At 29.5% G+C, this 144,179-nt stretch overlaps 5 protein-coding genes and 1 non-coding gene across 12 annotated transcripts; 3 read left to right on the forward strand and 3 right to left on the reverse strand.

The window, feature by feature from the left end:
- Positions 1–16,616: 16,616 nt before the first annotated feature.
- Positions 16,617–26,110, reverse strand: LOC123301865 (ubiquitin carboxyl-terminal hydrolase 2-like). 3 transcript variants are annotated; one of them, XM_044884802.1, is made up of 10 exons: positions 26,011–26,110; positions 25,193–25,239; positions 24,506–25,127; positions 20,131–20,443; positions 19,450–19,577; positions 19,276–19,373; positions 17,702–17,936; positions 17,543–17,621; positions 17,062–17,290; positions 16,617–16,766 (listed from the first exon to the last, which is right to left on the reverse strand). In XM_044884802.1, exons 3-10 carry the CDS (start codon positions 25,115–25,117, stop codon positions 16,679–16,681), a joined length of 1,782 nt encoding a protein of 593 aa, XP_044740737.1. In that variant the 5' UTR covers positions 25,118–25,127; positions 25,193–25,239; positions 26,011–26,110; the 3' UTR covers positions 16,617–16,678. The 3 variants fall into 3 exon arrangements, with proteins under 3 accessions (XP_044740737.1, XP_044740738.1, XP_044740736.1); XM_044884803.1 differs by having other exon boundaries at positions 23,813–25,127; XM_044884801.1 differs by lacking the exon at positions 25,193–25,239 and having other exon boundaries at positions 23,813–25,127; positions 26,011–26,099.
- Positions 26,111–30,181: 4,071 nt separating this feature from the next.
- On the reverse strand, positions 30,182–83,364 carry LOC123300040 (acetyl-CoA carboxylase). 5 transcript variants are annotated; one of them, XM_044882501.1, is made up of 15 exons: positions 73,922–74,012; positions 66,286–66,397; positions 57,343–57,751; positions 39,096–39,213; positions 38,057–38,899; positions 37,244–37,995; positions 35,563–37,170; positions 35,054–35,476; positions 34,104–34,725; positions 32,573–33,481; positions 32,052–32,319; positions 31,772–31,965; positions 31,072–31,710; positions 30,674–30,982; positions 30,182–30,380 (listed from the first exon to the last, which is right to left on the reverse strand). In XM_044882501.1, exons 2-15 carry the CDS (start codon positions 66,332–66,334, stop codon positions 30,267–30,269), a joined length of 7,257 nt encoding a protein of 2,418 aa, XP_044738436.1. In that variant the 5' UTR covers positions 66,335–66,397; positions 73,922–74,012; the 3' UTR covers positions 30,182–30,266. The 5 variants fall into 5 exon arrangements, with proteins under 5 accessions (XP_044738436.1, XP_044738440.1, XP_044738439.1 ...); XM_044882505.1 differs by lacking the exons at positions 66,286–66,397; positions 73,922–74,012 and adding an exon at positions 83,232–83,364; XM_044882504.1 differs by lacking the exon at positions 66,286–66,397 and having other exon boundaries at positions 73,922–74,028.
- On the forward strand, positions 33,760–33,853 carry LOC123301917. Its single transcript, XR_006535473.1, has one exon. It is a non-coding gene; the product is annotated as a U6atac minor spliceosomal RNA (small nuclear RNA).
- A 1,449-nt stretch (positions 83,365–84,813) lies between the features above and the next one.
- LOC123300193 (platelet-activating factor acetylhydrolase IB subunit alpha2-like) lies at positions 84,814–86,507 on the forward strand. Its single transcript, XM_044882714.1, has 3 exons — positions 84,814–84,963; positions 85,023–85,352; positions 86,166–86,507. Exons 1-3 carry the CDS (start codon positions 84,898–84,900, stop codon positions 86,442–86,444), a joined length of 675 nt encoding a protein of 224 aa, XP_044738649.1. The 5' UTR covers positions 84,814–84,897; the 3' UTR covers positions 86,445–86,507.
- A 2,408-nt stretch (positions 86,508–88,915) lies between these two features.
- Positions 88,916–116,789, reverse strand: LOC123299649 (neuropeptide CCHamide-1 receptor-like). The gene is made up of 7 exons (XM_044881924.1): positions 116,714–116,789; positions 116,437–116,581; positions 101,741–101,967; positions 101,306–101,448; positions 95,575–95,757; positions 92,965–93,206; positions 88,916–89,429 (listed from the first exon to the last, which is right to left on the reverse strand). The coding sequence occupies exons 1-7, from the start codon at positions 116,787–116,789 to the stop codon at positions 88,961–88,963; spliced, it is 1,485 nt and encodes a 494-aa protein (XP_044737859.1). The 3' UTR covers positions 88,916–88,960.
- Positions 102,659–106,671, forward strand: LOC123299650 (thyroglobulin-like). The gene is made up of 7 exons (XM_044881925.1): positions 102,659–102,902; positions 102,964–103,062; positions 103,180–103,383; positions 104,047–104,229; positions 104,330–104,504; positions 105,869–105,951; positions 106,378–106,671. Exons 1-7 carry the CDS (start codon positions 102,701–102,703, stop codon positions 106,653–106,655), a joined length of 1,224 nt encoding a protein of 407 aa, XP_044737860.1. The 5' UTR covers positions 102,659–102,700; the 3' UTR covers positions 106,656–106,671.
- Positions 116,790–144,179: the final 27,390 nt, after the last annotated feature.

Below are 144,179 nucleotides of genomic sequence, written 5' to 3' on the forward strand. Positions count from 1 at the left end.
TCTAGGACTATTTTGACCTAGAAATTACAAAAATCAGGTTCATTTAATCGTAGAATCCCTGATTTTCAAGATATGACTAAATTTCAGCACTTTGCACCCATTATCTCGAGAATCATAAATCTGATCGAATTTTAACCATTTGCACCGTTTTCGCTGTACCCAAATTAGCTTAAAACAATGTTTTCGTGGCAATTGGAAAACCAAATTTTTTTTCGAATTTTTTCGATTTTTTTAAGGGGTACCCCTTGATAAAATTCGAAAAAAATGAAAAATTTATTTTGTTTCCAATTTGAATGAAAATCAGTTTCTAGGACTATTTTGACCTAGAAATTACAAAAATCAGGTTCATTTAATCGTAGAATCCCTGATTTTCAAGATATGACTAAATTTCAGCACTTTGCACCCATTATCTCGAGAATCATAAATCTGATCGAATTTTAACCATTTGCACCGTTTTCGCTGTACCCAAATTAGCTTAAAACAATGTTTTCGTGGCAATTGGAAAACCAAATTTTTTTTCGAATTTTTTCGATTTTTTTAAGGGGTACCCCTTGATAAAAATTCGAAAAAAATGAAAAATTTATTTTGTTTCCAATTTGAATGCAAATCAGTTTCTAGGACTATTTTGACCTAGAAATTACAAAAATCAGGTTCATTTAATCGTAGAATCCCTGATTTTCAAGATATGACTAAATTTCAGCACTTTGCACCCATTATCTCGAGAATCATAAATCTGATCGAATTTTAACCATTTGCACCGTTTTCGCTGTACCCAAATTAGCTTAAAACAATGTTTTCGTACAATTTGGAAAACAAAATTTTTTTTCGAATTTTTTCGATTTTTTTAACGGATACACCTTGGTAAAAACTCGAAAAAAATGAAAAATTTATTTTGTTTCCAATTTGAATGAAAATCAGTTTCTAGGGTTATTTTGACCCAGAAATTACAAAAATCAGGTTCATTTAATCGTAGAATCCGTGATTTTCAAGATATGACTAAATTTCAGCACTTTGCACCCATTATCTCGAGAACCATAAATCTGATCTAATTTTAATTCGCTTAAATTAGCTTACAATTTTTTCCCTCAATTTGAATGAAAATCATTTTTGAGAATATTTTGGGCCAGAAATAACGAAAATCAGGTTCTTTTGAACATACAATTTACAATTTTGAAAATAAAAAACAAACTTTGTTAGGTAAGTGTAAATTTTTACGGAATCCTAAATTCTCTATTTTTAAATTCAAATAATCATCTGTCATTTTGCATGAAATAACAAAAAAAAAAACTGTACATAGGATCCCTCTTTTTTTTATTGGTCTCTACTATCAAGTTTACAACATTATAGGTTTACCTATTCTACCATCTCTTCCCCTACAACACACACAAATGAATGTTGTTGATGAATGACGTTCTCATAACAATTTTACACACGCATTTAATGCAACACGCAACAGAGATTGGTCCGTCTGAAAAGTGCGTCTATTCAACTGAGATTGGTGTTTATTGTGGAGTGAGTGAAGTGTAAATGTGTATGCGTTACGCATTAAATACGCACTATTTATAATTTTTATTTGACCTCTGTATACAGGTAGAGAAGTGTATTTGTGGAGAATCGCCAATAACTCGCCGAAGATTTTATTCCAAGTATTAAACCATCATTGGTTTATCGACGTAGACAAGTGTCTTTACATATCCCCAAAGAAAATGATCTAATTGGATTAGATACTACGATCTTGGAGGCCAATTAACAGCTTCATTACGTGAAATATATAAAAAATTTCCCATTTCATAAAAATAAAAATTTTCAACATTTTGTAAGCGTTGCTCTGACCTGAGTCTATTCATTATGAAATGGCAAATCAAACTTAACTCAAAGCAACTGACTCTATTGTCCAATCAGTCAAACAAATACAGTCAAACCTGGGTAAGTGAACTCTATAAGTGAGAGTAATAGCCAGGACCGTTCATTTTAAGCTCCCAACACCTCTATTAGCGAGAAACAGAAACCTCTGTAAGAGAGAGAGTCGTTTTTCCCTCATGGAGCTCCGTAAGTGAGACTGCTACTTATCTATACCTCTATAAACGACAGTCGAGCTTTATTTATTTATTAATTAAGAAGAACTATAGCTACAATAATAGCTACATTCGTACTTGCTGTGACTTGTTATTGCTGCGTACCTCTATAAGAGAGAAACTTTACCCATGTACCTGCATTAGCGAGAAACCTCTATAAGCGAGAATGAGACTGTGCTCCTCTCGCTTATCCAGGTTTGACTGTAGTGTTACCAAGTCAAACATGTGAAATTTAGAACCTATAAGAAAACACCTTTACACAATTTTATCCTGTGTTTGGAGGTTTACTTGATGTGTTTTAAAAATATACACACACACACTCTGTCTTTCTCTTACAAATACACGCACGCACTTTAGACCTGTTGCTGACTGCATATTGAAATGTTTACTCTAGGTTGGTCTAGGATAGACCAAAATATTTTTTTTTTTTTTTAAACATACATTTATAGATAGATAGACAACGCATATAGTTAGTTGATTTGTCTAGTTTTTTTAACCAATAGAAAAACGTTTGGATTTTAGACCCTTCTTTTTAAAATATATGTTATTATAAAAATAATGCATACACAATTATTATCGAACCGGTGGTGTTCATTTCTTTATTTTTATTAAAATGTGTTTAATCATGTAGTGTGAGAATGGAGGGGGAATTTATATGCGTTACGCACTTTAAAAAAAAATATGTTAGGATACTGTAGTTAAAAATGAGAACCATTTTTTTCTTTGTGACTCTCAAATTAAGACAATTATTGGGTTTGAAAATACAGTCTTTCAGATATTTGGATCTTTCAAGGTTCTTTTTTCAGTTTCTGTGTCTTGGAAAAGTTTTAGTAAAATAATTTAGAATTCAAAGAACGAATTAAAATCAACGAGTTTGTACATAAAAAGGAACCGTAAAGAATATTCCTGATGTCGTATCCCATTCTGCAAGAGACTCAATGGCTCCTGTAAAGGGATATCTTCAGCAATTCTGTACAATAGCGCCAAAAGGCGTATTAAATAATAAAAAAAATTGCTTAAATGATGAGCTAGAGAGTTTAGCACTCTTAATAGTAATACACGCAATATCTTAAATAAATGTGAAAGAGACATTGCCTAAGCTTAAATGAATGTGAAAGAGACATTGCCTATAAGCTTAAATAAATGTGAAAGAGACATTGCCTAAGCTTAAAGTTTACCACGATTTTTCAAATCTTTACCAAAAATTTCAAAGACTCTAACATCCAAACGTGGCATTGAAAAAGCACGACTTTAATAAGCCTTAAACAAATTACGTCATTCACCAATTCTTTGATATCAGAGCATTTTATTCGTTAATCCATCCTAAGTCCTCTACAAATTCGTCAATTTTTGCAACAAAAATCTACCTCTAAGCCTTAGGAAATGGAGATATTCGAAGGGAAAAATATAGCGATTAGCTGAAAAGGAATGAAAAATTGAACAGTTTTCATTCAATTTCTAAATAACGAGTTTTTTGTAATTATACGGAAAACGTGTATGAAACATTTAAAATTTTTTTTCGTGAACATGACAAATTTTTTTTTAGAAATATGCGCCTTACACACACATCACAGTTTTTGTAGGGGAAGGAAATACACAATATTAACCCCCATAACAAAGAACAAAAAAATATTTAAAAAAATTTCAAGTTCCGCCTATGCCAACACAACCGTATACCTACACATAAAGTTTAATTTCACCTCTCACCTCCCCATTTCATTTCGCACCCCCAAAAAAATTTACCACGCGCTGGCATTGCAAAAAAAAAAAAAAAATACGCAAACTGAATATTTACATGTAAATAAGGTTTAGATGTAGGGTTTTTATACCCTGTATACATGTAACATATATCAAGGTATACTAAGTTTAGTTACAAGTTTGTAATGGTTAAAAATATTAATGCTACGAACAAAAATTTTGGTTTAGGTGTTCATAAAATCATCTAAAGGGTCCATTTCCGTTTGTCCGTCTGTAAGTCTGTCTGTCTGCCTGTCTGTTAACACGATAACTCAAAAAACGAAAATATACATCAAGTTGAAACTTTTATAGCGTGCTAAGAACGTAAAAAGTGAGGCTAAGTTCATAAACGGACCCATCTTGAAAACCGTTAAAAACAGAACAAAAGTTGAAATGTAAAAAATGTTCCTTATAAAAAAATTAACAACTTTTTTTGAAACATTTTTTCGTAAACGACATTGTTTACCCGTGAGAGCGCAAATTAGGACAAAATTCTAGTGTCAATTTTCTCCAAAACTATAAAAGATAGGTTGAGAGTTGAAAACTTGCAAGTAGCTTCAAACTTCTAAAAAATATTTCCGAAAATTTTCGAAAGCCAAATAAATGACGGCCCATAATTGTGTTATTTTTTTAAACTCTTCTAATTTATAAAAAAAATAATGTAAGCAATGATATTTAACACTTTCAATACAAGGTATTTCAACAATTCACTCAGTCAATTGTTTGTTTTCACTTGTTTTTTTTTTCCTGCATATATACATAAAAATGTGCATAGGTTAATATGCAACCCTCTCTACACATCCACCACCCCCTTCCACAATTTTCTTGTGTGTGTGTGTGTGTGTGTGTACTAATCTATCTAACCATCCCTTATTTTTATTTTTAAGGGCTGTACGAGGAGAGAGCGAGAAAAGTCTATATGTGAACATATATAGGTACAGTTTTTTTTTTGTAGATAGATGCGATGCAATAGTTTGAACAGATGTGGTCTCTAGAAATAAAATAATCATAATACAATGGCGGTTCATCATATTTCACAAACCTATGACTACCTACCGTACTCTTCACCCTTCCTATCCAATCATAGACAAAAATATTATATAAAAATATAGTAAGTATTTTTATTTATCCCTTGTTGTGATAAACTATGTATATACCCTCAGCCCTTAAGCCACGTACCCTTCTTCAAATGTGACATAGCATTTTTGGTGTTCGTATATATAAAATATCGAGAGATCGTCGACATGACGTCTTTTTTTTTTGTACAATTATTCAAAAAGTTTTTATTAATTTTAAGAAAAATACAAATTTAAATAAAAAATATACAATCGACTGAGATAATTGTCGAAATTCTCTGTATAGAAAGTGTTGAATATCATTGCACGCTATAAAAATTTCAGCTTTTTACCTCTTTTCGTTTTTGAATTCACGTGTTCACAGACGTACAACCGAAAATGGACTGATTAAGTGGTTTTATGAACACTTATACCAAAATTTCGTTCGTAGCAACAATTATTTTAGACGTTAGAAACTTGGAACTAAACTTAGTATACCTTGATATATATTACTTATATACAGGGTATAAAAAGACAAGCTTTTATTGTACTAAAAAGTAAAAATAATTATTTCTATGAGTCACACATACATAACAGTTTGAAAAAGCTGGAGAGAAAACATCAAAGAAAATTCAGAGCGCCTCAAGCTTTTACAAAAAAATAATCATGTATGAGCGATTCATAGAAATTCACAATAAACTTTATCCTTTAAGTATTTTGAATTTAAAACTAATATTCAAATATGGTAAAAGCGATGGAAAAATCAGGTCATGTTTACCATAAAAAATGTATTGTCGTCCAATTCACATATGTTATTCATATTCTTCTCGGCAAACCCTTTCATTTGATACCCATATCATCATGGGAGTGCATTAAAAATAACTAATCCGCCATATTGGATTTAGAATGACGCCACTTAGCTAACCATGCATTGTTATCCAAACTAAACGTGTATATGGAAAATTTCAATTCAATCGGTTGTAGATAAATGCTTTAAAATTCAGTTTCAGGAGTTGATCCGAACATACATACCATATACAAACATTGCAAGTTAGAAAAAAGAAGATTTTTTTACATTAAGAAAAATTTTCTGTGTATTTTCTTATACAAATTTCTTATCCCCGCCTCAAAGCCTTTTCTTTTCTGTTAAAAGAGAATGCTATAAATTTCTATATATAGTTAAGGTTGATCGGGCATTCACAACAAAATCTTACAAAGGGTTTTCATGTAGGTAAAAAACCGAAAAACATTTTTTTCGGTTTTGTACCAACTTTTCTAATTTTCATTCCTCTAGATGCAATACCTTCCAGGAAAAAGATTGGTGTTTAAAAATATTAAATCTATTAAATGTACTTAGGTATACCATTTCAATAACTTCGAAATTAAATTTTCCAATCGCGTTTACTGCTTACCCTTTCAAGTTTACTTTCTCGATTTGACCTCTCTGATCAAGGAAATTTTAGTCTTTAAATTCTTAGAAAGAAATTCTATCTGAAATAGAAGAAGTCACTCAGCTAGTGTCGAATTTAAGCAATGAAAGACTTTGGACGTTAATCTGAAGAACAACTTTTTGTCAAATAAAATTTTACAAAATAAAACGCAAAAATTCGCAACTAACCTGGAAAAACTAAATTTTTATAGGGAAGCAGACAATTTTTATTCTAATTGGTCCATAGAGAAACAATTATTATTTCTACCTATAAAGAATAGGCATGAACCTTAAATATCTCAAAGCACTCATTAGAAATCTGACACTGCGACAAACTAGCTTAAGAAGCGTCAAAAGGGCTTTCAATTAAAACTTCCTTACTTTTTTTTTACAAATTGAAATTATCTATTATACTTTTTATTCTATAAAGTCTAAAATTTCTTTAATTCGAAAAAACAACCCTTTATGCCAACTATTTTTATGGCCTATTTCCCTTAAAGAGAAATGTAAATTGTTATTTATGGACCAACACCTTTAGGAAGGCCTTAAATTATTCATTTTTTAGGTAATAAAAAAATATCATTTTTAATCCTCAAATTTTCAGAACGTTAACTTACTTTGGATCTAAAGCCAGGCTTATTTTGATTTAAGTTTGAAGCTTTAATTATCGGTTTAAAATATTTAGTCAAAAGCATGACGTATATCATTTAAAAAGCAAAATCGAAAAAATAGAAAAATGTATTCCAATAATTATTTTACCATGCTCCAATGTGACAAAATTCTTGGATCCTTCTAGATTATCATAATATTCTTAAACGTACCAATAACTAAGCGTAAATTAGGCCTAATCTCAATGGAAACTTTCAATTAAAATTTTTATTTAATTAAAAAAACTCGTACCGGCATTAAATCCATTTAGAGCCTTAAATAAGTAGATAATTATACTACAATTGAGGCTAAACATTTTACTTTCAATTTCAACGAATTATTATACAAAGTTTTAACTAATATTTTCTAACAACCCACAAACACAATACAGATAAAAATATTCAAAAAAAGAAAATCAATTAAAACAAAATTCACCAATGAAAGAAAAATCAATTAAACTAAAAAGAATTTTCTAAGCTTTAAATAAAATAGTTTTAATTTCTAAGGAAAATAATTTTTAACCATAAAAACAAAAGATGTTAAAAATTTTCAACATTGTTTTAACCGACTAGAAAAGAAAGAATAACTATTTTCCAATTATTTTAGGCTTAATTTTTTTTAAAATTAATTCTCTAACCCAAAAAGTCCGAATCGAAAAATACCTCTTAAACTGATTAGGCCTAATTAAATTCCAAAAAAATCATCAAGACATGAAAGTAACATGAAATTGAATCCACAAAAAATTTTTTGTTACTATTTTTATGTCTAGATTATATTTGAAATTAAAAACAGACCACCAAATAGACAGTTAGTATGGAATTGAGGTCAAAATTATAGTAATAATTTAATAGCAAACTCTTACCTTGTAATAAAAAACCTCATTCTTAAAATTAAACACTTTCAAATCACCCCACACACAAGACATAAAAAAAACGTGTTCAAGTCAGAGACGAAAATTAAAAACTTATTTTAATTTTTTTGTTTTATTTGAATAAAGCCTCGGCTAGGTTGTGATTATTTAACACACATATAGAACGCATCCAAAAAGAAATTGCACGAGACACTATAAAGTTACACTCTTACACTTTTGCATCGAAAATTGCCATAAAAAAGGGGATTTTCTCGATTTTTATAAAAAAAATGAATGTCACATATAATTTTTCTTTAGTGAGAGAGATGTTTGGCATTTTTTTGCTAGTCGGGTCACAGACATATATGCTGTAATATAATGTGCGAATTTATAACATATATACCGACATCTAGATATGGCGAACTCAACTACAAGTTCAGATATTTTGCAAGTTCGCGCGGTGTATCGCACATAGCAACAACTGTAATAAACATTTATTTAGTTACAAATACGATGTAAGATTACACAGGTACTATTATTTCGTTCTTTTATTTTTTCTTGCAATTTTGTCAATCATTTAACAATTAATCGCGATCACAGTCATTTATTTTACCAATAAAAACATCATTAATTATAATTTGTAAACTGTCGGTCGGTAAATGAACGCGCTCTCAATATTAAGAACCGTAATTCACTTGTTTCTTTTTTGGCGATTTTTTAAAATTTCATACTCCCACCACTAATAAAACTTTTGTCTAAAATTGAATCTCTTCTTTTCAACAGTCGGTGGGGATTATGCTAGCAACAATCGACTTCAACAATAGGAATATTTTTATATAAAGAAACAATTAAAGGGTTTTTTTTTATAATAAAGTCAGACGGTTATGTATTGATCGGTTAGTACTGACCTGCCTTATATGTAGGGTAATGTCAAACCTCCAATTGGTCACCGCTAGTATTCTTGGTGATGTATAGCAGGGCACGATTAAAAAAATAAAAAACTTGACAAAATGATCACTGAACTTATAAAAACAATTAAAACTTATATAAAATTTAAAACATATATCACTTAAAAAACAACTAAAATATGTCATTTATCACTTGATGATCACTGTAATTTCTATATAAAATTATTTTCACATTATGTATAACGTTTTAGCCGCCATTTTGTAAATTATACTTATGTACATATGTATGTATTATATATTATATACTCTCTTATTTATTTTTTTTACTCTCTTTAGTGAAAGGGGTGCGTTCCAATCTTCTCGGTTTATGACGTCAGATAATTTTCATTTTCTAAAATATACGAATTTTTTTAAAACATTCTGTAGGAAATCCGTCTTTTAAGATAGGAGTAGGTAAGCAGTCTCTTTATGAAGAGTTTAGGGTACGTTCCAAAAGTTTCGATCTTCTTCACGAAAAACAGCAGGTATTTTTAGGTTCTTCATCCGGTCCATAGTGTGAAACATGTAATTTTTCTCAATTTCCCCTGAAAAGTTCTCTTAAAAATGTTTTCCTAAATGAATATTCAACAACCCAAAAATTCCTGCAATCTCATATAGGTGTCACAGAGAAGGAAGGATCCTTCTTGAATTGCTTGAATTTGTCTATAATGAATAGTATATTCTCCACCCCCAAAAATTGCGCCCGAGTACAACGCAACTTTGCACTCCCGGATAAAGACGTCCCTGGAAGGGGAAGTATACCTACTCTACTGCCAAGGGCGAAAATGAGTCATGGGATTAGGAACCTACTTAAAATTTATACAAAAAAACTTATTGGTATTTATTAATCGAAACTAAGTATAAAAAGGGGGGCTGTTTTTGAGTGGGCAAGCGGCGAAGTATAAAAAAAAATTTCAAAAAAGTCTGCCTGTTAAAAAATTGAATTAATAACGTTAAAATATAGAGTTCCGAGTGTTCTCCAATGACCAAATTTTAACGATTTAGTGAAATTTTAAGTAGGGAAATCTTTGGAAGTTTTTTGATCCAATATAGGTACCCTTAAGCAAACGGAGACATATTAAGATTGCTAAACCCACACTTAATCAAGAGCATAATTAATATAATCCGTAAATGATTACGTATAAATAATAATTATAATTTTAAAATAAAATAGGACACAACTTTTGTACCTTAGTCTGTCTAATTAATTAAAAAATTAATTGATAATTTTCTATTGATTGAATGCAACCTTAAAATTACTAAGCCATATTACTTATATCTGATTACTAAATATGGGTCTAAAATATCCGATTAAAATAATAAAAATAACATTGAGGTACCCCATTTTTTTAAAAGGAAAATTTACTTATCTCCATTTTTTGAAATCAGTTAAAAAGTTCGTAGGTTAACTTTTTTCGCAAATTCATCGCTGTTAACAAAAATATTGCAGTGAAAAAACACATCAAATGTGTAAAAAGATAATAGTTAAATTTATTTTTTTTAATGACCGACATTCAATCAAGAAACAAAAAATTAAAATCGCTTCATCCATATAGGGACTACGATCCTATGATGCCACAGACAAGCACACACATACATACACATAGCTGTCAAACTAACACCCTCCTCTTTTTGCGCCGGGAGGAACAAAATTCAAAATAATAAGGACAAACTCCTAAGCTCCTTAGTTTGATTCGAATTATGTCTTCCAAAACCATTATTTATCAGGTTCAATTATTAATGGGAATGATTTGAGATCATCATATCTTATAACAGTCCAGTTTTTGTTCTTTCGTTTCAAAAATTTCGAAAATTGAAAATAAAACTTAGGTATTTCACCAGTTTTGGGATCAGCTACTTCAGTATACATATTGAAATCAAGATAATATCATATCATTGGCTAGATATAAACGAATTGGAACAATGTCAAATCCAGGAACTTCTCGAAAATAAGCATTTTAAATTTAATCAAACAACCTTTCAAACAAACAAAAAATAATCAAAGTCAGTTCACCCGTTTAGGATAACTACGGTGTCACAGACAGACACACACACGCATATAATGGTCAAACTTATAACATCCCTTTTTTTGCGTTGGGGGTTAAAAAGCAACTGTAAAAGAAGACAAACGTCTTAATGATTATCTACCCACTTAGCGCATGTGTGATAACATATCAATCCAAATTGAACCAGTCAATTTTTTTAGTACAGCTGTGTGGGTGTTAGTAGGGGGTGGGTACCTTAGCAATGAAACCTCCTCCTAAAGAAGAAAACTTTTTAAGTTTTAAGCAATCAACATGTCTTGAAAATCCTACACAGTCGGTTTAAAAAAGTAACGAGTTATTCAAAAAACTCTTTTCTGAAAAAGGAAAACACATAATCCCTATGGAAAATGGTTTTCTAAATCTGTGAATTCTAGCAATTATTTTAAGTATATCAAAAGCTTCCACAAGCACAATCCTAAAAATTCAGACACTGGAAATGTTTTTAAGATAAGGACGAGGGGAGGAGATAAACATATCTTGCATTTTCTCTGAGCCAAATGGTCGACGGAATACTAATGCTATTTTTTTTAAAAGTGTCCAACGAGAATCCAGAATTATCGTGAAAAATACCTGCCAAAACAACCAAACTGCGAGAGTTATATAGACATTTTCCAGCAAAAATACTAGCATCTGTATTTTGAAATTAGGAAATATATTTGGAAAGGATCTCAAAGAGAATGGAAATAAAGAATAATGGAAACATTACAAAAAAATAGTTTTAAAAAAAATAATAAAATTTTCTCAAATTTCAAACTTTTTTCTTATATTTTAGAGTACTTATATTTTCTTTTAAAAGGTGTTTTCAGATTAATTTTACAAATAAAAATACAATATTTCGAATTTTCAACAAATTTTCTTTTTTTTTAGTTTTTCTCTATATAATTTACAATTTTTCTACTACATAATTTGTTTTCGTTTTTATGTTTATAATTTTTGTTATTAGCACAAGATTTTTTACCAATTCTTCTCAATAAATTATTTTTCACAATATAAATATTAAATTTTGCTTTAATTAATTATATTTTTATTATTATTATTAGTGCAATTAATTAGTGTAATTTAAACTTAAAATCAAACCTTAATGGGAAGATTGAAAGGGGTCGGGAGAGGATCACAGGGTGAATGGTAGGGAGGGGTAACAATTACACCCATTTATTGAATTTTTTGGTTGCTTACATTGTAAGCAATATTTATGTAAAATTGCAACTATAATTATTTATTTTTTTATTAATAAATTTATTTATTAATTTTGTATCACAATGGCTCGACTTTTTATTGTTCGTATGCGTTTTATTTTTATTTAACTACAATTTACAGAGTTTTTTTTTTATTTCTGGTTTTAATTTTAAATATATTTTTTTAAATTATTTACAAATTTATTTTAATAATAATAATGAAAATTATGCCTGAGAACCGTTACAACAACAATTTTTTTTAATGAATTTATTTATCACGCATCTCATTGCAGTAGAAATCGTAGAAACCAATTTTAAAGTAAGTTACAGACTTTTTTATTTAAGAAAAAAATGGCGTAAGCCCATATAACGTCAGGTAGATATTTTCTATCAGAAAAATATATAACCCAATAGAAATTTTCTAGGCAAACCACGCCTTATAATACAAAGATGTTCAGTAAGTTGCTACCTCTTTTTGATTTTATCACCTTTGTTTGATATCAGTGGTAACAGTTTACTGAACAATTCTGTATATACAAATGCATTGAATCAATATAATTCCATTAGTTTTGAAGTTTTCGAACACTTAACATAATTCCATCAGTTCTAGAGCTATATAAAGGAAATACACAAATCCTAACACAGAAAACAATGAGACCTAATTTTGAAATTTAGGACAAACATAGAGCCTAATAATTTGAAGGCGAAGATTTTAACATTATATAGTGAAATATAGTTTAAAAAAAGAATTAAACCGAGGGCCATTTTCAATTTAAAATGTGTGGGGTCCTCTTTATGGATATGACAAGCCTTCGCAGGAAAACCAATTGGAATGGATATTAATTCAATACTGTGATGAGACACGTGTATTAATTTTTATTTATTAGGCTAGTGACAAATAATTTACGACTGTGCAAAAACTATTCAAACGATTTTTTTTAAATACTTATATGCTAGAAATTTTTTTAAATGGTTTTTGTTCCACCAACACAAACAAGTCGCCACACATTCAGAAATTTCAGAAAAAATATATAAATTCGTTGTGGAAGATATTGAAATGAGGGAAGTTTTCAGGCGCTTATCAATCATGTGGGAATAACATTCGTTGTCAATGAAGATTTACGAAAATATATCCAACTTTCCTGTTTTTCAGTACTGTAAATAAGGTCTTTAGTTCCGTTTAAAAGATTCTTCAAGACACCACGCACCTGGCAGAGTCAGAACAATGTCTGTTACTTATAAGATACCATATGTTGGATTAGCAGTGAAAGCCTTGATAACTAACACTCGGAGATTTTTAAAATCTTACTATTAACTTCATATTTTTGCTTGACAGTACCGTTTCAGACTTTTTACACTTTTCGTTTTAGTCCAAGTGTTTTAATAAAAACTTTTGTTGAATGAAAACAAAGTTGAAACTGTATGAATTTACTCAAAATGAATCTGAATGCGATTGGTAAACCAAAAACGGGTGTTTCATTATTAATTGAAAAACACACAATTATGCAAAATAAAAATAAAAATACGTTCCAAATCAAATGAGCCCATATTATGCGAGCTAAAAAAAACATTATGTGATGACTGAGTATATACAGGTGTCCTAAAAGTTACTTGACCAAGAAATATAATAAGCGCGTTTATCTCAATAGTCGAGTGATTTCTAGGAGAGACCAGAATGGTATGATAAATTAATACTCGAAAAAAAAAACAATATTAAGTAAATATAATTATTTTTTATATATACACAAAAAAACAAAACACTGCACAAGAAATAAATGACTAGCAACGATTAATATCTTGAAAAAGAATAAACTATACAACTTGCATAGCACGCAGTGACTTAAATGTTATCTTTAATCGATTCAAAGTGAGGGGGTAATCATAGAATCGGTATATTTGTAGACAGCAAAATTTTTTGGAAGTTTTTTTTTTTTAGTATTTGCTTGGAGCAAAACCAAAATTAGAATCACCTTTCTGCCCTTTCTAGAAACTATGTTAGCATATGGCCGACGAATCCTCTAAAGTCATAGTATCAGATTCCCGCATTCAATTGAATGACCTGAATATTCCGTTTCCTGATTACTTTCTTAAAACGTGGCACAGATCAACATTTATGTCACAAATATCAGAAGTACTATAAACAAATTTATTCAGATTGTGAAAGCTACAAATATACGGCAGTAATTTTTTGATCAAAACAAGGCTTTGAATGGTTACTAACTTCGTTCCTTAAAAACTACTGGATGGATTTTTATAATTATAATTTGGGGAGAGAGAATAATTCTCCCAACAATAAAAGCCGTAATAAATAACCATCGTTACATTTCCTTTTTTCTAAGAAACATAAGCTATACAATTCTTTCACAAGGGAGCGGTATAAAAGTAAGTAGACGTGTTGAGTTTTTCCACACTGCAGAAAAACCCTGTGAATAGCTCTTAATGTTTTGAAACGTATTGTAAACTTATAATATTTAATCTAATTAAATTTTTTAACGAAAAACATACTAAATTTTCTTTATGATTAATGATTGCGGCCCAAAACAAATATCACAAAAGCGCTTTTCTACTTTTAATTCAGATCAAAATCGAATAGGATAACTTTTAACTGAGTTTTTAGGTCTAATTATTATTATATACTATTTTTTGTCCACGTTAACGACTAATAATTTCTACTTTTCTAAACCGTAGCATAGCTTTTAAGCATTTACGCTCAATTTTTTCAAATCCCTTTGAAATATACTGGAACCAGGCCATGTTAGATGATTATATTGCTGGTCTATTTTAAGAGACAATATTTTTAATATTTTTTTAAAATTGTTGTAAGCTTTTTTTTGGAAAACAAAAATAATAAATATTTTGGAAACGTGGCGCGTCAAATCTTTCAAATCTTAAGAAAAAACACTTAACATTTAAAGGACGAAAACTATAAACTAGAGTAGTTTCTCTTCCTTATCTTTTGAGGTTGATAATTAATACGAAAGCGAGCTCGATTTCTATTTTTGTATTTGAGTAGTATTTTTTTATGATTATTTTAGAGAAAATGGAAACAGATAGTCGACAGAAATACTGAACGCAATCATTAACCAAAATTTTAAAAATATAATTACAACTTTTTTTTACATACATTCTTAATTATCCTAAAATAAGTATTTCATCTTTATTGCACCTTCCTTAAACACGACCTTGAAATGAATTTTCTAAATAGTAACTTCTTACGTTTTAAGAAAAATATGTCTTGTTATAATTTTTATTTCAAAAGAAAACTCACGTAAGAGACATATTCAGAAAATTTTTTTAACATTCTCTCAATATTCATTTTTGATGAAAATATCATTTTCTTTCCACCAAATTGCAATTTTACATTTTTTTTTAAATATCAAACAAATGCCACACGCATAAATACAGTAATCCGCTTTGCTATTCGCAATTTTGAAAGGTATTTACGGGTATATTATAAAATTAAAAAGAAAGGAGTGATAAAATAGAAGTGACACTTTACATCCAACTGTGGTACGTAAAATAGGAATATGAGGTATCACTAGAAATATTCAAAAGGAAATATTTTGCCTAATCCACCGAGATACGTGTAAAAATTAGGAAATAATTTTAAGCAGTCAGTATTTTTGAGATTTTTTCTTTTTGGAACATTCGAAAGTTTTATTATTTTAGGATACTGTTTACTGTTGCAAAAAATCTTAATTAGGAATTAATCATAGACAGGTGTTTAGCGCGTCTATAATTCAGCTATCAAGTTATACTTGCTAGGATAACCTTTAATGATCGGATCAAAACTTTCCCAACTTGGAAATACTACCCAAAATCCGATTCATTTTAGGGTTTATTTTAAAATTTCTCCCTTATAAGTCTACAAACCTTACCACCCGAGCCTCGTAAGTCGTAAAAGAAGTATTCACAAGACTTAAAATATCCTTCACTATCAGATCGTTTCAACAAATTTTTCTTCATGTAGTAAAATTGTTCATGAAAATGGGAGCCTCTTAAAGAACCCATAAGGGACGTATATAAAGTATTATTTTAAATGAGATACACCGTCGAAAATCACCTATTGCGTTGATATTTTTAATTTCGAATAATTTTGTCACTACCGAAACAGTTTAAAATTGCTATCTTATTTTTGTAATAGGAACTCAAAATTCGAATAGTACCACGGACTTACTGTATATTTTAAAAATTAAAATACTAAATAAATAAAAATAAATTAATTTAAATAAAAATTCTATAAAATAAAAATTAATAATTTTTTTTGTAATTTAAATACATACCTAATAGATTTCTGTTTTTTTTTTTTTAATAATTAATTTTTCTTTTAATAAATATTAATGAACACAAAAAATAAATTAATATATATTAATTAAAAATATATATAAATTAATTAAAATATATATATTTGGGATACAAGATTTGCTTTTTTCTACCTACAATAAATAAATTAAAGGTATTATGTATATATTGTTGTCTCGTTTTAAACTCTGTCTCTTTTTCTTTTTATATATTGTTTAAATATACTATTTTTCAAAATAAAAAAGCGATTTTTTTTTTTTTTTTTTGTTAATGAATGTATTAGCATTGTTTTTTTTGTTCGTTTTTGCAATTTTTAGAGTTTTTTTGTTTAGATATCAAATTTGAAAAAGAAATAAAAGTTAAAATAAAAAAAAAATGTACTAATTTGCGGTATAATAATATATATTTTATTTATTTAAAGATGTGAACTGTGTCCTGATAGTTCATAAAATAGTACATACGCCTCGCTTGATACTACATGTCTTGATGAAATTGTTGAAACTCTGCAAATAAAATATAAAAATTACCTTTTAATAAAAAGGGCCTAAAAACCACTCCAAATCGTGTCATCTCGACCAAGGCCAACTAAAAATAACGCAATGAGTTCATTTTCGTTAATAGGTGTGGAGTTAGCGCTAGTTTGAGTCGTTTTCGGTAACCCGTTTATAATCTGACGGAAATTACAATATTACGTTGACACATCCAAGTTAATTTTGCTGGAATATTAGACTCTTAAATGGTCTACCGCAGCGGGTGTTTTCTTTATCAAAAACTTTAGTAAATAAAATTTTACTTTACCTTGAATCATTATATTCATGCCATTCACCAGAATATGGATGCTTACAATAAGCAGTATAATGGCCACTATACGTTGTACCGCTGTGATTTGATACAGCATACAAATTATAAACACTAGATGTACCACGATTTGCAGCAAAAGCACTTAAATCCAAATTTTGTAATGGAAAATCAATTAATGTTGTTAATTTTCCACGAAATCGTTCATTTGGTGAAAAACGTTTCAAATCTATTTAAATTTTTATTAAGGAAATAACAAGAATCATTTGTTAGGATCCGTCAAACAGGCATAGTCCTCTAGTATCTAACTTTTAACTCGAATGACGGATTATTTGGGTATAGTCATCTCGTAGCGAAACTTTAAACTCGAATAACGGGTTATTTATTTCAATTTTCCCGTACATTGATCTGTCCATTAAATCCTATTTGACGAATCACTGTTTAAATCAAATTTTTATTGTTTTATATATAAAAAGGATACGCAAAACTAAAATTTTTGGAAATTTTTGTATAGAAAATGATTTAGTACATTTTCGACGTGTTTGACATTTCGAACAAGTCTGAAACGAAATAAAATATAAGTAGAATCAATTTTTTATAAAATTATAAGTGAGAAACATCAGTTTTTCGTACTACCAACCGGTTTTTCATGACCATCCATAACTTCTTCCCTAGTAAAATTTTCTAAACATTGTGTTATTGAACCAGAACCAATTGGTAAACTAAGATCCCAAAATGGATCAAATGTAACACTACAATAACCACATACACTACATTTTAATGTTGATTTTAATTGTCCAACAAATATATCTACAATATTTGAATCATCTATTCTTAAGTATCTATTCCAAGCTTCCATCGATTTTTGGGAATCACTAAAAAATAAATACAAACATTAAAAACCCTAAATTAGTAATAAAGCTACACCTTGTGTTCATAAAGAGAAAAGCTATTAAATTTGCACAATACAGGTTATCCCAAACGATCCACTTACCTAGAATTATAATATTTTTCGATTAAGTAGATTTTTTGAGACAAAACATAAATGAATTATGATAGACTATGAAATCATTCATTCTCTTTGTGAACAGGGCGTAGAATAACGATCATTAAAAACAAATTTATCTAAAAAATCGTTAAGTAATTTCTATTTTTTGAGTGAAAGTAGAAATTTTTTTATATATACAGGATTTTTTTTTTAAATAAACAGTACTTAAGTTCGAATCACATTAATATAAGACAGCCTATTGCTAATGTGTTCCTTCTTCCTTCTCATAAAGCAACAGCAAGTAAAGGTTACGAAAACTACATGATATAGAAAAAATTTATTGCAACAAAGTTGCACATTATGTCATTTGCAACACTTTATTGGCACTAACAAAGGATAGTTACATTTAAAAAACTATTCTATGGTCCGTCTATCCGTTAGCCCACTTAATAAAACGGAAAGTCTGGAAAAGTAACAGCTCCAATTAAAAAAATTCTAGTTTGTACGTAGGTAAACCTTCAGGAACAATCGTCATCACTAACCTCTACACTACTATGAAAAATGAGAAAATTAGGATGGTTTTTACCAACTCCGCCCCTTACCAGCATCACATATAGTAACAGAGATAAACAAATTTAAAAAATATTTCAATTTTAAAACAAATTTAAAATTTCATCTGGGAAATCGTTTCTCGGGGATTTTGGTGTCACTGACCACGAATTCGAAGTCAAAAAGCAACTAAGGATGGTTGCAACCCCGCTGCCATTTAAATACTATATCCCTAATAGAGTAGCCCAGGAACGGAAGGTATATATGCATACATGTGAATCGACCTTTAAGCTTCTAAACCAATAATAACGGGAAAAATTAACTTTCACTTCGGAATCTTAAAATTCTGTATACATAAAAAATAGCCCTGTGCGATTTTGTGCAACTCCACAAAGCAGCACATGCAAACATATGTTATGCGTTTAAGTCAGACATTTTTTATTTTAAATTATAGATTAGTTAGGTTTTTAGAAACTAAATTATAAAATGCCTGTAAACACACACCTAAGATCAATTGCGTAACATACCCGCCCAGATTCATGTGTCAATATGTCAAATATCCAAATTGTAAATTTTATATCAAAATCATCAAAAAAAGAAGGAAACAAAAAGATAAACGCAAATTAATTAAAAAGAAATTAATGATAAATGAAAATTGAAATAAAAATGGAGCTCACCTTAATTTATCATCTATTTCTGTTAATATTGGAGGTGGTTTTGCTTTTACTCGATTTACGTCTTCGTGTAAACCTTCTAATAAATATCGTAAGAATTCCTAGAAAATTAAAAATTAAAGACTATATTTCTATTCTTTTCGAATTAGCTCTGTTCGAAGGTAGATGATAACTTACTTGGGCATCTTGTTGGGCGTATCCCATAAATCGTGGAGCAAAATGTTGAATTTGATATTTTAACGATGAAGGATTCACTATTTTATCAGAATCATCACCCCATAATTCTTGAATCACATTAGCAAATGCTGTAATTGAGAAAAAAAAAATTCGCCATAACTAATTTTAAAAAAAACTCGTTAATTGAAAGAAATAATCATATCAATGAAATATCATGTATTTGAGCTTAGTTCGACCATACTGTCCCGTTTTGTGTTTCTCCTGCCCTTAAAACTTCAACCACCCAATTTCTACGCAATGTTATCAATGGCAATAAGTTTTAGTTTCATCGGAGGGAGACCTGTGGTACAATGGAACACGGGGCACAAAGGAATAACCGTACTATTTGTACCTTATTCCAAGAAAATTTCAAAACAAATTATACAAAATTACATCCACCTCGAAATGTTACGAAAATACAGTTTATTTAACTATTGGACAAATATTTTATAAGAAATTGGCTGAAATCGATTCGAGAAATCGCTATTCGATACAAAAATTGCCTGATTTCCATAAAAATTCTCGATTTTCCCGATTTGCTTAAAAGTAGAATGCCATCTAGAGAAATTTTATATTACAGGGAAAATTGGATAATTGCATACATTTTATGATTAAGTCTGAAGTCTGAAATTCAGTACGCACCTTTGACTAGAGCTCCTTTCATGCTAGAATTAGTAGTATTAATGTCATTTAAGTAGGTATTATCGCGCAGGTACTCAAGTAATAAACGTGTATTCGATAAACATTGTATCACCGAATTCATAAAACATGTATTGCCAATATTTTTTAAACCATTTAAACCAATATTCTTATCAGACTTCGAGTTGTATGAATTTGTTGTCTTCTCTTCACGATGTCGCTCCAATGGTGAACTACGATTCAACGCCGATATTGTAGATGAACCATTTGTTGAAGCTATAGTTGATCGATTCAACCGTGGTGATGTCGATAAATCCTGTTCAACATCAAAATTATTTTCAATTCTTTTACCCATTTTTATTATCTGTACATAATTTTATGACATAATTTTACCAAATATGTACGGGGTGAAAACTGTGGTAAGAGAAGTCTCGTAAAATATAGTTTCTTCCAAATACTTTTCTTTAGAATCATTATTTGTGTGAAAATTAATAATTAGTCGATATAGTCGAGATTTTTTTTTTACCGAGAATCGAAGCATCACATAACTATCGATAAACCTCTAACAGTGTGAAAATCGAAAAAAATTCCTTTAAGAAAGAGTAGAAGGGAGTGCTGATTACCCAGAGATTTCAAGTTTGTTTCTCGATGGTAGTTTCACACGGACGTCAATTTTAACGCTGACGCTACGTAATTTTAACAATGCGTTAAAATTGACGTTCGTGTGAAAAGATCTATTTAAAACAATTATTTACTCACGTTAAACATGCTGAACCTAAACTTTAAGCTTGATACAAACTTTTTCAAACGTTTAATTTTACTTATTAAAAGGGGATTTAGAAAATTTAAAATTTTATGGGGGCTCAGTTTATGAAATCTCTTAAAAAATATCAGATATTGAGGAAAAACAAAATTTGCATTGATTTTCACAAAAGTAATACTTATTTAATGACTTTGTAGCAACCAGGAGGAGTCAACAATATAATTAAGCTTACTTCTTGAATAATTTTGAAAGCAAAATTGACTTCTTTAGCAATGTTATCTGTCAATGTTTGCGAAAAACCTCAAAATTTAGAAATAATTTGGAAAAAAACTGAATTTTATGGTACTTCACTTACCTGAATCAACCTCGATGGTCTAATATGGCAAAATATTTTTGTCACAATCATTTTATCCCGTACGAATTAAATATTCCCTCAACTCTTAAACTTAGAAAAAAATGAAAAAAGCAATATCAAACGAGTCGATTGATTAGGAGGAAACATGAAATACTAGAATTGTATTTACCATATCAATTGTTATAAGAAATGATGCAGGAACTTCATATTTTTGGCTGCAAAAATTTTTTAGTGTATTATGTTTTAAGCCAAGGTCATTTAAAACGCCTATGACAAAACCATAAAACATAAATGCTAATAAAACGGCCCATATTAACCACAGAAACCATTCGATTATTGGATATAGCATTAAAATAAAAATTTTCCTCTTTTAAATTGATGGTTGAAATAACAATTTTTGACAAGTAGAACAACCATTGAAATATATTTTGTAGAAATTTTTCAAATTTAAAAAAATAAAATCTTCGATTTTTATTAAATGTCAATATACTTGCAATTTTTGGTGAAAAACAAATTTTGATTGAAATCAAATATTCTTTAAAAGTGAAAATTAAAATGCCAAAATGTTATGTAACCTAAAAATTAATGATTCTTGGTCTAGTATCCATCGATTGAAAACAGAAAAAATGTCGGACTACGTTTTTTTTTTAAGTTAAAACAAGGTCAACTTCTTAAATGTGACATTTAATATTAAAATATTTCAATAATTTATCGCAATATTAAAAAAATTTTGTAACTATTCGCTTTAAGATTTTAATTTCCGATAAATTTCTTATTTTTAATTCATACGGAAAAATTATTGAAATTTTCTTTTCAATTTTCGATAAGTGTTAATAGAGGTTAAGTTCAATTTATCATAGACGTGCGTAAACATAAGAAAAATAAAATTACTAAAAATATTGTTATGCGTATTATTTCAAACTAGGTCACTCTGGGTCACACTCAAAATTAGCTTTTACCCACGATTTCATTTGAAAATTCATCCATTTTATTGTAATTTAGATTTGCGAGAAGTATTAAAAACGTCAAACACATTAAAATATTCATTCAATTCGAAATAATCGAATGTAATCGATTGACACATTAAGACATTTAATTAAAAACAATTTGAATTTGACCTAAATATTTTTAAGTATACGATTATGTTATTGAAACAGGTCATTGGCAAATTGTAAAATTATTTTATTTAATTTAACCCAATTTTCGAGAGCTAGAAACATAATTTCTGGACAAATATTTGAATTTTTTCAATAGGCCATGTAAAAAATATGGCGGGGAAAATTATACCATATAAAATTCAAAAGTGAAATAATTAGAATTTTATCAGAATATTTTTGTTATCAAAATAATCAAGAAAAGAATTAATCAAATCGTTGAAATATTAACTTGATACATAAAACCATTATAGTTGAAATAGAAATTGCCAATTTCAAGGACACTGAAAACAAATTGTTGAGGGCTGTCGAATGTTGCTAATTTTCCAGAGTAAAACATTTTGAAATATTGAAAATGAATACTTTAGGTGTAACTTAATGTGGGTGAATTAACTAAGCAATAAGGCAGAATAAGTAAGCATTATAAAAACATGAAATACCCGAAATGGTACTGAGGCAATGACTCCCATCCAAATCACCAAAATTGAAGATTAAGTTTTCTTGTAAATGGTATATTTAGAAGTTCTTCTAATGAAATTTAGGACAACGACATTTGTTAAATGGATATAGTTGAAGAAAAATGGCAACCATATGACAAGTTTGGCTAAACAATATATGGTAGAAATTCTACAATGTGTTGTCTTAACTTTCATTAGAGGAACTACGACGCTTTAAATATCACAGCCATCTAGACTGCCAACATGGAACCACAGATGTCTATGCTAAATCCAGTGCAACACAATTACCAAAAATCGTGCAAAACAAAATTATGACTTTATAAAGTCGGACAAAATCGATTCGATTATAGATTTGAGGCCAGGAGCAATATTTAACAGTCATTTCAGAGCTCCTGGAAATCTGATAGTTTATTTTTAAGGTCATGTACAAGACCTGTTTTTCTACAAAAATTTTCACCGTCAGGGACTTATCTTCCAGGGACCAAGGAACAAGGTGTCGTTCTTTCGAGTATCGTAATGTGTCGATTTGAAAATACACAATAGTACGACATTGACAAAATACTCTCAAATTTCCAAACGTTCAAAAAAGGCTATCAAATTCTACACTTGGTCCTAGACTTATATTAAGCATTAATAACTTCAATTGATACAAATGTTAATACAATATTGTAGAAACAATTGCCTATATTTATGAAATATATCGAACAGAAACAATACATTTTCTGCTCTCTATTTTCTAATGAGGATTGTAAACTTTCGATTAATAAATTAATGACTGAAGTTCAGAATTTTATAAGAATTACGGATTTTTGGTATAAATGTTTATAAGATTTCTTCTTTTAAACTAAGAAAATATGTCTTGGAGTCGTAATCATGGCTACACTTTTACATTCAACATAGACAGATGCGTTTAACTAGATACTCAGAAATAGAAAAATTAAAAACAAGTACTCACTCCTAAATAATGTGCATCAGTAGCTGGTAATCGAGCAGTAGTACGTCCTTTGAAATCATGTTGTGTATCACGCGACATATCAAAATTTGTTGAAGTGGTATCAGTATCATCTGGTGATGTTTGATCTAAAGGCACACTGTTACCCTGCTGTTGTTCGACTGTATCAATCTCTGTCCCTATATTATCCGTTTGTTCCGATACAGAACAATCACCAACCGGTTGCGTTTCGTAAACATTCACTGGTATATATGATGCAAAATTTGTTGTATGGTTATTTGTCGAAGTATTCGGTTGTTCCAAATCTTTATTTAGTTCAGAAACGTCACACATATTATCCAAATTTGGTAACGCTGTCGATAAAAACGTCCACCGGACATTATTCCCATTGTTTTGTAAATGATTATTTTTTGAATTCGACAATTTTAAATTTTGATTTAGTTCATTCGATTTTGTAGCAATATCATATTTACCAGAATTTGTACCATTTTTTAGAAATGGTGGTATGACAGATGTCAATTTACCAACAACAGCAGGCGTGTCAAAAATTTTTCGTATCTCAGATACGGACTGTTGTTGTACATTACCATTATTATCCTCCTTAGTTACGTCATCGTTCTCCTCAGCATTCTCTTCGATAACCTTTTCGGTATTAGTAGACACACTCAAACTGTTAATAGGCATGTTTGTAATTACCTTATTCACCCTACGTTCAACTGATGTTGGAGAAGTTTTTCTTTCAATTGATGGAGAAATTTTTCTTTCAACTACCGTTGGCGGTTTACCAATATCGTTCGTGATCGACTTTGATCGTGTAATTTCCAATTTATTACTCTCTGGTTTTCGAATATTTGGAACGTAATTACTTGGAGAATATTTTTGACGAATATCATCCACAGAATTTGCGATTGATATTGATGATATTCGGCGTCCGGTCAAGGTTAAGCCACTAATATCATGTGGTTGAGAATCTCCACGACGGATTGATGTTTCACGATCACTTCTTGTGTAAGACGATGTTCGGGATCCAATTCCACTATCTTCGGAAATACTTGTATGCCGCGAGTACACACGTTTGCTATCCAAATTTCGCAAGTATGAAGAATTGCGCGAAAATGTAGAGGTCGCGGTTGATGTTCCACCGTAGTATGACCGATCTGAGGATGATGTAGACCTGTAGGACCCGGTTAATGGAGACGTTGTCGTTGTACTCGATGTTGAGGATCTACGCTGTGATACTACGGGCATTGTGATTAAATTTTTTGTATTATTGTATCCAGAATTCGATAAACACACTTCTACAGACATTTAAGAAATCCTACAAATATAAATTACAAAAAATTATAAATAAAATTGGATCAATAATTCGATTTTGCAATTAACCTTGAATTTGAAGATGATGGAAGCGTTCTCGAAAATTCTCGAAAAAACTAAAATTTCCAATAAAAAATAAAAGAAAAGTTCAAAAATAAATTTATTTGAATTATGTGGCTTTTAGGGTACGATTAAGAAAAAAACAAACCAAAATAGTATGAGTAATTCTGGTTTTATACACAAGCTAGAAAAACCACAAAACTAAAATCGTGCCTTTTAATGATTTTCAAGGATTACAATTTCGATCGAAACACCATTTTTCACAATAAAATTAAATTAAGTTATACATTGTTATTCGAAAAATTTTGAACAAAAATAAAACAAAAATTCCAATAAAAATTCACACGATTTTCTTTTTACAAAAATACTTTAGCGAAGCTATTATTAAATTTGTATTTATGTCGTAGCCTGTTAGTGTAATTCGTCATTTGATGAAATAAAAATAAATGGGCCCCCTTAACTTCTAAAGAAAACATTGCTGAATAATAATTCCAAATTCTAAACCTGTTAAAAACCTGACTTTCAGAAAAGCCGATTATAATAATAAAATATAATTGTTAAAAATTTCGCTGAACCTAAAAAGGTAAGTAAATATTTACAAGTAATATGGGGTAGTTTTCAAAGCGCAATACGCATTTCCCAAGAAAATATTATTTAATTCTTTATGAAGATCAATTTGGTGAAATTTTTTGGCCTTTTGAATGAATACATTTTTCACCACAAAATTTTGAATTACCTTAAAAGTCTACGACATATCGACACCAAAAAAACAACACATTCATATAAATAGAAAGTCATGCGAGATTATTTGAAAATAATTTACATACCTATTCAAGAATATTCACGAAAAACACTCACCCAAATAAAAATTAACATAAAAAAATTATTATTATTGACATGAAAAACTATTTTCCAAAACAAAAAATGTGTCTCACACTCTTTAAAATGATAAAATCAAAACTGTTTACATAATAAAAAAATATTGTCTGTATACTTTGTTTGTTAATATTTAAAAAATCGATTCGAAATAATAAATTTCAAAATTGCGAAGGAAAGAAAAACAATTTTCACAGTAGAAATTTAAAAAAATGTTCTAGTAAGGCAGCCATTGAATACATGACGTCATGTGTGAATAATTTTAAGTATAATCATAATAATAATTAGAAATATTTTTCAATTTAACTATTTCACGATTATTTTTAACATACAAGTTGGTACAAATAAATAAATAATCGCAATCATGTACGTTGTTGAAAGCTAACGAGACACGTTAACCTAATTTTTTTTAGAATTGACATCAATTCGCGTTTTGTTTATTGTTTATTCGAGTGGAACTTGCATTTATATAGGGTGAAATTTGAAAGGAAAACCGGGATTTGCCACTGCAATTTTTGGGATAGCGATACAAAAGTCGATTAAAATTTAGGGCTAACCTGGGGTGCAAACAACCCTTGTATTAGAAATCTATTAGAAGCGTAATCAAAACTGAGCTCAATTTGAGGCGTAATTTAAACTAGGCCGAGTTATTTGAGATGTCGATGGCATGACGCAACGGCGGAGGCTACTCCCTTATGTCCGGAAAGCCAATAAGATATATCGTTTGGCACTACAAAGTTGGCAGTGAAATGCTCGCGGAAAATGAAGTACGACAATTTCATGGCGAATATGGATAAAAAGACTTAACTTTAAATAAAATAACGTTTTTCCACTTCCATCTAGTTCAGAAATAAGCGATTACAGATATTTAATGAATGATGATTGGAAAATTTCGAAGCGGGCTAAAAAAGTCGAATCGTATCTCAGTCTAACCTTTATTACTAGTCTAAAGATTTTCTTTAAAATGAAAATTAATAAAAAATAAGATATTTTAGATTCTATTATAAAACAGATAAAGAGAAATCGTAATTAAAATAATAAATTTTCATTTGAGTTGTTTTCCAAGTAGCACCCTATATATTATTGATATTAAAAGTGGTATATAACATTGAAATTGTATCTGATTAACCTTGAAATTCGTCATCACAATATAATAAGACTTCTTTTTGAATCTCCTAGTGATATACCTACCTATCTCTAATATCTTCCAATAAATTCATTCATTATAATTTACTTGACATATATATTCACTCTTTTAGCCAAGTACACAACAACAGAAACTAATTAAAAATTAAAATAAAACCAACCTCATTACAAATAATGAACTAAACAATAAGAAATTACTTCTTGATCTCCTTGCCGAAAGTACTGTTTTGCTGTGCATTTAACTCCAACTCCGGGAAGAGGGAATTTTTGTTGTTCAATAGCATAACAACACTCTCTAGCAAGCCACGACCACAAATTGGATGCCCTATTTATGTATTATAAAGCCTCGATTTCGGTTTGGCTTTTATACCATGTATGCCAGGAAATTCAACTTCCTGGCCCAGGATCAAAATATGCTATTATAAATAAATAGAAGGTTTTTTGAAGTTTAAAACCCCCTCTATGGGGGAAGTGGGAACTCTTCATAACTTAAGAATCAGAAATGATCGGCGGCTAATTGAAGTAGTTTTGTATTCAGGATCCCTCCGCCGCTTCCACTCTATTATGTGGGGATGGAGTTTTAAACTATAGTTTTATCCAGTGTACAGAGTCTTTTTAAGCATGCTTTCATTCGGTCAATCAGGACACGCGCCGATAGAGCATTAATCAATCACTTCACAGGCCTCATTCAGCTAGTTGAACACTCCCTTCCAAATTAGCTACAGTATAGTTGTGTGAGAGTTCCTTGATAAATCAAAACTCATACCCAATTCTAGATTTGTTTGTTTGTTAATCAGACTCCGAATGGGAAGCCTTTCGGATAGTAGTTTGTATCTAATAATTTATAATTTCTACTAGTGTTTAAATTACTACTCTTTAAAGTATACTATGTTAAAATTTTCCTATAATCGTACAACAGTTGATCAGAAGAAACGTAAGTTTAAAAAAAAATTATTTTTAGCACTTGTGGTTAGCCTTGATAAAAATTTGCATTTCATATACAACACGTGTTGAATAATAACCAATTTTTAATATTAACTTCTCTTAGTCTAGGTGGGCGCTGTACCTTAAAATTCTTACGAAAAAAACTGAATTACGAAATCAAAACATTTTTGCTAGAATTAGCCACGATTCTAGCTCTTTAATAGAATACAATCAGCTAATCTAAGAATTTAATTAAATACTTTCCACCATTTTTTGAAGTCAGTTAAAAATACAAGGTGATATTATAAATATGTATGTATGTATGTAATATACTTACCTCCATACATCCATTATGTATGCAAAAACAGGCTACAAAATCATATTACCGGAAATAAAAATTAAAATAACAGGAAGTTTTATGTATTATTTATTTATTTTAATTATTTTCTGTGTTGTGTATTGACGTTATTTTAATGTTGTTTGGTCAATTTTAAATATAGACGAAGGGAGAGGTGAGAAGAGGAATGGTTGGAAAAATTTATTGTCATTTTTCTGTTGTCCTACTTTCTTTCTGCTTCACATAAACAAATCATATTTGTTTATAAACAAAGTATAATATATGTATATATGTTGTTGACTGCTTGGTTTTTTGTCCTCTCACCGTTTTTTCACCATATTTTGTTTACAATTATTTTCATTTAAACTGTTTTGAAAAATTTTGAATTAAACCGTAATCCTTATAGAGACTTGGAGACTTTGAAACAAAATTTCAGACCATTTGTTTACAGTACGACGACCCGTTAACAGCTCGAATAACGTAATTATTGAAAAAAAAATTGATTGCAACGCTGGTAGTCGAAGGACGATTAAAAGAATGAAGGAAAAATATGGCATAATAATTACGTAATTTGACCAATTAACACTTCTTCTTCGACCAGAGCCATTTAAAGATATTCGGCTCCCGTGGGTCATCAAGAAACAAAAACTTTTTCTATTCCAACCATTCCAAATTTTTGAACAAAAAACTAACACTTCAGGACTATGGCAACTGGGTTTTGCTCTGGAAAAATTTCATTATCAGGTTTAGAAACACACCCATTGCATATTTTTGAAATAAAGCAAATACTTACTCTGAATGTGGCACCCTTATTCAAAACGGATTCCAATACAAAGTTGTTGAACTTCAAGTTAAAAGGAAATGTTTAAAAATAAAATAATATTTAAATAAAAAATGTGTAAATATCTTTTCTTTATTTACAATTTACAAATATGTTTTTCGTTTTAAATTATTTTCCATTTAAAAAAAAAATTATAGGAGATGAAAATATATTACTATATTTGAAATTACCAAAAAAAATTATTCTAAATCCCTGCTGTACAATTAAAAAATTACATTTTCTATTTAAAATTACAATAATAAATCTCGGGGAAAATTCGAGTGGGTCTCGCGTTTTGTTTTTTTTTTTTTTAAATATACAAAAAGAAAAAGATTAAATGAATCACATTAAATTGCGCATGTTATGTTGCACATTACATCGAAAATTGGAACAATTCAGACAAATTTTATAATTCTAAAGTTTTATGTTAACATTTCATACACAATCGGATAGTTTCATTCAATACCGTACAATTGTGGAAGAGGATGGCAGGCGATGAAGGTAGTTTATAAAAAAAAAAGGGATTTCCAGAGGATCAACTTTTCATAGAATTTGTTTTAGGGGAATAGATCAGAGGAAATTTACATATTTTTACAAAATATTATCTAACTAGAACTTAATTTTTAGATTTTTAGTTCGAAATTGTACATTGTATTAAATGAACAAAACCCCGAATATATTATCCTAAATTTTTATTCATTTGTTTTGGAAGTTGGTGTATATATTTATATATTTCTATCTACTTTATTTACAAGAAAAATTATATTTAATCTCGAAAATAGTACATAAAATATTCTAGAAATCGGATTTACATTTGAGTTTTAAAAACATTTATACAAAGAAAGTACACTAAAAAAGTTTTTTTTGAATATTTCTATGTACTATTTTTTGTGTTTTTTTTTCTGAGGTTATATTTTCTGTAAAATTAATTAATTTTTTTTGAACTAAATAAATAATTAATAATAAATAAAACTTTTTTGTCAATTACAATTCGATTCTAATTGTGATAAAGTCCGTATAATTTCAGCTCTTTGGTTTGGATTCAATTTGTGTACCATTTCTACGATAGCATTAAATGCTATCTCGGGACATTCCTGCAAATAAAAAAACAACAAATTTTAAAAATCATATTCGAGTACATGATATTTTTGGGGTTTTAAAGTTAAGATTTAAGCACATTTTACTATGTCAAAATGAAATATCCAGTCACCATTTTCTCTTCTGCGAGGTACAAAAGAAAGCATTTCAAAAATTCTGTGCACATCGACCTCTGCATCGCGATGTATGTTAAGCGAAGCTAAACCGTTCAGGCGATTTTGAGATATTGTTGATCTAAGGTATGTTTTCAGATATCACGGAATCATGGTACAAATTTTCTAATACTTACTTCAACAGCTTCTTTAATGCTATGTAATTTCGCATCTTTTTTCACGCACAATAAATTATGCGAAATAATTGAATTATCACGGGTTTTTTGTTCCAACAACCAATTTACAACAGCCTCATTATTCTCCCATTTGTATCCTTCTGATGGTCCTTTATCTTCAATAAACCATCGTCGTAACATTGCTTGTCCTTGACCAAAGCTTAAATTCGGTTGTACTTTTAATAATTCTGTGATTATATCATTTTGTAATAATACCCGCCGTAATCGCCAATATAATGTGGTTCGGGCTTTTTTCCATACGACAATATCCTAAAACGAAAAATTTAATAGTTAGATCGGTTTGCTTTTTGTATTCAAGTCAATGAATTTTAGAGAAAAAAGATGAGATCTCAACTTACGTGAATTGTATTCTTTTCTAACATTCGTTCGGGTGTATCATGCAAATCAGCAAAAGTAACAGCAACTTGATGATACATTGGTAACAATAATTTAATTCTAGCATCCATTTCTCGTTCTAACTCAACAACTTCTGGTAATTTTGGTTGTTCCACTGTTTTATGTGATATACTGGACTTTCGTTCTGTTGGAGGTTGTGCTCTGTTGAACTCATTAACCCTTGAATTAAGTTCCATCAAAGGTTTATCAATACGTAACATTGTATTAATGAGATCCTTTTTCCTAAATTTAATTTCTACTGTTCCCTCAGGTTCCAGGATTCCACCTTTGGCCAATGAATCGGCATACATTTCCATAAATCGTTCATTGATTGTAGAGTCTACAACAGCCCAGGCACCACCACGTAGTTCACCGTAAGGAGGAATATACACGAAGATTGGTTGTTCGTATTTACGAAGTCCGTCAACAATGTATGCACCAAATTTAACAATTTGTTCATACATGTCTTTCATACCACCACTAAAACCACGCCAATTTGCGAATATTAACAAAGGTAAATCTTCTTTGGAAAAGTCTTGAATTGCTTGTGCGGTTTTGTAAGCTGAATCAGGATACCATACTTGACCAGCTTGTGAAATAGTCTGAGGAAACAAAAATGAAATATTAAACCCAGGTCAAATTTACTTTTATTTGTAAACTTACTTTTGCTTGGGAATCTAAATTAGCTGGATCGGCAGGCATTGTTAATTCCACGGTCCGTGTTTCTACACCAATTATACCAATTGGAATGCCTCCTAAACGTCCACGTCCAGTAATAACAGTTTGTGCCCATGGTTGCATAATTTCACTCCATGAATCTCTATCCAAAATACCACTTTCCCATTCATCTGGGTTATCTACATTACACAAAAATAAACATTGTAAAAAGCAATCGAAAAACGAATTAGCTAACAAATAAGTAGAATACAAACAAATTACTTACTTGGATGTGGTCGACCGGTTAATAATAATCGTGGGTCGTATGGTCCCTTTTGTGGAATATATTGTATATCTCGGTCAATTGGATCGATTGGATTTAATATTGGTAATTGTTTTGTAATTTTATCCTTTGGCATGTATGATAACCATTTTAATATTGTTAGAATACCATTTAAATCGTTTTGTTCTGTTTTGTGTGTCACACCATTGTTGTACATAATATTGATACCACCTAATTGATTATTTGAAGCGTATACTTCACGTCCTAACACCTAAAATGCAAATAATATTCATTTAGCTACAAAAAAAACTTCCACAAGAGTACAAATTTGTTTGTAAAAGGCTTAGATCTGAGGTGGATTATGTGTAAGGCAAAGAAGGCAACAGGCGCTAGATTACAATAGGGCGTGCAAGTGCGAGTTAAGCACACTCGCTTAATCTAGGCGCAAAATTTCTTAATCCACCTCTGGCTAAGATACAAAAAAGCAAAGTTTCAAAAAGTTTTTGGAAGGAAATCAAACTTACCTTATTAAGAGCACTGTAACCAGTTAAAATAATATGAGAATTTTCAATCTGTATAACTCTTTGACCTAAACGAACCAAGTAAGCACCAATACCAATAGCACGACATGATACCATTGAAATGGTAACAATATCACTATATGCTTCAGAAGTTTCTCCAGCAATCATACCCGCAGCTTTCAAATTTTCCACACCAATACCATCTTGTTTACCAATGATATCCGTAATTTTGTAACGTGGTTCGCCATCATCTTCAATTAAAGTAGCACGCACACTATTCGTTGTACTAAGTGTAGCATAATCTTCTGGTGTTAAATACAAATATTTGTAACCTAAATCTGGATTATCGGGTTGTTCCCATGCAACTCGGAAGCATTTTTTCACTTCCTCAGCTAAACCAATACGTGCACCACTGTTTACTGCAATATATATCCTAGGTATCCTAAGTTTTCGTGCATATTCCGATGCAAGTTTAAATACTTGATCTTCACGTGGTCCAAACGATCCAATTAAGAATGTAATATCGTTGGCGATTAAAATAATATCACGCCCTAAAGGATATTCAGGAGTGTATAAAGTTATTCTCCATGCAACCATACCCACATTATTTTCACCAGGTACACGTTTTTGTTCATTTAAATAACTTTCTGTTTCACTATCCATTACCAATTCTACATATTCAATAATCTTATCTGGTATTCTTAAATCTTCATCAGGACGTTTTGCAATATATTCTTTCCATAATTTTTCATTATTTTGTCTGAACATATCTGGAATATCATAGGCGTAAGTGGTACCAGATTGTTGAGCTTGGAAACGTTTTTGTTGGAGGTAATCTTTGGTTAAATATGGTGTGGAAATTGGTAATCCATGCATTGGACCTTGTCGTGATCCATATGCTTCAAATCGAATCTAAAAAAAGAGTTTATGATAAAAAAAAAAAACAATTTATTCCAAATATTGTGTGAGCTAAGGACGCAGAAAAAAAATGAACGAAATAAAATTTTTAATTAAATTGAAAATGAATAAAGCTAAACTATTGTAATAAATAAAGTATCACTCAATATTTAATATTTAAGTTATTTAATTAATTAGTTTTCTTTGAAAAATTCATGATATTTATGTATCTCTCACTTGTGACATGATGAAGTATCATAAGTATATAAACAAATTCAATTGCTTTGATATTTGTGTTGTATGAAAGGAGAGACGGTTAGCACTCCCCTAGACAAGGATGGAATACAATACAAATATGGTTAAGGCACAACTTAACCACATTTTTTTAAATTAACTAATTCTTCTCCCTAAATAGGACCCGATGTTCTAGCTATGTATCCTCTCTGGGTAAACATAATATCACCGCCCTTTATTTGAAAACATTGAAGATAAATTTCTAAAGTTCTTAGCTTGATTCGAATTATGACTTCAATGGCATTGATATTGATGGCAATGTTTTGAGGTCATCATATTTTATAACAGTTCACTTTTTTTTTCCTTTGCTTCAAAGATATCGAAAATTGAAAATAAAACATACCACACCAGTCTTGGGATCAGCCACTTCAGTATACATATTGAAATCAAGGTAATATCCACTGTCATTGGCTAGACATAAACGAATTGGAACAGTATCAGATCCAGGAGCTTCTCGAATAAGCATTTTTAATTCGGCTTGCAATACACGTAATTTCCATAATCTTGCTCCATATCGTAAGACCATACCACTAATAGATTCTTCAATTTTCTTTGGATTCATAATAACCGTTGGCATAAAGTTCAAGAAAATGTGATTACAATCTGTGCGTTTAGCATGTGGATGTGAGAATGCTAATTCCAATTCATCCATAGCTTCTAACAAGACACGTTCACCTTCACTTTCTAAATATTCAAAACTAGCTTCTTTGGTAATTAAATCTGAATGACGTACGATTGAACGGATAAAGAAACGATAATCAGTGACTTCTTTGCCTTTTGGTGTTTTAGCTTTCGCTAAGTATAAATGCATTTTTTGATTTGACGTTGGTAATGCTTCTAAATGATAATTACGCATACGACTTAATTCTAATTGGAATGCACATGCTGGTTCTAAATGACGGTAAATTCGATCTTCGGTAAAATTACCACGATAACGGTATGTATAAAATTTAGGGAATTGACGCCTGCAAAAATGAAATAAGATTATAATTAGTTATACAGGATCCTAATAGGTTTGCATAACGCTCAACCATGCGTACTGAGGTTCAAAATAAATCGATGCTATTTTACGCCGGTGAAGCTATAGCATTCTATCGCGGTCAGAAGCCACGCAGAAAACCCACAGCTTCTCTGCTCGGATTTATCCCAGAATTAATGGATCCAAGGTTTCGAACCCAAACAGAAAAACTTAGTAAAAATCGTAGGCAAAAACGGAACAATATTGTAAGTTTGGAAAAATCGATTAAATTTGAGACGCCTGTACAGAAAAAAAATAAAAAAAATAGCACGTACCGTTTAAGAACAATGAAAGTAATTCGTCGAATACGTCGTTTCTCCAATTCATCTTTATGTTTCACACAAAAACTACCCAAAACTTTACTCATGGTTGAGTCATCCATGTCACCCTTATCTTTTACAGCAATACTTAAGATATGTATTGGCTCTTGGAATTCTTCATCAATAGTACCTGCGCGGCCAGCATCCGTTGATAAACTAACATTGATACTGGTTGAATTGTGTTGTGAATCTAAACCACTTTCTACACCATCTAAAACACGACTTGCTATATCCGCTGGGTTTGATAAATCTTCAATCAAATCGAAAATTTCATCGGCGTACTGTTCAAAATGTTGGGCACTTTCAAATGCGGCCATACATCCAGTACGTTGGAATGTATCATAACATGGGCCATTATCTTCATCGTATCGTCGTAAACTGCAAAAAAATATAATATTTATTTATTTCTATGTGATAAATGGCGGATTTAAGAGAGGTGCAGTAATCAAGTAAACACTACTAACCGGTTTGGATGTGATGGTGGCAACATAAATTGAAAATGTACTAAAGGAACTTCACCGCTTAATTCTAAATGTTGTAAACAACTAAGATCGTAGCTTGTATACGCACGTCGCACGTAAACTTCTAGCGCTGCATTACATACAGCACGATTACTATGATAGAAGAAATCATGTAAAATATCAAAGATCGAAGTCTCAGATAAGATTAATTTTTGTAGATTTTCCGGATGGAAATCATGTCCATACATATCCACAGCACTCAAAAATATGGATTCCATTTGATTGTGACGTAATTCGTAGGCAGGTTGATGAGCAGCAATGAGAACTTGACGAGCACGTAAGGCGACACGTGAATGTTCGCTGCGATTTAATGATGTTAGTTCGGTCAAAGTGTTAGCGAGTTCATCTGTTAAACCAGGTTCGTTCGACCATAAATGATCAATTAACATGGTCACTAATAAATTCTTTTTGGCAACTTGAGAATGGCTGAATATGAGGTTACTAACAACTTGCATATCGTCCTTATTTGCTTCCCGAATTGCATTTACGCATTTATCGTAGCTACCTAATTGAAATTGGCTTTCGACTTCGTAATATTTATTGAGCATTTCATGTACAGCTGATTTCATGTGTCCTCGAATACCATTTCGATATCTTTGTACAATATTCACAATTCCTTCGGTTGACATAAAGAATACATCTTTATCGGCACGTTTTTGTATTGTAGCTGCATGGCTGTCAATAATGCTAGCAATTTGTTGACTTGGAAATTGTGCTAGTACTGACGTAATATTTCGTTCATAATCGGACATTAACCGCCGTATCTTCTTTTCTACAATCATTGGTATACGTCCTGAGATAGATGCAATAACTTCTTGCATTTCTAGCAATGGAAGACTTGGATCACGTAGGCCAGCCATAAATTTCTCAATGATTTCGCGTAAACGAGGTGCATTGTATGGATCTGGTAAACAATATCCAGCTAATGTATTTTCTAAAACTGTACGATAACTGTTATGGATATGATTCATTTTTTGAGAAACACCATTAGATATAGATGTATCCAAATCGGGGAATGGATTTCTATATAATTGTGCGACCGTAACCAAATTTGGATCGTCTAATTCTAAATTCGCTATAATATCACCAGCATCCAAAACAGCACCAGGTCGTTTGACATAGTTAACTTTACCAGTTTCACTTGAAGTTAGTGTCATTACCATTTTCATGACTTCAATTTCAGCGTAAGCTTGCCCTTTACTAACGGAACCTCCATCTTCAACGAGCCATCCAATTAATTTTCCAGCGGAAGGACTACGTAATATGCTTGGATCGTTTTCTTTTTCGAATATACATGTTTGATTGCCGATTATAATTCGATAACGATCAACTTCTTCGCGCATGTATGTTGTGTAAGATGATCCATCTACAGAAAGTAAAATACCTCCGTCAGAGAGACGATGTACTTCAATTTCTTTAAATGATCCATTCATTACGAGGAAATATGAATTTGGACCACTTTTTGTTGCTTGGACTTTGTATTTATAACCGGAATTGATTAATTCGATGTCTACGACATTGGATAATGTGTTAGATCCTTGAATTTGGCCCCTAAAATATAAATAAATAAATAATTAATTTAGTTATGCTGGGCTTAAAACACACATGTTAATGTGGAATTTACCTCTCAAGTGAATTTTTGAAATCGCTGAAAGCACCTTCAATTGTTTTGTCAGCGATGTGTAATGATCCACAAATTACTCCAAGCATTATATCAGGTTTTTCAGCTTGAACACGTTCTGATATCAAAATATCAAGCCAAGCTGTGTCAATGGTATTTTCTTGGAAACTCTTCGTTTCGAGCAATGTTATTAAATATTCGACTGTCGTTCGGAAATCACCTCGAATTGACAATTCTTTCAAAGCAATGACTAAATTTTCTCTAGCTTGTTCACGATTTTCACCCCATGAGAAACAATGACCAAACTGTGAATCAGCAAATTCATGCAAACCTCCTGAAGCAGCAACACTGAAATAACCCCATACATTTTTCGATGAACGGAAGTTTAATTCTTGCACTGTACCCGAACTGGGCTTGAAACCTTCATCCGGATTTTCAGATGTGATACGTGCTGCGATAACATGTCCCCATGGTTGTGGTTTATGACGAGGTTGATCGAAATCAATTTCTGAGTTACCCCATGGTGATTCGCCATATAATAAACGAATGTCTTTGATACGACTTAATGGGAGACCCATGGCAATTTGTAATTGTGCTGAGGGTAAATTTACATCGGATACCATTTCTGTACAAGGATGCTCGACTTGTAATCTAGGATTCAATTCCAAAAAGTAATATTTTCCTGAGGTGTCGTATAAATATTCAACGGTACCAGCTGATACGTAACCTACCATTTTCGCTAAACGTACGGCACACTGTAAAAGATAAAAAAGAAAATGAGCACAAATTTTTCAGGAATTGGAGAATTTTGTTTACCTTTTCCATTTCTTCGAAGATATCTGGATCAGCTATAGCAGCTGGAGCTTCTTCAATAATCTTTTGATGACGACGTTGTATAGAACAATCACGTCCAAACAACGAGATTGCATTTCCATACTGATCAGCTAATAATTGTACTTCTAAATGCCGTGCACATTTTGCTAATTTCATGACAAATATTGGTGAACCAGGTACTTCAGCTTGTACTTGTCGAAAAGCGGCCGTGAAATCTTCTGTATTATCTACTTTACGAATACCCTTACCACCACCACCTTCAGAAGCTTTTATCATTACGGGGAAACCAATTTTTTGTGCAGATAATAAACCTTGTTCCGGTGTGGTAACACAACCTTTGGCAAATAGCTCACTACTAATTTTAATTTTTTTTCCTGAATATGTAGCTTTTAATTCAGAACCAGACCATGGTAATGTACTAATTTCGGCGGTTTGTGCAACTATTGACGATGCAATTTTATCACCTAACGCCCACATAGCTTTTTCTGGTGGACCAATAAATGCAATATTATTTTTATGCAATAGTTCAGGTAGTTTTGGATTTTCAGAGGCATGACCCCAACCAGCCCATACAGCTTGCACTTGTGACCTGACAGCAATATCAACAATAAGCTCAACATTGGCGTAATTATTGTTATTTGTACCGCCTGGAACTGGAACATAATGATCAGCCATTTTGATGTATTCAGCGTTGGCTTTTAAATCTTCTGGCGTAACCATTACCACGAAACGTACAGCGCGCTCATTTTTAAACATTTCATAGGACCATCTTCGAATTGATCGCATACATTTTACTGCAGCGATACCATTATTTGCGATCAGGACCTAAACATAGTAATTAGGATTTGCTTTAAAATCTATAATTGAGAAAGGTATTGAAAGATAATGAATTTTTTATTTGGTATTTGCTTGCATAACAATTTGGTATTTACTGCATCAATCTTTTTGAAAGTGGATCCTCAAGTTTGAATACTGGGACGAATTGAAGATACTTTTGAGGCTAAAGTGAGCTAATATTTACCTTATTGATAACTTTAGTACCACCAAAACGACGAACAAATTCTTCAGGCGTTGCAACAGTAAAATCTTTCTCTTGAAAACGATTCGCCAACATAACAGTCCCTTGGGACATGCTAGGCCTAAAAATAAAAATAAAAATTTTAATAACTAAGTAACCTTTGCAAAAAAACTTAAAAATTTCTTAATGTCAATGTTTGATTATAAATATTTCATCTCCAAAAACCATATTTTACCTCGTCAATTTATTTCTTGATTTCCTAAACATGTTTGTTAAATCAAAAGCGAAAATTTTCAATATCGAACAAAAAATTTTCCAAAAAAAATGGATGAGTAAAAAAAATTAGATCTTCATGTGTTTTTTTACTATCTAATCTACTTACTTAAGACCTTTGGCGTATCCATTTGGATTTGGTGGTTTTAAAAAATTTTCCGTCGAATTCTGGACTGATAAACTCGAACTCGACGATGTTTTTTGTGGTTCTTCAAGGATTGTATTATTGTTAACATTGTTATTAATCCCATCATTCGTTAATGTTTCAGACACTTCGAGTGTCACTGTTGGTAAAACACTCACTTCACTATCATTATTCTGTTCATCAGTGCCACCCGGTAAAACGAATCGTTTACTGTTCCTTCGCATTAATTGTTGACGCGGTATCATATTATTAAATATATTCGCAAAATAGTCCATTAACAATTAAATTTCAATTTATTAATTATTATTTATTTAATATTTCATCACTCAAATACATTTCAATAATAAAATTATTTTTCGCTAAATTGTAAAAATAATATTATTGTGGTTTTAGATCTTATCAGTTTTTTCGTAATGAAAATATTTACGTATTAAGTAATCGGTTTATCTATTTTTGAATTCAAAAAAATAAACTTTTTTGTGTTTGTTTTTAATATAATTCCTAGAAAAACAAAGTAATTTATTTATTTTTGAAATGAAAATGTTTTTCCGTGTTGTCCACGTCGATTGGGTAGTAATCAATCAATAATTACGTTAATATAAATTTTTTTTGTCTAATCTCTCACCTCCCACTAAAAACTGTGATTTTATAGTACTTGAATATTGTAGTGATGTAACGAATCTTCGTTAAAATTTTATACGATCACTAGAGCAATTTATAGGAAAAATTTGAATTCTTAATATGTTATTAATCAATAGCGAATTCTTACAAGAGAAATCCGACGTGTAGTTAACTATATTAAAGCCATAGAGATAATATCATAGAGCTGCAAAGTCATCGCCAAACAGAGGTCGCAGTAGAGAGAAACAAACAAAGCAGGTGCATAAAGCTGCCTTAGCCTCTCTTATAAACATACAATATATGTTTACTATTGCCTATTTTGATGTCATGGCCAAATAAAGATAGAGAGTTGAAAATTTGGATTTAGTATCAAGAAAGTATCCAAGCCCCTTCAAAATGAACTAAAGAGTTTAGAACGAGTCCGATTTTTTTTGGAGGTTTCTACATCCCAATTACCATTTCCCTTTTGTATTCCGAAATATCACGTTTTTTTCTTTTTTTTAACGCTTGTCGTACCTGCAGTTACTCCAAGTTGAGTTGAAAGCTTGAAAATTTGTCAATTAGGTAAATGTTAAGGATGTGTATTTTGGTAACGTCAAGTGTTCCTTTTCGATGCTCGTGTGTCCTTAGCCTAAGAGATATTCCTTACTTTTATATATTTACGATTTTATAGGAATCACCTTACCAATTTAAAAATATTTTGAGATTTTAAATTAGAAAAGGTCAGTAAATAATATTGTGTAACTTTCAATGACGAAAATAGATCAAAAAGAAAAAGTTTGCATTAACTAAAGTCCATAAGGTTGTGTGACCCCATATAAAGTAATGGCTTTATGTGTTTATCAAAATACAAATAAAAATTTTCATGATAATTTTATAATTTAATGAGTTTGACCCAAAGCAGAGGATTTTTGAAAAAAAAAGGTCATTATTAAAAATATGTACACTCTGTTTCACAAAAAATGCTCGTGTTTTATCATTCTAAGTGATATAGCTATAACATTATATGTGAATTACATGTACTGTTATAGTAATATCATTTAGAATGGTTCAATTTTTACGTTTATTTTGATTTGTATGTATATTTTTTTTGTATTTGTATTAAAGTAGTCTCCACTTTTGTGTTTTTGGATTTTATTGTGTATCTGGAATTCAAAAACTGCAAGAATCCAATTTATTTTACCATAAAATATATATTTTCTAAGATACTGACAGAAATTGATTTACGTTTGGGATTTTTGACGATAACTCAGAAATCTATCCCATTCAATAATCAAATAACCCGATTGTTGTATAATTTTCGGTAAAAATTAGCTTGTATAGTTTTATCGAAATTGGAAACAAAAAATATACAAAAATAATACAGAATTTGATAAAACTGGGTATATAGGATAATTTTAACCAAAAAAATAACAAAAATGGGGTTTATTTTTGCTTTAGTCGAGTATTTACTATGGTATCGCCCAAAATCCTGATATTTTGGAATATTTTCGGCGGAGGCTCCAACCGTGGAGGCTCCAAACAACTACTCCAACCGTGAAACAAACTGGATTTTTTTCTACCATTGTGTATTTTGTATTTTTACCTAAACTTATTGAAATGATATCAATTATTGAATTCAATAATTGATTTGATTTTTTGCACGTTAAAAAAACAATGGAAAGATATATTTAATTAAAACTTTTTTTTCAATTTTTTCAAAAAATAAATAATGGTTTTTTTTATAATGTTTACACAATAATAAGTACATGGGCCTTGAAAACCTTGAAATATGTGTTGGAATTTGCTCATTAGTACAAACTTTGGTTTTAAATAAATGTAAAAGTTCTTCACATAATTAATTAAAATTTACTACTGAGTGTCCTCTCTTTCTCCATAATATCCTGTCTTCATTTTGACAAATTAAAATCCAATTAAATTATTTTTGCACGGTTAATAATTATCTATTTTTTTAATACTCAGTCAACCTCCTCATGTTAATTATGCAAATTTTGATTGTTAACATCTCGTTTCACAAACCGTGAAAAAATTCCCTTTTTATACCCTGTATATCAAAAATATGTATCAAGGTATACTAATTTTAGTCTAAAGTTTGTAACGCTTAGAAATTTTAATTAATGCTATGAAAAAAAATTTGGTAAATATCAAGCTGAAACTTTTATAGCGTGCTCAAGACATAAAAAATGAGTTTAAATTCGTAAATGAGCAACATAGGTCAATTGGGTCTTGGTTCCGTAGGACCCATCTTGTAAACCGTTAGAGATAGAACACAAAAGTTTATATGAAAAGTTGACGTCGGCGGACTTTAGGTCGGAGAGGTCGTCAAAGAGAGGTTGGCTCAAGTAGGTCCATCTTCTCATGGCAAGAGCTGGGCAGTGACAGAGAAGATGAGACCCAGGCTTTCAGCAAGCCTGCTAATAGAGGCCCTTGGAAGTGATATAAGATCTTCGGAACGCCTACGATTGTACTCCATATCTGTATTGTGGTACCACAAGTATGTTAACCTAAGACTAACCTAACCTAGCCTAACCTAAGTACCAAGAATTTATGTATAATTCGGATTTACAAAATTCTTCGTTAGCTTAACTTAATTTTCTTTAGCTGAATGTAAAACACAACAAGAGAGAATCTATGAAAGTTTTCGAAGATGTATAGGTTTTTAGACAATATTGATAGCCTCTCAAATTTCCACTCGTTATGGAAAAATTTGTCAAATGTTGTTTAAGGTAATCTCTTGATAATTTATTTTTTTCACAATTTCCATATTAAAAATACATTAAAAATTAAATAATCAGTAAATTTTTACATAAATTTCATTTTCCATACAAATAAATACTTTAAATTCTTCTAGTAAGTACAAAAAGTAGGTACAGTACACGTTGGATAAAATAAAATTAAAAAAAGCCATATAAAGAAAGAATTTAAATATGTTTTAATAACTGTATTTAGTGATGGTTAGTTTATTACTTAACATGCGGATATGTTATGTCAGTATTCAGTACTCAGTCTGTACTCCAAGCAAATTAGCAATTGTTTATTAGTGTATTTAAAAAAAAATCTAAAACGATTAGTTACTCAACGAAAGTTGTAGGTTTTTAATTATTAACAAATTAAAATAAACTATTGACCTAGTTAATTGTTGAAACACCTTGTATGCCAGTGCTTGCATAATTTTTAATAAATTAGAAAAGTTTAAAAAACCAACACAATTACGACGATCTTTCGGCAGGCATTTGTTTTGGTTTTCGAAAATTTTATACCGAACCGTGACGTCTCTCTTTAAGTAAACATATAATACCATCTTTCTTATACACATTGCTTAATATATATGTACTCTGTCATATTCATGAGTGTAACATGCGAAATGATTTATTAAACGAATTGTATATAATTAGCCAGATGCTGTAAGAATGAAGGTCTGGAAAATCTTTAAAAAAAATTACAAACCTACAACTGCCTTATTTGTTTGGAGTAGTATAATTTCTATATGTTTTTACTACTTTCCTATTCAATATATTAAAGTCCATCTGCACAGGGCCGGATTAAAATTAGAGAAAATAGTAGAAATTTTCCTCGATGTATCAGTGTCGCCTCAATAATTTAATGCTAGCGACCACCTATGATTTGAAATAATCGAAATTTAAATTGTAAGGTTTGAAAAGAAGTCAGGCATCAAAGATTCACGTTAAATATACAAGCTTTTAAAGTCATTTTTATCTATATCGATGACAAAAAATTGATTATTCTAAGGAAACAAATTTTCTCAATTCATTGAAGCATGAAGCATGTCGTAAATCGTGCGTAGTCTTTAATATAAACAAAAAGAAAAGGTAATTAATTACTATTCGTGTCATTTTTCTTATCTAATTTTAATTTGGGAAAAAAATATCAAGGGAACATACAATCTTCAATGTCTATGTGCAGACTAAAGTCTATATATAAATTAAAATTTTGTGGTTGATCAAACAAACAAAAAAATTACTAAGAATTATACATTTTAGTAAAATTTAAAATATTGATTAAAAATATATGCCAAACATAGATTCGAACCCAAGCCTTATTGATTGGTACGCTGAGATTATATACCCTTGACTGCTAAATCGCTGAAAAGTGATTTAAAAAAATAGAAATGCACGAAAAAACGTACTCTTGTCAATTAATTACTCCTAAAACTCTCTTGTTAAATGTTTATTGCTTCAAATAGAAAGAAAAACAAACAATTGGCTGAGTTAATTGTTGAAACATTCTGTATAGAAAGTGCTTTATTTTGTAGAGTTTAGAAAATCAAGACAATTTACTTGATCTTCGAAAATTTCGAATACTTTGAAAAAGTTGTTTATTTTTTTTATAAGGAACATTTTTTACATTTAAACTTTTTTTCTATCTCGTACGGTTTACAAAATTGATCTTGCGGACCCAAAACCCAGTTGATCTATTTTGTTCATTTACGAACTCAACCTCATTGGCTTTTTACGTCCTGAGCATGCTATAAATATAATTTCAACTTGATATCTCTTTTCGTTTTTGAATCATCGTGATCACAGGCAGACGGACATGCATATAGACGGACAACCGAAATTGGACTAATTAGAGGATTTTATGAACATCTGTAGATATTAAAAATTTGTTCATAGCATCAATATTTTTAAGCGTAACAAACTTAGCACAAAAAATTAGTATACCTTGATATATACTACATATATAACAGGTTATAAATAATTTTTTACTTATCATAAATTTTTCAAAACATTTTTTATAATTATTATTAATATTATCCTTATCATTTAAAAAAAGTTACAATACCCAAATCCTTGAAAAAGGTGCGCGTGCTTTGAACAATTTTTAACTTTCTCACCTCTTAAGGTGGTCGGAACAATAGAAGAGTTTAAACATTTTGCGATGTAATACTGTTTGGTAATTTAATTGCCTATTTTCGTTGTTGATTGGTGCTCGCCTATGGTGTCTGGACATTTTAAATTCGCGGATGAATTGTTGTAATCATGTAATCATGTAGAAGATAATTGCGCACCTGTAAGACAGTTCGCTAACCGCAGATATGAATATAGAATACAGGTTTTTGAGATTTCAATTGGGTAAATGTACTCAGATTCAAAAATTATCTTCATTATTAAATATATTAAAGAAGCCGTTATTTAAACGTTATCATATCCTGCACGCAAGATAGCGATTTAAGGTTATACGACCACTACTTTCATATTTATTAAATAAGTGATATATTTCTTCTATTTATTCTATGTATAAAATAAAATATACTAATATTCGAGTCTACTTCTTATTTTAGAAAATTTTTTGAAATACTGTTAATACTTTGATTATAATTTTTCCATAATTTATGTTTATAGAAATGTAAAGTCTTAAAAAAATTTGGTATATTTCAAATAATTTGGCACTTTTAAACATCGAAATTTAAATAAGTAATTACACACAAAAAATATCATCAAACCTATATAAAACAAGTGAAAACAAACAATTGACTGAGTAAATTGTTGAAATACCCTGTATGTCAAGACCCAATTGACCTATGTTGGTCATTTAACACAATCTCACTTTTTACGTCCTGAGTACGCTGTAAAAATTTCAGCTTGATATCTTTTTTCGTTTTTAAGTTATCGTGTCCACAGACGGACGCACAACCGAAAATGGACTAATTAGGTGATTTTATAAACACCTATACCAAAATTTTATGCGTAGCATCAATATTTTTAAGCGTTACAAACTTGGAACTAAACTTAGTATACCTTGCATATTACATATATGCATGGTATAAAAATATCGTTTACATTGCTCTAATGCTAATGATAATACCTTGAATTCCCATAAAATTGAGAGATTCAAGGTGTTTCAATTTTTTTAATTATTGTGGAAATTTTTTCCACAATCAATTATTCAAGATATGAGTTATGCCCGTAAATGGTGAAAAAAGACCTTAAAACTAGAAAACGGTCTCTTCGCCCAAAAATTTTCAAATCACATTTTTATGATGGCTTTCAAAAATGATTATTTTGATTGAAAACTATAAAAATTAACAATTTTCGCAACATTAAGGACGTTCCTCGGAAAAGACCGATCTCATTTTCTTAAGAAAATCTTTAAATCATGTATTTGCATTCTTACTAATGCCCTTTATAAGCAGGTAGTTTTTTTAATATCCTTTACGATGTTCAATTTATACATTTGGACTGTGAAAGTTTGCTTTGAGCTGTGAAAAAAGGCTAATTTTCTTAAGAGAAATATTTATCTATAAATTATAGCAAACGGCACTCGTTTTTCTATAAATGATTTTCTCTAAATTTTCGACTAATATTCCCAAGTTCTAACATAATAAATTAAATTTGAAAGAGAAGTCTCAAATATGATCATACATTCACTTTTCGAGAAAATATATAGTTTTTAGAAATATTCTGCAAAAATTACACATCAGCCATAGAAAATCACTTAAATCTCGAAAAATAGCAAAAGATGCAGTAGTCGTCATATTCGGTAAAAAAATGTTTAAGTTAACATACTTTTGAAAAATTAATTTGGGATTAATTTGGAGTGGCCGATTTTTTTGATCACTAACAAATGCGCTCTTAAAACTGCATTTAAAGCCCCACATATATGCAATGCAAAAATTTCATTAATAAAAGTATGCCATAAATGATTCAGCGCTTATTTGAAAAAAAAAAAAATAAACAGAAAAATAATTCCAATTCAAAAAATAAATAAATATACAATTTGATTGTTATTAAGAAAAAGTTCAATGTACCGGTGTACCTAGACCACTTCAAAACTACTCACTAAGAAGTCACCGACCGATCGAATTTTTAATAAATTAACGTTTTATTATTAAATAATTGAATGAAAAACAAATAATTAAAATAACACATAGGCACTGTTACTTACACACACATACACACGCACAAAAATATTTCTAATTAACAACACTTTAAACACCTTGTTTTAACAAAAAAATGAACAATTGATAAACTTTTAAAACACAACAATTGAAAAAATTACACAACCAATAAAATTTTCGTATAAATGGTCTGACAATGAGTTTACAAAAAACAAATTTTGAATATGTATTAAATAATAAAAATGATTATTATTTTTTGATAATAAGTAGGTTTTTATTGGAGGTATCCACATGTAGTGTTGATGTGTGTGGAAGGTTAACACAACTGACAGTTAAAGTAGTATGTTAAGTTGGGTTTAATATTATATTATTATTATTACAGAAAGAAGAAAATTATTATTAAACCACCGTGTATGACGTTTAATATAAACTGTGGAGAGGAGGTATTTCATATTCTTATACAATTTATACATCCACCAGTAATGTATTTTATGGAAGTCGTTTTATAAAAGAGAGTAGTGTACAGAAAGTCTCACACAACGATTGAGGAGAGTTAGTATCAAAACTAACTCAATTTTCATTCTTGAAATTGAACGAAGTAAGTAACTAATTGAAAACTCAAAAGCAAAGAAAACTTTCTGTCCTAGGTGAAGAGAAGTGGGCAGAAGAGGCAATGAGTTTCCAGGAAAACTTCCTATGATGCTACATGGATAGTTTTCTAAGCTAAAAGAGGGTCAATCTGGTTCTAGAATATTTATAAGAACGTGGACGTCGGAACTAACTTTGCACTGCGTTGATTTGTTTTTAAAAATTGACTGCTACTTGCTAATAATAGTCGCGGAAACGAAACATTAGAAATAGTCGAGAAGTTCGAAAAATTTGAACAGTATAGTCACAGAAACAAAGCACTGAAGTTCGAAAATTTGAACAGTAATGATTCCAAACTTGTTACTCGGGTATTTTTGGGGTCGCACGAATATCGCGTAAGAATTGGTCTCCAAGGTACCTGATGCCCAGGAAAAACGGTATCCCCGTCGTCTCCTGGAGTATTCGGGAAATTCGTTAAATAATCGGTGCAAACTCGTTACTCGTGGTTTTTGGGGACGCTGAACACGAATATCGCAACCGAATTGGTCTCCAACTCCAAGTGCGCAAAGCATAGTGCGTTGCAGTATTAGCCTTGGCCTATATGTTTTTTAAACAGATATATGCCATTAACATTTAAGTGGCAACCCTGAAGGAAGTAGTAGGATTACATCGAATTTTATCTACTCCGAAGCAAAGACACATCTCCACCAAAACAACCCACCCTCCCCGACTCTAGAAAGCATAGAATCTCTTCAGGACTTGATATGAATGAGTACAGGCAAGAAAACTGTCGCTTAACTTGTAGGAAGCACACTCCCGTGTACGGGACAAGAAATGGACAAACACAGCAGGTTGCAAGCAAAGTAAATAAATAATCAGAGTACAACGCTCTTTCAACTTCTGGTACAAAACATTCGTAATACCAGAATGAGATACTTAACCCACGACCCGACTGAAATCAGAAAACTCGAGGTAAAACAGCCAGAGTTTTCTATTGATATTTTTAAAGAGGAACGGGAGATTCGACAATAACGAAGGGGAATTAATTGATAAGTGAGGACTGTATACTTTATAGAAGTTATGTAGCACCCCGGGTGGTGACTGGTGTGACATCCTATAATCTTGAGTCAATAAATAAGGGAGTCTTTATTAAAAAGAGAGTGAGTAAAGTGAAGTGGTATGACGTGTCATGTCGTGTCTTTTCCTACTAACAATCTGTAGGCATTATCAATATAAAATCACTATGTTTACGATTGTTGGACGGTTTGGAAGTTGTTGAATGGAATGACGTCATATCGTATGATTTGATGTGAATATAAAGAATTATAATATTTGATATCATCATGCAATCACAAATTTAACTAAAATGTTTAAAAATAAATGTAGAATAAATCTTACATAATTCGCCAACGCAAAAAAATTAGCAACTTTTTTTGTACAAGACATCTATGAACCTAAAAAATTTTGACCTCGAAAATAGAACTAATTATTGTGTCAATTATTTTCATTTATAGACAATCTATTCATGAATTAAAAAAAATTGTTGGGCAGTTGATTTTCTCGCGTGACATTCATTTATGTATTGTTAAATTTCTTAGAATTCATTCTACAGTATTTTATAAGGCCTCCTATTCATAGTCTAATTAGTCCTGCAAATCTGTCAAAGGTGACTTGTCGGAAAGCAAATCTAATGGTAAATGGTAGCAACTTTTTCACTGCCTATTTCAATTAATAGCTAATTATCCGTGCATCGGATCAATAAATGGAAGAGGACTTTTTGTCTTTGAATTTTATTTTTTACTAGACGCAACAACAGCATCCATTACTCCTGGGACACCCAATATACTCAAAGATGCCTCAATACAAATCAAATTGTAATGTGCACACATTTCTTTGATTTATTCGATTTCTTACAGAATTTCCAATCAATATCATTTTTCAGGTTAAACTTCCTTAAGTGTTCCCTGATTGATGAATATTAAAGTATTATCCAGTACTTAATTTCCAAGTCTGTATAATTTTGTTAAATAACAGTTTCCAGTCGTGTATAATTGAATTTAGTAGTTATATGTATTTTTAAATCCGGTAGGAAATCTTTGAATTTTCAACCCGGTAGAATGCAATAAATAAAAGAACAAAATTAATTTTTAAATCGTAGTAATTTCCCAAAAGAATTCATAATGCGATTAGACGATTGACGACAATATACCGATAAAATTTTTATTTCCAAAATTTCCAATGCTTTAAGGTAAAAGACTTCCATGATTTTTTTTCTATTATTTATACCTAATTTGTTACAAAATTACAATTCGTCGATGATACATAAAATTGTTCTTTAGTTTCTATTTATGAATCAAAAGACAACATTCTTACAATGTTTATTTATCATAATAATAAAATACCTATGTGCTGTGAGCTATTGTCGGCTATGACTCGCTGAGCCTCTGTAATAAATTACTAATTCAAACTTGACATCATATACACGTGTTATATTGACATACATATTGTGTGTTTTTTCTTCATTAAATGTGCGTAATTTAAAAGAAATAAAATTATTTGATACCAGTGGCGGAAAAATAACCTCAGAACACGTTCTTTTTGTATACCATTGATAATGATTGATAATGTAAAAGTGATAAAGAAAAATAAGGTTGACTCGTGATTCGAGTCCAAATTCGATTCTACCGTGTTAAAAAGAAAATTATTTGCAAAATCTAATATATAAAAATCTCGTGTGACGCTGTTTGTGGTCGCGATCTTCCGAAACGGCTCGACTGATTTTAATGAAATTTTTTTTGTATATTTGGTAGGTATGAGAAAAGGTTTTAAGTATTTTTCAATCTTCCACTCCCACCCCGACTATGGTTTTTGAATTCATTACTTAATCGATGCTGCATTGTCAGCAAATAACTTCATTTCGCAACAAAAAATTAAAACCCATGAAATTGTGAACGACAGGAGAGACAAATGAGGGCAGCGGAAATGAAGGATGTAGCGCGTTGGCCCTTGTTTTTAAAGACAATATGGCCCAGCGAACACGATATTCATTGACTGTTAGGTGGTACAAAGTTCGCCGCGTCAGCTAGTAATACATAAACACAAATGGCAGGAAGATTGCAACTTCCTTGAAAAGTCTCTTTTTTCTTAAAATTGGTTTTCATTTTTCATTTGTCGAAAGTAAAGCGTTTATTTATTTTAAAGTATTGTGACATCAATTAATTTCTTTTAACATATCTATCTACAGATTATGGAAAATTGAAAAATCTATTTTCATACATTCATTATGGGCCTACAATCTAGAAGGGCTTTGCCTATGAGAACGGAGATAGTTTGGAATATGTTTCTAAGAAATGGAAGATTTAAATGCCAGAATAATTATTGAGTTAGGAATTTTTTTTTTCCTTCTTAAGGAGGACTTAAAGGCTTTTTTTTTCGTTTTTCTTCTGCAAGGCATTTGCCACTGCCGTGTATTTATAATTTTTATGGAGTATAAAAATAATTTTATTTTTATGGTCTATATAAAAATTTTAATCTCGAAAATTTTTAAAATTTTATAAATTTTTGGATATTTTATTTTTTTGTATGAAGGTTGTATGAAGGTTATATATTTAGATTTAATATTTTACATTTTAAAATATGGTATAAGGTCATTGGACTTAATACAAATCCAAAAATATATTCCAAAAAACAAAACCCGATTTTTGGATTCTTTTTTACCAGACCGATTATCCCTTAATTCAAGATTTTTTAAAAGGTACTTCAAAGTCTTTTCTAATTTTCATAATAATTTCTGTTAAAATATGTTAATTCTGTTAAAAAGCCCCGTTAATTTCTGATTTGTGGGCTTTCTATTATAGTACAATAGAACAAAAATTTGAATAAAATTTCTATAAAGGTAATTTTATATTATTTATATTATTTTTTTAAATAAAATAAAATAACTCCGATTTATATTAGATTTCAACAAATTATTTTGTCAAGGTGGACCTCTTTACTTGAGGGAATTGTTTACTTTATAAAATATATTTAATACATGGTTACGTATTTCATGTAAAATTTGTTAAAAATAATTACTATTTTTTAATTAGATAATTAGATGTTTAATTTTTAATTAGATTATGTAAAAAATATCAACATAAAATAATTTTTAGAGAGTCAGGGATGAGTTAACTTTAAAAATTTCCTAAAAATTCACGATTTTCCAGTGTAAATTCAATACTAATTTTTTTTAGGGAATATCAGGCGATATCAAAAATTTCTAAATGAGGTAAATAAGAATGTATGGGTGCGTAAGATCAAGTAATGACTTGACGATATAAGACGAAAAGGAGGAATAAAAATTTTCGATATCTGTCGTAATTTTCAAAATATTGAAAATTTAACTTTTCTTTAATTATTCATCTTTCGACATTTCGAAAACCAAGGCAAATATCGAAAATTCAACTAAGACAGATTTTATTCTTATTTTTCGTCTACATTCATGAAGTTATAATTAAATTCATCATCAAAGTTGAAAATAAGATAAAAATAATTTCAACCCTAAATCTACCTTGCTTGTACATTACTTATATGGATCGAGACACTTGGTTTTTTTTCTATGCCATTGTTTGTAATTTTTAGTTTCTATTAAAAAGCTATTTTTTTTAATTTGTTTTCATTCGTTCCAAAAAATTTCAAAATATGTCGTTTTTGAGATTTTTCCATAAGAACTATCTACGTTTTTTCAATGATTTTTTTCTTGAACACAGAAACAATTTTTAATATTAAGATGAAATCAAGAGAAGCTAATTATCCGTGACTTATTAGAAATATTCCATTAGAAAAAACAATTTTTTTTAAATAAATTTTTATTTCCCATTATAATAAAATTCCATTTAAATATATAATTACGAATAAATAAATTTTTCCGTCATCTTGCATCAAAGGTGTAATACTTAAAACGTAATTATTGGCTATTGCAGTGTAGAGTAATAATAATGCATCATAATAATTCATAAAATCAATATTAAATATTAAATTAAATAATTAATAAAATATTTTATTAATATATTTAATTTTGTCTGCCTGCTGCAATCAATTAGGTATTATTTATTATATCATTAATTATTTTATAATAATTTGAAGGTTGGTAAATTTGTCAATAAAATTTAAATTTCGTGTCTGAGTTTGTTTTATATATTGTAGTCAAATTATTATTTTATTATTGCAAGAAATCTAACAAAAAATATTTTCATAGACATATAAAATCTACAATAGAATAAACCAAGCTTTAATTTTTCCGATTAACCGATTTTATCATTTCTTTAATAATAAAACAATTTATAATTTTTCTTGAAGAAAAGTTTTGGACATTTGTGGTTCAGCTTTCGTTAATATTATCAGATGGGGTTGAGTTGATGAAGTTAACATTTACAGATTTTCTATTTCTTATCGCTTTGAAGAAAAGCTCTTGATATATTCAAAAACTTATTTACTCTGAAACGCAAAAACGGGTATGGAAGTTGAAATTGGGAGCTTATCTATCCAAAACAAGCAGAGATTCATGATGATATGAAACTTCGTTAAATTTTAATGGATCGTGGGCAAAGTCTTTAAATTTTTTATAATTATATTGCTAGTATTATTTGATGCTGATAATCTCTATATATTATAAACGTGAAAGTAAGGATGTTTGTTTGTTTGTTTGTTACGCTTTCAAGCAAAAACTACCGAACGGATTTGAATGAAACTGTACAACAAAATAGCTCATTAATGTGACATTTTACTGCACCATCTATGATCATAAAATTGAACCATAAATTAAAGATTTCTATAAAAATTTAAAATAGTAAATGTCAAACAATTCATGGCTACCTTTTCTGATAAATATATATTAGCTGCGTAAAACAATCCCAGCGAGTGTTTTGGAAGGAGGATAAGTGAGATCAAGGGTAGTGGAATTAAGCGGTTCACGCTAGTTTTCTATAAATCCTTATTTAATAATCAAAGATGAAGATTTTGTTCAATTTTTCTCGGCTTTCCTTTTGGTGAAGAAGGCATTAAATAAAATAATTTAAACATTTTTTGAAATCGCGACCCCAAAGGATTACGTAGCTTAAAAATATGCGTCAGTTAGTTTTTCAGAAAAGTGTTTCGTTTTTTTTTTGAGTACTGACAACTAAAAAATGTTATACAAATTCCGGTATCATATTTTAAGCGTCTATGACATTCATATAATTAAAATAATTTATAAAATTTATATATAAATTAAAAATTCAATTACCTTTGAAATTCCCTTAATTAATGTAGAAATATTTTTCCATCACGTAATTTACTAAACGATATCATTCTATTGGTTTAATAATTTTTTACGCACGCACGCAAATGAAAGTATTTGTTATTTTTTATGGAATTAATGATAAAAATTGCACAAAATGACATTAAAAAAATGCAAATGATCTTCAAGGATAATCAAAATTTTACACGCCATGTTAGTTCATGTTTTTAAAAATATATTGCCTCACTTGAATTTTTTGCATGTTTTTTCTTTTTCTACGGACCACAGAAAAATGCATAACATTTAAAGGGGAAATAAAGACTTGAGTAGTCGCTCTTGGCATCAATTTTTATTAACAGAAAAAATATTTAGTATAAATGTTATTTAATTCAAATATTATTCAAAATAATATTAATTAGTAAAGCAGAGGATGTTTAACTTTAAAAACACTAATTTATCCGAAATTCCAAATGAAAACAAATTTTTTTGAACTCATTTAGAGATAAATGAAACAGTAACCTTAATCTCTTATTTTTCTATTTCTATTTTTTTCTATGAAGCAATAAAAATTGAAGGGAAAATAGACTTTAAAGCGAGCTGTTGCATTGCTGCAAGTCGGAATTCTTGCTATAAAAGAGACACACGCCCCGATAAATTGAAGCAATAACCTAATGGAAATTTCACAATTAATAACGATAGTCTGCAATAACTAAAATGAAATTTAACACCTTATCACGATAGTCAGGTAGCGCTCAGACTAAATAAAAAAAAAAAAGGTATCGTGGGCATCCGGTAGAAACTATGTCCCCCCTTCGTTTCTATGTTTTCCAAGTTTTCGTTTAGAAAAAGATCAGAATCAAAATAAATTAATTAACTTTACAGCTTTAATTATTATTACATAGGTGTTGTTTTTTCCACGATTTTCCACGATCAACTCGTTATAGGAAGATGAAATTATTTTTGTGAAACAAAAAGAGGTTACCAAAATATCGAACATCTCATTGTAGCCCTAGGCATATGTCATGAACATGGAGGACAATGGATCTATGAGAAGACGCAGTAGTACCTTTTGCATCTCAATTTGAAGCGTATCGCAAATTGAGACGCAGTTTGATGACATGACGTGACGTGACTTTTTGTAGGGATGCAGTTTATCATCTCTTATGATTGTACAGAACCTACTGACTAAGATCCTAAGAAGCACACGATACCGCATCAAGCTGCGCCTCAATTTGCGGGTAATAAAAAAATGAATTTTTTAAAATATGACATCATACTTCTCAACTAAAAAAACCATTTTCTTGAACAAATAATAACTGTTTATAAAAAAACTGTGATAAACAAATAAAATAAAAATCTCAAAGAAATACAAAATGACGATAAATTAATTAAAAAATTTACCACAGCAAATATAATTAAAATAGACGAAGGTCACTTCAAATACAAAATACAATAACCAAACATGTCTGTTTATATGTTTATAAAAGAATGTCTATAGATTCTAGAATAATCGACTTTAAAAACCTACAAGTTTAATTAAAGTATTATAACATAGATATTCATTCATTTTTAATATAAAAATTGAAATTATTATGTAAAAACTATAATTTACATCAAATGTATTACAGAATATTTAAAATACAATGGATTACAAATATATAATAGATTAATTATTAACGCTACTTATAATCCCACAATACTAGTACAAGAGGTAGGAACCATTGACATTAAATTACATAGACTAAGTGTCAAACGATTTTAAGCAAGCCACCAACTGAGGTAATTGCTTAGGTAATCCATTGTAGGTTCATAAGAAAAAATAAAAAAAGTGATACATGTTAAGTATTTTTTAAGTCAAAAAGCGAAAAAGTTTAGTGAAATTACGATGTTTTATGTAAAACATTTTGTGATATGGAAATTTAACATTCAATGTACAATCAAATTTTTGAATTATTTACTAATCGAACTACGTACACACGAAATGAACATTATGCATGCTTAAACCAGCACACAGCTACTGGACTATGTGTAAAGAAAGCCCTCGTATCTTATAAAAGGCCTAAACGTTGAATTTAAAAAAAAGTTAATTTCCCCGAAAGGAATCAAGCACTTCTGGCGAATATAATAGATTTAATTCAATCGTAATTCGAGAATTTCGACTTTTTGATTATCTTATGTGAATACAATTCTAATATACCCGAATCAAGAACAGATACTTTCAAATAAAAAAAGTTAGTAAATGTAATGTAATTAAATTTGGGGGTGACACATTGTACATTATAAATAAGTAATGTAAATTGCATAAAAAAAATTATTGTTTAAGAATGAAGCATGTATATTGGTTGGGGAAAAATGGAATACGGGACACAATGGAACAATTATTAAGTTTGGTTAACTTAATAATTCTGTGTAATTTGTTCTGAAATTTTCATGAAATAAGGTATAAATATATACGGTTGTTCTCTATGCCCACCTTCCTATACAACGTATAGTTGAAAGAGTGTGCTTAAAACAAAATTTCAGTGTAAATTTTTATTATAAATTAAAAATTCAAAGAAATTCGAAAAGAAAAATATTAAAGTATATTTCTCTTTGAATAATTCATACTTGTTCAGTTTATACAAAACTATCAACATTTGTGTTGTGTAAATTGCATAAACTATCATACATAATGGTGTAAAATCATAGATATATTGCTGAACGATTCTTGTTGTAAAACTATGTGACTCTGAAATTGAGTATACACAAAACTTCAATAATTGTGCTATGTAATGCATACAGTGAAACTTTAATGCATTCCTAACTTCCTTTTTGTTACATAACTGTTGTGATACTTTGCATAGGTTGGAGAGACATTCTTAAAAACTTTGCGCTGTATGTTAGTGTTCCTTGACAAGTTAACACAGTGTAACTTAAACGCATTCCTAGCTTTCTTAGGCAATTTTTATAACATAACTGTTATGATATTTAGCTAAGCATTTCAAATTATAATCAAACATTGACACAAAATATAGAATCTGTGATTACTACCCTTTGTGCATGATATTCCCCAGGTAAAATTCTAAAACTATTTTTCTTTGCATTTTGTTAAAATATATCCCCTTCAGGACAACACACAATAAAAATATTTAGCTAGATTATAAAATTATTATTAATTAGCTAAAATTGTTAGCTAATTAATAATAATTTTATAATCTAGCTAACTATTTTTATTGTGGGTCCTGAAGGGGATATATTTTAACAAAATGCATAATACAGCCCACAGAAATGCTCATCTTAGTTATTGAATATTTTTCCTTGATAATTTGGGAATAAAATTATCTGGCTTTTCCGTATTTTTAAGGTTTTCCAAGTCAATTGCCATTATGAAACATCAACGGTCGGAGAGACATGCTCAATAACTCTGAGCTAGTGTTCCTTGGCAAGTTAGAATTGCGTCTACCGAAGTACTGTGCTCAAAAGATAGTAATCAGTTTGAAAAAATATATTAAAAAATGTATGTACTCACTTAAGTCGCCTTCGTTTCTCAGCTAAACTAACCATGGCATCTTGTTTCGCTTGAAGCTGTGTTTGATATTGTAAACTGGTACTTGAATGATTACGTCTGATTTCATCTTCTTCAATTTCATCTGCGTCCACTGGAAAATGATCCTCTAATTCTTCATGATGTGTTTCAGCATGACCGTTCATATTTTCTGCATCACCATTTTCATCACCTAACATAAAATTTACTGGAACACCGTTTCCATTCGTTAACGGTTGCTGTTGATCGGAATTTTCGATTGTTTCTGTATCGACACTAGCCATATTGTTTATAAAATTGTTATCGAGTGTTGTGGTGGATTTTTGTAAAATTTGTGTTTCTGCAGAGGCGTCGGTTGAATGATTCGCTTCTATTGGTGATGGATTGTTATTTTCTGGAATAAATGAAAAATAAAAGTTAAAAAACAAAGAAGCAATTTTTGGAAAATAACATATTACTTTGTCAAGACTAGAAAATCCATTAAATTAAAAGTAAAAAAATTATAATCGTAGAAAAAGTCACAAAATATATTTTGTTTCAGAATTCGAAAGAACTTGGTATATAGGGTAATTTTGGACCATAAAAAACAAAAATCGGGTTTATTTTACGATTGGATGCAAGATTTCCGAGATATCATCCAAATCCCTTTCTAACCTCTAATTTCTCGGATTGATTTCAATTAAAATTTAAAAAATCGATCCGAGAAATTACCGGATTTTGACTGATATCTCCGAAATTATGCATCCAATTATAAAACAAACCCGATTTTTGTAATTTTTGGGTCAAAATGACCTTATACACTGAGTTTAGGCGAAATTGGTGACAATAAATTTTCCCCAATTTTTTGTAATTTTCTTAAGGGGTACCCCTTAGAAAAAATCGAAAAAATCACAAAAAAATATTTTGATTCGGAATTCGATATAACTTGGTGAATAGGGTAATTTTGACCCATAAAAAACAAAAATCTGGTTTATTTTATGATTGGATGCATAATTTCCGAGATATCAATGAAAATCCCTTTCGAAATTTAATTTCTGGGTACGTTTTCAGGTAATTTCTTATAAAATAATTATCTAACAGTAAGATAAACTGAATTTCGACACTTTTGGATCCTAATTACTTTATAAAATCCAAAAACCGAAGCTAGATTTTTTGTCATTTGATAATTTGATGTGGAATTTCTGAATTACCTAAAATCGATCCGAGAAATTACCGGATTTTGACTGATATCTCCGAAATTATGCATCCAATTATAAAACAAACCCGATTTTCGTAATTTTTGGGTCAAAATGAACTTATACACTGAGTTTAGGCGAAATTGGTGACAATAAATTTTTCCCGATTTTTTGCAATTTTCTTAAGGGGTACCCCTTAGAAAAAATCGAAAAAATTACAAAAAAATATTTTGATTCGGAATTCGATAGAACTTGATATATAGGGTAATTTTGACCCATAAAAAATAAAAATCGGGTTTATTTTATGATTGGATGCATAATTTCCGAGATATCATACAAAATCCCATCCGACATTTTATTTCTCGGATCGATTTCAAGCAATTTTTTGTAAAATAATTATCTAACAGTAAAATAAACTGAATTTAGTCACTTTTGGATCCTACTTACTTTATAAAATCCAAAAAACGAGACTAGATATTTTTTATTTGATAATTCGATGCGACATTTCTGAATTATCCGAAAACGATCCGAGAAATTATCGAATTTTGATCGATATCTCCGAAATTATGCATCCAATTATAAAACAAACCCGATTTTTGTAATTTTTGGGTCAAAATGACCTTATACACTGAGTTTAAACGAAATTGGAGACAAAAAAATTTTCCCGATTTTTTGTAATTTTCTTAAGGGGTACGAAAAAATCACAAAAAAATATTTTGATTCAGAATTCGTTAGAACTTGGTGAATAGGATAATTTTGATCCACAAAAAACAAAAATCGGGTTTATTTTATGATTGGCTACATAATTTCCAAAATATCATCAAAAATCTCTCCCGAACCTTAATTTCTCGGATCGATTGCAGATAATTTCTTGTAAAATGATTATCTAATAGTAAAATAAACTGGATATTATGACTTTGGATTCTAATTAATTTATAAAATCTAAAAACTGAGACAGGATTTTTTTTCATTTGATAATTCGATGCGAATTTCTGAGATATCGTCCAAAATTCTATGCGAAGAGCAATTTTTTGAACAATATTTTTTTAATAACCAATTGAATTCTTTATGAAAAAGGGCCGCATACAAGGGGTGCCGCGGTGCCGTCTGCTTTTCATATTGAGGTCCCGGAGAATTGCCTCCGGGGGCCCCAACATGGGTTAACCCGGCACTGCATATTACACGTGCATTAAAACTATTGAAGCACTTATTACTCATGCGTAAACTATTAAAATTATACACAGAATATATTAAATTAAGTCAACAATTAATTGTTAAAAATGCACACACAATTAAATTTTATTAAAATTAAATAATTTTTGTACCTGAATTTTCTTTTCCCGGGAACCACAATTTAATAAAATTAAATGCCATATTTATTCACCATTTTTTAAAATTCAATTTAAGAGTCTTTTATTTCAACGGATATACAAACTTAGAATTAATTGATTGTTTATATTCCCAACATCGATTTTTGATAAAATTCACACTTAAATCAAAAATGTATATAATTTTAATATAATTTAAATTAAAAAAATTAAAAATTTAAATTTTAATAAAATTAAATCAACGTCGCACGTCACTCGCATGAGCCTCACATTCAAATCAAAACTCAATCGTTATTTGTGTAAAAAAAATTTAATATTTTATTTACCCGTTGTAATTAAAAATTCATAAATGTGTGCTAACCTTTGTGATTGTTTGAAGACCTTTAAAATTTTATTTTATAGATTACAGCATAATTTAATAAAAATTATTTATTTATAAATCGAAATTATTGATTGATAACGCAAATAAAAAATTGTAATTAAGTATTTGATGCGCGATGCTTTAAAATTAATTACATTTGAAGTTGATTTTTGATTTTATGGGATGTTTAATCTTAATCTAAATTATTTTTTTTAGATAAAATTGGACATTCGGACTTTAAGGATGTTTAAGATATCGTTTTAAATAGTCCTAAATATGTAGTCTTTTTAGGGTTTCGTACCATTTGCTAAAATTCGTTCAGAAATACGATTTAAAAAAAATACACTCAAATAAATTCGATTTTTGTAACTTTGAGATCAAATTTACTCTAACAAATGATTTTCGATAAAATAGAAAACTTGAAAACAATGTTTTTCAGTTTTGTTACTCGAGTTACTATGAGTTAATTATAATCTACTGAAAACGACGACATCGGATCAAATTACTTTCGAACTATAGGTTCTTGAGATATCAGAAAATAGATAAACTATACGATCGAATAAATACAACTTTTGTGATTTTTTTTCATATACAGAATGGACTACGGAAAAATATTGTAGCAAAAAATTGTCAAGGATAAGAGAAGTCAGAGGACGTTTATCTGTGTTCATGACTTTGAACTACAACTATCGATAAACTTTACAGATATTTTCTTGCGATTAAATGCAATAATGACATATTTCTAAGTCGCATTTCCTCTGAAAGCTAACGTTTTTCCAAATATGTTTTTTAAGAAGAACAACTTTCTTATTTAAAATGTTATTCTAGGTCTTACCCACCCAGATAACTAGGTCCAATCTGATGTCAGAACAAGACGCCCCCATCAAACTCTGCAACTTTTGTTCAAGTAATCAGTCATAATAGATTAAAATGAAAAATGAACGAAACTTGGAACGTTTTAAGCTAATTTGAATCTGTCGAAAAATACCAACTTCATAATCTTTCGTTTATAAAATGATAAACTTCATAATGCTTTTCTTGAGTTTTACAATTCAAGAGTTCAAAAATAATAAGAAATAAGACAATAATATTTACTTTTATTATGAATACGGAACGCTAATTATTAATAGATAAATATTTAATTTAAAAATGCAACATAAATATGAATGGCCCTCGATCGATCACGCTATGTTAAAATAATAGATAAAAAATAATTATATGAATATAATTGTTTTACTTACTACTACTTATTTAATATTGGATGATAAGAGTCAAAGTTTAAAAATTATATGTTTGATGATACGATAATAAGTATTTAGTCAAAACAATACAACTAATAATATATTATATTGTTTCAATTTTATTGATTTTTGATTTGTAAACAATCATCAGCTGATACATATTAAATTGGAGAAAAATGAACCACGGCAGAACTGCGTAAGTTTAGCGAATTTAATATATTAGTTTATCATATTACATTTCATAAAATTTCTGTAAGGGTTATTTATTTATCTAATTCGGTGAGTATGATTAGTGTTCAATATCTAGGAATAGAGATATCGAAACGGTAACATTCACTAGGGTTGAAAGTTCAAGTTAAAAGTTGAATGTAAAATATCTCTGTGATTATTAATGAAAAAAATCAAATAAAAAAACTAATTTTAATACAATGAAGAGACTAATCAGAGAAAATGATTGACGATTGTAAAAACAAAACAATTACTCGATCACATCCTTTTTGAAAATTTAATTTCTGATTGAAAATATTAAATTTGGTGAAGAGTAAAACTGAATGATTTTAATAATATATCATATTATGATAATTGTAATGGGCATTTAAGGTTGATTTTACATACATAAGATAGATGATCAAGATCGTTAATATATTTAACATCGATGCCATAATGCAGAAATATACACTTGAGTAGAAATCGAATTCATGATCTCGGCTTCGTCTCACGCGAAAGTGAACATGCGATCTATAACATTCTTTACTTTCTCCCGTTGTGTGTATACTATTTTTCTCCCCGATGGAGGCAGAAAACTGACACTTTCTGCACGGAGGTGAAAAAAAATCCTTCCCCAGTTACAACTACATGAACCATTTGTAGCTGTTTGAGAAACATCATAAGGGCTTCGACGCAAAAAGACTTCAGTTAGGAAGGGTCGTTTATGTTTGATCAAATTCTTTCAAATGAAACGATTTCTATATGAAGTAGTCGTGAATCACCTTGAAGGTGCAATTCTCTTAGCTAGTATATCGTAAAAGCTGTCACGTTATTGGCAAAAAACGTTCTTTGAAAAAAGATTATTATGTCTTTTAAAAGACGATTCCATGCAAGAATAACTTTCAGTTTGCAAATGGTTCTTCCGAAATCTATCTTAGTGATACAGCTCTGTGACCGTTTTAGTGAGTTCGGTGGTCTTACAATTCCCTGGAATATCCCCATAGTCGGACACCCATTTAAGATGAATACTCTTAACAAGAAGTTATTTCTAAAGCAGCGGAGAGAAAAAACATGGCGGTCAAACAACTTCGTTTATGAAAATTAAACTGGATACCTTTGTCCAGGTATTTAACTCTGATTAACAACAAAATGAATAAACTCTGTTTTTCCATAATATAATTAATGTAGAGTAAAATAATTGTACAAACGTGACAGGACGGTTTTAATATAAAATAAAACATAACCTTGAATTTACATTAATATTACCTATTAGGAATACAAATACCAGATGTATTACACTTTAATACATACTAATACTACTTACTTACTTTACTAGTTAATAAAGAGTTGATTGCCTTTAATTTGTTTTTATTTATCAATAATAATTTAATAAAATTAAATATAAATAAATAACATTAAATATTTTATTGTGGTAGGTAATCATTCTTATTTATATTATTATTTATTGAAACATAAGCTGTGGATTTTATTAAAAAAATGTACTTTGGCATAACTATTACAAGAGCTGCCACAATGAGGTGGTATGAGAAACGATGTATCACCTCCTCTACCATGGGTCAGGTCTTGTTATTAGAAGAATCACTTATAACTTCAAGCAGTCAATATGACAATCATCATGTTTACGTTTCAAAATGGGTCGTATGATCAAAATATGGAAAATATGTATCATAGAGATTTTATCAGAATAGAATGCGCGAGAGAACAGTGAGTGGTCGCAGGTAAGAGAAAGAATTCTATAGTGACGTCATTTATAGAGATACGGAAACATTCTCTCTCTTTCCTCCAGACACTGTCACTTATGGCTAGCATTAAAAAAAATACTAGTGGTCTATGGAATAACTAGATTATTAAAAGAGTAAGCTATTCTTTATTAGACAGTTCATTCATATATTTAAACAGTATTGTTATAAATTACTATAATTTCTTAATACCCATCTATTTATTCAACGCCTGTTTCATGACAAAATGATTTTCTCGATATTTCTGCATAGATGACAAATTTGTAAACACTTTAGCGTGATATAATTAGTATTAAAGTAAATGCATGTTCTTTGGTACTCCCACAAAGCTCTTTTACTAAGAGTTACAATCTAATATCAGGTATTAGTTAGTATTATACACACTTAAGTATGTAATTAAAATGAATGCATTACTAAGCATTTATTTAAACAAACATTTAACAAAAAACAATTGGAATAAAAAACAAAAACAAAATAATTTAATTTCAGTGTCTAGAATTTAGTCTATGAGTTGGAGGCGAAAATATTGCAAAAAAATAAGGTTATGCTGAGAAAACTATACAGTTTAAAGCGGAGATTATTACAACAAAAATTTAAGCATTGAAAGTTCCTAAAGAAGATAGAACTATAATTTATAATATTCAAAAAAGGTTTTTCAAATCAAATTTTAATATAAAAGGTTAGATTATCCTTATTTACATGTATCCTCGTTACCCATCAAGATGATTTTCCGTTTTCCATGGGAATTTAAAGTCTTGGGTAAAACTTCTGTTTTATATTATCTAAAAGATAGAGTTTATCTTCTTGGCTATACTGCAGGTAATAGCATCAAGAAGCCAACACTATTATTGAGTAACCTATTAGATATTTAGTCCAAGCAATCAAGACATTTGGCAACGTAAATTCTGTAAAATTAAAAGTTGTAGGTATATAATTTTTAAAAAGGACTTTAGGAATCCGTATCTTCACAGCACCTAGGCCATTTTAATCTATACACCTAAATATCTCGTTTTATAGTTAACAAATAAAAAAATAAACTAAACAAAAGTTGCATAGTTTGATGAGGGATAGATATCATGTTCTGTTACAAATTGGACCTAGTTCTTCGGGTTAATTTGATAGCCAATTTAGATCCTAAACGGTCAGGACAAATAATAACATATAATTTCCGAAAGCTGACGTTTTTCGAAAAAATGTTTTAAACAAAAATTGTTAGTTTTTTTATGAGGATAAACTTTCTAATTTAAAGCAACCCGAATAACTGGGTCCAATCTGATGTCAGAACATGATGTTCCCCATCAAACTCTACAATTTTTGTTGATGTCATTTGTTAATAGGTGGCGAGATATTCAGGTACATAGAATAAAATGCCCACTCTGTATATATACATACAATTATAGGAATATAATTTGTCAGGTGCTGTGAAATGCATTAATAATCAATTGATATTTTGCTTGGACTAATTAAAAATGAAAATCCTAATGATACCTACTATAATCCATATAATTAGTAAATGGCCTTAGAGTGCATGCTATTAAAATGTAGGTATTTATTTCTTCGATTTTCCTTTTCATTTTTTTCTCTATCAAAAGTAATTTCGATCCATAAATTATTGTATATTTAATTACCACAGTTTATGAATATAATTAAATAATAATGATTCTAAGAAAAATACTTTCTTATAAAATCGCTAAATATGAGAAGATTTCCAAGGTTAGCCGTGCTTTTGACTTTTTACGACTTTTATTGAAATGATTTGAGAAAATAGAAATAATCAAAAATCAAACTTCTAGATTGCTTTTCATTCGGCAGAAAAATCTCAAAGTCTATGTCTTATCATCGAAGAACATCCAAGACTATGTCAACAAAGTCGAGATAGTCATTTGTTTGATATTTTGTCCCCAAAACGGCTCAATCACATATGGACTAGACATGATAGATATGCAATCATAATGACCAAGAAATACTCTATTTAAAGCAAACGCAAGGAAATTTTCTTTTAATTCATCGATTCGCTTTATTTACACAATTATATATTCCAACTAAGTACAATTTAATTTTCCATCGATAAAGTGAATGACTTTAAACTAAAATCAATCTCTTTCATAGAAGTAATGATTTTGTTTATTTAACTTCAGTAATTTTGTATCAATGAATTCATATTTTAAATTCAATCCGATTCAATCCCATAAATAAAAATATTTAGTTGTACTTGTTCCAATCGTTGGACAATTGTTTGAAAGTATTTTTACTTTATTTCAATATGAAACGGCAAACTTCGAGATGAGGTTGGGATATTATTTTAATTTTTTTCAGGTTGGTCTTCCTAACCGTAAGCATGACTAAATTTAAAGACATTCTTTTTGGTATTTATATTAAATAAAAGTTACAAATTACACAATTTCTGGTTTGGCTACCAGAAATTTTTTGAAGTTACCTGAAGATTTGTCCAGTATTTTCCACAAAAATTATATAATTAAAACTAATAATTAATAACAAATTTTTATGAACAATATAAAAATTAACGTGCAAAATATTTTAGTGCAATTTCGGATGCGAAATTAACAACATCTATAAACAAATAATAAATCCATGCTAAACAGAAAAATAATAACTTGAAAAATTTAATTTCCTACTATTAATAAACATAAAAACATCAACTTTCCAAGAAGTAGCGTGCATAGAACGTAACCCTTCTGGCAAAAATTTTATAGACTTGATCGTACATTTCTAAAGGGTAAGTTCATTAAACGCTACTACTTAATTTATTTAAAAACAATTGGTAAAATTTGATTAATTAACAGAAGAAGAACTCTACGAAATTTTTAAATAAACATAAATATTTGTTTTTATCACCTTTGTGAACGCATTGAGCATTTCTTGAGCGTTTTCCTTTTCGACCCATCACTTATTTTTGTGTGTAAAATTGTTTATGTAGTTGAAATCCACTCAACGTTAGTGGGAGAAACTGTAATCAAAGTACATAAACTTCAGTTAAATTCTGGAAAAATTATTTTTAAAGTATGGAAGACACATTCATCAAAAAATAAAAAATAATAAATTTTATTTTTAGAAGAAGTGGCACTACTCAAAACGATCGACCGGAAGATAGTGACACTTTTTCTCGCTTTTGTTTCAGAGGGAGGCTAAAAAATATTTCAATATTGACTTGAATGAGAGAAATTTTCCAAGGTTTCCGTGAAATATTTCGCAGTATTTGCCATGAGTTTTTGAGGCTATTTCACGAATTTTTGGATATGCTAGTTATGCGAAAATCTTGAAAATTCCCCATTCTAGTCAAAATTTATACACTTTTCGATCAATTTCGAAACTCAAGCGAGAAAATAAGTCTCACAACTCAAAATTGAAGAGTTTAATTTTGAGTGGCGATAAATTCCCCGTACATTCGCATTAATTCGTACACACAAATCAATGATAAACACGAGCCAAACGTATATCGTTTACATTCACTCTAATTTATCGATTTAATTACTTTCCCTTTCGATAATTAAAAGTTCTTAAACCAGGTCAAAAAGTAGTAAATTAAAAAAAAAAAATTAGACGTCTTCTCAATGTCAAAATATTTTGAAATAGTTTCTAATTTTGATTTGATATTTTTGCATATTAAAATTTATTTATTTTAAAAATAAAACAAGTCAATAAATTATATTTATCGTTTTTGTATTAATAATTAATAATATAAAAAATTAATTAAATTAAAACAGATTAGGAATTTTTGACATTTGAATAACCTTCAAATATTCTCTTATTAACAATTAATTTTATTATTAAAAATTAATGTAAAATTAACCCGTAACGCCATTTACAATATACAGGATGGCTCCGATAAATACAGACAAAAAAGCATCATCAATTTAACTTAAAATTTCGTTTGCAGTTTTGGGATCCCCAATTTATTTTTTAGCATCTTTTGTCTTACTTATTTACGGTCATGTTCAAAAAAATAAAAAATCTAATAATTTATTTGAGAACTTTAAAAGTAAAATTGCCGTTAAATTTATTTTCTACAAAATTGCTTATTATAAAAATTTTTATTTGACTAATATTAATCGAGAAGTATCGAAATTACAAACCGTAAGTCATATCTCGGCAAAGGCAATTGGGAAGTGCGATGTTCGATTTGGGGTTATTTTGTCTGTAGTTATCTGGCTCATTCTGTATTTATCTTTATTTATATTTAAATAAATTTAATTTTTCGTAATTACAGAGGTCAGCCATTAAAGATTAATTTTTATTTATGTAAGCAAAATATCAGATAAGTGCATTTTTTGTAAAATGTATTTCTGATTTCAGAAAAATATTCCAATACAAAAATGGCCTTGATCGTTTTTTTAAAAATGTGTTTAAGATCAAAAAACAGCTGAGAAGAGTCAATTTATTCAAAGTTAAAAGACACTAAAAAGTCAAACCAAAGTCAAAAATATTAATCAAATGTTAAAAATTAAATAATTTTCCTTAATCTGTATAATTCTCTGAAGCGCAATTTAAAGTGTTTTTAAATCAAATGAAGCAATGATTAATTTTTTTATTTATTTTATAGATGGACATTTCAAAAGTCTGTTCAGATAAATTACGAAAAATATTCTAAAGATTTTCCGCGTATATTCCTGGAAACATATGTACAAAATTTTGGCTCCACTGTAATCTAGTACAAATGAGTAAATATGAAACTCTTTTAGTTTGAATATTAAAAAAAACAAGTGAAAACAAACAATTGACTGAGTTACTTGTTGAAATACCATGTATAGGATGTGTTGATTACTCTGTCACATTACTCATACATACATGTCACACATATATAACGGATATACCCATATAATACATACTACACAATTTGCGCATAATTTGCGCTCTCACGGGTAAACAGTGGTATTTACGAAAAAATGTTTCAAACAAAAGTTGTTTATTTTTTTAATAGAACATTTTTTCAATTAAACTTTTGAGATATCTTTAACGGTTTACAAAAAATTTCCCTACGGACCCAAGACCCAATTGAACTATGTTGCTCATTTACTAACTCGACCAAACTTTTTACGTCTTAAGCACGCTGTAAAAATATCAACTTGATATCTCTTTTCGTTTTTGAGTAATCGTGATGACAGACGGACAGACGAAAAACAGACAGACAACCGGAAATGGACTAATTAGGTGATTTTATGAACACCTATACCAAAATTTTGTTCATAGCATCAATATTTTTAAGCGTTACAAACTTGGGACTAAACTTAGTATACCTTGGTATATTTCATATATACATGGTATAAAAATTACATCCAAATCACGTCAAGACCTTGATAAATTAAATTCACGTTTAAAAAATAAAATTTTTTTAACCGGGAAGAAAAAATTTTATGAAAAATGTTTTTATTAAAAATATAAATAATAAAAAACGGATTTTGTATGAAAACAATTTTGCAAAATTCACACAAATATTTTATGTAAGTGTATGTAGGTATTATTAAATTAACGCTGATTCAAATATCAAAATAAATATCTGAAAACACATTATTAATATTATTATTTTAATAATTATTATTATAATTCATATTTTTTTAAAAAGAATATGCTATTTTGGACATTTTATATAGAGAACTTTGGTTTTAAGCCTGTTATGTACAAATTTTTGCTTAGCGTGAAACATTCTTTGATTGACGTGAAACTTTATAATTTTTAAAGAGCCCTCTTAAAAATTTGCGATTATACCTTTTACTCTATCGATTTGAAATTTGGAAACTTAAGGTATTCATATTCTACCTGCCCTGGATACTTTTATTTTCGAAAATCCTGTTAATTTTCCCAACTTTCATTGTTCACACCCAGGTACTCCTCACAGCACATTTTATTATATTTTCACCTGTTTTTTTAGACATTTTGGTGCTGCGAACACCACACAGCCTCTATATGTAAAAATTACAGCCATATTGAAGTTACATGCCATATTTTTTCACATTGAATTTTACAAAATTTTATATTTGATTTTTGGTGACCGGTTTTCTAACTTTTCGAATATAGGATTTATTTGACAATTGCTTAAGTCGTATCTATGGTATTGTTCCAAGTTCTATATGACCCACAAATATAAATCCTTTAGTTATTCTAAAATTTTTAGACCTGTTATATATTTTTGACGACATTTATATTAGTTTATAATAATGTTATATAAATGTTATCAAGACAGTATTATTTCCTTTTAAATATATTTAGGTATTTACCTAATTTTAAAAGAATTTACTTAGAATTAACAAATTACTAAAATAATAATAAAAACTAATTTTGAAAACACAATTTTTATAATCGTTTAACGAGCTAGGATTATGAAAATATAACACACACGTGGACAAAAATATTAAAGCAATTAACAAAGTTTGTTGATGAAAAAAAAAAATTGTTCAAATATATGAAGTCGCTGGCGAGAGAAAGCCTAGGCAACACAGGATAAACTAGAAAGTCGTGGAATAGTGAAATTAATATAATTTTGTCACCGAATCATAATACCGTACGACTTTTTAAAACCTACTCAGAACTGTCAAATTCATCTGAATATGAAATAATAATAATCAAAAATATGTTTATATACTAAACTCTGAAAGATTTATGTTGATATCGGGAGTTAGGAAGAAAGTACACAATTTGTGGATAGTCTCGATAAAATCTGTAAAGGTGGTTACTCTATCAAATCTGGAAAGGTGGTAATCTATGTGTTCCATTGATTTAACTGAGCTCTTAGCGACAATGACCGTTGGTTTTAAAGCAAAGGCCTTCTTTGTATCAAGTCCCTTATAATTTTTGCATCGAAACTTAATGTCGTCCAATTATTGTCGAGATTTACACGTGTATCATTTTTTGCATTAAAAAAAAAAAGCTATAAAAAATTTGTTATGAGCTTTTAATAGGACGATTTATTTTAATGAAGCGAAGTGGGAAACAAATACTAATAATTCAAACAAAAAGTGCTTGTCACTATTTTCAATTCAATAACTTTTTTTATTAAAAAAAATTTATATGCTTGTACAGTAAAAGACTAACAAAGCTTTCCACACACTTAACTATTTAATTCAAATAATCTTTTATTCATGTATTAAAGTTAAAATTTTAACATACATATTGGGTTTTGCTGAGATTCGATCGAACATGTTAAGAATTTAAAAAAAGTTTGAAATATGACTTGCGTAATTGAATGTTGTCGAGAATTAAAGAACAGCAAGAGAAATAAAATGTATTAGTCACGAAAGTAGGTTTAGGACTTTCGTATTGGGTTTTCCTTAATTATTCAGCAGGCGGAGTTACGGAAAATACGGTGAGTTTTATAGCAGACACATTTAGATTTTTGATTATTATCAGATATTTAAATTTTATTTCAATGAATTTATCGTATGAATTTATAGCAGACACATTTAGATTTTTGATTATTATCAGATATTTAAATTTTATTTCAATGAATATCGAAGTTAAAATCTACGAGATCTCGAATTTTTAGAGAATCGAGATCTCAAAATAGATGGAGTAACAGTAATTTTGTGACTGGGAGAACATCAATTAACATTCATGTGAAAGATTATATCTTCATGGACTCAAGTATTTTAAAAAACATTTGTAATCTGTGAATTTGTTTTTATATTTTATTCATTTTAATTAACTTATTTTTTTTTCGCAAAGTTTTCTTGGCGAAGTTCAATATATTATTTATGATAAAAAATTGAAATAAAATACAAAAATTGATGATTTTTTATTCAACAGTAGACTGACTACTATTGACTGTCTTTTACCTGTTTTATACTCAAGTCAATGGTACTCAATTTTTTCTTACTAAATTCCATGACGTATATGCATTAAATTCATGTGTATTTTTTTGTTACAAATTTAAAAAAATGTTTTAGCGTAGCGCGTTCATTGAACGCTGAGCTGAGCTCTGTTCATCTTATTTAGTATAAAAGATATTTTTTCTTTTATATTGAAAACAAATAAATTTTATTAGGTGTACAAAAGAGATTTATGTCAGATAAAATTATGATTTAATTTTAATCAAGTTACTTTTGTTTATATAAGTTAATTATTAGTATGAAGGTTCACACTTGTGCATAATTTTACGCTAAAACAGTATCATAATAACAAACAAAAAACTGTTAAAAAACGCTACACGTCCTCTATACACAGACTAAATGCCTGTATATAGAGTTCCCAGGTAAATAGGGAATAATCCTAATGTCAAATTGGCCATATTACCCATACAAATGTATAATTTGTATAAAAATGTAGAATGCAAAATTTGAAAGTGAAATTAAAATTGATTAAAAAACGAAGAAGTTATAAGTAATCAAAGATTGCATTCAAAGGTTGCCCATCTCCTTTTAGCAAAACAAAGTTTTATATGTAATCTCTATGGCAATACCCACGTATGACGACACTAGTGGGTATCTTCCTCTTTGTTTAAATAGGAATTGTAAACGTTCATATCTTGCATACTAGTAAAGATTTTTAAAAATCAACTTCACTTTTCTATTCGTAAAGTGAGAATTCTTCATCCGAAGTGATAAAAAAAAATTTAGTCCGATTACCTATTGAATGAGTCAGATGTAAATAATTGATTGAAAGTGATAACTAATGTAAAGTTAAAATCGATTTTGGAAAAAATAACTCTATCAGATAAATATAATGTGTTGCATTCCAAAAATTATCGAATTCATTTTAGAGGAGAATGGGAAAAAAGAAAACTTTTCCTGTAAGTTTATAAAAAACTTGCACTTCCTATTTCCATTTTTACTTCCGGTAGGATGAAATAGACTTATATATTACTTTTTTTAAAGATACCAATGAAATTGGAATATCCTGGAGACCTTAAGGTATCATAATCACATCTAGATTTTCATACAGACTAATCGCATTTTATTGACAAGAGGCACACTCTAATAGTTATATGATTTACCAGCATCAAACAAGTGTTTAATTAACATCGTTGAATTTTGCCACTGTTTTGTGCTGCAATAATAACAACGCAAAAAGAGGTGTTTTATAGAGGTTTTGTTTGAAATATGACTTGATAAACTGCATTTGTCGGGGGTTTTTTTAAAAATTTTGTAAACTTCACTTTTCATGTGTATACGCAGAGGTAAAATATTGCAAAAACAAATGGAATTTTTATAATTACCAATTTATTAGCATAAATTAATTTATACTACGATGAATATTTTTTTTAACTCCAACTAGGATATAAAACATTGTAAACAAAATTTTTTTTTTATTAATTACAAATTACGTGAGTAATAATAATTTTCTTCTTAAAAGCTTTTAAACTAATCGAAAATTTTTTTTTTTAAATAAGACAAAGCTTTATAGTACCCCTTTTCTGAGATTAGTCTTAAGTCTGTGCTTGGTTTGCTTTCTGAAAATCTAAGTCTATCCACGGGTAATGATAATAACCAAAAAAATTTAGAACGCTATACAATACATGGAGAAATATATAAGAATGTCCTTGAAATGTTAGGTAATATGACAACAAGAAATTCCATTATCTCAAAACTGTTATTTCAAATATTTAAAACAGAAAATTTTACAAATTTAGTTTCAAATTTTTGTATATTCATTTTACATGAGTATGAAACAATTGACACATTCATTATAAATATTTCTATAGCTTATAATTAGCAAAGCAGTCGCTAGAATCTTTAAATTGGTTTAAAAACAAACCGGTGTAAGATAACAATATGCTTTGTCTTTAAGTTTATACATTGGATCATGGCATTAAGGATGTACGAACGCACCAAGACAATTTTAAATAAAAAGCTTGACTTTTTTTTATATAAGTTAGAGTATTTCTAAATAAATTCTCTTACATCCATAAAAGTAATCAGTTTCTTATGGATTTGTGACATGGAATTGTAAATGGTTCTGGGGATCTACATGAAATCGCCTTTAAATAAAAATGTCATGATTCAATGTTTTAATTTAACAAGTAAAACTTAGAAAATTTAAAAAACCCCCGACAAATTTTTCGAGTACGGAACCTTAAACTCGCACTTGAAACATATCTAAGAACACTTTCCATTAAATTACTTTTTCCCTTAAAGCCTTCTCCAAACTGAACCGATTTAGAAGATTATTGTTTATTCTTAAGTTGTTTCGAGTACGGTACCCTTAACTCGCACTTGAAAACACAGCTAAGAACACTCTCCATTAAATTATCTTTCAAAAAAAACAAAATAAATCAAAATCTGTTCATCCGTTTAAGCGCTATGATGCCACAGGCAGACAGGCAGACATACACACATACATAGCGGTCAAACAACACCTCTTTTTTGGTTCGGGAGTTAAAAAGAAATCATTTTGATATCTCATACCGTTTTGTTTTATTTCAAATTAAAAAATAAACTCAATTAGATCAGCCTATACTTTATACAGGTTGAAAAAGAGGCTGTTAAGTCAAAAAATCAGGAAAGGACAACAAAATAAAAATAAAAAAATTTAAATTACTTACGATTTAACCGTTTTTGGTTGGACCACTTATACAACACATGGATCAAAATAAAAATTGGTGTAAAAATGATGATTGTAAAACAAATTAACACTGCACTAACTAAATTTTCAACATTAATTTGCATTTATCCAAAAAGAAAACAAAAAAAATAAAATTATTTCAAAAATTCACACAAAAAATCCAAAATTTATTTGCCCCCCATTTATTAAAACTTAATAAATAGCGTGCGTAAAATTTTTAAAGCAAACACACAGCGTGTTCAAAGCTAAGTGTGTCACACAAATTGAATTTTCCAAAAACACTTCACGACCCGATATTATTGAAGTTGTTTCCGCTGTCGATGTTTGTGTTGTTGTGAAATGTCGCGTCTCAAATCAAACAAATCGACTTAAGTTTTTTTTATATTTTTGTTGATTGGTTGATGACGATTTCATGAATTTAAAAGCTGCTATCCCGTCAGTTCGTGTACTTTCTTTATCATGATAACAAAGTGTACTAAGCTACACAAAACAACACTGTTAAGCTTACACAATGTATGGGTATAGTAAACTTGCCTCTGTCAGTCAATTACTTAACAATATACATATCAAAAAACAACTTTAACAACACACATGATTATATTATGATATTATAATACACGGAGGTCTGTTAAGTTAGCAAGATTGTTTATCATAAGGAGATATCCTATACAGTTTGGCAATCATCTCGTTAGCCATTTAAAATACAGTGGAACTTGGTTAAGTGGGACGTGGATAATTGAAAAACATCCATAACTGGAACTCATGCTGAGGTCCCAACACTTTGGCATTGAATTACCTCTGTTAGTGGGATGAAGCAAACTTCTATATCTGGGATTCGATCTTTCCATTTTATCGACATAGTTACCTCTATAATTGAAACAGCGAGTGAATTTTATATGTATTAAAAATTAATCAAATTCCGCACTTAACTTATTTTGAGCCTCAATGACATTCAGTTTTAGTTTTGTTTTACTATTATACGGATGTTTATTTGAAAAATGCCGAAACCAAGGCTCAAGTCGTTATCAAAGAAAAACTGAAGTTAATATCCGTTTATGAAAGTGGGAAGACACGCGATGAAGTCTGTGTCGAATTTAATGTGCCAAAATCTAATCTTTGTAGAACAATTCAGAATAAAGATAAAATTTAATCACAACGTTTTGAAAGACAACGTTCTTGAACTTGAACAGTGTTTGCTAACATTGGCCAAGCAATTTCATAACAAAAACGTTCCGGTAAGTGGACCGATGATTAAATAAAAGGCATAAAATCTTGCGCGCTCTACCAGGATTATATATCGAAAACGTTGACGCTTGATAGAAAATATCAAAAATTGATTAGTGGTTCAAAATATCAAATCATATGAATTTCAAATTTTTGGCCAGAATCACAAAATGATTTGGCCAAAATGAAGTTTGGTGAAAATTGTCAAGAGTCAAACAATGCTTAAAATCGGTCAAAATATAATATCTAATGGCTTCCAAATTTGACTGGAATCACTAGCTTTCAAATTTGACTGTTTTCGATGAAATTTCCGCATTTTTTTTCAAATGCTAATATCTAGAAAACGGTGAGATTAGGTAAACAATGCCTTAGAACAAAAAATACTAAAAACCGTCCAAAATATAAAAACCAATATTTTTTTAATGTTATTTAAAGAGAATGTAGTGTCCGAAAGTAGAGTACTTCTGGCCCAATTTATGGGAGTAAATCGAAAATGTAAAAGTTCGCATGAATATGATTTTGTTGAGTACACTTAGGTCAACATTTTCCACCGGCTTCCATAAAAATTTATTGGCGCGGAGTATTTTCTGGGTCAAATACTTCATTTGCTACAGTATCGTTTTTGTTAAGCGATGGATGTTTTCATTTGTTACTTGTCCACAGTACATGACATTTTAATACAAAATTGCCCTATATAAAACGGAGGTAAAACTCCAATACGAGTACTTAGTATAGATACATTCTGACTCAGTAACATAACTGATCAATATTAATTCTATTAGAGAAGTTTCATTCAGGAAATAATGGTCGTGCTAACTTTTTAGCTCAGAATAGAATTTCAAACTAATATAAAATAATAATATAATAAAAAAAAGGTGACTACAAGAAAAGCCATCCATCAACACATTTTGATAATCACTTGCTTCATTAGTGATACACTATCTGATACACATAATAAAATAAATTAGTTTAGAATCAAACCTCAAACAACATAAATCATACAATTTAATAGTGGTTCAAAACATAGATAACATTAATATTTTATAAATTTGTGATAATTATTAATAATAAAATTAATAAATGTTTTTGGTTGTGTGACCGTTCAAGAACGTTCTTATATTGTCATTCAATTGATTTAATTCATGTTTATCAATGACCGCGGCAAAGTCAGAAGGATATCATTTAGAAATCATGCAACACCCAACACTATTTTTTTCTCCAACGCGACTTTTGATAAAAAATTTATGAAGTGTGTGTTTATGTGTGATTAATTTTATAAATGTTTATTAAAGTCAATCAAAGATTTGTTATTAATTTCATTTTAAGTTTGTAGTTTTAAAAACTGTTGAAAAATGAACTATACACTTTTTTTTAGTCAAGGTCGTTGGAAAGTCACAGAAACTGATAGGGAGTGAACTATTTTTCTTAGAAATTTTCAAGAAAATTATTAAATCAAATATATCTGGTCGTAATCCTTGAAAAAAAAATAATTTTAGATTCATTCCCGTTGACTTTAAGGCTAATTAAAACCTGACAAACATGTCATTGGTTGAAATACGTCCCAAATTATGGTTTTCGGAATATCAATACAAATATCTCGCAGACATTCAAATAAATCGTTTTTTCTTAAATTTTTTCGAAAATTGTAAAAACTTAACTAGTTCTTTTGTAACTTAAGAATGACGAAAATGTTACTACATGTCCAAAATCCGTTACGGGTTTTGGTAACGAAAGCACTATAGAAGTTGCACATCGGACATTCGATTAAATTAAACATATGATTGATATTAATATTATCAATAATGTAAATGTCAGATTTCTATTTATTATTGCAATTTTTTATCTTAAAAAGACTTATTTTTAATTATTTTATCTATTTTGATTCGATAAATATATACATGTTTTGATCGCAATTCCAAGACACTGACACGTGAATGACACGGTATCCACATGACACATGTGTATCTATAATCGTGAAATCGTGATTAGGCGGTGTCAAATTCTGATTCCAAAATAATTTTGTTTAATCTTAAATTTAGGAATAACCAATTGACTGTATTGATTGTTTAAATACCCTGTATAGAAAGTGTTAAATGTTAGTGCTTGCATTGTTTTTAATCAAGTAGAAAAGTTTAAAGAACCAACACAATTATGGCTTCCTTCCGACCAGTAGTTGCAGTTACCTGCAAATTTTCAATTACCTATCTTTTATAGTTTTGGAGAAATTGGACACCAAAGTTTTTGGCTAATTTGCGCCTTCACGGGTAAACGGGGTTGTTAAAGAAAAAAATGTTTTCAACAAAAGTTGTTTATTTTTTATAAGGAACATTTTTACATTGAAACTTCTGTTCTATTTTTGACGATTTACAAGAGGGCCCAATTGACCTATGCCTTTTACCTATTTACGTCCTGAACACGCTATAAAAATTTCAGTTTGATATTTATTTTTGTTTTTAAGTTATCGTGATGATGGACGGATAGACAAACAGACAGACAGACAGACAGATGAAACCTATACAAAAAATTTGTTCTTTGTATCAATATTTTTAGCTTGGGACTAAAATTAGTATACCTTGATATATATTTCATACATACAGGATATAAAACCTGATAAAACAATCAGATCTAGGGTTGAAAATTACTTCTCTTGGTATTAATTTTTAAAATTGGTATTACCCACTGAAACGACGAGTAACAGCTAGTAACATTATAAAATTGGTTTCTTATAAATGGTTCTTTTCTTTAGTGAATACTAAATTTATTAACTTTAAGATCCGGTCATCAAATTTTTATAGGAATTTTTATCTAAATTATTATATCTAAAAAAAATTATAAAAACTGGTTTATTATTTTAAAAATTTCCCATCTGATATATAAATCAATTTTTCCAAATATTAAAAAAAAAAAAATCTATTACAGCAAAATTTAAATCAGGTAGTATGACGTAATTAAAACCAATCATTAGTGAGATAATCCGCTAATGGTATAGTATAGAAAAATTGTATTTCTACAAATTTACTTATTATAAAAATTTCTCTAACTCAAATCTCTCAGATTCGATCGCTAATCTAATGAAATAAATAAATATTCCTCATAGAACCCAAACATTAGTAAAAATTTGATCAAATGATGTTTGCCTAGCTTTTTGATTGAATGGCTGAATATAATTCAGGCAGCTAATTGAACGGCTATATTTAGTAAAAAGGCTAAGGTGTTAATTGAACTGGCTAAGGTGTTAATTGAATAATTATGGAAGATCGCAAAAAATAAGTGTCTGAAAATATATGAGACACGTTTGAAATTTTGGGGGTGGATTCTGTTATTACTTGGGAAAATTAGACGAAAATTAAGAGTAAATTTTTTCGATATATAGCAAAGTTTTAGAAATATTGATGCCTAAAGATTTAGAGAAAATCACTTATACAAGAAATAACACACAAATGCCATTCATTTCATCACTTTAAATGTAATTTGTGGAAAAACGAGTGTCACTTGTTCTAATTTTCTTTATAGGAAAATATTTGTCATGCTCTTAACTAATGAATATTAATTTTCCAAATTAATCTTAAGAAAATTAGCCTTTGTTATATAAAAAGCTTACCTTTAAAAACATTTCAATATAGGTTAAAAACGTTAACTTTAATAGATCAAATCTTTCAAATTTATCTGCTTATAAAGAGCATTAATGAGAACACGTGCATATAAACGATTTAAAGATGATTCTAAGAAAACGTGATTTTTTGGGAAAGTCCTTAAGCTACTTGACTGCGACACACATATCCTAATTATCGATACGGAATCCTAAAAAAAGTGAGTTCCTTGTCATGAACGTCATTTATAAATCAATTATGCAAAATTTGTAATATTTTTTTTGTATATTTTTATAGAAACAAGTTTATTTTTAAAAATCAATTTGAGGTAATCTTGATGGTTTCATAATACTTGCTATAAAGTTACTTACTTCTTCAAGAATCATATTATAAAAAAGTGCGTGCCGACTGCCGATAAATAGGAAAACGTAGTAAATATGCAGATGAAGAAAAATTGATTTAAATTTCTAAATTTCACGGTCACATATAGTCTTGTATTATAAATTCTTTACATTTATTACATACAGGATATGTTCGGGTGTGGTTTATGACACGTAATTCTAGGATATGACACGTAAAAGACTTCATGAACCCTAACTTTCTGCTGCGTGGTAAATAAGCTCCTGAAATAAGTTTTCGAGATAGAAGGAAATAAAATCAGTAAAAATTGAGAAAAATTTGCTGCTCCTTACTGAATAAGCTCCCTAATGATCTCACAAACGCTACATGCTGCTGACAGAAGTTTCCCTCCTCCCAAACGCCCAGAAAAGGATAACATGGTTTGAGTGATATTAGTCGGGAACGGAAGGGAGGACATGTCTGCTAGCACTACGTAACATTTGCGCGGAAGTTAAGGAAGTTATTTGGCAAGGAGCAGAAACTTCTTCCAATTTTTACTCATTTTATTTTCCCCTTCCCTTCTCTCTCGAAAATGATCACTCTTCATACATGTTCTATGAGAGATAAAGGTCACTCTCTATCCATATCCTAAAATATAAGCTAAAGTTTACATATCTAGACCTTTTTTCGAGTTCATTATAAATTTAAACTAAATAACTAACCCATATGCGCCTTATGAAGCTCTTTCGGTTGTGTATTGACATTAACGACGTTCAGATTTAAGAAAAACAAATTTTAAATCGTTATATTTCGAAGTAAACGTGAATGAAAATTATCGGAATAAGCTAGAAATATTTTTTGGTGGGATTTTAACAATTGAATTGAATGGATCAGAGTCTCGACTTTGTCGGGTATTAATTAAGCATTTCTATATTTGATAGAGTGAATTCTTGTCAGTAGTTAACAGTTCAATAAAGGATATATATTTTGTTATCGAATTATTAATTATAGAAGATATTTTATCACAAGACACAATAAAATGAATGCTCGAAAAGGCGAATAAATATTTTCTTATTGAGTAATAAATTTTACAATATTTAAAAATGATAGCATTAAAATTTTTACGTAGATTTTATTATTTGTCTACATTTATTATTTTAAATGTCAATAAATATTACAATTTGAATAAAATATTGATTTAAAATAAATAATATAAAATAAAATAAAAATATACAAAGTACTGCGTTATTAATTTTTAATTATTTATTAAATATTATTTATTTAATATAATATACGAGCGTATTCAATCGTAATAAGATAATTAACATCCAAAAAAACATAAATATATTCAATTAATTTAAGGTTGATCGGACATTAAGGTAATGTATAGGTTGATTGGACATTAAGGTAAGGTATAGATAAAATCTGAACTTTTGATATGCTATTAATTAATTAAAAATTCGAATTTAAATATGATGTGAAAACTTAAATTTTGTAAATTTCCTTAAAACTAAAAAAATAATTGTCTGACCAAATTTTATAAATATCTCATTTGAAAAAAATCAATAATTCACGAAAATTTCCATCCGTCAAGACGTATAGAGTCAAAAGACAATTATTTATTATTATTAGTAATTAAATAATTACATAAATCTGATTACTAATGACTTTAGGTGTTATCTAAATTTAAATACTAGCTCGATGAGTGTGGAATTCCGCAGTGTGGTATCCGTAACAAAAAAAAACGATCGAGAAATAATATATAGGTGATTTACTTTCTTTTTATTTATATGCAATTTTATTACAGATACGATATACAAATTGCATAATGAACAAAATTAAATCTTAATATTATTTCTCTAGCCTATAGTTTCTAAGCTGTACATTTGTACTGTGAGTGTAATTTCCGTCATTACCCAGCACGATAAGCTTTAAATGAGTGTAAATCAGGTATGGGCAAACGTGACTTACAGAAGTCCCTCGGACTTCTAACTTAACATACTTGTAAGACAGTGACAATCTAACCAGGGACAACCTAAAATACGAGTAAGGCAGAGAGACCATTACCAAATTTTTTTTCTACCTATATCATTACTTTGAGAAAAACTGAGATAGGTAGAAGTTCGTATACCCGTCTCGCTTCCTTCTCTATGAGCAATTCAGACTTGTATAAAGAGACACACAATAAAGTTATAACAATGGTGACTTCGACTGAAAATAACTCGTGTGAATATTATATACGCCAGGATACAAGAATACAGAAAAAAAATTTAGTTAAAAGAAAAAAAGTTATTTAAAATTTTAAATTAAATTTAAACTTTATAACCTTTAAAGTGATATAATAATAATTGTATTAAATTTTTTGAATAAATTTCATTCAACGTAATAAATAATATATGACCATAAGTTCTCCATTGTTAGCTAATTTTTTTTATCATAAATTATTTGCAGTAAACAAATTTAATATGTAAATTATTTTTATTGAAACTATGACTATAGTCCTGGATTTTAATGCCTTGTTCACCACAACTCAATAATATAATTAGTGCTCGGCTAAGTATTCGCTTAATATGAACTGGATAGTCTAAAAGAGTGAATTCGACAAGAAACGGTTCAATTCCCTCTTCTTAATAGTTTAAGTTATATTCTCGCTAATGATAACTGGGTGTTGCAACCCGTCACCTAGCGATAATAATTCGTACTAATTAAAACAGGAACCCGTTTTCAGAAGTTCCAATTTAAGCTACCAGTTGGCAATACTCGTACTTATAATTTTTAAAGACCAATCAAAATTCAAATCAGATAAATCTCGCCATCTGGCGATACAAATTTGTACTAATGATAAAAAGAAAAATATTTTAAGGTTGTACGAGCATCAAGGCAATTTTAGATTTAGGGTTGAAATTATTTGTACGCTATTTTCATCTTTGACGATGAATTTTGTTATAACTTCATGAATGTAGACGAAAAATAAGAATAAATTTTTTCGATATCTGTCTTGGTTTTCAAAATATCGAAAGCTAAATGATTGAAACAAAATTTTCAACTCCAGATATTTAAAATTATCTTGGTGCTCGTACATCCTTAGGAACATATTTTTTTGAATCTAGTTCTTTTGAATAAAAAATAATAATATAGACAGTAATTCTAACTTTTTGGCGGAGAATGTTTGAAATTCTGCAGCATTTTCTTTTCGAGACTAATTCGAAAATGTATGAGAATAACAATCATGTTCAATAAAACTATTATAAATTAAATTGTTTCAAAATGTTTAGAGCTCTAAAGTTTAAAAAAAACTGAAATAAAATAAACATCGATGAGCTAACAAAAGTATTATATTCAAATCCGGATATTATGTGCAAATATGAACAAAAAAAACATACGAGCTCCCTACCTTTTGTAAATAATGTTAGGTTAAGGTCATGGTCACGTCTTTTTATTTATGCCAAACGAAACATTTTCATAAATCACCTTTAAGCCATGAAATTCTCATCTTTTGACCAAGCTTACGACAATTTTTCATCAAAAGCGGATAAAATTACATAAATTACAAAAAAAATAATATTCCCATAAAGTTCATTACGTTTAATAATAAAAAAAAAAGTCAATTATTCCAATGTCAATAACACACAAACACGTGGTGAATCTATCATCTCACTCCAACTCATACATACAATCACAGTTTATCCCGCTTCAATTGAAAAATGGAACAGGTTAAAAATATTACGCTACTGTTTTCCATTCATATTTGTATTGTCCTAAGTGGAACAAACTAATTTATCTCACAAAAAAAAATTACGATTTGAAAAGATTTAATTTATTTTATTTAAAAATTCTCAAAACAAATTTATTAATTTGGGTGATGAGGTATAATAAATAATTGTTAATTCAGACCTAATAAACATGCTTTTATATAGCACCAATCAGAAACGCGGATTTGTCGGATGACTTGAATTCAACCAATCAAATGGTTTAATTCCAAGGGTTATTATATCATTCGATTTTAGGGTTATTTTTAAAACAAAAAAATATTTAATCAATTTTTCTTGTATTCATCACCGGAAAATTTATTGTTTATTTTTAACCTAAAAAAACAAATTCTGCACAAAAATTGTAAACATGCGAGAAAACACATACCTGTTAATTTTTCATAAAAAATATACACCTGTTTTCGTGGAAATTAAATGAGCCCCGTCACTAGTTTATTGTTTTTTTTTTTTTCAAATTTATTATTTGCACCAATTTAAATTATTTCCGAACACATAATTAAGGACACTTTTCTAAATAAGTCTATACAATTTATAAACTTATTTAATATGGTAATTGTCTCTTTAATTGTAATATTATTAATTGATTACACATGATTTTATATTAGTTACATTTAATTACCTTTATAAAATGTGTAAATTATTATTTATAATTTATATTTATTTATATTGCACGAGTATGATAATATACATTCAAGATTTGACAGTTTTATTCTGTTTTGAGTGTTTCACCGAATTAAAATCTAGGTTTGTGTCATTTACAAATGTGTAACATGATATTTACATTGTTTGAGTCTTAGATATTAGTTCCAGACTTTAAGTATAGGTAGAAGCATTTGACTTGCATATTTTGGTAAGCAGCACATGGCGTACGAACGCTAGCTATAAAAAAGTTACTTCAGTTAATTAACTTTTAAGTAGATTAGCCTGTTAGGTTAGGTTATATTGGCTGTCCACGAAGGACACACTTAGGCTATAGAGCCCATTGTGATACCATATATGTGTTTTACCATCTTTCCGCTGATAATTTCATTTAACAGCTCCTCAATTTCAGAGGCTGAGTGCACCTCCTTCATGCACTACACCAGCCCATCACAACTATTAATTAAATTAATTTCATGGCGACGGCGGGAATCGAACCCGCTACCCTAAGCATACCGCAGATTAGCCTGTTATTACGTAATATTTCTCTTATTCCTGGATATATGTCAGTGTCTTTGAGAGTCTTCCAAACAATTATAGCGTAAATCGATCCCAAAATATCTTTTAGTTAAGACTTTGGTTTGCGTACAAAAATATTTTGTGTGAAAAATGTTAAAATAATATTTTGTCACTTGCTTACATAAACACTCTGTTACAGACGCATAATTTCCTCTATTTATAAAGAACTCGATTTCCAGATACTCACCTCTTGACTTTGCATCGTTTTAAATGATTGCTGAAATGCTGATAGCAATCAAGTTTGTACATTTTGTGATGCCACAATAAGGACTAAATACGTGAGAATCGTCGAATAATCTAATTTGAATACATTCAATACTAACATACCTAATAACAGTAAAAAAAGTTGTTTACTTCTATAAAATTTTTGAAAGCTTTCCAACTGAGTGATTTTGCTTATGTTTTATTTATTGTTTATGTTTTATTTTTATTTTTAATATAATCAAACTTTCTATTGAAAAGCAGTTGTAAAAACTAAAAAATTGCGTTTAAGGGCGTATTTGCGCGTTAATTTAATTATATTCCCGTACAGAGACACCTGTTGTAGAAAATACTGACTTCATAAATTGAATTTACATTTTATAATAATATTAGATTATTATTTTTACGATAATATTAAAGTAATTAGTAAATGATCGAATTTTTGAGATTTCATTATTTCGAAAATAAATTAGATTCATATAAATAGAAAGTTTTTCGAACAAAAAAAATATTTGCCAGACATGCGCACAATTTGTATATATTGGTTGAAGTTCACCGGACCGGGGAGTTGAATAGTTTTTGACATGTTTATTTTTGTATAAAATTTATTAAAGATGAGTTCTTGTAAAATTCCTGCTCAAGCTGTGGATGTCACTGGAGATGGACGGTGGATAAGTATGGTATTTTCGGTAAATCAAAAACGAGAAATAATTTGTTTTTACATAAATGTTTATTTTAGCATAACCGTTATGTGAACGAAGCGAAAACCTGTGAACCTGATGTAATCTTTATCGGAGATTCAATAATTCAACAGTTACAATTTAGTGATTTGTGGGATAAAATCAGTTCATTACATTGTTTAAATTTTGGAATTGGAGGTGATCGTGTTGAGAATGTTTTATGGCGTTTGCAAAATGGTGAATTAGAATGTAGTTCTACGGTTAAAATTATTGTATTATTTGTGGGAACGAATAATTATAATAGTAAAGCGGAGGAAATTGTTGAAGGAATTGAAGAATGTATTCAAGTTATACGTAAAAAATTAGGACACTGTCATATTGTTATTCCTGTAAGTATAGACGTTTTATCTTATTGGAGTTTTTCAGTAGCAAAATTATATAAAAACGGCCCTTTAAGGCTATGTAGGTACAAGAAAAAGTGACCTTTTTTCATCAAACACTGATGTTTTAGATTTTATTGGTAGTCACGCTTTATAAAGATGCCAAAAAATTATAAAATTTAATTCCATTTTGTAGAAAGCCATAGTATTTTATCGAAAAATTGTATTGCTTATTTTCGTTTATTTTGATGAGTTTGATAAAATGGCAAATCAGTAATCACGACTAATTATTACTATTATCGCTAATTTTAAATGATTTTGAACAGGGTCGGATTAACCCTCGATGGGGCCCTAGGCAACCATCAATTTGGGGGCACTTTTTTTTCACGTCCGTTCCCTTCTTTTTTCGATTAAAAAATACAAACTTATATCTTTCATAAAAATTTTATTGTCACAATGTAATAATATCAATACATATCGTTTTCTACATTTGTTTTCGGCTAATTAATCAATTATATCATCAATATCGATTTTGTTCAGTAAATCTAACTCAATGCAAAGTATACCTAACATCTCGAGTCGCTCTTGTCGCGTTGTAGCTCTTTCAGCAGCTTTGATTCTTTTTAATTGCGAGAAGGATTTATTTATTTTCAGTTCTGATTATATTTTTCTTTCACTCTCTAGAATTTTATGTTTGTAAAAAAATTTTAGAAGTCTTTTTCATTTTTGGGCGCCCCAGGCAACTGCCTATTCTGCCTACTTGTTAATCCGGTCCTGATTGTGAAATTCATTTTCAAGATTATTATTCGTTTTTTTTTCCAGACACTCTTACCTAGAGGACAAACTCCAAATAAATTACGAGACTTAAACAATGAAGTGAACACATTACTTTTAAAAAAGTTTAGAACACCAATAGATAGTAAACCAGAATTGGAACAAAATATACATATTGTGGAAATCCATAATAATATTATCCAATCAGATGGAACAATTTCACATTACTTATTACACGACTACTTACATTTAACAAATGCGGGTTACACAAAAATATTTACACCAGTTTATGAGAAATTGTGTGAATTGCTCAATAAAGTTATTTAGGAAATTAAAGAAATGTTTTTAAAATGGCCTAGAACGTTTTGTTTCTGTTTCCTGCTCAATGATCAGATAAAAAAAAATGGTTACCGTTAAATATGTACTACAGATAATGCACAAAATCCTTGCAAAAAAGGACGAAAGTGGCGCTATTCTCTTTCTCCTATTGTAGATAATTAAATTTCCTATCTTTTTTGTTAAGTTTGCAAAATAGGAGCATTTTGCCCTTCAAATTTGTAAGGATTTTGCGCCTTTACGTGATACAGAATCTATTAAATATGAGAGCTATTGATATGACAAGAATAACGGGCTTCTCTATTACCTGTGGAAAAATTATACAGATTTGTGTGCTTTTTACTTCTTCCTCGGAGGAACCTGAAAACTAGTTCGATCATGGCAGAAAAAGGAAAATTTGCGAGTAAACCATATATTTGTAGGCTTCACGGTACTTTCAATATTTTCGAAGTGATTTCTTACAAAATAATTTTTCGATATTAGATGTTATCAGTGAACTTTCATTCAGCCAACATAACAAATCCGTTATAATCGTAGGTAGGGGTATTACATTTTGTAAATGCCACTATTGATATTTTATCTGCGCGGTTTATACAGAAATTTTTCTTCATTATAGTCAACTCTGTTCAGCTTCCTCTGAAGGAAAAGCGAAAAAATAAGCCACTGATTAAGATCTAAAAATTTGGGGAAATATGTGCATTTTTGAACAGTAAACAGAAATATTGAAGTTTATGGCCAGCCTAATATATAAAATAATAATAATTTGACTTCCGGCTTAGGTTTTTTTTAATTAAAAAACATACTTAATTAAATTATTTTGTTTACAAAATTGAATAAACTATTTTGAAATTAATTGAATGGATTTTATTTTTGAGTTGAAAAATGTTCACTTACCTTTCAGGATTTCTGATTACTTCCGTTTTTCATTCAACCAAAATTATATGGCCATTGGCCATATGTAAGTACCGCTCTCAACGCCCATGTTTATGTTTATAACTATCACTTAACCATGATTAAAAACATGCAGTAATAATTCTTTTTTAATGGTTCTTTATGATTTTTAATGTTTCATTCAGTGCGGTAATTACAGACAACCAATTGCATATCTCTCTTACCTAATTATTTTTTGAGAAAAATAAAAATATCGTGAATTTTTTTCCAGATTATTTATTTTTTGGTCACCATTGCTCTTTTGTACAAAAGCCATATTCACAATGGCGGATTTAGGTTCGATTTCGCCCTAGGTATGTACCTTCTCCGATTTGGCGGCCTTTTTTGCTCTCTGCGTAAGTGATTATTAAAATTATCATTTAATTTTCAAATATATAATATTTTCTAATAGATCTTTGTAAAAGTGAGAGAAAAAACAGCCACTGAAATGTTGTCGCCCTAGGCCTCGGCCTCACGGTCCTAAGCCTAAATCCACCTCTGCACATTTATAACAATAAGTAACATCTGTTTGATCGAAACATTCTCAAATAAAGCCGAGCTCTGGGTATATCTTTAAAGTGTATGATCTTTTCAGGCCCGTTTGGTAATTCAATAATATTTTATCATTTATAAAGTACAAAAAATGTTTTATTAATTTTGTGTGTTGAATTTTAAGGGTTTTATTCTATGATTTTTAGATACCTTTTTTTTTTCATATATGTCCTACATAATTATGGAATTTTTCTGTCCTCCAGAGGTTCAACAATGTCGATAACGTATGATTTATGTGACCTTGTGTGCCCTCTAGAGGAAGAATAAAATAAATAACAAATATGCAATAGATAACAGCATTATATATTCATTAAATTAAGGTACAGTATTATAAAATAAAAACAGTAATGACACTTTGCATGAGGACTTCAGAAGCCAGATCTGCCAGAAACACAAATTTTGGCGTCCTTGCATTAGCAAGCGGTTTATAATAGCTTTACTCGTGAAATTACAGAAAACGAAGGTAAGCTTCATCAATATATTACCCTATCTTTTCGAGACCAGTGCTCGATCGAAATCCAAAATATCGAGTTTTCTTAGTTCTTTGAAATATTTAGAATAACTTTTATTCTGTTTTATGGAGCAGAAGATTTCATTCGTACACTGGAACCCTTCTGATGTTTGTGCGTAATCTTATATTTCTATTTCTCTAGTCTGTTTTCCGCCGTATCAAATTCCATGATTTAACTCTCATTTTTAAGCTTATCATGCTGGCTAATGACGAAAAATAGTCAAAAAATGTACCGCTTAGGAAAAAATAGGCTCGAGAAATAATATTAAAATTTAATTTTTTTCATTTTGTAATCTGTTTATCGAATCTGTAATAAAATTACCTACATATAAAAATAAATTAAATTCCGCACGAATCGAGCAAGTTTTCTTTCTTGTTTTTCAATATATTGACGTAAAAGTGTCCATACTGCTTGTATAATATCAGAACACTATGATAACATATACATATACAAAAATTTCATTAAAACTTGAAAAAGTTTTCATAATTTAATATATTTTTTTTTTTTTACAATTTATTGTAACTGTACAGACATTTCCTGTATCGCTGTAGTCATTGTATTTCCGGTACCATTCTCATTTGCACAACAATGATGCCGATGATGACGATGACCATGGTGACTGTGATGATGATGACTATGATGATGATGTAAATGACTATGATGACTATTACTACATTTTAATGACGTTTTACCATCACCATTTGTACATCCTGCACCCCCGTTTGTTGTTGTAGTTGTCATCATTATACATTGTTGTTGTTGTTGATCTTGTTGTAAGGGTGATTTCCTACCATAGCCAATACCTACACCACCCATTCCTACACCACCACCTCCAGCACCACCGCCAGCACCACAGATGCCTGCATGTATAGATTGTTGGTTGTTTATACGTGACATGGTCAGTGACATTGAATTGGCACGTCGATATGTGTTTGTTGTCGAACGTGAGCGTACATTTTGCCGGTTACGACATAGTAAATATCTGTAAGCATCAAATGAGAAATCTTCATATATATGGTTTGATAGGTGGAAATTAGTTTCAATTTTGTGTAATGTAGATATTTTTAGGGTTCCGTATAAATAACATGATCAAAATGGGCATAACTGTAACGAGGGTACACAAAGAGGCAACACCCTCTACCTTGTGATACATCAATTGAAAGAGCATAAAATTATCTAACTATGGTAAAAAAATTCTTAAGATAGATTACACAGAAGATGAAAGGTATGATTTCAATTAAATTAATAGCAAAACATCGCTTTTTCGAACAAAGTTCGCGAACAGTTCGAAAACATAATGTACTTTTGTCTGGCAAATAATTGTGGCCATTTCGAACATGTCTTAAAATAATCACTTATGACTGTAATAATTGATTTCAAACCTTCCATTTTCTGTGTAGTCTTTAACTTTAGAACCAATCGATCGATTTCATTTTTTTATCATGGTTGAATAGAGAATTTTATGTTCTTTCAAATGAAGTATCACAAGGTAGGAGGTGTCATTTGAATTTTCAAAATGGGGGTGGCTAACGACGAGGGGACGATACCTAAAATTAGGTAGGTACCATTTTTAAACTTCCCTCATGATATCAAAATCGGCTGGTTTTATCTACTCAAAACATTAATCACATCGGGTCTAAATTTATTAAGGATGGATACTTTTGAAATGAACACGAGAAAATTCGGGCAATTTCGAAAATTTTTTTATGCTATTCGTTTTCCTACAATGCTAGAATGCGGAATGCTGAGGTAAATTTTGGTTTTATGATAAAATCGGGATATTTCAAATATTTGAAATAAATTTATACTCTTTAAATTCGATTAATAATTTGCGCAGCGAGTTTCACGACCGAAGGCCATCTAATTAACCAAGAGATAGAAGTAAAGTTTGTGTTTATGGAGGGGGGTGGGTTTTGGGGGCGTCTAAGGATAGTATAGCTATTAATAAATTGGAGCTGCAGATTAATTAAGATTAATAATCGCTGATCAAAAGTTATAATCAAATAAATTGCAGGCTCGGAAACGAAGTTCATCGAATATTTCTATATAAATTTATTTCCGTTTTTTTATATCGTACCCAAATGTAAAAAAAATGAAGAAATAGAATATAGCGAGTACACGCAGCTACAATTTTTCAAGATCAAGCATTAGTTTAGTCTATACGAATACGGGTCAGGAATAAATATCGTTTTATCTGCCAGGACGTCTCATCGTTTGGTTATACGTATTTGTAATGCCTACATCAACTTCGTGGTGATTAGTTTGTCTAAATGATGATATATTACATTTATCAGATTAAAGCATTCATCTAGAAAACACAACTCAAACAACCTCAATCAACACAACTGCGTTATTATTACTAGCATAGATAGTAAAATAAAAATTCGAGTAGGTAATTAAGTTCAAAATAAATTACAAACACAGGGTAATTGAGGGTTCAGTAACTATAACTAATTTTATAAATTTAATATTTATATGGAGTGTCCCAAAAAATTTATACATTGTCAAAGTTTTAACGTAAATTAAAATTACTAATTTGCGAGATAAGTTTGACGTAGAAGGAAGTGTCCTGAAGTACCATTCAGGAAGATAATGGTCATTCACTGCCCTACAAGAGAAAGAGAAGTCATCGAAAGTTTTCAACAATTTCTTAGAAAATCTGTTCGTTAAGAGGAGTTTTCTGTGGGGCAAAGAAAAAAATTTATTGCACAAGAATAGCTGTAATCAATGAGTTGAGAGCAGCCAGGGAAATGAATTTAGTCGATATCTCAGAAATTATACTCCTGCCGTCGTCAAATAGACAAATTGGAAGAAAAAAATTCCTCTGATTTTTGCAATTTTCTTTAAGGGTATTCGTTTGAAACTATCGTGAAAATCACAAAATAATTTTTGTTTCGGAATTTGATGAAACTTAGTATAAAGGATAATTTTTGAGCAGGGAGGTAAAGGATCTATAATCACAGTTATTATTTGCCGAACAAAACTTTTCGGGGAAATTCTGAATAAAATGTTCAACAGGTTTCACATAATCTTTCCCGGTTAATTCACCTATTCTATTGTCTGTTAAATAGTAATAAATACAACATCAACAATGATAAATATTTAATGACATTCTTATCGAAAATTTTATTGCATTTAGTTAGAATGAATATTTAATTGCATTGGCAAATATCTATTCGAGTCGATTCTACTTCGAATATGAGAATTCGACTAACGTCGATTATATCTACACAATGGATAAATTTAATCCTTATCAATATTTTCTGTAAACACATTATGGTTTATCTTCTGCAAACGTTTTATAAAAAAAAACACATTCTATCTAGAATGTAGATTCTTTTTCGGTTTTTTTTAATGCCGCTTTTCTATACGCACGTATTCCGAGAATAATAGTAAAAATATATGGTGGCAGAAAAGTATGAGGCAAATGTATTCTAACCAAGGCAAGGCTTCGTATTGTAAAATATACGGTACTTTTAAAATGTTATTTAATATAGGCAATTTGTAATACATATATGTAACTGAGTTGCATATATGAGTAAGGTAATAACGTTTTTATTTTCCGCTATGTATGCTGCTTTTTTTTATGTAGACTGGTGTGAAATTAACATTGTGGTTTTCGTTGGTAATACCGAGAAATATCCTTAGTTTTATTTGCAAAATATTTAACTATGTACCACGAATTGATGAATTGAATTAGGAGAGCTAGAATAGTTTCGAATAAACGACGAAAACTCTAATGATTGGAAGAAGTTTTCTCAATGAGTTAATACGAGATTGAGCGTTTCTTATTTATTTTATTATGAAGTTTCATTTACGGTATTTTCAATAAACTAAGCCCATTAAATCAGAAATTCTACGACTTATTCTTCCTGTTTATCTCTTCGTACAAATAAAAACAAATTGTGAATCGATTCTATTTTACAAATAGAGTAATAGAAATATATAGCTTGTATGCAACTTGTAGGCCACATAGGAATATAATACTTGCATGTGTTGTGTACATTTTCAAATAATCGGACATAAAATGAAAACATAATTTTCTTTGAATTTAAGAAAAACCACCATTGAACAGAGAATTATTACATACACGTGGGAAAAATTTTATCGATAAACATATCAACATACTAATAATGGCCTCGCATTCAGATAAAATATTACAGTTTAAAATGAAATCTAGATAATATCGAATATCGTAAACGTTGTATAATGGTCATTATGTGAAATACAGAGAGTTCTTAAAATATTGGAAGTGCTTTAAAAATTCATTGGTGGTAACAGCAGTGGGAAATGAGAATCCAAAAAAATTATATAAACGATATTTAATGTACTGGGTATGAATCGTGTAATTCTGATTTGAGCTTAAATTTGAAAGTATCACCACTCAACAGCGCTGACGCTGTTTATTGAGATTTTTTTTACATTTCGCCCAATTATTTATCTTGTTTATAAATTGGGGATTCGATTGGTGTGAAATATCCTGTACATAAAAGAGAGAAAATAAATAAATATATTACCTGTTAAAATGTTTACGAAACGCACCACTGACACAATACAACGCAACAGGATTTGCACATGAATTCAAAAAATTCAAACAGAATCCAATAATTCGTAAATAATGCCAGAATGCATTGTAATCGTTACTGGAATTTGGATGAAAATAGAACCATAACATAAATATATGATATGGTAAAAAACATATTGCAAATACAACAACAAAAGCTAATACAGTTACAGCAACTTTTCTTCGGGCTCGAACCTGAAACATTTACAAAAGAAACACTTATTAAATTATTTGAATAAATGTGATAAATTATAGTTTTGTTTAGTTATTTTGTGATGCTTAATTACATTTATGTAATGTACATTGCATAAACCTCGTTAGTTTTGTATTAATTTCTTTGATAATATTATGTAATGGATATTGCATAAATTGCAAATTGTATAAGCAGGTTAAATAAATCATAGTTTATTTTAATTGGATTTATTATATTTTAAATGAGTTACACAAGATTAGTGTTTACTCTCTAAAGCTTCGTCTTATAGCTTATTTATCTATATTAGAAGATTATTTTTGACCTTGAATAATTTTCAATTACATTTGTAATAATTTACTTTTATTTTCTCATGTTTCATTTGATTTGTTGATATATATATTAGAAATGTTTATTTTATTTTATCTCATATTATAAATCCCATTAAAAGTTATCGTTTTACTCAGAAAATCGAAAAACTTTTAAATCTTCACGCTTTGAAATTTTCTCGTTGAAATTTTGACACACGAGCCTATGATTCCGCCAGACTTCCAGTGGAAAAAGAAGTTCAGAGAATAATTTATTGGCTTATATCTTGTACATATATATATCAACGATCTTAGAAATGGCTCCAAGCTCTTTTTGGGGCGATAAGTCGATCTAACAAGGTTTCATTTAAAAAAAAACGTCGTTTTATCCGTTTTTTCATGAAAAACTGAAACATACACCGCAAAATATGACTCTTCCTGACATCTATTGGTGTATATCGTAGTTAATGAAATAAACGACATTACCGGGACTTTCAAATTGGTATTTGTGTGGAGACATTTTAAACGGTCTTATACATAATAATTAAATCTTCTATGGGTCTTATATTAGTGATAAAATTTGTGTCTTTTTAACTCAAAAAATACCGAGCAAAGTTCGGTCATCCAGATATTATTATTAAATTTATTATTGTCCAAAAATTATACTCAGCTAGAATTCGTCTTCCAACCATTTCTCCTATAAGATTCGTAAATTTTTAGAGAGATATCAACTATTTATAATCCGAAAAGAAATTTAGAAAGATATCTTATATGGGTTTCTAGTAATCCTTGGAGAGTTATTTAAAAATTGTACACCATGGTATTTGTCCCGAAATTATAAGAAATTTTCTTAGAATAAGTTCAAAGATTATCTTCAATAATAATGATATTTTTTTTTTTTTATAAAAGGTTATGATGGGAGGATTTAAATGATTTATACAATTCAATTCAACACAAACTGTTTATTTATTGTATTAAAATACCAAATAATTTTTCAAAAATATATTCCAGAAGGATAAATTCTGCTTTTACTTTTGTGTTTTTTATGTTATTTTAACAGGAATTTAACCAAGAATAATGAATAGGATATATACAAAAAGGATAATTTTTATTCATTCCTTCGTAACTTACGTTTAAATGAAAAAAAAAACACAAATAAAATATTATTTCTCCAAGAACCACTGATGTCTGTGGGTTTTTAAATAAAGTGATTTATTATAAATGTTCCTTTTTCCGCTGTAAGTATTTTCTTACCCCAATATCCGATATGTATATATATTCATGAAAAGTGAAATAATTAAATAAAAGTTTTTTTTTTTTAATGTTCTTTTATGAAAAGTTTAAGTACGACTTCCATATACATGTATTTAAAGTTAGCACTAGAATATTTTGAAAAAGTGAATTTGATAAAAGCAAGAATGATGATGAAATTGTGGGAGACGACATAAGAGATGGTCGGATTAGTTTAGAAACTACGGTGGAAATACATGGTCGAGAATTGCTGCTGACAGACAAGCGTGGAGAAACGCATTAGATATTCTGCCCTTATTGTGCTTACATTGACATTTGTGAAAGGAGAGGCCGTTGCTCATTTACTGGGATCAAGGTTTATTATTATTATTTTTGAAATAATATTAGGCCACTAAATGAAATACAAAGAGTTACAAAAACTTAAAACTATACTGATTTTCCTGAAAATGGGTACAAATTTGGGGCATATAAATTGGGGGAACTTTGGATTCATGAAGTAATGACCTTTTCGTTAACAGACTTAACTAATAGTAGACTTTTCAATGTGACAACATACACGGAAGTCATTGTATATTCTCTTTTGTTTTATCCATTCTTGTGTTTTTATTTTAAGAGTTTAATTAATTATTTATTTATATTTATTTCCATTTTTCTTTCGCAAATTGTATTTATGTACGAAAATTGTTTCGTTTTTTTTTTTTTCGTTCATCTATTAAGAAAAGCAATATTACAAGAAAAACTTTTTTTTTTGCATAAAAATTAACACCAAAGCCAAGTAAAATAAATTAAAAAAGTTTCGAAGTATCGATCTTACCTGTCTATGGGCTCCCTGCATTTCACCAGGAACATTATGTACACTTAATATTAAATGGCGGGCAATTAATGCATAAAATATACCAATTATTGTTAATGGTATTGCATAATATATTAGAAAACGTAAAAGAACAACAATTTTTGGATAATTTGGACCCCATTCATCAGGAAACGGATAACATACCTAAAAAAAAACACAAAAGTTATTAAAATAAAATAATTATTAATATAGGCAAGAGCTATAACATCCTTCGTCAGGAATGCATATATTATTCAATTTTATAGACTCCCCATCTCCTATCTTTAAATAAGCTTGAAATCCTCTCTGCAATTTGCAACTTCCTCAACAAGTCCAAATTTCAAATTTAAATATAACTCCCCCCCTTCTTATCTATTTTTTGTTTTATAATAAAAAAATAAATAAATAAATAAATAAAATAAATAAATAAATAAACAAATTTGTGTGTAGCCCCCTCTACTGTCAACCCTTCCGCGACCCCCAACCTATGTGTTTTTTCGTGATATTTCCTTTGTATACAGTCTCGACGGGTCCCGACGACGAACTTCCTGTCTAATTCCATGTGTCCTTGTGTTCGTAAAATAGAAAGTACGTTTCATTTATTTGTATTTTTATTAATTTTTTTTTTTCTCTTCTCTGTCTTCTCCTACTGTTTTTTTTAACTGAATTTTTTTATTTTTCTTTATTCGCAATTTTCATATTGCATTTATATAATTTTTTTGTTTGTTTGTTTGTTTGTTCGAGAGTCATCTTTTTATTTTTGGATACTAGAATATAATTTATTTTTATTTTTTAATTTCTAAATTACACTTTTTTTTTTTCTCCTGAATGTCAAATTTTTGTTTTTCTGATGTATTTATTATTTAACTATTTATTGTAATAAAATTGTATACTTTATTTGGATAATGGCTGTATAGCAAATTTGCTGAAGCCAATTTTAATAAAAAAAAAAAAAAAAAAAAAAAAAAATTTTATAGACAAAAATCATAACATATATGTTATGTGTTTGTATATATTGAATGAAACGTTTATTCTCAATAATACTACTTGGTTGCATTAAAATTTTAGGATAAGTGTTTGAAGCGTTTGAAATCGAATTTTTAAGTAGATTAGAAAGTTCTAAACTTTGTCTATAGTGGTTTCAAGTTATATTTGATTTTGGTTAAACTATCTATTTACCACGCGATCGATAATGCTAAACGAAATTGAAAAATTGGCTGGATCTTGTGCCTCTTTTTCCAGGTTTTCGAAAAACATTACAAAATAAGTGTTACACTGTGTTTTATAATATATTGTAGTAAGGCCTAAAAGCTCTTATCCATTTTCTCTTTAATGAGAAATATTTTTTATGATGAGTAAGGTATAGGAACGTTTTTCAAGAAAAAGATATTGTGTTTAAAGGCAGATGCTCTGAATTGGAGCTCGATCTTGACCAGGATCATTTGAAAATCAACGTAATATAATTAAAGTTAAGAAACTATTTTCAATTAGAAAGTTCCACGTTAATCCAACAGATTCGGCAACAATTTAATTTAGTTTTTAAAAAACTAAAAATTTTGCCGTCGATTTCTATGCATGGCTTAAAACTTTTATTTAAAGTACAGAAATTTGCTGATACGCATAATTTTGTGAATTATTCAAACAAATTCATTTTGAATTATTTATAGTAAAATACCTATTTTAATAAAACAAAGATTATGATTGATAGGCAACTCACATTACATATATGCAGTAGAATTAACCCAATTGCATATATTCTGGGAATTATTATAATCTGATTTTAATAATAATCTCAATTATAACAAAATATTGATAATCATCATGGATTGTTATTATAAATTGGCAACAAGCCAGGCTCATTTTATTTATGATAAATAATTATTATTATTATCTTGATAATACTAGCAGCAACAACAATGATAATTTATCATATTTTGTGAGTGAAAAAAAAATGGTAGAGTGTGTTTTGGCAAACGTAGAGTAAATGGTATATATATAATCATAAATATCAATTTCCAAATTATTGTTGCTTCAATAAATTCATGGTATAAAAGCTAAAAAAAAGTTGTTCTATAATCGTATTTTTTTGCTTTTATCTCCATGTATATACGAACGAATTTTCTATGGATTAGGTGGGGAAATTAGAAATAATTTTGCGGCCAATATTATCTTCCGGACATAAAAAGATTTTTATGATTTTCCCAAGGGATATCTTATATTTTTTAAGAAAATTATTTTTATGCAAAAATCAGAACTTTTTCTGATCGTAAAGTTTTTGAGTTGTAGCCTAAAATCGTATATGAAGTCGGATGTCGGAAGGTCCAGTGTGAGTAGGTAACGAAACAAATCAAACAGTAAGGGTACGAAAGATATGAGAAAATATGAAAATCTTGTATACAGAGGTTGTGTGGCATTCACTTTAATATTTTTTTCTATTTTATGGTCGTCTGCACAGATATTTTAATGTTTTTATTTTTTATTGCAAACATAGAAATCATTTTTTAGAGAAAAAATTATGTTCTTCTAACAAACAAATATAGTGGTTATACTTTTATCTTTTGTTTATGATTTTAGTATAAAAACAGAGTTTTTTCGGTTTTGAAGATTTTCATTTTTGAAATATTAAAGGCAAAAAAGTTTTTGAGAGCCATATACCTGGGTGGTATAGAGTCTAGCCTAAAAAGTAGCAGGAGGTATATTTTTGTGTTTTTGAAAATATCTTTGATGAAAACAATAACTCTTTGGCGATAACAAAATGAAAATACCCATTGAAGAGTTCTAGTATAAAACAATCGAACTTGTAGAAAGGGTATTTGATTTAGGTCAGGAGGAGCCAGTCAACTATTAATATTAATTCGTTGTTTTTCCTTTGTCGAGGTAATGTATTCTAAAACATTTTGACGTCATTATTCTTTTTAATGTAAATATTATAATCATATTAACATTGAAAAGAACGTTGCAGGAAAAAAGTAATGCTTGTGTCATAAAAATATCATTATACATCGTACTAGGGGCCATTCATTCCTTACGTAATTTTGACGATTTTTGTCCAAAAACTATGAATTATGTCAGAAGGAAATCCTTAAAACTTTCGAATATACTTTTTTGACCAATTTTATTGAATATTTGTAGAATATTGCTGTTTTGGAACAGCAGAAGGTAAACTATCATAGAAAGGGGGAAGTATATCGAGTTTCTGACATGTTTAAACCGGTAGGATGCACTCCCTACTGGTTTGAGTGTTTGAGGGTGAATTATTACAGACAGCGGTAGTATATTGGAATCCTGACTTCAGAATCGTGATCAGAGACCCTAAAAACCATCGGATGTACTTTACTTGCCCATTTTGTTAAGTATTTACATAATATTACGAGCGAATTTCCCCCGAAAGGGGCAGTATATTGGATTTCTGGCGTCGGAATGGTGATCAGCGATTCCAAAAGCTCCCGAGTATACCTGCAATAATCCATTTTGTCTAATATTTACGTAAATGTTGCTGTTTCAGACTAGCAGGGGGTGAATTATCCCCGGAGGGGTTATATAACGGAATTCTGTCTTCAGAATCGTGAACAACTACCCTGAAAACCCTGCGAGTATACTTTTTTTGCTTACTTTGTTGAATATTTTCAAAGTTTTAAAATTTTCAAGGTACGAATTTCAATAATTGATTTATTTGGACAATAGCAAAAGCCAAACTTTGTAGCAGTACCAAGCTAGATGTAGATTTTGATCTATGCACCTTTCAGAACATTTAAAAAAAAGAAACTGCCAATATTGAGGTGCAAAAAAATTCCTCATTTTACCCTTTTTTCGTCTACATAGCACTCACAATAATTTTAGTTCAAGCTGCCTTTTCACTTAACAATCCAAAAAATATACGGGTAACTTTACTCAGAGATTATTTTTTACTTAAAAATTTTACCAAAATGATAAAAGATTGAATAATATTTTTTGTATACCAGTAATATAATATATTTATTCATATAATATTAAAATTTAGTAAAATAATATTTACATAAATAAAAAATTGTATTGCGTAGATAAAATAAGCAAAGCAAAGCCTCCCTCTCAAGTTACCAAGCACATCGTAATTCGTTACAGGCTTTAATATACATATATGTGTATGTTTGTGTGTGTGTTTAGTTTGACGATGACGATAATGACAGTGAAATGTCAATCATTTAATGTATGTAATGTAATGTACATAAACATTTTACAGATGAATCGTCTTCATCGGCGAATCGTTCGACTCGTCTTACTCTTACGTATATTTAAATATTTTCTTTAAGAGAAAGTTTTTCATATTTACAGAGTGTTCAAGTCAAATTGGGTATTAATTTAGAAGACGAAAGTACCTACAGATAATCCTGAGATACCTGGGTATAGGTTTTACAATTGAAAATGGTTTTTCTAAACTGTGAATTCAAACGGAAGTGGCGTCAACATGAGAAATGATAATATAACATGTAGAATGATAAATAGTGTGTTTTTATACTTGCTTTCAATATATTATAATACAATTTTCCATAGAAACAAGCTGAAAAATGTGAATTTAGCGTGATTCCGATTGGCTCACTACCTTAATGAGTGTAAAAACGTAAACACGTCAATATTGTGTCTGGAATTTGGTTCAACCAAACAATTGAGGTACTAAGATTGATTAAGTTCTAGTGACACTTAAACAAAAATTAAGTAGTATCATCCTGAAACACTCTGTATTATGTATTTTCACAATTTTCTTTTCATAAAATTATTATAATATTTGGTTACATACTTTTTTCTACATAATACTTCACTCGTTTGCTCTTATCGTTCATAATATAAACATTCTATTAAAACCAGTAAAAATAGTATAAAATAAAGATAAAATATCTAAGATCTTTATAAAAGTAACAATTTTTTATCAACAAAAAGATTCTTTCATATTCTTTGTATCACAACATATGTGAAGTAAATAACATCAATGTTTTAAAAGTTGCCTATATAAAAAAAACAATAACCTTGAAAAAAGTGGTAACATGCTGCCTAGTTATTTAGTGTTTTTACGTAATATTTGGAATGATTTTCATTTGAATGCTTTTATGATTTTCATCATGCTTTTAAACTGAATTTTACAAAAATTAAAAGCATTCGATATGGATTAAATTTATGTAACAGCTCTTGCCTATAGGATGTATTAGTCGGAGATAAAGACCAATAAAACACTTCACAAATGTAATATAGAAAAGTGGTTTCAGTGAAATTTGTAGATTTTCCAATGATTCAATTTTAGTTGTTTGGAGTATTTTGCCGATATGAATATTCAGTTTGAAAGGACTTTACAAATTCATTACAGGAAAAATTTGTTTCAATGAAATTAGTAGATTTTCCAAGAATTGTATTTAATTGGCTTGCTGTATGTTGCCGCAATGAATATTCAGTTTATAGTTAAGTAAACGTTCTTGAGTGAGTAAAAAACCGCCTCTGAAGTCATATTGACAAAACTTAGCCATTGTTTTTCTGGATAAATCTAGGTATATTCAACTAAAAAATGTAAACTTTTTCTATTATGGTTCTTTTTACAGGCTTCTATTTCACTTCTCCTGTTAGTATGGAGACTCAAACTGGTTTATTTTTAGAATTTAAGCTTTTAATGCCCATTTTAATGTCATAAAATTGCTTAAGGACAATCGAATTGAAACGTTTTAAACTTATAAAGTAATAAACTGTATACCTCAATAATTTTCGTTGGATACTCGATTTGTTTTAAAAATGAGCCAAATGCGCCAGGCAATGCAAATACTATTGACAAGGACCATATTATTATTGATACAATAATTGGAACACGCTTTGCACATCTTGTACCACCTAAAACACCTAAAAAATTAATATATTGTTTACATACAGGATGTTCAAATTTAAAATATAATTTTCAATTTGCTGCCTTTTGAATGATTGGTCTTAGATCTGCCAAATTTTAGAAAATCGGGTTCTTTGCAAATTATGCTATCTTTAGGTCTCATCAGGATGACACAAAAAGTTAAAAAACTTTTGAAACAATCGGAGTAATAGTAATTTTGTGCAAGGCAAACAGTAATAGCCTTCCGAGATCCAATATAAAAATTATATCTGAAATTTGAACAGCCTAAATAATTTTTTTATTACTTACCCGATGTATGCAAACGTTTTAGTGGATCCACAATCGCAAAAAATCGATCTGCTGATAGGGCCGTTAATGTAAATACTGATACACCGATTGAAATATCTTTTGCACTTTCACTCATTTTACATACTAATAAACCAAATGGCCATGTGTCTACAGTGTAAACGGTCGATGTAAATGGTACACTTGTTAATATCACTAATAGATCACCTAGTGCTAGGCATAATATATATCTGAAACAAAGAAAAGAAATTGTTTTAGAAATTCGAAAAGTTAAAACACGATAACTTTAAAATAGGTCGAATTACGTAAAACTATCGTAAAAGGAAAATGAATGTCACATCAAATGGTTTTCGGGACGTTATCGCAGAAATTTTTGTATAAACTCAAAAATTATTTTCAATTAAGAAAAGCCTCGCCAAAAAACGTACCTAAATATTTCCGTAAAAACGAGTTGTTTATGATTTGTATTACAAACTAAAACTTGAATTTTCACAATTGAATTTTGGTGAAACACTGAGAAAATAAAGGCCAAACTCGATTACATTTTTGAACTTTTTTAAAATGCCTATTATTTGTTTAACACGCTTTTTTTAGCTTGACTTGTGAGTATGAAAGTAGTCAGTCAAGTATGAAAGAATTATTGGTTGGTCATGTATACAATTCAATGTTAAAAAGCGTGGGTGCTTGATATGTATTAAATAATCTTCAGTCATTTAATTTTTGATTATCATTTTTCCCAGGAACCTGCAACATTTTTTTGGTGCTTAGATTCACCAAATTCTTCTTCAAATTATATTTATTGAGTAACTATAACTAGAGACTGATATTAGCTCACAAATATTTTACAAACTCTCTGTATTCGATTAATGTTATCTTGAATTATCTTATATTGATTAGTTCTGAAGGTGTGAGTAATAACATATTAAAATGATTTTTGAAGTTTTATGAATAAGTTTACAAATAATGTATCTAAAAGTAATTATATTAACAGTGTTTTTAATTCCATTCATTAAATCCGAATTAAAATGTCCCGAACACTGTCCAGACGATGAATCCTTGTATTTTGAAGGTGAATATAAGGGAAGGGAATGTAAAAGAGAAGATGGAGAATATTTAATACCAAAAGCGATTTGTAATTGTTTTACAAATTGTGAAAAACGAGTTGGTATGTATACTGGGCAGTATAATTTATTTTCGGAAAAGTTAATATAATTTTTGGTTTTAAGGTTTGAATGATCAAAATGTTTATTGTGATAACGATGCTAATAAATGTGCTCCAGGATTAAAATGTGATGCAGAAACTGGCATGTGTGACCTGGATACAGGTAAAAAGGACGGGAAACCAGATTTACCACTTAGTAGAAAATTTTTGATCGATCAGGCTCATAAAGCTCTATTTTATAGGGAGTTATAAATTAAATTTCCCATTATTTGTGTTTTAGGTTCGTGCTTTCATTACAATTATTTAGGGCCACCAAACTATGAGCATGTATTACAATGGAAACCAAAATGTCTGCCAGATGGTAGCTACGCACCTGTACAATGTAAAGGTGAAAAACCAACGGGGAAATGTTATTGCTTCGATGCAACTGGTAATCGAATTTTTGGTGAACAATGGTGGCGTATTGCTGACAACATGACTTGTGGTAAGACATAAAAATTACCTCTGAAGAAAAAGAACTAGCGTCACATAATACCAATTAGAATATTAAGTGATATTTCTTCCTAAAAGAACAGATTTTCCCCCGAAATAATCTGTTTCATGATCACCCTAGAATAGACGGGAAAATAGGCCGAAAAAAAATAGGCCGCGCCGGAGTGTTGTAATTACGAGTTGGTTGGGTTATAGTTTGTCGACTATATAGAGGTTGGGTTCTAAGTATTTAGACCTTGCGTTCAAAAATTAGACACTATTACAGGAAATTTTTTGGTCTAATGTTAAAGAGACCCCCAACCGCTTCCTTTAGTTATAATTAGCAAATATTCGCTAAGTAGGGTTGTTTACTAAGCAGATTAATGTTATAAACGTGGAAAAAGGAGTTTTCGTGTGTTTTATGACTTTGAAATTCGGTACAATATCCCTCAAATTGAGCTATAGGATTGAAAAGCAGTATGTAGATTGAGTAAGAGTCGAGAATATACTTTTTGTGGGGTGTTTTCGCTTTTTTATGGCTTTGAAAACCTGTACAGCCTTTTTAAATGAAACAACTTTTTGAGTAGTTTGAAAAGGCATATGGGAAATATAAAATGCGGGGCAAATACGACCTCAGTGTTGTAGGTCTTCTACTCACGAGTTTCTTTTTTCTTAGCTTGTAGCCGACATCGTGCGGATTTAGTAGCACAAGGACGTACAGATGTTTCACTACATTGTGATGCGGAAGGAAATTACGAACCATTACAGTGTGATTCAGGTTTATGTTGGTGTAGTGATAAAAATGGTGGTGTAACGAGTACAATTGTACCAGAAAAATTAATGGAAAAACTACCATGCTGTAAGTGTAACAATTATATTGAAAAATATCAAAAATAGAACGCCGTATAAAATCAACTTTTAGAAAGTAATTTTCTAAATATTTTCCTTTTCTTCTACAGATAATGTAACAGTGGTTGGTGGCGGATATTTACGGATTTGTGAAAGTGAAGCATATGCATTAATAAAAATTAAAAATGAATTAGCTGTTCATGGTACGATAAACATTTTGTTTCCAATACCTAAATGTGATTCAGATGGTAGTTTTGGTAATTACCAATATGACCCATCGAGAACGTATGTATATAAAATTAAAGTGTCTTTTTGAATATCTAACGTATTTATAGGATATAATTTATCGTTATCCGGAAGTTTTGTTGTATACATAATATCAAATAAACATTGAAATACCTTTATTTATGCCTTAGGATTTGAGAGAATATAGTAATGGATCCCATATTTGCTTATGCTTATATTACACATATACACTGTGTTTCACGTTGAGTGAAACCGTTCTCAAATTTTGGAGTAGAGAGAACGATTTAAATAACTTTTTATCGCAATATATACTACTCAAAGACGCGTTTCAGATGGCCTAAGTCTTAGGGCTGTTTTTCCTTAATTAGAGAATAAAAAACTGCATAAAAAAAGATTCGCAGCAAGTTGAGCTTTTTGAATATTGCTTGAATAATATTTAAGCTTCTTAGAAAACAATTTAAAGTCAGTTTTCAATACTTGACTGTTTTTCTTTTTTTCAACCTCAACTAAAGATAAATGTTTGAGACAAGAATAAAGTTATATATATTTTTATAACTTATATATTTTTCGGATATTTGCGATGTAATTTGAATTACAGTAGATCATGAAATTATAGGCGGTTACATTCAAAGTGAACACACTGTATTCGTATTAAATATTACATGGTATTTTTAATTAATTGGCAATATGTAATATCCATTTCACAGATAATAGCAGGTCAAGGTGACTTATTTTCTCGCTTCTGTCTCGAAGAAATGTTAAAAGTATATAAGATTTCATTAGAACTAGGGAAATCTTTCGAGGTTTCTGTGTAACGAACACGTTAGAAATCCTAGCCAGCATAAGAATCTGTATTACAAGGGACAGAAACGTTGACATATAATAATCTAATTAAAAAAAAGAAATCATCGCTTATTCACATTACGTCTAAATTCAATAGACCTTTTCCCTGAACAGCTAAGAATTCCTGCCCAAATATTTAACATTACACCCTCTTTAACCTTTTGGCACTTTTAATGAACATTTTATGTAAACTTCAGGAAAATAGTCTATTACATATTTTTTATAATTTTCGAATACTTTGGACATTAAATAAATATAAATTATCGTATTAATTAAAGTCTCTCTAGGTAAATTCTAAATATTGGATAAAGGTGTAACATAACAAAATAACACTACTTATTTATTATCTTATAACAAAATCAGTGTTGAATCTAGAGGTATACGATACGAAGCTATCAAAATTTTATTATGTCTGTTTTATTCCCACCTACGTAGTCCCAAATATCTACTTATTTCCCACTCTAGTCCCGTAAAATAAATAGAATATTTTAAGGCTTAAGATGTGCGAATGAAAATTAATTATTTTAATTTGATGTGTTTCTTTTTTTTTACTGGAATAGGTATTATTGCTCATGGAAAGATGGTTCACGAATACAAGGCTATCAACAGGAATCAAATACGAACGGAGGAACTTTAAATTGCAGTAAAGTATTTTTTTTTAATCAAATTAAAGTAGTACGAACGCCAAGGCAAGTTTATACTTGCGGTTGCAATTATTTTTACCTTATTTTCAACTTTGATGATGAATTTTGACGAAAAATAAGAATACAATTTTTTGATATCTGCCTTGATTTTCGAAATATCGAAAGTTACATAATTAAACAAAATTTTCAACTTATAACATAATTCCCCATCAAAATTGAAAATATATTAAATATCAACTGGCAGATATTTTAGACCCGTCTAAGTTCGTACCATTTCATGTTACGCCTTGAACTACCAAAAATCATTGAACAGAATTGAAAAAAGATTGCTCGTAATTTAACGAATGCTTTTGACGACTTTTAACGAGTGCTTTTTTAAATTTGGTTAAATTATTTTCTGAATTTCTATATTTGATGATTTTAAGATTGTGCAAGAGATTACTGGCAATCCAAATTAGAAGGGCGAACTTTTTCATTAACATGCTTAGCCAATGGCGATTATATGCAATTACAGCAAGTTAACGACGATTTCTTTTGTGTGGATTCTGATGGCTTTGCAGTGAGTGAAATTATTCATAAGAAACCGGATGAACAAATCGATTGTACAGATTGGATCTATCAACCAACTACAGAACCTCCCACGGGAAATGCCATACAAGTGACAACTCAAATTCCGGAAGATATTATTGATAATAATGTCTGATTATACCAAAATAAAATATTTCTAAATTTTTTGTGATGTCCAACAAGAACCACATTATAGTATTTATTGTTTATTTTTGTCTTTTATCAATAAAATACTTTTGATAAGTTTGGAGTGATTGTTTTTTTTGTAACTTTTAGTAGCATCTAAGCCGGAGTATCAATATCAACCCAAACGGAATGACCTATAATTCTTTTTTACTGAATGCATCAGGAATTCAAGCAGGTGTATTGTATTATTGCTGATTAAAATACTTTAAGCAAAAAATCTGCAAGTAAGTGAAACTGTAGGTATGTTGAAAATCTCTTTTTTGGGAAGTATGAGGCAAAAATGTCTCCTTAAAGCATATGATACAGTAAAGGATGTTACAAAAATCGGCTAATAAAGAAAAATGAAAGAAACCACTTTCATTTTGGTAAATCCTCATGTGTTTCTTAGGTGTCAAATATCATTCTTAACGCATGAGTTAGTTGCTGAAATGTTTCTATTTGTATATAAACAATAAATTGATAAATTGTTAATAAAATGGCACGCTTAATGTTGACTTACAAAATTAATAAATAGGCAACTTGTATGACCATGTATAACGTGTTCGCAATTCAAGTTGCCTATCTATTAATTTTGTAAGTCAACTTTAACATTAACCGTGCAATTGAATTAACAATTTATTGCTTATTAACAAATAGAAATATTTCCTCCACTAACTCATTCCACGAGGTTGTAGCAAAACGCGATCGATTTCTTTCATTTTCGTTTATTTGTAGCATCTTCAACTGTACAAATTAGAATCATTTGAGAAGTCTCAAAACGTATCAGGATATTTTAGGAGACATATTTTACTAATTGAGATCAATGAAATTGATGAAATTGTGGTGAAATTGGTTAAATTATTTGAGCATTACAGAATATTTTATATTTGGGAACTTTCGGGGAACTTCTTGAAGACTGTCTCAAAGAAAACAACAGCTGAAAATTCAAAGTGAATATTAAGTTATTGTCATTTTGAAAGAAAAGATTACTTATAAATAGAAAGTTTTTCGAAAATAAAGAACTATTCTTTTATGCAACTAAGTTAACATAAAATATTTATATTTAATTAAAATGACGAAACAAACTTTAGATAGAAAATTATATTATGTATCAAAAGTTAGTTAGAAATTCTATTAAGAATTTCTAAAAGGAAATATATAATATTTAAATTAATAATGTTTATAATATTAGTTTTTATTTTACTAGCTGTGACAAGACGAATTCTACTTACTTAATTTATTTCAAAATTAAACTAGTGAAAACAAACAATTGACTCAGTTAATTGTTGAAATACCATGTATATATAGTGTTGATATAGCACGAGAGTGGTGCAACACACATAGGAAACTGATATTCTCATAGAATACTGTATAATGATCTAAACTAATTTCCGCCCTCACGGATACGCAGTAATGTTTACGAAAAATTGTTTCAAACAAAAGTTGTTTATTTTTTTATAAGAAATATTTTTTACATTTAAACTTTTGTTCTATCTCTACCGATTTACAAGATGTGTGCTACAGACCCGAGACTCAATTGACCTATGTTTCTCATTTACGAACTAGAACTCACTTTTTACGTCTTTAGCACGCTATAAAAATTTCAGCTTGATGTCTCTTTTCGTTTTTGAGTTATCGTGCTTACGGACAGACAGTCGGACAGACAATCGGAAATGGGCTAATCATGTGATTTTCAAACATCTACATCAAAATTTCGGTCTTGGCATCAACATTTTTAAGCGTTACAAACATGGGACTAAACCTAGTATACCTTGATATATTTCATATATTCATGGTATAAAAATGGATAGAATGACGATATTTTTTGTCTCCCCCCATGCCTTTGTTTCCATTACTCCTTTCAATTTTTAAAGATTATGGGCATTCTCCTCGGAGAATGCTCCATTTCAACCTTTCTTCTCTTTTACTCCATTTCAACCTTATATATCGATTAATTTTCAGAAAACAAAGTAGCTTATTCTCATTTTCACAGTTAATTATTTCCAAAATTAGTCCACCCGTTTAGCCGTGAAAGTAAGCCAGACAGTCAGATAAAGTTACTTTGGCATTTATAATATTAGTATGGATTTTTATATTATTTTTTACTGATGTTATTTGCGTGTTAACGAACAATTAATTAAATATAAAACAATTATTATTAATATGATAATCATTTCACCGTTTCAAATAATTTATTTCAAATGAATATAGTTTTTATTTTGGGGAAATTATTATTTTATTACTAGTCAAACGACTAGGAAATTGTGACGAGACGAAAATCCTGTTAAGCAATGAATGAAAAATTTTTTGAAATTCCTCACTGTCATAATGAAATAAACAAACTTTTATTATACTCTTTGTAAACTATTTCGTTAGCCTTTTATATTATATGAAGTAAGAAGAATTCCTACGGACGTTTTTATTTATAAAACAAGGAGGGATTGTATAATTCTATACATGAATGAATACAGCCGGTGAGACTCATCACTTGAAGTTGCACATATACAATACCTATAACATACACTACACATTCTCTCTTTGTTTTATACATAAGAACGTTCATAAAAACTCTTCTTACTTCATATATTTTCTTATGTCTAACGAGATAGATTCCAATCGGTATAAATGAAATTAATTATAATTACAACCATTTTGTTATGAGCATAGGATATTCAATGAAAATTCCAATGATACGATAATTTTTAATATTAATGGATGGTTAATTTGGTTGACATTTTTTGTTAAATTTATTTACACAATCAGAAAAATCATTAAATAAAAGCAAATACAATTATCTTTTTACTATGGATGTCATAATTTTCGTGACAAATTAAACCACAATTAGTGAATACCATTAAATTTAATGTCTTTAAATATTTCTATAATTTACTATACGAGATTTATTTTAATAATTTCTAACAAGCAGGCAATAAATTAAAATTTTTTTAAAGATGTATATCTAAATAATATTTGTTTATATTTCAACATAGCAATCTCGCACGGATTTTTCCCGTACATTTCCCGAACCCTTTATTTAATGTAATTTTTTTTAAAATTTTACTCCACCTGGAAAGTTAATTAAAATAATTAAATAATAAAAGATTGATATTATTCAAATTGATTAGGGATATAAAGTACCTACAATTAGGTAGGCTTCAATTAATTACTGCTGGAATAATGCAATTAATATATTTACAATATTTATTTTCGTTTTGCGTTTTGAATAGTAGAATTAAAACAAATGGCATATTTATACAATTTCTAAAGAATAACAAAACCATTTTTGGATACACAAATTTGACAAAAAATATTTTTAGCATATTGTTTCTAAAATTGAAATGAGTTGTGATATTTTTTTAAGTTTAGAATAAAAATAGAAATAAAAATAATACCAAAGATGGATATCGCAAATGGGTCCCTAGCAACTAGATCAAGGGATCTCTGTGCCCTATAAAAAAAAAATTACATTGTTAGTATTTCAGTCTTTTGATAGCTAACAATAGTTACACGAATAAGAACAGAGAAAGAAGAACGAGATCTTAAGATAAAGATGCGAAATTTCGATGAATCTTATGAGGTTTTGATTATGTTTTGATATTTCGATGATTATTTACAGCCTGCCCTTTATGTTAAAATTCATTGATTAAAGAAAACGGCAAGAAATTTTGACTATCAAACGGATTGAAAAATTCTTTCGACAGTTGCAAAATATCATATGATTTTTTGTAATGATTTGACTATGATTTTATTATACATAGGAGACAAGAAATAACGTTGAAAGTCGAAAATCTAGATCTGCAAAAGTTTCCCACTCAAGTCGTGGTTCAAACAGAAAGGTACATCGTAATTTTGCTTTAGAATATGTCATAAATGAAGAACCGTTTCTTGTCATAAAACGACCCATGATTTGTCGGAGTAAAAAAATTTGTCCAATTTAAATCGTTATTAAACTGTCCTTACCGAACCTTAGTTGTGAATGGTAAATTCGCACTTATCATGGACATTTAACGAGGATATTTCAATCGTATAAATGTTGTCTTATGTCATTTTCAGGATAAACATTACCTTTTGAAAACTGACCCCACGTTGTTTCAATATTTATTGTTTTCAAATTGATTAAAGAAATAAATAAATAAATAACTTAAAAAATAAAATAAAACAAGTGAAAACAAACAATTGACTGAGTTAATTGTTGAAATACCATGTATAGGCAGTGTTGATAACTCTGTCACATTTCACATACATACATATCTGACATATTTAACTGATATTCTCATATAATGCGCAAGTGTTGATGCGCACTCGTTTGTTTTTTTGACGTCACGTAAATAACAAAAGATACTCACTGTGATATTAATACATACTATAAAATTTGTACCTAATTAACGCCCTCGTGGGTAAACAGTGATGTTTACAAAAAAATGTTTCAAACAAAAGTTGTTTATTTTTTTGTAAGGAACATTTTTTACATTTAAACTTTTATTCTATCTCTAACGGTTTACAAGATGGGTACTACGGACCCATGACCCAATTGACCCATGTTGCTCATTTACGAACTTGACCTCACTTTTTACGTCCTAAACACGCTGTAAAAATTTCAGCTTGATATCTCTTTTCGTTTTTGAGTAATCGTGACCACAGACGGACGGACGGCCGGACAGCCGGACGGCCGGACGGACGGACAACCGGAAATGGATTTATTAGGTGATTTTATGAACACCTATACCAATTTTTTTTTTGTAGTATCAATATTTTTAGGCGTTACAAACTTGGGACTAAACTTATAATACTATGTATATTTCATATATACATGGTATAACTTGGGACTAAACTTATAATACTATGTATATTTCATATATACATGGTATAACAAAGGCAATAAAAACCAATAAAAATAACTAAAACACAATCCTTTTTCTAAGTATATTGTGTCAAATACAGAAATGGGAAAATTCTATCGTTTCTGTCACCTTTATTAGGTATATCTATCTATATACAATTTATAAATTGTAATTAAAAAAGTCAACTGAATTGAGTAGAGAATTATTTCCAAATCCTTGTAAATTAAAGCTGATAGGAAAATTATTGTTGTCGTCTCGAAAATCTAAATTAAAACAAGATATTCACACCGTGTGTGAGTTTTATTGGAGGCGTTTCCATGAAAATTTAATATTATTGTCTAACAAATTTAAATAAATAATTATGATAATTTACATTTGAAAAATAATATTTGTGCAATTTGATTTCGTATTTTCACAATTTTTAATGCATTAAGTTTAATTAATTAGTGTTTTTCAATAATTTTAATTTGACATTTTCTGTAATATTAACATGTAAAGAACTGCAAATTAGTCATAACAGCTTCCTTTATCACCAAAAAATTTTCACTTCAAGCGCTGGCATTGATTTTATTGTCCCTACCATAACTACTCACACAACGAATACCATAACCCTACCAAGACATATATCTATCTATGTTTACTAAATATTTCAAAAATATGGTGGAAGCGCAAATAAAAACATATAACATAGTAAAATGGATATACTGTATAATTTATCTGCGTTTCCACCATTTATTTACAAACTTTTATTTGTTAAAATACTTCTTGAGCTATACCAGGCGTCATTTTAAAGGTATAAAAGTGTACAAGAAGATGCATGCCTTTAATGTGTTCTACGACTTGAAGTTTCTTTTGGTGTAGAATGATAGACTAAAAAAAGCTTAAAATAATTTCATTTGACTTAGAAAAACACATTTAATTGCTGACAAAACGGAATATTCATTAAAATGGGATCAGATTTTTGTCTAACCGAATCATATATGCCCTTATATGTTCCACTTATTGGTTTCCTAGTCAATTATGTGATGATGCAGTGTTATAATTGATAACAAATAATCATATTTTAATTTAAAATTTTCAATTAATATTTTTAATTAAACACATATTGTTATGTTTTCAAATTCAATTTAAAATCAGCAGATGATATTGTGTGGAAATTTTATTTTGTTATTTAAAACTCTATTTATTAGTGGAGTAAAAAAAGGTATTTTTAATTTATAGGTAAGTTTTAAGTAATGAATTGAATTTAATCCTGGATGCCTCATTTTGTTCCTAATTGAATTAAAAAAATATCCCATTAAATTAATTTGTGTACTTCCCCTCCCTTTTCTTTTAATGACTGGATGCAGAGTTTCTGAGATATCGAAATATTTGGATCGATTTTAGTCCGTATCTCAAAAACTATTCGACCAGCCAAAAAATGTACCCGATTTTTGTACTTTTTGGGTCAAAATTATCTTATATACTGAGTTTTATCGAAATTGGAGATAAAAAAAATTTTTCGATTTTTTGCAAATTTTTTAAGGGGTACCCCTTTGAAAAAATCAAGAAAATCGCAAAAAAAATTTTGTTTTGGAATTTGATGAAACTTGGTGGTTAGGGTAATTGTGACCCAAAAAGTAAAAAAATTGGGTTAATTTAATGATTGGATGTGGAGTTTCTGAGATATGGCAATATTTGGATCGATTATAGTCCGTATCTCAAAAACTATTAGACCAATGAACAAATGCACCCGATTTTTGAACTTTTTGGGTCAAAATTACCCTATATACTGAGTTTTATCGAAATTGGAGATAAAAATTTTTTTTCCCATTTTTTGAAATTTTTTGAAGGGTTATCCCTTTAAAAAAATCGAGAAAATTGCAAAAAAAAAATTTTGTTTTGGAATTTGATGAAAGTCAGTGGATAGGGTAATCTTGATCCAAAAAGAGGCGCTCCTATTCATTCTAAACATTTTAAATTCAGCTCCCCAAGCTTTTACAAAATAGTCGTGTATGAGTGACTCATAGACAAAATTATTTCCTACTTTTTAGTACAATAAAAGCTTAAAAAGTATTTTCTAATTAAAATTTTAATAAATATAACTTTAAAAGCTCTTTGATACAATTTAGTTTTTAGTGTTTTGTTAGACATTTTGTTTTAAATGTATTATTATATTATAATATTGAAATATAATATGAAATTTTATAAAGTATCTATTATATTTAATTATAAAAGTGTTATTCCACGTTTGTGAGTGAAACTTTTGAAAACACATCCTTCATATTGAAAACTTTGTTTGCTATCTATTTTTAGATGGTATTTGATATTCTTACTTTAATATATGTGTACCTATACCTGTTTCTGTTCGAGAAAAACTATTTTCGACATTAATAGAAATAATTGAGTTTTGTGGTGTAGAGGAAATTGATAAGATATTATATACACGGTGGCACACGAAAATACATAATTTATGGTTTTTCTCTAATATTTTTTCCGTAACTAAAGGGCGGGAAGAAAGCCTTTTGTGTTTTGGTATGGAAAACAATTATATACAACTTTATATGTGATATAAAACTCGACTTTTATACACCAGAAAATCCATTTTTCTGGTCCAGGGTCGTAACATTTTACCCGCCCGTTGTTTGTAATCAAATATTACTCTTTAAATATGACCTACGTGCCGGTTTCCATACATGAAAATAGGATGAAAATGCAATTTTATGGTGATTATGACCTGATTTTCTCATCGCTTCCTTTATATTAAATTAAAAATTTTGTTTAACAAATACTTTTTGGGTCGTAACTTTATTATATTAAAAAGTAGAAAATATTTGTCTCAGGAGTCACTCATACATAACTATTTAAAAAAAATTATTTTTGATCAGTTTTAAGCAATTTACGATTATGTTTTTTTTTTCTAGACGCTTAGTTTCCAAAATAAAATTCTTGGAAAACTAAAAATGCAATATTCGATTTTAAGAAAAATGTGTTATTTGTTTTCAATTTCTGAGGAAATTTGCTTAGCTAACGCAGCTCCTGCGCTACGAATTTTGTGAGCTTCTGACGTTCATGGTTATTTGTTTGTATATTTCAAGATATGACGGATACAGTTCAATAATTCTAAAAATGAGCCTTGTAAAGTCGGTGGTAGTCTAAAACGAAATTTTCCTGCGAAGCTAATATCTCAAGAATTGTGATTTTTTCGTTTTACCACTCTGGAGAAGTGATTGGAAGAATATAAATGTATATGAATATAGAATACCTAATGTCAAAAGCTCATGAAAGTTTTTTAATAAAATTAATTTTACTAACAAAAATGTTTTATTTTTATTATTTGAATTAATTTCAATATAAAAATGAGGTTTTAATATTAGTTTTGACATATTATGCGGGTTATTACAGAGTGTACCAATAAAATGATCTCTTTTTAAAACTAAACTGATAATAACTAAGTAACAGAGAGTTTCAAAATTCAAATTAATGTACAAAAATTTAGAAACCAATCATTTAATGAAAGTGTTTAGATTGTTGCTTATTGTCCAGGCATAAAATTGGTAAAGCTGACCGATATAACACTTCATAGGCAAATGGCTTCTTTCAATCTCACTGTAAAAAAGTTGTTTGTCGAACAGATTTCCTGGAGATTGCTTAACTCTTTCGATGAAATTTTCCTTGTGGGGTCGAGGAGTGGACACTCTGAGACACTCACAAAATTATATCAAAAACTAATCATTGTAATTCGAACAATGTTACATTGTTCTCTTTGAAATTTCATCAACGTATACCTCTGGGACACTCTGAAGACAGGGATGACAAGACTACATATTAATTTATAATTCTAAATAATTTTAGTCCTATTTTATTTTGATTTACATATAAATAGAATAATTTATTTTTGTTTGTCAGTTTAGTTTTTCTATTCGATTTTGTATAATTTGGACACTCAATCTAAACATATTATTAGTGTCGTGGTTATAGATTTGTATTATTTGATTGATAATATACTGACAAATGTCATATTTTTAATAAACTATTGTTAACAAGTTGTAGATTAGTAAAATCGCTTTTATACATGCTTATAAAATCTTAGAAGTCTTTAACCTACTTCTAATTGTCCGATTAACTCTCTATCAGAAGAAGCATTACTTTAATAATGATTACCTTGAATAATTAATAGAAATTACAACGTTCAAGTAGTGAAGTGACTATAGTACCATGGTCATTTCACTACTTGAACGTTGCCTTATATGCAGTAGGTCGTTAGGTCGAAACTCAGTCACGTCAATAGATTTTTTAATTCTATTTTTATTTATTTTTTATTTTTTTTTATTTTATTTAAGGTCGCATAATTCTATTTTGTTACCCAAAGAGTACATAATATAAATTATAATTAAAAAAACTGAAAAGCAAGCTTTTTTGCACAAATGCGATGGTCGATATCTGTCAAATAAGTCGTTTTCGTGTAATAATATCTTATTATCAAAGGGGGAGTTATGGAATACCTCTAACCATAATCGGATTGATTTGAAGAAAAATCGAAGAAACGATTAGTAGTCTTTTCGTGGAAAACAGTTCTGACAAAAAGAACTTCACCAAGAAATTTTATTTTAGAGTTGTAGCTAGACAGTAGTTCTGACAAGAAAAACTTCCTCAAGAAATTTTATTTATAAGAGTTGTAGCTTGAGTGTTGCTATGTCTGTTATACCACATATGCCAGGAAACCTGATTTTCTGGTATAGAATTGTAATTCTTAATTTTTTTTTTATAAAAAAGCGGGTCAAAGAACATTTTTATTTTGTCACAGTAAACGATAATTATTTTTGATATCTACTTTTAAGCGTAACTTATTGATTATAAAACCAAAATTTTTGTGTGCAGAAAAAAGTTTTTTAACTGATAAAGAAAAAAATGGTTTTTTTAAAAACTTACGTATTTGGTGCATTCCGCATAGCACGATTCCTAATAAATACAATCACCAATGTTCCATTCCCTAACACACCAACAACAAATATTATAAAAAATATCACTGGAACAATATATGTTTCTGGACGTTCTTTGTATGAACGATATGGTACTGTTTCATTTAGAACTATATTTTGATTATAATTATTATTATTCGATATCGAATTAAACGATACGGATAAATTTAAAATGTCATTATTATTATTATTAATAATTTGTTGCATTGATGTTAAATAACTTTTACATAATGTTGATGTTAATGAATTTTCATTATTTAATAATAATAATGTATTATTTACATTATTTGTTAAACAATCCATTTTGTTATTTTGTTATTTTCTATTTTTTATTTTTATATATTTTAATTTATATATTTATTAAATCATAAATTTTAATTTATAAATTTATGTCGTTTTTCAATTAATTTATTTATATTACAATTATTAATTAATTACCTTTGTCATAAACACTCACATTATTTTTTGATTAAATTATTCTTAATTATTTTTTATTTATATTTAAAAAAAAAAATTATTGTCAAATTATCGTGTTGTGGATTTATTCTTCAGGATGAAATTGTAGCGAGTGGTTGAAGAATCTGAAAAAAAAAACTGTATTAGAAATAATCTTTACTTGTGTCATCAAGAAGTATTTTGTTCTGTCACAATATGAATAAAAATGAGGAAAAAGATTTCCAAATAAATAATCGAGAAAAACGTTCGGTGAAAAAATCCCTAGAAAATAAATTTCACTGAAAAATATACTTTAAAACCGGGTTGAGTTATCTCGAGTTGATTTATAAATAAATTTGATATTATTAACTGAATATTTTCAAACTGATTTTTCCATAGAGCTAACGTATATTTTGGGTTTATTTGCAACAAATTAAAAATTTGTGTGGACGTAGTTCTTAATGAGTTTAGCTACACGGAGTAAGAATTACATTGAATGAGTTTCCCTTTTGTCCAAAATGAAATCCAAAATGTACACTCCTGTTGTACCTGTCATATTTTATTGCAAATTTTGTTTTCAACAGATATTTTTTCCAGAAATAAGTTTTACGAATCTTAATGTTAATATCATTTCGGATATTTTCCGAAGATCTGTGATACTGTAGCTTTGAAATCACTGGCAATCCTAGAGCAAATATTTCGAATTGGAAAATATTGGAAGTTTTTGTAAGCAGTTAAGAGACATGTTCACTGAAATCGAAGTGAAGTCGAAAAAAAACGGAAGATTAATTTTCGAATTTTTGAAAACAGTAGAAGTACATGGTTGTTGACAGCTTAATAAATTTTGCAAGAAGATGGAAATGATTAAAGCCAAAAGATTCAAACTTAGGAGTGTGTTTAGCCAGTCAAAAATTTGAAAAAACAATCTTAATAAAAATAAAAGGTTCAACTTTAGGTTGACCAATTTCTTACTGTCTTACAGATAGTAATTTTATTTTCAAATTCTATATCTTTTGAAACATAAATCATCGTGCTCGATGTACAACTTTGTGGTTTAAATTGTCGATTAAATTCATTACATAGTATATATAAAATTGAATTTACATTTACATACACCGTGAGCAGATGATGAAATGAAAATTCGATGAAGTGTTTTACTTTAAGAGGCCTTGGGAAAGTTGAAAAATGATAAGTTTAGTGATAAGGGTTTGATAATTGAAGTTTCATTTGTGACTAGATTTTCATTAAACGGAGATTTTCGTTTTATTAAGTTGAAAATCTTGTTCATTTTTACATTAAATGACAGATATTGGTTGAAATATCGTCATCCTTTGCATAGGATTTTGGGTAATATCTCAGAAACTAAACTTCTAATTGCCAATTGGATTCGATGTTGTAGTTTTGGGATAAAAATTACTCTAGAGAATGATTTTTATTCAAATTTGGACCAAATTTTATGAAATTTTTTAAGGGGTACATATCCTTTAGAAAAAAATCAAGAAAAACGTGAAGAGAATTTAAAAATTTTGTTATAAAAAAAAGTTAGTTTTGACCCCTAAAAAACGGGTTCAGCCAAATAAGCCAAAATAATCTATAGATGTGAAAATAATATATTTTGCGATTAAACGTCCATTTTCTGTTATATTCCTTGTAAATATCACTCCTTGTATAGAACTTTAATCGATATGTAGAAGAAAGTATCAAAAAAATGTAGCTTTTTTGTTTCATGTTGGGATCATGGTCTATCGTATGACAACATTTGCCACAGATACCACACGTTCAAGTAATACAAATTGAATTACTGTCGACATATATGCAAACGTTATTACATATTAGATAAAACATTTGCTACACTTTGCCAACGAAAAAAAAGTACCTATATGTCTTAAAATAAATGCTTTATTCTTCTTTCGTGGTCACACACAAGAGTTGATTTTCCGTTAGGTACTGTTCAATAAATCATTATAGTTTCATGTTTGCTAGAAGATAGCAGTACTCTCAGCGTAGGTTTAGTAAAAATCCTGCTGATAACATATAATAAATATTTAAATGTATAGTAGGTAAGTAGGTGAAAGTTCTTTAGGTCGACTCTCTTCAGGGTAGTCCTTTCATCATTTTTTATTGGATTATTTACTTTTCCAAAAGATAATGAATTTTTCCCTTCGCTATAAAAAGTTTGGACAGTTTGGAAAATAGAATAGTGGATAGTGATACAACAACATGGAATCATCATGGTAAATATTCTGAAAGTAAAGTGTTTGAAAATATTTCAAGCGGGTTATAAAATTAGATCGTTTTAATAGTCAATTTTTGATGCCTAAAATAATATTTAAGTGAAATTTAGATATTTTTAATACCCGAACTAAAAAAAGAGGTGTCATAAGTTTGACCGCTATGTGTGTCTGTCTGTAGCATCGTAGCGCCTAAACGGATGAACCGAATTGGATTTTTTTTTATTTCGTTTCAAAGGTAATTTAATGAGGAGTGTTCTTAGCCTTTTATAATTTTGTACATTTCATTTGTTAATTTGATGAATGCTTTTTCGGTCAAAAAGAACGTAAGAGCTACAACTAGATCGTAAAACTTGTCCCTTCCATAACTACTTTTCCTCGTTGCGGGCTAATCTACACAAAATATATTTTACGTGTTCTTTCTGCCATCAGATCTTTGTATCAATGTGCTCGGACTGCCCAAATTCTTTCTTAACCAAAAACTACAGTCACCTTAACTATCTTCCCATACATGTTGAATTAATCGTTCCGTATTCTTCATCGAATGATATAATATATTTGTGTCATTTAAGTAAATATTTTCTTTGATAAAAGAAAAGCAAAAAGTGTCTTTTATAATATTTTATTTATGGTTCGAATACGTGCTGTTTTATTTGAAAGTGTTATGTTCATTTTTAGTATACGTGAATTGTTTTTCTCTTTTTTCTGCTTTCGTTTCGTAATAGCAGCATAGAGCACAAGTTATTATTAACAATCACTATTGAGATAGTGTTCGTTATACGTCGATTAGCTCAATTATAGTCTAACTTGTTTCTACAAAACTTATTGAAGAGGAAAGAAACTTACTGTATTTTTTTTTTCGTATACAAAATTATCTTCAGCTTTCATGTCGACAGTAAATGTATCTTAAAAATTATTATTCTGGCACTTTTTTTTCTGTCCTACCCTTATTTCCTTGTTCATTTATCAAATTCCATTCGACCAGAGAAAAGTCTTGACTTAATGTAGTCCTTTATATAGGCCGAGTTGAAGAAAAGCCGTTCAGCTATTGATAACCCTGAAATTATCATCAAAGTAGGTATATTTAGATAATAGGTAAAGTAATCATACGGGCGAATCTCGTTTAAGTTGAGGGTCGAAAATCCAAGAGCACTTGGTTACCTAAACAAGAGAAAAATTTGAGTGCGCTTACTAGGGAATTGTTGGAGAAACGATATAAGAACCGCAGTAAGTGACTCGCGGATAATATTTTTTTACAGGTCTATTCCCGAAAAATTGTCTCAGAAATAAGATCATATACGGGATAAGAGAACGATACGAAATTTTCAGGTGACGAAATTAAGGACTTGAGCGGGAATGCACGAAATATGATTTTTGGTGTGTATTTAAGCGTTGTCAACCCGTAAGTATGCCCATATTATCATACTCGCGTGCGTAAATGCATTTATCATATCCTTGTTCCAAAAACGACTGTTGTCTTTTAACACACCGATATACTAGAAAGTTTTACTGCATTATTTTCAATAGAAATATACACTCTCAATCCCTACTTTTAAGGATATAACATACAAAATTTTAATAAAAACAAAAATTTGCACGTGCGTAATATTGAACAAACAGCGTAAAAACAAATTGCAATTAAATGATTTATAAAGTACAAATTTCGACCTTTCTTTTTAACAAAAAATCACAATTTATCTGAAACGTTTCAAACAATTATTACTCGAAGTATATTTGAGTGAAAATTGTCGGACTAGAATTTTTGTTGGAACTATTTTGTATTTAATGTTGTGTCATGTATTTAATGTTTAATGAACCCTTCTTGAACTTTATAAATTTTTATGGCTTATTTATGTGAAATAATCAAGAGGAATAGAAAGTATATTAAGCTATTCGTATATTAAACTGCCTGGTAGATAGTGATTTTTATTACCCTGAAAATAAATCCGATTAAAAAAATGTATTGTTTACTATTATTTAATTTTCTACATTTTAACTTATATTTTATTAAGATGTGATTCATGATACAAGATCCTAATGAACCATGGATCAGCCTCAACCGGTTCTATCAGAGGGCGCTCTTTGATATATAATATTTGTAGTTCATTCTGGGGAATAACATCATAGATGTATTTGTGATTGAAACCCTAAAAAATTATACTTTTTGCGCCAAAAATTTGGATTTTAAATTTATTTTCGAAATAAAAAATGGATAAACACTTTGTCGTTTGCTTGGAATCAAGTTATTATGCTTGGTTTGAATACTTACTGATCTTATTTCTGAAATTCTTGTCCACCAAAACTTGTTTGCAAGGTTTCTTTTCCGAGGAAGGATTGTATAAAGAAATCTTTTGAATCATTATGCGTATATTTATCCCTTCAGGATACACACGTAACATACACAAAAAACAGGAATGATATATATAATATTCTGGTTAATAACCAATTTTTTCTTGTGTCTAAGGGCGCTATTACACCGTTATCAAATATATATACGTCAAAGAGGTCTTTGATCTAGCTATATATGTAATGAATCAAGTATTTTACGACGTAAAAATTTCTTTGATCATAGATTTGATTTCATCTTTTATTACATTAGATCATATGTTTGTAAGTTAGAAAAGAAAATAGCGTCAAACAAGTTTTCATGAACAAAATACAGCAAAAATACAATTTTTCGATACCTCGATCCCACAGACTTCGTTCGATATTGTCGATGGTATGGTTTGTACCTACTGTTTATGCTGAACCAGGCGACTCATATTGATATGATTCAATGAAAATTATATAGAACACGGTTAGTAGTTAGTAAAATTTTGTATGGTATCCTGTCAGTTTCAAACAATAAATGCTTTGTCTTTTATACGTACTATGTAGTATAATTTATATATGGTTGCCCGAAAAAACCCAAAGACGTACGATGTACGTTGGTTGAGTAGCTGTATAGTCATTCTGTATCGGTGGGTAGCCATATGTTCGTCAGGTTTTTGTCAGTTTCGAACAATAGATGCTTGGTATGTTATAAGTATACATCTGCATTACTAAAAAGTGAAAGGTGCGCACGTGGTTTAAAGTTCTATTAGTTTTAATAAAATGTCGTCTATATAGGAAGCTTTAATACAAGGATTATTCGGTTAATATTTCTTCATTTACTTTTGTACACATAATTCTTGTGGTATTAGTTTTGTATCAAAAATCTTATAAAGCATTATGACCTAAATGAGTTGAGAAAAGGTTATTTCATTTTTAATAAACTGTTTCTAATATTCTTTAGGAAAATAAGACATTTTGTTACCAAAATCACTTAAACTTGACCTCAAATTTTATTTATTTGTTCGGAAAATTATACTTAAATACATCCATACCAAAAAAAAACATATTTTTAAAAAACGGAAATAATTGTTGGTCTTAAGAAATGACACAGTTAGGAACAACGTAATAAGATATAAATTTAAAGAATCAAACTTTGTCTTAAAATAGTGATCTTTATAAGTTTTGAAAGCATTGGAAACCGCTGTAAATTGTTATTAAAGTTTTCAGACATTGATAGTTATGCACTAATGTAATACAAGTTGTCTAATGTATATACTGGCAACATCTCGAGTATCGTTTTGTTTCGAATAAAGTTTTGAAGAATAGCTGTTGGAGAAATTATATATTTATGTTCTATTGAAAGTTCGGTTTCTTCTATTAGTTTTACAAAATCTTGCATCAAACTTTCAACTAATGTGTGTCTATTAACAAGATGATAATTATTGCATATTGCTTTATAAATCATTGGTTATTGGAATGAGTAAGTACCATTATTCCAGTTTAGAACATATACGTTTAATTTTGAGGAGGTAAAGTTTCTGTTAAGCGAAGTATATGTGGGAAGGAGAAATCTCCTTCAAACTATTGCTGGACGCTTAGAGTAAAGTATGCCCGTAAGGGGAACTTTTGTAGGGTTTTCAATGTTTCATTAACATTTCATTTGTGATTTCGAGACGATTTCCATTGTGATATTTTAATACATGACTCTAAAAAATCTCATATAAGTAACTATTGTTTCTAGGTACTACACCTTTCCCTAAATTTAATTGAAAATTGAAAAATCATTGTTAAATTTATTGAATATTTTATTGTCTTAAATTTTCTAACTATATGATACGTTTCCCCCTCGATTCCCCTTTTTATTCTGAGTGCCCTTCGCCTCTTTAACGTTGAAATAAAACAGAATATAATGGATGTTTCGTATACTTCATTTGATCCATCTTCGCACAGATAATAAAATAATATTATTATTTTTTATTTGAAATAAAATTTAATGTAAAGATGGGTATATTATTAATACGATGATCTAGTCAGTTTCTTTGAGAGAATTATCTCTTCAAAGAAAATTAGCTATGGGAAACTGAGTTTTTTTTGGAAATGAAAGGCCATGGGTCAGGTATGAACGCCATACTGTATACTGTATAGAGGGAATAGTAACATTAGCTATAGTTAAGACGAGTCAATGTAGTATGGGCATCAGGCTCATAATAGTTAATCAGAGATCGTTGTGATACTAAAAAAGTGTTGGCCCATCCCCGGCCACTACATCATGAACCATTTGGAGCTGTTTAAGAACAGTAGAAGTGCTCTGACGTCAATGGATTTCAGGACAGAGAAGCCGTCATAGAAAGGCTGGCTTCAGTGACCAAATCTTCTCATGGCAAGAGGTCGACAGTGACAGAGAAGATGTGGTATCGTTTGTTCCTCCACCCTTTGGTGACAGCTCCTGCAATAGTCATAATACATTGTTTGGCCCAGGCGTTTGTGGTGCCTGCTGTCACCACAACAATTTTGCTAATAGAGGCACTTGGAAGCGATATAAGATCTACAAGTACGTTCATTTAAGATTGGCCCTTTTTAAGATATCCTCTTTAAGGAATTTAAGGAACAGCTCACAATTCGCAAACGGAACTTTCGGATGCCTTTTGATGCTTTAGTTTGCCAGCATCGTGTCATTTCCTGGAATGCCCGTGCGTACCCCGATACTTATATCAGATTTACATGCATTTGTTCCACTATCTTATTTAAGAACTTTCGACAACCTGTGTTACCTTTGAAAACAGGTTTAGTTATGGTAATTAATTTTTCGAATTTCTAAAAACTTTCGTTTTAATTATTCTCAAAGAAGAATTCGCCTAGTTCTCGCAGGTCTTACGTAGCGACTTTGGTTTTTTTTGGGTTTAGAAAAGCGTTAGCTCTGACTGTTTATTGTATGAAGCATTTTGTTATATGTAGGGATTTTTAGTAATAAAAACAATGAGCATAAAAAAAAAACTAACTGTGAGTTATAAAACCGAAGAAAATACCATTCTGACTAAATTACTAGACACAACAGTGATATGTCAGTGTGTGGATATTTTTAGATGCCATAAAAATAATGACATTTATAGTCTAATCGTTTTTCCGAGATAATCAATGCACAGACAATATAAATAATTGAGTGCTAGATATGCTCGTGCAAAAATATTGTAAGTTTTACACGTACAAATAGTCTTTTTAAAAGTAGAAAAGTTGTAACTGATGTTTTCCAGCTTATTTGCACCGTGTGTAAGTTTTATTGGAGGCGTTTCCATGGTAATGATACACTACTTTAATTATAGAATTGTAACGCATATATAATTTTATGGATTGTATTTATGACTTACATTGAAATTTAATATTATTGTCTCATAAATTTAAATATATAATTATGATAATTTACATTTGAAAAATAATATTTGCTTTTTTTGCTTTTTTCACAATTTGTAATGCATTAAGTTTAATTAATTAGTGTTTTTCAATAATTTTAATTTGACATTTTCCATAACATTAACATGTAAAGAATTGCAAATTAGTCATAACAGCCTCCTTTAGCGAAAACTGGAAGCGCTGGCATCGATTTTATTGTCCCTACCATAACTACGCACACAACAAATTTTATTGTTTGTAACGGAATTCTTTGAATGGGTGTCGACGATTCGACTATAAAGAAATAATTTTTATATTATTTGTGAGTTTATTAATTTATTTTCTTTAAGCGAATATATAAAAAAAGACATAGCTTTCTGAAAACAATAATAGCGTTTTTTTTAGTAATAAATAATTTGAATTCTTTACCAAAAAGACATTAACGATGAAACTAAATAAAAAATTTAATTAATTTAAACAAAGCAATAAACATTTCAATGACTTTTCTAAGGAACTTATTATTAACCGACTTCAAACAAGAAGAAAGGAGGAGGTTCTCAATTCGACTGTACTTTTTTTTAAGGTATAGAGTCGAGTGTAGTATTTGACAGTCATTTCAGAATAGCCTTTTCGTTCACGAAAATTTTCATTACCGAGTACTTCTCTTTCGAGGAGTCTGGAAAATTTTTTATTGCGTTGGAAACATAAAATTGATGAATATTGAATCAACGACTATTAAAATAATTGGTGTCAAATGACGTTTTGTCTTTCCAAGTCAGGCAGAATCGTAATTAAAATGTTAAATTTTATATCCTGCGTATATGAAATATACATAAAGGTATACTAATTTTAGTCTAGTAAGCACTGATATTCAGAGTGTTTCAACAATTAACTCAGTCAATTGTTTGTTTTACTTGTTTTTTTCTAATTTTAAAAGCATACCAAACTCATACTTAATGTTTATGAAATTTTTTTTTTAACAAATCAATGATAATTTGTGGAAAACACTTTATTGAAGAATTATAAATACATTGAGCAATACTCGTTCGTTAACAGAGACCTTTACACAGAATTCGAACAATAAAGTTTGGTAGCTAATTGGCGTATATTTTTTTATATTTTAATATTTACAATTATTTTTTATAAAAATATTTTTTTTATTGAATTCCAAGAAATAAATTTTATTTAAAATGAATCAATGGTATTTACGTATTTACCTATTTATCATATTTATTATTTATTTTCTCAGATAAATTGAAACCCTTTGAAGAGTCGACAGGACAATCACGCTATTGTTTGAGATATCATAGGGAAATAAATAAATTTCTTCATGTCGGTATTTGGGGTCGGTTTCTTGTTGCACTTTTTTTGGTTTTACCTCCCAACCAGCAAACAAATCAGAACGATACAGAACTTTCTGTAACTGTGAGAAAAATCTAAGTCACTCTTACTTTAAGTTTAATATAAAATACAACTATGATGTCCAAATATCTAATAATTTCGCCCTTTCTCACTATTGAAATAGAAAAAACAAACAAAATTTTAAAAATTGTCTAAAACGCACAACTGTTTTAACGAATGAAAAACATTCTCAGCAAATGCATTTGTTTTCGAGCATGATAAACTTTAATAAGTTTCAGGCTTGATATCCTTTACCGTACAGAGGACGAGCATGGCAATAAAAATACTTACGTCTATACGTAGATGAAATCTTGAAAATTTGAATCTTGTTTTAAATTTCACAATTCAACGACGCGACAATTTATTCGTGATATTTATTAAATTCTATTGGGAAAATGTTTAAACCTATTTTCTTTCTAAGTCTTTTAATATTGAATAAACTAAAATGAGAGCATTGAAACATTAAAAAATAGAATACCTACATACAGTAAAATCTCAATAACGTAAAAATCTTTATGACTTAATAAATTTTTTTGTTTCATTCCCCACAGAGCCGAAAATTGGTTTTTCTTACAAAGCTCTTTAACTTAAACGAATAATTTGAAGACTGAAAATCAGTAATGTCAAGTGATGTTTTGACGGCCTTTATAAATTAAAGCACTTAAATCCTATATAGTAAAATAAAAATTCAAATTATTTATGATTTTTCTTGGTTTTCAACTTATCGAGATTCTACTGTACCAACGACATTCCTTGGGAAATCGCATCAAGTCTATTTCAATCTAGTTTTTGAAGCATTGCATATGCTTCATGCATGTATATCCATAAATATGAAAGCTGAACTATTTTTACAAGCTAATCAAAAAATATATAAGTTCTTGTATATAGGATGTTTTATTTTCGTTATGGTTGCTGGGCCCAGATTAATTTTACGACGGCTGAACATTTGTACTCGAATATTTCTTTTTTTTTGAATTTAGGTATAGGGAGTAGGTCTTACACCTGCACCCTTGGTTTGATTTTCAGAATTTTCAGAACAAATGTCTGGAATGTGTATCAAAATGTGTGTAACGATCAAAATCGATTCGAAATTTTCTAGAAAATTCTAGAAAGTTTGTTTAAACCGACAACTATAGTTTAGTGTTTTTCAAAGGTTTTATTGTTAAAAGTAAATTATTTATATTAAAATATTCTGTCTGATTATAAATTTTATTAAATTAAACGGTTTTCTGACAAGGAAAAGGACAATAGAATAGAGGTAATAGAATGGAATAAAACCCTACTCTCGAACATTCTTTTAACCAGAAGCCTCTAGAACAACTTCAGGGTATAAAAGGAGGCTCTCTCGGTGAGAATAAATGGAAAGCATATTAATCAAATTAAATTTATGAAAATATTTTTTTTAACTTTGAAAGTGATATACAAATATTCTTGAGTGTTCTGGTACTAGAAATTTCGAAATTCGAAGATATATAGACCAAAATCCAGTGACTTTCCGTCAGTCTGATCGTGTTTACTGTCGAGAAAAGATTAATTGAAATTTAGAGTGAACAGTAATGAAACAAATTCAAGTGATTTTGATAAATGAAAAATAACGTACTATTTGAATATTGGTACTAGAAATTTCGAAATACTTGCGATGTAATTCAATCCAAGCAACGCCGGGTTTGACTGCTAGTACTGAATAAAAATGAAACATTGTTTATATGTCCTATTTTTATTATATTACATGAAAAGTGTCATGTAAGTATTTCTCATGTAGAGAAATCTACACAACTGTAGTAGCATATATTGTTATTACAAGAGTAACAAACAAAGAAAAGAAAAAACACAGTTGGAAAAATTGGAAAAGCAATAATAGAAGAAGGAAAATTTTTCTTTTACTTAAAATGAAAAAATATTTATATATTATTGTGTTTACTATACCGCTTAACAACATTGCCATCATTTTTCTTTGGAAAATTCATTGTAGTGAAGTAGCCCAGCTCTACTGTTTTATAATTTTCTAGACTGATGATTTTCTTCTATTAAATTTTTGTTGTTTTTTGTCTTCTATTTGCGCTGAAACCACCAATTGTGTCATTCTTCTTGTAACGTAAAATGAATAGAAGTATCTGAAAAAGAACGATAAATTATTAGAGTAGAAAAAAAAGGTTGACTGTCTACAGAAGACATAAGTAATTTTATTTTCTTTTATTTAACAGAAAGTGAGGTATATATAATTCATTGAAATTTAATTGAATTTTTAAATAAGAAATAATTTTTATTTTTAATAAATGGAAACTAATTGTATTAGGTAAGTTATTAAATAGTCGGATCTATCAGCTTGTGGGCCAGACATTTTCTTGTTAGTTTACCTGAAAATAAAAGCTGGAGGGATGGCAGAAGGGGGTAGGGGCAGATACTGTATCAGGATAACTAAGCACCAAGGGCTCGAAGCAGAATGAAACTGACAGACTTACAGACTCGAAGAATGTATAATTTTTTATTCAATTTAATAATATTAGTTGCCAAAAAATGAAGGTATGAAAATATTTGGGAAAATTGGGAAAATTACCCGAAAATGAAGAGGAAAATTGTTTGGCAACTATTGATGCCTAAAGGCTTAGAGAAAATTACTTATAGAAGAAATAACACACAAATGCTATTGATTTCATCACCTTAAATTTATTTTATGGAAAAATGAGTGCTGCTTGTAAGTTTTCTTTACAGGAAAATATTTATTTTGCTGGCGGACTGCACCAAATTAGCAACGAGTTACATAAGAGTAATTACGATTAGCTAATTCATACTGATGATGACTACTTCGTAGTCGAAATACGTATTTATAAAATACAAAAACTGATCTAGGAAATTGGGGCAAAAATCGGAATTTATTTCGAAATATTCTAGAGTTCTCATTTATTATCTTTGATAATATTTATGGGAAAATATTTGCCATGCTTGTGATTTTTTGGGAACGTTATAAATTTTATTAAAAATACCATTTATAATTCCTTTTGAAAATATAATTAGTGTAATTTTCTTTAATATTCTTGTATTATGTGTTTTAAGGTTAAACAAATAATTTGGAAAATTTAACGGGTTTCAATTCACAGCTTACATACTTTTAAACCCCAAGCTGCATATTTCAGGGAGCTATCTACACCATTGCATCGATTAAAAATTAAAATTTTGTAATAAACTTTAAAAAACATTTATCGACTTTATAAAATAAAAACAGAAAGTTTTCATTTCAAAATAAAAGTTTTATCTCTTACAATAAAATAGTTTTTTAACAACAATATAAAAAAGCATAAACTTTAAAATAATTCTATTCCAATAAAAAATTCCTTTTTTTTTCTTATCCTTTATCCTTTTTCGTATTACTATAAGCATCTGAGAGTCGACAACTAAGAGCTGTTGTGATATTATGTTCAATAATGCGGTCACGTTTTCACATTTTTTACTGTTCGTAAACTTTGTGAATGATTCAACGAATTATATATTTTTTTTGTATTGTTTATATATTTATAGATATTTTAAATAAATATTCTACATTTTTTTCGAAGAGTTATCGTAGAATCATTGAGAAAAACTTTGATATAAAAAAGTTTTTTAAAATAAGAAAAAATCTAGGAGGAATAAGGAAAATAAACAAGTGAAAACAAATAATAATTGACTGAGTTATTTGTTGAAATACCCTGTATAGAAAGTGATGAATTTCAGTGCTTGTATCAATTTTAATAAATTAGAAAAGGTTAAAAAATTAACAGAATTATAGTTCTCGTCGTTTTTCGAGAATTTTTCCCAAGACTAGTTGAAGCTACCTGCAGATTTTCCACTTTCAATCTTTTATAGTTTTGAAGAAAATGGACTTTAAAGTTTTGTTCTAATTTGAGCTCTCACGTGTTAAAATGATGTTTACGAAATACCAATATTTTTAAGCGTTACAAACTTGAAACTAAACTTGGTATATCTTGATACATATTTTAGGAAGATCAATAGAGAATATTATACTGGAATGAACTTTTCAATATCTTTAACTATTATGAAACAAAATTAATTTATTATATATTAATTACTATGATTGAAATTTGATAAGAGAAAAGTAATTTTCTAATGAATGTTTTCAAAGGTTTCTTTTCAAACAAATAAAATACGATTCAATAAGACCTCCATATCAACAAAAAAATCGTAGCAAACTGTTAATTTTTGTGAATGCTAACGTGATTTTTGAACAAGACGGTTTACCGGATAGATGTATGAGGGAACTATATGTTCTTTTTCGCACGATATTTGTTTGCTGGTTGGGAGTTAAAACCACCAAAAATATAACAGACACCGAAAACCGACATCTAGGTTATTTGAATTTTAAATTGAATAGCAAACGTAAAATCAAGTTCTTATCGGATGTCCCACGACACCTCTCGACCTTTTAATCAAAGGCGATATAATGTCTATATTCAAGCAGATCTATTATTTCAAGTAGAAGCTCATTTTGGCTTCGTAAGCACATTTGCCGTGTTGGAATCACGAATAACGTTCATTATCAATTATAAAAATTTCATTTCTGTAACCGAAATCGAGAGATATCTTCATTTCCATGAAATCATTTATAAATAAAAATGTCTGCGAGGTAAAATAAACCATGTTGATGACACCATTTTGTTTTTATTTGAAATTAAAAACTTATTTTCCAATTTGATTAATTTATGCTACAATCTATAGTATGTATAATCGTTCAGCTTTAATTTATGTAAATTTTTAAGTTTAATACACAACCTAGAAGAGGAATCATGAGTCTTGTTACAACTCTTATAGAGAGAAGACATAAATATTTAATTGTCGCCAACAATAACAAGAATTAATATTTTTATTAAAAATAAAATAAATTGATTAATCCAATATTAATATTATTGCATAATAGTTAAAAATTTTTGTTTGTTTGTTTGTGATATACCATTTTGTTTACAACTAACTGAGGTGAGTCGGATACTTTATATACATATATCTGTTTTTGTAATACTAAATTTGTTTTTACTATATTTTTTCTAAAAACTCGTGTCTTTTAGTACATTTAAATTAAATTAAAATTTTTATTGCGTATATTTAAAAATAAAACCAACTTCTTAGAGGTGGCTGAGGATGATCCTCCGCCAGACCCTTCTCGGAGGGGTCTGGATGACCCTCCTCCCAATCCCGATACTCCAGTAAATGTTAATAATAAACCCGATCTACCCAATATCTCTACAAAAGAAAAACCTATCTACAAATATTCGATAAACTCACTTGGACCTTTCAAAGTATTTGTAGAGTCAAATGAAAAAAATATAGGAAGATTGCATCCGTTGGCAATTGGGCGCATATTGTTTAATAATAATGTACCCAACATTGTGAAAATAGAAAACTTGGGACGCAATAGGATTTGTATCCAATTTAACTCCCGTACTGCCGCTAACTCTTTCTTGGACAATCCCGTACTAAAAACTGAAAACCTTCGCGCCTATGTTCCTACCCACTGTGTCACTCGAGTGGGTGTTGTTAAAGACATCGATGAAAATATTGATGAACAAATTATTCTTGATAATATGAAAAACAACAAAAACATAAACATCCTAAAAGTTCATCGAATGTCAAGAAGAACAACATCCCCCGATGGCACACCATCCTATAAACCCTCCTCTACCATACAAGTAACCTTTGAAGGAAGAAATCTTCCCGATTATATTACCCTATTTTATTGTTCCCGTCCCGTAGAAATGTACACATTTCCCGTGACCCAATGTTACAATTGCTGTAGATTTGGGCACATTACCAAAAATTGTAAAAGCTCTCCACGATGTGCCAAATGTTCCGAAGACCACCAATCATTGAATTGCACTAAAGATGACAGCTTACCTAAAATATGCATTAGTTGCAATGGTGACCACTCTGCTACCTATAAGAACTGCCCAGAGTATAAAAGGCAAGTTGCCATCAAAAAAATTATGGCCTCAGATGGCTTAACATATTTTGAAGCCAGTGGTAAAGTACCTAAAATCTTAAGCAATGTAACCCTTCCTAATCCTATTAATGTGTCGTCTACCCCGCAACAATTTCCTTTGCTGTCGTATAATTCTTCTCCAATCGCCACAACGACTAGACAAACAATTCGACGGACGTACTCTAAGGCTACTACTTCACCAACTACCGCCCCTGTTCCTAAGAAACGAAAAGACTCCACTCCCCTTACAAACCCTATTGCGGCCCAAATTGATAATTTGTTGATTAACCCCAACGGTAGGTCGAATTCTCCCATATTTTATAGTTTTCCATCTACTTCTACTACCTTACCCTCCCCCAACGACCCATTTTTTTCTACACTAATCTCAGTTTTGAACTCTTTTGAATTAGACCCGACTATTAAAACAAACATTGTACAAACTATTATAAATAAAATCACTAATGGATCAGGTGTCCCAAGAACTCAAACTGCTTCAATGGAACATCCGAAGCATCAATCAAAATAAATCCAACCTGGCTCTCATTTTATTTACCTATCCCATTGATGTTGTATTGCTTAGTGAAACTTGGCTAAAACCAACCTCAACATCAAAAATTCGCGGATATCAAATTTTCCGGAATGATAGATATGATGGCTATGGTGGCACTGCGATTCTTGTAAGGAGGGGTGTTTCGGCTCAACTTATTCCGATTGAGTCGAATAACCCTTTTTTCCAGGTAATCGCGGTGAGAGTTGCTGGCATATCTATAGTTTCCATCTACAACAATTCTTCTCAAAATATTTTATCTTCCGAAGAACTTAACCTAATGTTTCAGAATGTTCCCGAACCTGTAATAATTGCCGGTGACTTAAATTATCATCATCCTCTATGGGGTTGCACTGCGTCCGATAGAGGAGGTGATATTCTAATGGAATTCATGGATTCCAATAACTTGGTTTGCATGAATGACGGATCACCGACAACTATTCCTTCACCTCAACAAAGATCATCTGCTATCGATATCTCTTTTTGTTCTCCTCACCTAAGCTTAATTTCGTTCTGGCATACATTAAATGATAGCTATGGTAGCGATCATTTTCCCATTTTAATAACCTTAAATCATCGTCATAATTTATTCCTCCCCAGACATACCCCCCGTAGACAGTTCGAGAGAGCAGATTGGCCTCTGTTTTCTCGTACTGTAGACGACTTTCTTCCACCCCCCACATCCGATAATAATCCCTTGGAATGGTATTCCAGTTTTCATCAAAGTTTGGTCTCTGCTGGGGATATAGCCATTCCAAATTCCAAATGTCCTAAAAAACCGTTTTCCCCAACACCTTGGTGGGATGACGAATGTAAATTGCAAATTCAAACCAGGAAGGAGGCCTTGAGGTCTCTCAAGGCCAATTTTACACAGGATAATTTTTGTAATTTTAGAAGAACCCAGGCACAAACCAGGCGTCTATTTAAGGAAAAAAAGCGGAATTCCTGGAAGATTTTTTGCGAAGGTCTTTCCAGGAGTACGCCTATTAAAGAGATCTGGAATAAGGTTAAGATGTATAGGGGGGCTATCAACCCATATCCTCCTTTTCCATCAAACCAGGGTTGGATCTTAGATTTCTTACAAAATCTGACTCCAGACTTTGCCCTTATACCTATTCAAACCCTGCCCGCCCAAAATGATCATCCTATGGATCGTCCGTTCGGAATATGTGAGCTAAGGGGTGTGTTGTCCGGTCTAGTGGATTCGTCTCCTGGCCCGGATAACATATCCTATAGTATGTTGAAAAACTTGTCGGACAGTACAATATCATCTTTTCTGTCAATATTAAATCAACTACTTAGTAGCTCATCTATCCCCGACGAATGGAGACATACGATGATCATTCCAATCCTTAAACCCAATAAAGACCCTAATATACACCAATCTTACCGTCCCATTGCGCTAGCCTCGTGCGTATCAAAGGTTATGGAACATCTAGTAAAAAACAGGTTGGAATGGTGGTGTGAATACAATAACATCGTTCCACCATACTCACGAGGCTTCCGTAAAAATGCCTCTACCCTAGATAACCTTTCTGTACTCTCGACTGATATCCAGATTTCTCTCTCCGAGAATGGATACCTGGTTTGCTGCTTGATTGACGTGAAAGGAGCCTTCGATAATGTTGACATTAATATTCTCATTAACATTCTCACGTCTCTGTCGGCTCCCCCTGGACTAACTTCTTTCATCTACGAATTTTTAAAAATTCGTCATCTCACCGTCAACTACCAAAATCATTTATCCGGTCCTAGAACTGCATCAATGGGCTTACCCCAAGGTGCAGTCTTGAGTCCCCTTCTCTTCAATATCTATACCTCTGGCTTACAGAATGTAATTCAGCCTCCCTCTCAACTCCTGCAATACGCAGATGATCTTGTCCTATACTCGTCGTCCAAATCCTTACAAACGGCTATAGATAATGTTTCAAACGCTCTAGTTTTACTACATAACCATTTAAGATCTATCAATCTGGAAATTTCTGCTACAAAAAGCTCAGCTCTTGTTTTCACTAGGCACAGATACAATATCGAATCAATTCCGTTTCTCAACACATCCATCCCTTGCCACCCATCCGCAAAATTCTTAGGAGTCCTTTTTGATGGAAAGTTGCAATGGAACTCCCATGTCGAATATATCGTAAGTAAGTGTACTCCTCGAATTAACATCCTCCGTGGCCTCACCAAAGTTTGGTGGGGAGCTGATCAAAGTACTTTACTTATGATATACAGACAAATCATTCGAAGTTTCATCGATTATGGCTCATTCCTCCTATGCCCAATATCAAACCAACGATCCTCAAAGTTAGATAAAATCCAGTTTCAATCCTTGCGTATTGCCCTAGGACAAATGCGCTCCTGTCCTACTAACGCCCTATTGATTGAAGCAGCGGATCCTCCATTGATAGTCCGTCGTCTGTATTTGGCAAAAAAATTTTTCCTCAACCAATATTCCTCTTTATCCCACCCGTTAATTCCAAAACTTGCCCAACTCAACCAGCTTTGTACAAATTCGGCCTACTGGAGAAATAAAAATCTCCCTCTTCTCTTGGTGGCTTATCGTGTATTTGCAGTAATCCCCATTTATCAATCTCTTTTATCTCCCTTCTTCACCTTTGACTTTCCATCCCGATATACGGAAATCCCGGTATTTATTGATTGTGGACTTGACAGCGGACATGCAAACTATGGCTCGCCCTTCGTCAATTCCACTTTCAATGATTACCTTTCCTCAATTCTCCCCAACTATACCCACATCTATACAGATGCTTCTAAGTTGAGTGTAGATTCACGAGTGGGCGTTGCTTTTCATTGTGGTGCGCATTCTGCCACACTTAGTATATCAGAACATTTTTCAATTTTCTCTGCGGAATGCGTTGCCATTTTGGAGGCACTAGCATACGTGGACTCAAACAGTATTAGAAAAACAGCTATAATATCCGACTCGCTGAGTTCTCTCTCGCTTATAAAACAAAATTGCATCACCTCTAAAACTCCCTCCCTCATAGTACTAATCAAAAACACCGTACTGAAACTAATTCAAAAACGTTTCTGCGTTGCTTTTGTGTGGTGTCCATCACACATTGGTATACGTGGGAACGAATTTGTTGATATGTTGGCTAGGGACGCAGTTCATATTGGACCAGAAGATAATTCACCTCCACCCGCACAAGATCTGTGGGCTATCTGCAAAAGTTCTATGCTGAGTGATTGGACTCAAATGTGGAATACATCGCCTAAAGGGCGTAAGCTACATGACATACAACCAACTCCATCACTTAAAACATGGTTCCACAAATGGGAAGTGGGCAGGAAAAACATAACAATGATTGGTCGCTTGAGAACAGGCCACAATTCGTTACCTGCCCATCTACATCGAATACATATTGTTCCAGACACCAGATGTAGATGTGGATATTATTATTGTGACATAAATCACATAACGTTCGCCTGCCCACTCCTTAATCAGCATAGAAATATTCTTCTAAGTTCCCTAGCCCGTATGGGCGTTTTTGGTCCGTATTATATTCCCCATCTCCTATCTCTAAATAAGCTTGAAATCCTCTCTGCAATTTGCAATTTCCTCAACAAATCCAAATTTCAAATATAAATATAACCCCCCCCTTCTTATCTATTTTTTGTTTTATAATAAAAAAAAAAAAAAAAAAATTTGTGTGTAGCCCCCTCTACTGTCAACCCTTCCGCGGCCCCCAACCTATGTGTTTTTTCGTGATATTTCCTTTGTATACAGTCTCGACGGGTCCCGACGACGAACTTCCTGTCTAATTCCATGTGTCCTTGTGTTCGTAAAATAGAAAGTACGTTTCATATATTTGTATCTTTATTTATTTATTTATTTATTTATTTATTTTTTTTTTTTTTTTCTCTGTCTTCTCCTACTCTTTTTTTTAACTGAATTTATTTATTTTTTTCTTTATTTGCAATTTACATATTGTATTTATATGATTTTTTGTTTGTTTGAGATTCATCTTTTTATTTTTGGAAACTAGAAAACAATTTACTTTTATTTTTTAATTTCTAAATTACACTTTTTTTTCTCCTGAATGTTAAATTTTTGTTTTTCTGATCTATTTATTATTTAATTATTTATTGTAATATAATTGTATACTTTATTTGGATAATGGCTGTATAGCAAATTAGCTGAAGCCAATTTTAATAATAAAAAAAAAAAAAAAAAAAAAAAAAAAGAGGAATCATGCTTATTATGCAACTTGTATCACACGTTTGAAAATTATATAGCATATATTATTATGTACAAAAGATAATGGGTACTATGTTATTGTCAACTAACGAATAAAAAACTGAATAATTCTAATCGAAGGCCATACATAGATGTGGCAGAAGCTCTTATCGAAACAATACGTTTTAATTTTACCAAAATAGAAAAAAAAAAACGTTCTCTAAGTATTCCCTATAGAATTTTTACAATCTGGAAAAATAAATGTTTCTCGCAGAGTCAGGCGTTAGTTAATAGTTCATATTTATAACGTTTGAATAATGACATGATATTCTGTTTAAGGTAATTCGATTTGTTTTAAGCCAACATTATATAAAAAAAATAGATTTCACTTTGTCAAGATTCTTTGGTTTTATTGTTCTTTTCGTTTGTCTTCTATTTGCTTTCTAGCTTGTCCATTTGTTTGCATGTTCGATATAAATTTTGTTTATGAACATTGAAGTATTTTTCGATGAGAAAATAGCCATAATTATACTCAATAAACACTGACACTGAACGTCACTTGAAAAAAAACAGGAAATCAGATTCATTTTACGATTGATCGAATTTCTAAGATATCCACTGAAATGAATCCAGGATATTCCTCCTCACACTTGATTTAAGGTGATATTTCAGATTTTTATATTTATGGAGTCAAAATTATTCTTGAAAATGATTTCTATCCGAATCAGAGTCAAAAAAATTTAAAACCACAGCAAATTTTTTGTTTCAAAATTTTATGAAAGTATGGTATATTGAGAAATTATGATCCAAAAGAAAAAAAAAACAAAAATCGAGTTTATTTATAGATCAAGTTAGTGTTCTTTTAGAAAATCAGCTAAAATTGTATCGAAAACTTTTATTTCAAAGTGATTCCAGAAATATTTCAAAAATATATATGTTTTGTTCACTAGCTTGTATACAATTTTAAACGTAAATGCCTTTCGGTTATATAATTTTTATCGACTTCCAAATCCACAGACACCAAACAATGTTGATTTTGAGATTAAACGGAAGTAAATTTATTATTTTTTAACCTAAAAATAACAAACATATTTTTGTGAAGTGACCGAATATCCTGAATTTCTAATCTTTACAAAGTTTGAATAATGGCGTGATTGACACCAGTTAATAAAAAAACTTTATCATTGATCGATTTTCATGTCAATTTTATAAGCCATAAGCTTTCCACATTAAAATTCTATTCAAACACCTACAGAATGAAAAAAAAATGTATATAAAAAACAGAGTAAAATATGAAGGATAATAATATTTTTGGTGTCTTTAAAAGGAAGGCTAAACATATTTTTTTTTCTAATTTATTTAATGAATTTTTATAATAACATATTTTCACTTTTTCCTTATTCATTATGAAATATACATAAAAAATGTGTACTTTTTGAAAATATTTTAACAAACAGTACAAGAATACTTCCCATTCATTACGATATACTTATACGTATATGATATATGTTTTGATATGTGTTTTTAGGGCTCTGTACCTTAAGGGCTTTCACATTTGAATGGAATTTTTCACCATCCATTTGCTAATCAAAATAAAATAAATGTAAGTAACTATGGAATTCCCTACTTCAAAAAATTTGTCGACAATCACGTTTACTTTGGCATATAATGTTTTAAAATTATGAGTTCGATAAATCCCAAATGGGGTAGTCATTTAAATCAAATTTAAAACGGACTGGAAAAAGAACCGAGAATTTGATATACATTGACTTTTGTTGTTTTTATCGAGATAGTATAAATTTCAGCTTGATATCTTTTTTCGTTTTTGAATAATCGTGATGACAGACCGACAGACAGACGACAGACAGACGACACACAGATGACAAACAGACGACAGACAGATAGACAGCCAGAAATGGACTTATTAGGTGATTTTATGAACACCTACACCAAAATTTTGTTCATAGTATCAATATTTTTAAGCGTACCAAATATGAGACTAAACTTAGTATACCTTGATATATTTCATATACATGGTATAAAAACACAAAATTGAATTAAAGAACCGTAGAACTAAATGCAGACGAAAGAAAAATTTGACCAATTTTTCAACTGGTGGATCAGTTAGTGAATTTAGTCATAGGTTTTACCAAAAAAAGCTTATAGACCCGCGCTAAACCCGATCCCATTATAGGCAGGACAAACCAGTTTGTCAGTAATGAACAAAATCACAGTGCTAACCAAAATAGTCAAAAAATATTATACGGTTAGGACATTTATCATGGGATATTGTATCCGGGATTATTTTGTCAGGGATTATTAATGCGTGTTACCCCAGCAAACTTAAAATGTACAAAAAAAAGATTTAACAATTTGAGAAATATGGTTCGGAACCCTTTCTGTATAAAGCGAATTCATACTTAGTAATATTTATTTTACCCTGATGTAACATGACGTATACAATGTTGTTAATGTTTTTTTTTTTCTTCAGTTGCTCAATATTTTCAGATGGTTGTGTGATGAACTAAATAAATTTGATGGACAGAATTGTATATTCGTCATATAATTCGTTTCATCTATGTCAGTCAGTCTGTCGGTATATCTATGTATTTTAGTTTGTTTACTTAGAAATAAGAACAAATTTCATATTTTTCATGATACAATTATATAAAATAAATAAAAGAAATATCTATGGCTAATTGATATTTGGTCAAGATTTTATTTTGATAACGATATAGTTACGAATACAGGACAATTTAGTCCTTAAGTCCTTTCAACAGATGTTCATTTTAAACATATTTTACCTCAGAGAGCATTTAATTTTTTTTCTTACTATCTCTCATCAGTGAAGACCCTCAATGTAAATTTCAGATCTCTGAAGGCCAAAACCAAATTAAGATATGGTTTTTTGGTACCCATAATTTTTTATAAATTATATTACCAGCAATTTTCACTGGAAGCGCTGGTATTGATTTTATTGTCCCTACCATAACTACGCACACAATGAATACCATAACCCTACCAAGACATATATCTATCTATGTTTACTAAATATTTCAAAAATATGGTGGAAACGCAAATAAAAACATATAACATTGTAAAATGGATATACTGTATAATTTATCTGCGTTTCCACCATTTATTTACAAACTTTTTTTCGTTAAAATATAAAATTCCTATGGGTATGTAACTTTGTTGTCCTGTGTCTTCTTGAGCTATACCAGGCGTCATTTTAAAGGTATAAAAGTGAACAAAAAGATGCATGGCTTTAATGTGTTCTACGATCAATGATTGTACTAACGCACTTTTACGAGAATTATATTTTCCTTTTTGTTAGATGAGTGTTTTGCAGTTGCACAAATTTTTCATTTACAAACAATGAGCGCTTTTGTAAGCGGTAAAATGATTGAAAGTCAGATTTGTACATCAATAAATTAAAATCAATTTTTTCTACACTCTTTTCTTTATCCACCCACAGAAAAACTACTATGTAGGCCACAGAAATAAAAGAAAATGGGAAAACACGTGTTAAATATTAGCATGAAAGAAGATAAAAAATGGCGCATGTCTGCAAATATAATCAGGTGCACACGTTTTGATTTGTTTATTGTAAGTTGTATCTATTGCACAAGTCTAAATTTTCATGAAAACTTTATTATATAACAACAACCAAGTAAAATTAATATTCAGAAAGAGAAACTAATTATAATTGTCTTGATTGATTTCTTCTTATAATCAGCAATCGTTTATAAAAACTTTTTATAGAGAGAGATATAAGAAATGGGTATAAAATTAACTTATATAGAATTTACAATCCGGGAGATGTACCAAAAAAATGATGGGTTGAATGCTTCGAGTTTTTAATATCAGTTAAAAATATCGTCTTTTTTGTTATTTCGCACTAAATTTTGATATCGTATGGTTTTTTTCGTTATGGTTGCGTCACGAAATATGGAAATCTCCAATCGGAAGGAAAATATATACCGAAATTTTTCCATAAATCATTTGTTTCATGAAGGCATGTGAATGAAATTTGTAGCATTCAGGTACCTGTCTGTTTCTGTTTCGCAACAAGCTTCTGCAGGAGTATTTCAATTTCAGTGGATTATATTTCCCCTTTTGATTGTCTCTACGATGTTGCATCTTGTTTCAAAATGACGATATCTTTGTCTAGCATCAAAATTCACTCACGGATTATTTCCGTATATCTCCCGGACTATTTATTAATATAATAACAAAAGAACTACTGATTGATGTTTTATTAAATTCACTAAGATAGGCAATCATTATTACGTAAAAGTTGAATAACACATGTCTAAAACATAAAATAATGAATAGAGTTTGTGCAATTATTGAAAATAACTATTCACACGCTAGCGAGTATATTTTAAAATTTCGTCTACAAAAAGGGTATAAGTTTAGCTTGAGGATCTAGCTTGAGGTAACATATCAATAAATTTTTGGATAAAATAAATAATTTTTTCGATTATGCTAGTAATTTTTATCATATGCTCTAAAAATCTGGTCGTAAAATTTTTATTTCGTAACAATTCTGGCGATATTTCAAAAAATAACATCACACATAATTGTGGAGACGATTCTCCGAACCTCCTAATTTATCTGTTCACAAAGATCACACTAAGCCATTGATCCGTCTTGAAGATAAATCAAGAAATATTATACAAACTTGTATTAAGTAAGAATTATTATACTTATTTAAATTCGCTAACAAGTAGATTGAATTGACGTTTTGTAATTAGTATGATTTTAAATAAATTTCAAAGAATGCTTTCAAAACTTACTATATAATAAATTAGTTTAATTAATCTTATTATTGATTTTTCATTATCCAATAAAACATATAGAAATTTTCTAATTTAAAACACAGAGTGAGGGAGAGAAGTGTGCGATTTTGAAAACACTATAAAAAGATATCTCAAGTTATGACCTTAACACGTGACTGCACTTATTCGATCCGTAATCGCGTATTTTAGAACTGAAAGAGTTTTCAGCAGAATAGTTGAGCAGTTTTTTAATGGTAATAAAAATAACTGGAAAAAACTGAATAAACAGAAGCTGGAAAGTGGATAAAACACATCATTTATCTATGCAGATAATGATCGTTCCAGCATAAGCTGCAGTGCATGTTCGAAGAATAATTTATGAAGGATAACAAGACCTTTTTTTAATGTTTTTTCTCTCTATGGGAAGTTAATAGTCTGGACTACAGGGGTCGCACTCACAAGACTTCAGTACCACACTTCAGTACCACAAGACTTCAGTACCAAACCGACGATGTACTGCCAATTTATCTTAAATGTTTTTTTTGCAGTTAAAGGTGAAAAAAACAGAATTGTTATTCAAAGCATTTTCAAAATCGCATCTTTGTTCACCATTCCTGTATATACAGGAAAATATAAAATTAATGCTTTTTCTCTGAATAAATATAATTGTATTCAACGATTGTTTTCCAATCCAACCACTTTTGCTTGACTACTCAACCGGAAAACACACAAATAAATATTTAATACATTTATTTCTATGAGGTTTGTTATAAATTTCCCAAGCGTGTAATTTAATTTCTAAATATTATTAATCAATCTGAAACATATAAATTATTTCATTCAATTATTAAAAACTGTCCGGTAATAAAGTCTATCGCAGCCAAATAAAATTGAGTCAATATATATTTAAAAAATTGATTTCCTGGTTGATTACCTAGAATTTTAATTTAAAAAAAAGCAACTCCTGAGCAGCAAAGATCCAACATTAAGGTCATATTTTCCTCTCATTCATGCTTATTAGCGAATTTTCGAAGTAATGGAGCTATAGATATATAGATATATATTGTACTGATGATAGAATATTGGAAAAATTTTTTCAAATGTTCATCGATCTTTCTAATAGATGTCAAAAATGGCCAACGTTAAAATTTATTTGCTATATATGTATGAATGTATACATGTTTCTATACGTTTATGTTTCTATAAGTTCTCTAGCGGTTGCAATTTAAGAACGATTTGAATAAAATTGGATATCAACAAGGGTTTTGGTATTTGATAGATAAACAAGGGGAAGGGGGGGCTCAAAGTACCAAAATTTAAAATTTTTTGTATTTTTTGATCAGTTTTAAGCAAAAAAGTACTCTTGTGAATTTTTCTCTAGACTCTTAGTTTGAAATAAAAATTCTTTGAAAACTGCAATATTCGATTATTTTTATTTCTGAGGGAATTCGCTTAGCTAACGCAGCTCTTGCGCTGGGAATTTTTATAGATTCAAGCAGCTACGTTTGCATTAATTCATGAATTCACACTTGATAAAATTATGCAAGATTAAAGTAAAGTAAACGTGCAACATATTAATATAATTCTTTTCTATAAAAATAAGAACTAAAATTGCTCAATAAAAAAGACGTCCATTTCCCAGAACATAGAATAGCAAAAACTCTCAATAAGATGTTTTTTGTTTTTGTTAGTTATGATATATTAGAGAGTGGTATAAATACAGGGTGTTTGAGGAGTGACAGATACACACTACGTAACAAAATTGGAGAACAAAATATACAGTCAAATTTATAGCGGGTGTTTTTTTTTGAGGTTTAACATTTGAAATTAAAATATAACAAAGAAAAGACAAATTTATTATTAGAAAGATAATTTTATGTCATTAATTTTCGAATATGATTTCGGTAATGTGGTCTCCGCGGCTGGCGTGTAAACGGCGCAATCCGGATGTTAAATTTTCATTCATGTTCAACCCTCATTGGTTTATTGGCGTAGACAAGTGACTTTTAGTATAAAAAATAATAATCTAATGGGGTTAGACGTGTAATTTTGCATAAATTAGCAGAAAAAAAAATTATAACAATTTACAAGCGTTGCTCTGGTGTCTATTCATTATGAAATAGCAAACCAAATTAAAGACAAAGCAACTGTCTGCTGTTAAGTCAGTTAACCAACAAAAGAGTGTTTTCAAACCAAGATGCGAATCTCTTTAAAAACACGTCCATTTTTATCACCCAAAGGATTTGTATCGATATAATAGAAGTTATATAATGTAATATACACTCATGATATTTTATAAATGAAAAACAGAAAAAGAAAATTAATATAATATATATTTTTCTTCAAGTGTTTTTTTCCAAGTATTATTTCAAGTATTATATTTATAGTTATGTAATACGTGAGTTAGTTTCGACGTACGTTTGTACTAT

This window comes from Chrysoperla carnea, chromosome 5 (assembly GCF_905475395.1).
Source record: "Chrysoperla carnea chromosome 5, inChrCarn1.1, whole genome shotgun sequence".
In the NCBI taxonomy this organism is placed as follows: Eukaryota; Metazoa; Arthropoda; class Insecta; order Neuroptera; family Chrysopidae; genus Chrysoperla; species Chrysoperla carnea.

Coding starts and splice junctions, on each gene's coding strand:
- LOC123301865 (XM_044884803.1), bottom strand. CDS start 25,117: ATGTCTGTAGAAGTGTGTTTATCGAATTCTGGATACAATAATACAAAA. Junction 17,622..17,701: donor TGGATGGTCATGAAAAACCG/GTTGGTAGTACG, acceptor ATTTCGTTTCAG/ACTTGTTCGAAATGTCAAAC. Junction 17,291..17,542: donor TCCAAAAATTTTAGTTTTGC/GTATCCTTTTTA, acceptor AAATTTAAATAG/ATTTGAAACGTTTTTCACCA.
- LOC123300040 (XM_044882501.1), bottom strand. CDS start 66,334: ATGGGTCGAAAAGGAAAACGCTCAAGAAATGCTCAATGCGTTCACAAA. Junction 31,966..32,051: donor AACCGGTCGACCACATCCAA/GTAAGTAATTTG, acceptor TGTGTAATGTAG/ATAACCCAGATGAATGGGAA. Junction 31,711..31,771: donor ATTTAGATTCCCAAGCAAAA/GTAAGTTTACAA, acceptor TTGTTTCCTCAG/ACTATTTCACAAGCTGGTCA.
- LOC123300193 (XM_044882714.1), top strand. CDS start 84,898: ATGAGTTCTTGTAAAATTCCTGCTCAAGCTGTGGATGTCACTGGAGAT. Junction 84,964..85,022: donor ATGGACGGTGGATAAGTATG/GTATTTTCGGTA, acceptor TGTTTATTTTAG/CATAACCGTTATGTGAACGA. Junction 85,353..86,165: donor ACTGTCATATTGTTATTCCT/GTAAGTATAGAC, acceptor TTTTTTTTCCAG/ACACTCTTACCTAGAGGACA.
- LOC123299650 (XM_044881925.1), top strand. CDS start 102,701: ATGTATCTAAAAGTAATTATATTAACAGTGTTTTTAATTCCATTCATT. Junction 103,063..103,179: donor CATGTGTGACCTGGATACAG/GTAAAAAGGACG, acceptor TTTGTGTTTTAG/GTTCGTGCTTTCATTACAAT. Junction 105,952..106,377: donor CGGAGGAACTTTAAATTGCA/GTAAAGTATTTT, acceptor GATGATTTTAAG/ATTGTGCAAGAGATTACTGG.
- LOC123299649 (XM_044881924.1), bottom strand. CDS start 116,789: ATGGATTGTTTAACAAATAATGTAAATAATACATTATTATTATTAAAT. Junction 95,758..101,305: donor ATCCAACGAAAATTATTGAG/GTATACAGTTTA, acceptor GTTTTTTTTTAG/GTATGTTATCCGTTTCCTGA. Junction 93,207..95,574: donor TGCAGGGAGCCCATAGACAG/GTAAGATCGATA, acceptor TAAATGTTTCAG/GTTCGAGCCCGAAGAAAAGT.